This window comes from Alnus glutinosa, chromosome 6, assembly GCF_958979055.1.
Source record: "Alnus glutinosa chromosome 6, dhAlnGlut1.1, whole genome shotgun sequence".
NCBI classification, from domain to species: Eukaryota; Viridiplantae; Streptophyta; class Magnoliopsida; order Fagales; family Betulaceae; genus Alnus; species Alnus glutinosa.
In genome coordinates, this window is record NC_084891.1 from 1,298,686 (window position 1) to 1,425,642 (window position 126,957).

A 126,957-nucleotide genomic window follows, 5' to 3' on the forward strand; every position below is an offset into this window, starting at 1 on the left:
ACATTCACATGCATAATAAATCTCATGCAAGTCTCACATGCATACATAATAAAATACAAGTTCTTTCGCTTGGTGCCAGGCAAGAAAACCAAAAGAAATATGATTAATATATAGGACGCTCTATGTATAGACCACGTTATAAATACTGAATATATATATATATATATATATATATAGAGCCAATCATTAGTTCCCAACCGTGGGGCGAATGGAATCCTATATATATATATATATATAGTGGCGGAGCCAGACTTTTAGCTGAGGGGGGTCAATAAATTTTTTTTTTTATTTTTTCATTTTGATAAATAGAGAAAAAAATTAAAGTTAATAAAAAATAAATTAAAAAATTAAAAAAATATAACTAAGACAATAAATAAATAATTCAATAAAATTTAATTATCGCTTAAAATATATAAATGTAACTTACAATTTATTTTGTCACACCTAGTGTTTATTTATTCAGTTGTCATCGACGAGTCTTCCTACTTTGAAATCGCTATATAATTTTTTTCTTTCTTTTTTATTATTATTATTATTATACTTTATTTTTATTTCTAAGTTATAGATGCTGCATGTATATATATTAATTTCCCCTCTCATGTGAACCTATTAAGTGACACAGGAATTTGGGAACTATTTTCCTCCACAATTCTCTCATCGTTTACCTCTGCAATGGGCTGAGGCTGACCTCCAAATTTAGGGACCACGTTATCGACATTGGTATTTTAGGACAAAATACAACCACGTGAAAGATGCTAAATAAGCTAGTCCCATTATATTTCTCATTCATGCAGGACCCAAGCGTCAGTTATAGTCCCATTTCGATCTCATTCAAGCAAGGACCCAAGCTAAGCCCACTGTGATCGATGCTAATTAATATGGAAGCACAGCCATCTGATAGACAGTACACTGAAAAGAGCCTCATTATTTCTCCACCTCTGGTCGAGCAGGGGGTCACTGTCCCACTGCCCAGACCTCTTCTGATATCTACGTACTCTTCTTTTTCTTTTTCTTTTTTCTTTTCAATTATCTTGAAATTCAATTGGGCCCTCTCTCACATATTTTTCCTGTAATTTTCTTGATTTATAAGGCTAGAAAAAAAGGAATCCCATGTCAATCAGTAGATGGTTACTTAATTAGGTATTTCTGTGCAACAATAGATTTATTTCAGCTTTCAATATTCAATTAATACATTTATTTACATCCTCAATAGTCAATAGATGCTTCATTTACATTGTATAATTCCCACCTGTATAATAAATCCTATTTTATTCAAGAACTATTATGCTACAATCAATTCTTTCAACTTCCAACATTCTGTTAATTCATTTATATTATATAATTCCCACGTGCATATATAATAAATCCCATGTAAGTCTCACATAAATAATAAAATACAAATTCTTCAGCTTGGTGTTGACCACGTTTAACGCTGAATATTTCTTTTATTGTGTGGTTTATAAATTTTCAATCAGTGCAAAAAGGCTTACAAAAAACAAGTGATCGGACAACTTATCGAACCTTTGTGGGTGGTCTCACTACTCTCGATGGTCAAATCTAATGGTCGGTGCCACCTCTTGCATGATGGTTAAGAGTGGCACCGACTACCAGATTTGGTGATCTTGTAGAGGCAAATAAAGACCTATACGTAAAACGCAAGTAAGGGCAACATTACTCTTTTACTATATAAGAAAATTGTTTGACCCATGCCTCTAATTTTATTTATTTGATTTCTTTATGCTCAGAGGTATTGAATATTCATAACTAACTTTAACCAATACATGACACTATTTGGTTTTAACCAATACCATTTTTTTAGCCTTTTTATAAGTATCTCCATCACGCATGTAGAAATGGAGAATAAGGATATGAGTCTATGTACATTAACAAGCAAATTTACATCTTCACCAATGCTTATAAAAAAGCCAAATAAATACTCTAACATGGTAAGTTTGATATGGTACTTTTAACATTAATCAAATAAATACTCTAAAACACTAAACCCCCAAAATTTTCTAACTATAATCGAGAGAGATGTTTTTCTTTTAAGCATGCATTATTAGTCAGATTATTCTCATGTAAGAATACCCACATGAAACCATGCTAAAAAATGGGACATGCCCGTAACTTTACTGTCTGAATTGTTAGCAATTCGAGCAACAAATGTGAGAGAGCTAATATAAAGCCCACCTGCACAAGCAAATCACCCACTTGCTTGAAAGATAAGCCCCATAGGAACTTTCTAAGCAATTCAAACAGCAAATTGTTGGGAATCCAGATCCTGAAACAAGTAAAAATAAATAAATCCTGTCGTGGCACAATCCATACAAGTTAGTACTATAACTCCCTGTCAATGAAGAAGATAATATGGGGAGGAAAAAGAAAAGGGACCAGAATTACGCAGAAAAAGGAACAATTGCGCATAAGAAAGATACTATATATAATATATACAGCAAGTTAACCACAATAGATTGATACTGTGCATGAATAATATAGAGAGAACGTTGAGAAGAGGGGTAAGGTATATCTTATAGTGATTATATGGAATACATGGCATCACTTTGCTAATTTTGTACCAAACGAAGGAACGGATCAATCACACACATCCTGGCAACTCTCCCTGCTGGACCAAGAAACAAGGCTATTGACATGAGGTAGAAGTGAACTTGACAATGGCACAAAACCCTTTTCCATCTCAACTTTTCTCATCACTTGGAGCTGGAAGTCATATGCATAAAATGATCCGTCTTCGTCCCTCTTGAAAATCATATCTCCTTTAATTCTTAAACTCAAAAGTGGAACCATATCCATTATACAACCCATTGTGATACTATGCTGCTTTGTCCAAGATTCACCCAACCCTTTCAAGATCCAAATGTCTATTTGGTTAGCTTCTTCATGAGTGACAAAACTTAAGAAATCACCCGTCTCGACAATCCGATCATGAGTTCTACTACTTTTTGGGAGTGGTATTGTATGAAACTTTTCCTTTTCCACATCCATGGACACTATGAAATCACTACGATCAATATGAGGAACCCAGTGCAAAGCTCCAATTGCTGAAACAGGCATGTAACCAAACCAACTAAAGAGTCCAAAAGAAGGTCCATTTACCTCTCTCCATAATCTTGTACCAAGAATTAAGATCTCACAACTGAGAAACCCCAACTCATCTCGAAACAGGTGCACCACTTTATAGCCATCAGTAACATTGCTTGATGCAAAGCCATAAGATTCATTGTGAGGAGGATATAAAGTACCCAGAGGAAGTGCAATCAACTTCCTAGTCACAGGATTCATTACTATTAGTCCTCCTTTCTTCAGTTTGTTATCAAGCAAGATTAGACCATTGCAAGTAGCCCTGATATTCCCCAAGCAACTTGCATTATATTCTACCACTTTGCTCCTTCCACCATCAATTTCCAAGTATTGGATATAAGACTTCAAAGTGGGGTCCATGGTTGGCAGCCCAAAAACAGGGACGCATTCTGTCTGAAGAAATTTTGCTTCAATTGAAATGGTATTTGGTTTCTCTGGCAGGATTGATGCCGAAGGAAAAGCATACAAACTTCCTCTTTTCTTTGATAATAGAAAGATCAAAACAGATTCAGATCGACGTAGATGGGCATCAACAAATACGTGGCTATTAATTATTGAATACCATGGCTTACAAACGAACCTTGACCTTTGAACAGAGTCAAGAGGAAGTCGAATGAGAATGTTTGAGATGCAATCTTTAGGAAGATAGGGGACTAGAGCCTCTTTTTTCTTCTTTTTCTCTTCCATCGATGATGCTCTCTCCTCCACTAATCTTAATAAGCTTGCAATCTTGTTGCCCATTGGTTTGGCCATCGGCCCTTCAGTGGATGGTCAAAACATGAGAGAAAATTAGGGGGGGCATTGAGGGGACATACACAATCAGTACCTTAACCTTCCAGGAAAAAAAATTACAATATTTACGCAATAAAGAGTGTATTAGCAAGGCATCTATGCATGATAATGCCATTTTGCACTCTAAATTTCAGAGATTAAACAATAATTGTAATCACAAAGAAGGAAAGGATAAGCCAATTAGGACCTGGCAAACTAAAAGGAAAAGAAAATCATATGATTAGTATCAGAAGTACCCATATGATAATGAAAATAAATCAATGCCATATCTTGCACATTTATTGTTTCCTCTACTAAATTAACTTTGAATTAAATAGACTCTAATTTTAGTAGCCATAAGTTCATATTTGCAGAACCTACTATCTTGCTTTTGCAGTATATACTCTGTCACAAATATAACATGTAAACAAATATGTACAACGAAAATGTTGAAGTCTATACACGCTTGGAATCAACTGGTAACTTTGAAGTTTTCAGTCTATAAAGTATGCCCTTTCATTTTCTTATTGTTGACTAAAACTCTGAACTAATCTATAAAAAAAAGATATTAGGTGTATTAGTTTGTACAGTATTTATTAAATAGGACCTACTGTATTTGTTTCCATATGTTAAAGCAAAATATTTATAAGGCATCGAGAACAGTAATACCAACACATAACGTAATCAGCAAGTTGGATGTGGTTATCATAAATAGCAACAGTAAGAAGTCACATGATAAAAGAACCTTTTTCTGGCAAGTACATGATAAAAGCACCAATGCAAGAATATATAGTAAATTTGATAGAGTCAAAGCTGTAAGAGTATGTGGAAGATTGCCAAAAAATAAGGTAACTTTATTTTATTATTATATTGATTATGATAATGAATAATCAATAGATGTGGAATACTTGATTTAATCTTTTTTCATAAGTAATAGGTTTTGTTAATGAAAGGGCATACCATAGCAAAATGAAAGTATACAAGAGGAAACGTAGAAAAACAAAAATAATTGAAAATTAAGACCAAAAGTTACACAAAACTCCAAAAAATGAAAGTGATGATAAACTACTAATCATTGTCAACTTGTCAACCAGCAAACTCAGAAACACCAATTTTACTTTATCAGTGAGAGCTTGATCCCTTTAAATGTCCCTACATTCTCGTACTGCATCATTGTAATTTCAATAGATGGATTACTTAATTATGCACCTAATAATTTATTTTTATTGAGGCTGATTATTTGAAATCCCACATAATTTATGTAGAATCACAAGATGGCATGAGATACTCTAGGATTAATTTTGGCAATCATAAGCAGTACTTGTCAGTTAAGCAAAAAATGTCGCAACTGAACTCTAATCTTTATACTCTACAAGTTACTTATCAAAAAAAAAATCTTTATACTCTACAAGTCACCCAGAAAGATTTCTTTAATTATGAACCTCTGGTAGATTATGGTCAACCCACTTTGTCCAAAGGAAAAAAAAAAAAAATTAATCTAAACTGTCTTTGTCACAGTATGAGATCTGCTGCAAAAAATTGACGAAAGTTTTACCTAAGGGTAGGTCAATTCAAAATTATGAACAACATGAACTAGAAGTGGTAGAATTATCACATTCTATTCTTCAAATCTCTTCATCCCTGTTCTGAAGATCTGTGGCATTATATTGTGGTAAAGTGCAACAATTACAACTATATTGGAAATCCCAGTGGCTATGGTAGCAAAATGTCAGTAAATGGAACACAATGATAGATTTAGAGAGAATGAAAGGAAAGCAAAAGAAGTCAATCGAAGTTTGGGATATTTTAAAATTCAATTCTTTTTTTCCGCTTGAAACCATGAAAGAATTTTCTGGCAAACAAAATGCAGGTAGCATTTACCAAATTAGAACAATTCAGTCAGACTGCTGTATAGCTATTATAACATGAGATTTAGCATGCTTGAGGCGACAAGGAAACCTTACCTTTTTTAGTTTCTTTGTGTAAAATACTCATTGAGGGATTCTCAATATTCATTTAGGATGAATAAACCTCAAGTGGCACCCAATTTGGTGTTGTTTTGCGAAGCCTCTCCCCTGCTCCAACCAAAATAGGAAAAACAAGAGACATGTATCAGATAAGGAAAGATCAAATCTTACATGGACTTCTGTAGAAGATGTGTACAGGGGTGAGTACAACTGTGGGATTTTCCAGGTTTCCATTATTTTGAAGAGCCCATAGACATATCATTACCAATTCATAAGGAAACAAAAACGATATGGGACAAGTAGAAACAAGAAGTAGTACCAAAGGCTTCATTTGCAGGAGTGGTTGATAGTTGAAACTTCTTTCTTCTATTGTAATAAATATTTCTGGTCTGAGAAACCAGAGGACAAAGAAGTTTACTACCTCCGAGAAGACAAACAGAACCATCGGAAGATCAATATTTTCAATTTTTGTAGTGGCCTAAAAATTTGAGGAAGGCAGAGATTCATTTAAATAAGGGGGAAAAAGGACTGTTCATACATGTTCAGAAAGGTCTACATAACAGGGAAATGACTGTTTGGGTAAAATTAGGGGACTGATCTGTCAGGCGCAAATGACACTAGCCAACCATTGCCAAAGGGTGTCGGGCACAAATGACACTACCTCTTAAAATTCCCAGTCATTTGGTCCATGAACCATCTCATAAATGAGAAGCATGACTACAAAAGTAATCTCCCTATGAAAGCAGGTAGCATGGAACCTGATATTTCTCAAAAATCCTTGGACATTTTTACCTTAAAGATCAACATGCAAAAGGAATTCAACCCTCACAAAAGCCTACCACAGAAAACTACAATGCTCACATATTCCAGATTAGTTTTTTAAAATGAACTAGAACGACGCACTTATCATAGTTGCAGCTATAACCTTTTATGATAAGAGTTGGGATGACAAGTCATAAACAACATAGAGTAGTTCCCAAAAAGAGTTAAATTTCAGTCATTTGTCAAAGAAAATATCTGGGGTAAAGGTTTTCATCATGCAAGATTTCAATCTTGAGGACTATGAGTTGATCGTAACCAAAGCTCAATTGCAGCCTATCAAAAGGTGTCAGATCCAATCTGTATGCCCAAAGATTAGCCATAATCCAGAAAGGAACAGGATAAAGGAATGCTTGACTTAAAGATGCATTATAGGATAAACAGAAAGTATTTTGATCTGAATTGCTGGACTCATTCTCACAATTAAGTTATGAGGCCCCAAACAAAAAGTATACGCTTTGGACTTTTAAAAGTCTGGATTAACTGCCAATTAATACTTCCTCCCTTTGTAGCAAGGTGGACGGTGAAGTCGTGGGACCGGATGCCTGTGTAACTTACCAATAAAAAATTGAATTAACCACAAATTATAACCATTTTGTGCAGAGAGACAGGTTTAAGGAAAATCAAGCCTTTTCCATTCATTCTTCAATGTTGATACACATTTCTTATGCTCGTATTCAACTTAAACAACACTATTTTCATACTCACTAAGCAATTATGACATGACCCATATAAGAATTTCCCCTCCACAGTGACTTGAACTTTGTTCGGTACTTAAAGGAAGACAAGGCTCCAGTTAATGTAGCCTACAACACTGAGCCGTAGTTTGTAAATAAAAACCGATCCTCCATTTCTTCTCATCAACTTTGTCTTCTTTTACATCAATGAAACGCCTACCATTTCCTTGGTGCAAAAATTCAACGGAAACTAGAGCCAAAGAAATAACATGGCACGTAAAAGAATCCAATAAAATGAACAGCCTCTCCTTGATAACAAAACTCTATTCCGAATATCACAAAAATTTCCCCACAACAAATAACATGTTCATACACCCATCTATTTTGGAGGAAAAAACAAAGACGCCCATCATGCTAACTATGAAATCTACTTTGAACCCACAAGACAGTGAAAAATAAAACACCCCAACCAATTGTCCAATCGAAGCTTACGAGCATGTTCATGCTTTACCTGATGCTGTGTCCTGGAGCCTTCTTTGCCTCGAATTCTTAGGCTTTGCGATGAAACAAAACCAGAAAGCTCCGTACTTTTCTCAAGGCGATCGGTCCAACAACACCATGTATCTATCGTTGGTAGCAATATATTTCTTGCGAGAATGGAGAGAAGAAGAGGATCATTGGTTGACCTTGGTCCTTGGCTTGACCCCTGTGTCGCTTCCCCTTCCGTTCTGCGCAAGGACTTTGTTTAAGGTCTCGGACGCCACGTGGGTTGAGCGTTCATTTGATTCGATTTGGGCATGGAGGCGTATTAGGCCCAATTCAGTTTATCTAAGGTCGATATGTTTTTTTTTTTTTTTTTTTTTTAAGGGTTAAATACGTTTTTGTCCCATAAAATTTAAAAACTTTATTTTTTGTCCTATATGGTTCATTCGTATCGGATATGATACTTCATTTATGACTAAAGACGGAGATGGTACCTCGTCTAACTTCCATCCAAAAATTGAAAGAAGTACACGCCAACACTTCTAAAAAGTTGACACGTGTCATATGTCTAATTAAAAATTAAAAAAACTTTAAAAAAAAAGATTAAAAGCTTTAAAAAAAAAAATTGAAGAAAAAATAAAAATGAGGAGTGGCTCATAGTTAGTCTTGGGGTGGTCGAACCCTAAACTTTTTCTTTTTAGCCATCCCCAGATCGAGCAGTCCGGAGTGGCCGAACCACTACCAAACCAAATGAAGGTGGCTTAGCCACCTTCAATGCTTGAAACCACCCTATTTTGCTCTTTGGGGGTGGTTTGGCCACCCCCAAGGGCCATGGGGTGGTTCGGCCACCCTTAGACCAGTCATGGGGTGGCTCAACCACCCTTTTTTTTTAAAAAAACAAAAATTTAAAGCTTTTAATTTTTTTTTAAAAGTTGTTATTATTTTTATTATTTTTAATTTTTATTTAGGTATAGGACAAGTGTCAGCTTCTTAGAGGTGTTGACGTAAGCTTTCGTTAATTTTTTAACGAAAGTTTGATAGAAGTACCATCTCCATCTTTAACCATAAACAAGGTACCATATACGATACGAAATGAACCACAAGAGGCAACAAATAAAATATTTAAATCACAAGGGGGTCATACGTATTTAACCCTTTTTTTTAAAGGCAATTTCCTTTAAACTAGATTAAAAAGAATTTAGTCTATTAAACTAATGCATTTTTTTGATACGAAACGAAACACATGAGGTAACAAATAAAATCTTTAAACTACAAGGGGTCAAACGTATTTAACCTTTTTTTAAAGACAGTTTCCTTTAAAATGGATTAAAAAGAATTTAGTCTATTAAACTAGTGTATTTTTTTAATATATGTGTGTGTGTATGTGAATTATATGCTCCATTAGAAATACACAGTTTGAAAATTATATGCATTTTAAATATATATTAATTTAAATTCCAACCCAATATCAAAGAAAACTTTATCCATCAATCCAAATTTAAATTATTTTAAGATCCCATGCAATTAGGCTCCTTCTCTTCCAAAGAGCACTAGTAGCAAATGCCCTACAAGTGATTATATTCCCTAAAATATGGAAAATTTGAAAAAAGTTACAAAAAAACAAGCCACAGCAGTTGCCCTATTTTAGGACTCCATCCTTGAGAAGCTACATTGGGTAGCACTGTAGCTACCAAATAGATTATTAGAATTGAAAAAACCCGAAGCTCTCTTTCATCTTGCCCACTTTCTTCTTCTTCTTTCTTTTGCTACTGAGCCATGAAACTCCAATAGTCCAAGCTGAAAATCGATGACCCCTAGTCGACGCTCACCACATGTGATTGCTCCTACAGCTACGTGACGGCCCTGGACCTCTCCAGGTTCAATATTTGACGCCCTCTCGCCGAACCTCGGCCATTCCTCTCCAACCTTTCGTCGCCGCCAACCAGCTCTCCGAGCCCATCCCCGGCGAGCTCTCATCTCTCTCCGGGTTCAATCTCTCTGACACTCTCTCGCCGTACCTCGCCCATCTGAGCTTCCTCTCCAACCTTTCGTCGCCACCAACCAGCTCTCCAGGCCCATCCCCGTCCTCCACGACAAGCTGAGCAACGCCATCCTTAGTTGGGAAATTTCCAAGAAAGTCACATTTCCCAGTCAAATCTTTCCAGAGAAAATCCTCTAGTCTTTGATTTTCTTCTGATTGTTTCTAGTAATTTTGAGGTTCTCTTTTTACGTTATTGTTTTGATTGCAATTGAAGGTCAAGGAGCTCGAGAAATTCAGAAATTGCACCTTCTGGAATAAAGTGTACAAAAAAAAAAAAAAGGAAGAAGAAAGAAAGTAAAAGATAAAAAAAATATTATTTTAATATATAGGGAAAGATAAAGGGAAGCTGCCGTGTGGTGTTTTTGTATTATGGGAAAAAAATGGTTTGGTTTCTTAAATTTTCCCTAAAGTGGTTGGGAATCTGCTGCTAGTGCTCTAAAGGTAGTTGACATCGGATCAAAATTCTTTGCAATTGGGTATCCTGCAATTGCTTGCTTCTGGCAAGTGAGTAGAAAATGGATTAGAATCCTCTTAAATAATATATTGGAGTTTGATAGAATTTGGATATGTAATTGTGAGAGATCATTTATAAGACCCACTTGGCTGGATAAGTGATTGAGCAACATAATTTTTATCCGGTTAGATGGGTCTTATAAGTGGTCTCTCATAATCATCTGTCTGAATCGTCTAAAATTCTCGCAAATACAAATACAAATATTTTGAGAAGATTTTAATCCGTAGATAATTGTAAGATATCTTCGATGAATCCTACCTACCTAAGTAAGTGTTTGACCCGCTCAAGTACCTGTTCCGGCAAATAGGTCCATCAAAGTTTATCACAGTTATAGAATCTCAATCCATCTATGTCAATTTCTAAAAAATTGGAATAATAATTTGATAATATCAAAAACTTGGAAGTTTAAAATCAAAAGTAATGCTATAAATTATATTTTTCTTTCATAATTATCCCATAATGCTGATATGTTAGTCCAACTAAACCTTCATTTTTTTTTTTTTTTTTTTTTATAATGACTAATTTAGAGATTGGATGAAAGTATCACATCTAGGACTAGACAAAAACCCGCCCACCCGTCCCGACCCGCATCCCCCGCCCTATAGATAACGGTTTTTTGTGGGTATGGGTTGGATTTTGCCCAACCCGTCCGGGCCGGGTTGTAGGTTGGGGTTTGACCCGTCCCGCCTCGCAAAAAGGAACAAAAAAAAAGTTAAAAAAACCATAGGTTCCTAACCCTAACTAAGGCGCCGCACACTTCATTTTTTCTTCTTTTCTAGAGTCTTTGACTCTCCATTCTAACTTATAACCCTAGTGCCGCACACCTCTTCACTCTTCTAGACTTTTCTCTTCTCATCACGACTTCACTTTAGCCTCTGCCTCGTCTTGCGCCGCTCTTCAAGGTTAATTTGTTTCTCTCTCAAGCTCTTATTCTGTTTCTCTTAAATATGTGTTTTTTTTTTTTTTTTTCCCCTGATTTCTTCATTGGGTTTTCAAGAAATCTTTGTTTCCTTTAGTTTATGATATCTAGGTCTCTTTTCTTTTGGGTGCAGTTGTTCTTCTCGTACTTCAAGGACTTGGTGGGGCGAGAAGTGATGGTGGAGCTAAAGAACGACCTTGCAATCAGCTCCACTAACAAAACAAAAAAAAAAAAATTCACCCCACCCCACCCCGCCCCGCCCAACACTCACCCCCCCCCCCCCCCTTACATGGTTTCACCCTTTACCATGCAGTTCAAAGGTTGGAGATTCTCAACCTGCAAGGTTGCGTGGCGGGGGAAAAAATGACAAAAATTTGCCTCGCTCCTTCTTGCCCCGTGCTCACCCCTAATCACATCAGCATTATGAGATAATTTTGAAAAAAAGAAAAGAAAAATAAAGTTTACATACCCTCTAAAACTACCATCCAACTAACAATGACCCCCAAACTTTCAATTGTGAAAGTACTTCAACTTGCAAGTTTAAATCTCTGGCGATTTTTCCTCTACGAGTAAGAACTTTTTGAGTGTGATAATGGAGGAGGGGAGCCTTCCGCTTTCCTCCTCCCCAGTAGGTTGTTTTCGGTCTTGTTTTTAAATAAGTTTCATTTTCTCTCTTTGGGTGTCGTTGGCAACTACTAAGGTGAAGTGGATGTGTTTTATCTCGTCCTTTTCCGGGATGGAGACGTGGTTTTTTCGCTTGATAGGGTGTAATGGCGGACGTTTTTCTCCCGATTCGTGGCGCCCGGTGTCTGATTTCTAAATAGGAGTTCGTGATTTGCAGCTGGTTTTGCCGGAGACGCAATTGCGAGAAGTCTCGCACTGGGTTAGGGTTTCTTCCATGGGTTTTCCGGCCGGACAGTGTTGATTTCATATGGGAGGTTTTGATCTGCCGCTTCTGGTTTGGTTAGCCACGCCGGAGACGAAATAGCTCTGTTGTGTTTTCGTGGTAGTTTTGCAACAGTGAGGGTCTAGGGTTTTCCTCTGGAAGGCGGTTTACGGGAACGGGAATCGGCGGTTTTCTAGGCGGTTTTGTTTTTCACCGGTTATCTCGCCATTGGGGTGAAGTGCGGCGCTTAATCCGGACTGGCAGTGCTTGATTGAGAGCGTTTTTTGTTGGGTGCGGTTTAGGAGCGTGATTCAAGGACCTTTTCCAGATTTTTATGGAGATTCAGTAGGTGCTTCCAACCGTTTGCACAAAAAGGGGAAGTGAGAGAAATGGCATGGCTTTTGCATTTATAGTTGTTTTTATTTTTGTTTGCGTCTTGTTGTTTTTCCCCTTAGTTTGTTGAGCTAATGGTGGAGTTGTTGTTTCCTCGGTGTTGATCTTGAGGGGTTGGTTGTTGGTGTTGTTCTTTTGGTAGTGCGCTCTGTGCTGATCAACCTAGTCATTGCTTTTTGCACAGAATGTGTGACCGACTCCCTCCAAATATAAGGTTTATATCAACGTAGATGCATTATTCTGTTTGGCTAGGTTTTTATTTGTAGCATTCTCAAGCGTGAAGTCGCTCTTGGATTGTATGTACGCCTGACTTTATTTTTCAAGTTATTGTTTAAGAGTTTCCATCTCTGATGTTATAAAGCTTTTATGCTCTGGTTGATTTCACATTTTAATGAGATCAAAAATTTTTCTTCAAAAAAAAAAAAAACTTTCAATTGTGATAATATCCCCCAAACTATCAGCCAATTGTTAATGTTCTCAAAGGCGAGCAAAAAGACAAAAATACCCTAACAAAATTCAATAAGACAAAATTACCCTTATAAATTTGAAAAATGAAAAAACTAAAAAAAGAAAAAGAAAAAAAGAAAAAAAGAAAACTAAAAAACGAGAAGGACATAAATTAGTTAGAAACTGGTTTGCAGGAGAGCATTGGCCCAATTCATACGTGTAATATATAAAAATTAAATTATTGTAATTGTGAGTCTTGATATAGATATAAGTGGATGCCTTTGTGTGTATGTGACTGAGCTTGTGTATGTATATAAGTGTATATATGGATGTATATAAGATAAACATATAAAATTGAGATTAGATTATTTAAGATTTGAGTTAATTTCTCTAAATACTCAAATAATAAATCTTAACCATAATTAAATTACTAATAATTAGTATTAGTTTTTTTTTTAAAAAAAAATTAAACAATTACAACATTTACTTTATATATGAAATAACTAAATTAAGTGAGCAGCTCGTGAACAAGTTTGAGTTCGTTTGAAAAATAAACGAACAGAGCTTGAACAAGTTATCTAGTTCAGTGATAAGCTCGAGCTCAGCTCGTGTTCGGAAAAAATTAAATGAATCGAGCTTAAACATTCAGTGTTCGGTTCGATTACAGCTTTGTGATTAGTGGTTGCTAGATTGTCGTGTGATTGAGTTTAGTACTTTAGTCCAAATGGCCAAGGGTGGTTTGGTCACCTTCTTTTTATTTTTAAAATTTAATTTCTTTTTTTAAAAAAATATTTTTATTTTTTTTAAGAGTTCGTCATTAGAAAAATATTATTAATTAAGTAATAGTTTGAAAGAGTATACGACTATTTACAAACAAGAATGTAGTTTTTAATTATTTTATTTTATTTTTCTAAATTTACAACATAACCTTTCAAAAAATAAATAAATAAATTGAAAACATAATAACAAAAAAGGTGAACCTCTCATTCTCAAGACTCTCAACGTCCTTTCAACGCCGGTCGTTCGTCGCGAAAGGCTGTCACCTTTTCAGAGTCGGATAAAAACGAAAATGTGTACTAACAAAAATGGTGATAGGTGGATCGATTTTTCGGAGTCTCGCTTCTTCTCGTACTAAAGGCACTCAGCTTCTTCACAGGTGAACAAATTCTCTCTCTACTCCAATCTTTCTTTCTTGGGTCTCTGTGAGTATCAATCTTTTTTGTTTCTTTTTGGGCTTTTAGATTTATTTGTTTATTTGAATTGTTATAGTAGTATGATATTGCATTATTGTCTATTTAAGGGTTAATCTGAGAGATTTATTACTATACCTGTATTCACTCACCTATAAATAAGGATTTATATACACATTTCCTTTTGGTGAATAAGTAAGCAATTTCATTCAAAACAACTAATCCAGATTACAATCAGACCAAAACAGCAAGCTGAAACCAACAAAACCAGAACCAGTACAATGGCTGCAGAGACAAAACTCTTTTACAACTTTCTAAACCAAAACAGAACCAAAAAAGAGTCCAAATCTGGCATCAAACCAGCCAGCAGTTTTACAGAGAGGTTCCAGTTTTGACAAAGTCTAAATTTTCCAGAGACTTCTTGAATCTTCCCTTACCCAAAATTCTGGAACGCACTTCCCATATGATCACCTTCAGTATTTTGTCTTCTGTATTTGGAATGCCACTGTGCTGAATTTCATTCCTAGCACGCCAAAGTTGATAGACCGTGGACCTCAAAACCAACTTCCACAAAACATCATACATGGCTTTTGACTTCCAATTCCTGCAACCCTCTCTAATCACATCATCCCAGCCAAGAGGGGTATTGTCAACTATGCACCTATGCAAACCTGCCTTCCAAATATGGGAACTAAAATTATACTCAAAGAAGAGGCGGTCTCGGCTTTCAATACCATTCCTGCAGAATTTGCACTAAATATCACCTTGAAACCCCCACTTCACTAACCAATCCCCAGTAGTAAGCCTTTTCCTCATAACCAGCCATAATAGAAAAGCTTGCCTGGGAATTGCATGTGGGAACCAATCAAGTGACCACCATTCAACTTCTGGTTTCTTCGTTCTGAGAGAATTCCAAGTATTAGCACTCACATAAGAGCCCTTTTTAGAAATAGACCAGATAGGCCTATCACAATCCCCTATATTAACCTCTGAAAGCCTGCTTTGAATATCAACAAGTACATCAGATCTTGCAGGCTGCCAACACGAATCACTGCAGTAGATAGTTTTGCATCCACTCTACTGAGCATCATAGATAACCCGGTGGCCATACTTCTCAAGCAAGATTCCAGCAGGGTGCCAATGATCCATCACATGTGAATATTTTCCCCATCGCCTACTTCAAACTTGATGAAATCCTTAGCAATATCTCGAATTTTCAGCAATTTCCGCCAACTCCAAGAGCAATTCTAAGGGGTACTAATACTCCAAAAACTTTTCCCCTTCAAAAGATATTCTTGCACCCAAGCAATCCAAATTGATCCTGAGCGCGCAAACAGACTCCATACATGCAGCAGCATAGAAGTGAGATTCCAAACCTCCAGATTCTTCAAACCCAAACCCCCCCTTTCTTTGGGAAGCAAACCTCATCCCAAGCAACTTTCACCTTTGGAGAGTCACCATCTTTCCCATTCCATAAGAACTGATTAAATTTCTGTTTGATATCCTTTAAAATATTCTTAGGTAGGATAAAAATCCCAGTCTAGAAGACTTGAAGGCTATAGAGAATGGAAGCTAACAATCGAAGCCTCCCTACAAAAGAGAGATTCTTTGAAGTCCATGAATCAATGTGGCATGTTATCTTTTCTAACAACATTGTGCAATCAATAAAAGAAAGTCTAGAGGAGATCAAAGGGACCCCAAGATATCGGGCAGGAAGATGTCCTTCCTTCGTCTATAGCTCTTCCAGCAGGATATACTTCACCCTGTTCGAAATTCCAAAGCAAAAGAAAGAGCACTTTGAAGGATTAGCCTTCAGACTAGAAAGGCCTTCAAACTCTACTAGAGCGGCTTCAATAGCGTAGCACAATGTAGCCCTAAGAGTCATTCACACAATGTAAGTGTTTAACTGAATTACTCGTAAATTTTTATTTCCATTTCCTCTCTCTTGCTTATGCTATAATTCTCTTATTTTATATTTCCCATAAACTTTTTGATGGTATTAGAGCCACGATCCTGTGGACTCCAATGTTTCCTTACGATTTTTCTGGTGTTCTCCGTGGTGGTGACCTGCCGGAGTTCTTGTCGGCCCTTTCATCCGCTGCCCTCCTTGGATCTCATCCTTCAAGTTTTTCTCTCACATCGTTCAGTACACAAATCACAAGCTTGGAAACCAATCTATAAGACCCAGCCAAAATCAGCCACAAATATCATTTCATGAGGTTCTGCCTGCTGCTGGCATGTGCCACATGCACCTATAGCACCCTCCACACGCCTCCATTCATGCTCACGTGCTTGCACGCCTTCCATTTCCTCTGCATGTGTGGTTTAGATTGGAGTGGACCTAATCCGATAATTGACCCAAATGGGTCAACCCACGCGCGAGTCATATCTGGGTTACCGGATCTGATAACTGGCCCGAGTGGGGCCTCACGTGCGTGGCTCGGATTTGATAACCGGTCCAAACTTCTTCATGTGTGTCACACGCGTGAGCTGGGTTCGGTTTAGCTGACCTAATGACCGCCCAAGTGGGCTCATTTGAGTTTTTGGCCCAAGTTGGCCCTGCCTTCCAGCCCATGCCGACCTCGTTGCCAGCCACCAACACCACCACTGCCGCCGTCTACTCCAGCCGCGGCCATTGTTAGACTTCACCTCCAGCCTTTGTTTATTAGCCATCGTCCCCGGCCATTTTAGGTCACTGCTACCGGCAACCACCACCGCTGGTCTCTACCAGCCTCCACCGACATTTGCCATCGTCCACCACCTGGAAACCACCACCTGCTTCCATTGTCCTTGCCGTGTACAGCGTTTGCAACGGCTTAGTAGATCAAGCTCATTGTCGGATTTGGTGAGGCGTCACACCAAATTCGTGCCTCTTCATTGAGCACATCCAACAGTCATCTAAGGATAACAACTCCAAACTCACGTTCTAGTTTTGATTCGCGCCTCATAGAATTCTCACTGTCATCATCAACACAACAGTGGTTCATCAACGGCAATCCGGTTGACCTTACATTGAGTTTGTGGTCTTTGCTGCACTAGATCTCTACTGAAAGGGAAAAAAAAATCCATTGTTTTTCTTTTCGGGAGGATGTTAGAATATATTCCATAATATTAGGTTGATATTAAAATATTCTCTATTTAAGGGTTTGATTGTAATCAAATCTTGGCCATACTTGTATTATCTCACCAAGCCTATAAATTAGAACTTTTGTATTTTAAACAAAATTAAGTTAATGAGAGTAGAGGTGGACGGAGATGTCTAACATCGAATCTCTTGTACATCTTTGTTTTTCTTTTCTCTCTCTTGCTCCCGCTATAATTCCCCTATTTTATTTTCTCTACAAATTTCTACATGGATGACATGCCTACTAATGGGCTTGAATACCTTGTTTGTGGCTGTTTGAATTCCCGGATTTTTGGAGTTTGCTTGCCAGAAACCCTGTACAGATGTCGAACTCTGATGCTCATGCTGGCGGTCTTGTTGTACTGGGAGCCACATATGTACAACTCTAACATGGGTATTTCTAGGCTGTGTTAATGATATTATAATTTTGATGCATTTCCTATTTTAATTTTGTTATGAATGAACTGTGATATCCACAGGATAAGGAACCATTGCCTAGTGGACTCCACGTGGTGCTTTACTTTTTATGTGGAGTTGTGCCTTCTGGTTTCCTCTTTCATATCACAATTTGGATCTACAAGACTGGAAAATGATATTTCATAGGACTTCAATATGTAATTTTTCCATTGTTTTATCAACTCTTCAAATGGGTTCTTTTTCTTCTAATTCTAAGGTTTTCAGTGCAGATTGTCGAGCATGGGTGAAATTACGGGCGGGAATAGGGAAAATAAAATCACCCGTGTTCTTTTTTGTGGGCTGGATTTTCCTGCTTCTCATAATTACACAAGAGAATATCTGCAAAAGCACCCCTTCATCCAGGTACTTCTCTTTATTGCATTTGTTTGTTCCATATTTGATATGTGCCTGGCATTCCCTTTATTAGATTTTGGTTGAACAAAATGAATTTTTTTTTTTTTTTCTGAAATTTTTTTGTTCAACAAAATTTGTGATGAAGAGTTTCTTCTTAGGTATAATCACGTTTAAAAAAAATTGGTGTTGCTTTTATGAGTGAGTCAGTTTTTTGGACAAGGGGCTATGTAATTTGCTTTCATAACACCAAAGTAAATTGTAAAACAATAATTTGAAAAAGTGAACAAGTAAAGAAATCAGGCATATTTTTGCTAACACGGTGTTAAAAACTTTGGTATAATGGTTTAGCGATCATGCCTGCTTGTTGATTTTAGCAGATTTGAGATTATAGGATGGTAAATTTTTGGGGTTGGGGCTTAATTAGCTCAATAAATGTGTCATATCTACTCCTAAGTTTTATAAAACCACAGGCAAGGTGCATAGATTGTGGTAGATTATGAACGATGTTTAAGTAAGGAGATGAACTTAATTGTTGTAATACAATCATTGTATCATCAATGTTTGATGTGTATTTGATGTGAACGTTCCTCAAATTTTCAAGTACAGTAATTTATTTAATCACTTCTCAAGTTTTGGAGGGCATGCAATGTTTGTATGATTATCTTTTGTAGTAGCATCTCAATTTTAATGAAGTCTTGTCTTCCCATGGTGTCGTTTAATGAATTTCTTGTCTTCTTTTAATCAACTGAATTATTAAGAAAATAGTGTATAGAGTTTATATTCATTTTGAATTTTATAAAATGACCTTAGCATTACCTCTTCTAAACAGCTATTCAGCAGTTCTTTTTCAAATGTACGTTGTAGGTTGATGTTGTTCCTTTTGATGGGGTGCCTAATTCTATAGCAAAGTATCACATGTGCATTGTGAAAAACATGAAGCTAGACTCAAATATTATCTCTCGTGCAACTGAAATGAATCTTATACTGCAGTATGGTGTTGGTCTGGAAGGTAATTGTAATTTCTGTTATTTACCGTATTTAACACATTTATTTATGTTCATTTTAATAATTTGATTATATTACTGTAATAAAGGTGTTGATATTGATGCTGCTACGAGGCATGGAATCAAAGTTGCTAGGATTCCGGGTAACATAACTGGAAATGCAGCATCGTGTGCAGAACTATCTATATATCTGATTCTGGGTCTTCTTCGAAAGCAAGTATGTTAATTTAAATCAACTATCTAATCTTTCTTAAGATGGATTATTTGCTGTAGAATTCTCTAGAGAAATCGCAAATACTTACCAAGGAAAGCTATGAAATAGCAGCATGTCTTGGACTTCTTCCCCTCCCCCCTTACCCCGTCGGTGCATGCTGTCACTGTCTTTCTCTTTGTTCCTATTGGCTTTCCTCTTTTGGGGTTGGGTGATTGTTGTGTTCAGTGGAGATTGTGGACAATGGGCTATGTGAGTTGGTTTTATGTTGAGGCTAAGGCTTTTGAACTTTCAGTGGAGGAAGGGGTATCATTCCTTGGTTGGTTGAGAGAAGTAAAGGGCTAGCCTGTGTTGTGCTGTTGGGTAAATGGAGTGTCACCTGGCTTAATAAAACAGTGGAGTTGCTGGTGGGTAAACCAGAGGTCACAGAGTTCATCAATTCTTGTAGAGGGGAATAAGGCTTTTCTTGCCGAAAGAGGGGCTAATACATCAAGAAGATTCATAGAGCTGCCAGAGTAAGCGATGGGAGGCCGGAGAGGTCTCATAGTAATTCCGGAGGGGTGTGAAGGGCAAGGATGGAGAATTTTTGCGGCTGAGATGAGAAAGGTGGTTGCTTTGTTTGGGTTCTCTCTCGGGGCAGTTCCGAGACACGGTTCCGGTGGCTCGCCATCTACTGAGGTGGGAGGCTCTTCTTCGGGGACCATGGATAAGGTGTTTGTGTTAGGAGGTGGCAACAAATCTTTTGCGGAGGTGGTAAGTAAGCCGGGACGGCGAAGTCTTCCCAGCCCTTTGGGATGTTGGGTAATGCAAGGCCTAACCTTGAGAGGACCATTGCTATGGATTTGAGTTGCGTCTTCAGGTTTCCTTTTTGGTGATGATGCAGCTGACGAAGAGGAAGGAAGGGGTGGGATGGCCTTTTTTGGTGTGCTTCGTATTTGGAGAGGCCAGTTGGAAAAAATCAAAGAGTTGAACCAGGCCTTGAGGCGTGTTGTTGAGGGGTGGGACGCTTTTGGGCCAGAGGTTCCTAAGGCCCATTCCAAGGTTAAAATTCCAGTAACAAGGCCTAAAAGGCCATTAAGAGGTCTCGTTTTAAGTAGGGGTGGGAAGAATATCCGATTGCCTCCTACCGACTTCCGGCAGTCGATATTCGGAATAAAAAATTTGTTTCAACGTTGGTCCTAGAAGTGATAGAATTTTTATTTTGTCGGTTAACTGAACCGAATTGATTTTACCGACTTTGACCATCAATTTTTTGTAGCACTTTTTTATCCCAAAAAATGTCCAATAAAAACTTTTTTAGCAAAATAAAAAAAAAAAAAAAAAGGCCCAAAAACAACCTATTTTGGCCCATAAAAATAGGCTTGACCCAATAAAAGGCCCACGACTAATCGACCTACATTTAACCGACTTCACCGAGTTAACCGAAATAGTTGAAATTTATTATTGTCAGTATGAAGTTGGTTAATTAACCGACTTTTTTGGTTCGATAGGGGTTTGGGGATTCAGAACTTGAGGATGTTCAATCGTGCTCTTTTAGGGAAATGGTTGTGGCGCTATGTGCATGAGAGAGAGGCATGGTGGAGAGTTGTGGATTCTAAATTTGGTAGTTGCCTGGGGTGGGTGGTGTTCTATTGATCCCCCTAGTCCGTATGAGGTGGGGCTATGAATATTAAGAGGGGGTGGAGGATGTTTTATAGGCATAGCAGATTTGAGCTGGGAGATAGTTCCAAGATCAGATTCTAGGATGATATGTGGTGTGGAGGGATGATCCTTCTTGAATTTATATAGCATTGCTTGTGTGAAGGATGTTTCTGTTGCTATTCATTTGGATCTTTCTAATGTTCCCTTTTGTGGAATGTAAGTTTTATTAGAGTGGCTCATGATTGAGAGGTGGATGTTTTGGCTTCATTCTTCACTATATTGTATTCTCATAGAATGAGACGGGAAGGAGAAAAGAAGCTTTGGTGGGCCCATTCTCCCAAAGGGATGTTCGATGTTAGCTCATTTTTCCTTTTATAGGGACCTTGCATGTAAAGATGACTTTCTTTTTCCTTGGAAGAGCATTTGGCAAACCAAAGCTCCTTTTAGAGTGGCTTTTTTTCTCTTGGTCGGCGGTTTTATGAAAGATTTTGATAATGGACAATCTTAGGAAGTAGCATGTCATTGTGGTTGATAGGTGATGCATGTGCAAGAGGAATAGGGAGTTCATGATGTTAGAAGATATGAAAGGGGTAGAATATATAGAAAGTATAATATACTTTCCATATATTCCATATTTGATTGGTATTGTAATATTTCATATTTATGGTGTGTCGTAATCAAATCATGGGGATCTAATTACCATATTTGATGAGGATTTGATTACCATATTTGTATTCATTTTAAACCCTATAAATAGGGACTTTTGTATTGTAAAAGATTAATCAAGAAAATGCAATGAAATAAAGAAGCACAATGTAGTCTATTATAAGCTTCCGCTTTCTCTCTTCCTCTCTCTCTTTCTCTCTCTTTCTTACATAAAATTCTCTTGTCTCTATTCTATTATTCTACTATTTGTCTTTTAAGTTTTCTATCCTGTTATATTTTCTATCATGGTATCAGAGCCTGAAAATCGACCAACGTCGTTCTTCCCTCCTTGAAGTTCTTAGTGTACTTCTGTCAAACACCTTAGCCTCAAGATCCTCTCTTCTATCCCTTTTCTGTCTTAAATTTTTTTTTTTTCTAATATGGTCCACCCCATTTCAGTTCCTCCACTCAAATTCTGCAGAAAGAGTTCTCTCCACTCCACTGTTCTCCCAAAATCTCCTTTCTTTTCTCAAAAAAAAAAAAAAAAAAAGGCACAAAAAAAAAAAAAAAGAGCCTTCAAAATCGACCAACGTCGTCTTCTTTTTCTTTCTGCAGCTTCTCTGCGTCTTTCTGTCAAACACATGATCTTCCCCTCTATTTGTCCAGCCACACAAAGTGTAACACCTCCTCTGCCCTCTGTTTAATACCCAACAACACAGAGACCGTTTTCTCCACTGTTCTCCCACCCAGCAACCAGCAAAGGCAACCAGTTCCAGCCCACCGCCGCCTCAGTGGTGCCGCAACCAATTCTGGCCATCCTCTCCAACACCACACGACACAGTCCCTCTGGCCTCCTTCCACGCTTCTGCAGCCCACCATCACCGTTCACTAGTGAGCCACCATTTTCCGGCAATTCTCTCCAACAGCAACCCATCTCGCCTCCGCCGCCGCCACCAACGCCCTCGACAACGTCAGTCCACCGTCCAGAAGCACCGGTGTCGTTTCCTGGTTTAGCAAGAAAGGAAGTGTGTGCTGCGTAACCTGCGTTTCTAAACAATTTGTGTGATGCAGATGCAAGGTATGAAAAAAAGAAAAAGAAAAAAAAAAAAAAAGGATGTAGTTTTGGTAGTGAATGCCCAATGGGTAGTCTCGGGAAGATGAAAAAAAAAAAAAAAAAAAAAAAAAAAAAAAAAAAAAAAAAAAAAAAAAAAGAAGAAGAAAAAGGATGTAGTTTTGGTATGGTAGTGAATGCCTAATGGGTAGTCTTGGGAAGATGAAAAAAAAAAAAAAAAAAAAAAAAAAAAAAAAAAAAAAAAAAGAAAAGAAAAGAAAAATCAAAATCAAAAGAGGCCAAGTTGCCCATATTATTCTTGCCCTTTGTTGGCTCATTATTGTAATATCCTTTGTTGGCTCATTATTTTTGGTTATTGACTCCATCTTTCTCTTTCTTTTGACATTTGAGGTATTCTCTAAAACTCATGCTCTCTTCAGCTCATAATTGGCTCATTTTTTATTTATTTATTTATTTTTTGCCCAAAGTTGGCCCCATCTTTCTTTTCTTTTCACTTTCTTTGGCCCATAGTTGGCCCATTCTATTTTGGCATTTGAAAAGTGATATCATGCCTTATTTAGCCCATAGTTGGCTTACTTTCTTTTTTGGCCTATAGTGGGCCCCATCTTTCTTTTCTTTTCCCTTTCTTTGGCCCATAGTTGGCCCATTCTATTTTGGCATTTGAAAAGTGATATCATGCCTTATTTAGCCTATAGTTGGCTCACTTTCTTTTTGGCCCATAGTTGGCCCAATCTTTCTTTTCTTTTCACTTTCTTTGGCCCATAGTTGGCCCATTGATATTTAAGGCGCATCTTCACCGTCGCCGACTTCCTCCATTCATCGTCGTTGACTGTCCTTGATCGTTGTCATCTCCAAAAGAAGAAGAATAAGCATTTATTGCAAACTCAAGATTCCAGAATCTTCCACCTTGAGTTTGAAGGGGGATGTTAGAAGATATGAAGGGGTAGAATATATAGAAAGTATAATATACTTTCCATATATTCCATATTTGATTGGTTTTGTAATATTTCATATTTATGGTGTGTCGTAATCAAATCATGGGGATCTAATTACCATATTTGATGAGGATTTGATTACCATATTTGTATTCATTTTAAACCCTATAAATAAGGACTTTTGTATTGTAAAAGATTAAGCAAGAAAATGCAATGAAATAAAGAAGCACAATGTAGTCTATTATAAGCTTCCGCTTTCTCTCTTCCTCTCTCTCTTTCTCTCTCTTTCTTACATAAAATTCTCTTGTCTCTATTCTATTATTCTACTATTTGTCTTTTAAGTTTTCTATCCTGTTATATTTTCTATCACATGAACCATCTTCTTCTCCGTTGTGAGGTTGCCTGCACCTTACGGAATGCTTTTTTCAGTCGCTTTGGGTTGTCTTGGGTTATGCTAGTTGGGTGGTTGATTTGTTTGCTTGTTGGTGGACGGGTGAGCGCTCTCAGAGTGCTGTCGTGTGGAGGATGCCCTCTTGCCTTTCGTTGTGCCTTTGGTGAGAAAGAAACGATCGACATTTTGACGACCAAGAAAGGACATTGGAGGAGCTCAAGTCCCTCTTTTTTTTTTATTCTCTTTATACTTGGACAGATGCATTCTTAGCTCCCTTGGTGATTAGTTTTAATGATTTTCTTGGTCTTTTTTCTCCTAGTTAGGCATTTCTCTTGTATGTTTTTTGTGTACCTAGATTGTACTTTTAATGATATTTCGGTTATATATATATATATATAAAATCTAGAAATATTACAATTTTTTTTTCTTCTAATTCTAGCCATTTGATATGCGTGTGGCATGTGAGCATAGTGTGGGTCTTACTTTTTCTTGGTCCAATAAAATATTAAATGACAAACAAGACATAAAAAAATAAAAAAATAATAAAAAAAAAAAATAGAAGTATATACATGGGATACAGAAAGAAACCCTTGTTTATAATAAATGTCCAATTTTTTATTAATTCCTCAAGATCGCATATGGATTTGACAATTTAAAATCAAGATATTTGAAGAACAATTACTAGTATAATTGCTTGATATGAATTTTAACAACACATGATGGATTTGAGCTTTTGAGAGTTTTGCTCCAACTAAAACACTTGTGTTTTGAATTTTAAATATCCAATTGAAGAAAATACCCAACTGGATGGTATCGTCCAATGGTGTATTTAATGGAACATGTTTTGCTCCTTGTTGTTCCTTTGAGTTAAGAGTAGAAGAAATAAAAAGGATAGACAAATTATTGGATAATTGTTTTGTAGAACTCATTTTTGTATTACAATATGAACTTAATTGATGCTAATATCATTTGACAAAAGACAGATGAGGAAAAGATGATTAACTACACTTATTTTGGCACTGAGAGCGAGGGAGGGAAAGAAGATTAGAGAAGTTAATTAAAAAACTTCTAAATCAAGTGGGAAACTACTAAAATAAAATGGAAAATGACTCCAAAACTTAAAAGAAGACTCAATGGACCTATGGCACAACCATTACAATAGCATCTAAATTACGAAATCATGCAAAACATAATTAAATTGAACCAGCAGCAATCTAACCTAAAGAAAGTTAGTACTAAGAGACCTAATAGCAGCTAGAGTAGCCTATGAAGTATGTCAATTAGGTTCCATATCATAACTAATTCATATTTTGTATTTATTTTGGATCTTGTTTTTTCAAAAACTTTTTGCTAGCTATATCAGAGAGAGAGTGAGAGAGAGTGAGTTTTTCCAAACTGTTTAGTAGAATTTTCTCCTCTCTATGTGAATGAAACCATTTTTACAGCAAGATATTGGAAACTCTTTTTGATCAGGTTTTGATGAGTGCTGTGAGCTATTTCATGTAAAATTAGAGGATTGTATTCCAACAAGTAAAAATTTGAGGCTAAAGTTAATGCAGGGCCCCTAATCAAATTACCAAAAGGTTGGCATTACTTTTTGGCTATATTGTTTGTTGGGCTGGTCCCTAAGTCTGGCTTTGCTACTTTTTTATAGTTGCTAGTGCTCTTTCCATGTACCTGCACTTTGGGATTTTATGATTATGAGAGTAGCCTTATCCTGTGTTTCTCTTCCATCCCATTGTCTGAATTTCTGGTGTTTTCATTTTCTCTATAATTTGTGTTATTGTTGCAGAATGAGATGCAAAATGCTGTAAAGCAGAGAAAGCTTGGAGAACCACTTGGTGAAACACTACTTGGAAAAACAGTGAGTCACAATTTCTTGGTTTTCTTTCACAATTTTCCTGTGAACAAAGCATTGTAGACATGCGGTTACTTGCTTCATTTAGGCAATTATCCTCTTCAACCATGGAGTTAAATGCATGCCTTTAAAGTTTTAAATTTTCTTGCCTGAAATTCTGTTTTTTGGGAAAGCAAATTGCATCTCGGTCACCTAGGGCTTTGATGGCCTCTCTTCCTCTCTCTCTCCACCCTAGCGGTGGCGTGTCACACTAGGGCTTTATTTCTTTAAGAGGTGCTATAGTTGGAGGTTTCGCCAGTGCTTTTCTGGTGTCAGTTTTTGTTTTTGTTTTCATTATCGGACTAGAGCTTTCATCAAAGTTCCTTCGCCTTCTCTGACGGGCGGTCTCACGAGTATGTTGCCGTGGTGTTTCTTTTTGAGTCTTCTCAATTAAAGCAGAAATAGAGTGTCGATTCTCTGTGGAAGCCAAAGCTTTCTACTTTTTGGTGAAGGTAGATTTGTTTGAGATTCACTTGGAGGAAAGGAGGAAGGGGTTTTCTGGTTTTATTTTCTTGGGTCTCCAGTGTTCTGCGTGGTTGTTGGCCACAATAGAGGAGGCGTTGAAGGAACCAGTTATTTTGTCAAGTCCTACCGCGAAGATGTGAAAGCCTTCGCGAAGATGTGAAAGCCTTGATGGTTTGTGGAGGTGGTAATAAGGCCGGTTGTTACCTTGAGGTGGCTGCCTTCGCTAAGGGTGGTTGTAAATGGGTTATTTGGCTCCCTAAAGGTCGTGAAGGATGGGGCTGGTCTCGAGTTGTGGGTGAGTTGCGAAAGATGCTTACTTTTCTCGGATTAAAGGCTCGGGTGCTGATTTTTGAGGCATCTACATTGGAAGGGATACAGAAGGGGGGTGTTTCATCCAGTCGTCTGGGTGGGGTTTCTCCATCCTTTGCGGAAGTGATTCGGAGGGAAGCTGTTTTTCATGTTAAGCATCCTCGGTTGCGGGTTTCGGAGTTAGAGCTGTGTGGGTTGGATATGCTTTCGGAGGCATGGTGTAGGGTGGTTGAAGACGGGAAAATGGCGATGAATTGCTATGCTTTGAAAGAGCTACTGCCCTTGGGTCGATGGAGAAGAAGAGGAATCCAGTCTACTTCCATGGTGGCAGCGAGGCTGGGAAGAAGAAGAAGCTAGGGCTTTCTCGTTCGTGGAAGAAGCTTCTAGAGTGGCTTTGGGCTGCTTTGGACCGGTTTTCAGCTTTCGGGTTCAAGTGTGCTAGGCTAGGTCTGAACGCCCAAACGTGGCAACCGGGTTGGGACTAAGGCCATGGTGGAGAAAATTTCTGCAAGCCTTGGGTCTTCTTCAGTGGACTCTGATCTTAGTTTTCTAGGTTTCTCTGTTGGTTCGTAACCTGGTTCCGTTCCTGCTCAGCCAAAGTCCATCTCCGGGGACTTTGGAATTCTGCAGTTGGGGTCTTCTTAGAAGTTCGTGAGTCCTATTGATTCTAGGTTCTCTTCCCCCCCCTTGCGCGCGATCACCAGAGGTGCTGTCTTCGGCGCTTCTGGTAGCTTCTACTAGGTTTGAAGGGACCTCTCTAGCACCGGTAAGTAATGTTGTTGGGTCTTTTTCTTTGGGTTCCTCTTCTTCGGTTGTTGCTTGTTAGGTTCTTCAGTCCCTCTCCGACGTGCTGCCTCTGCAAGCATTTAAGTCTTGCATCACCTCCTCACAGTCTTTTTCAGGGACGACTGAGTTGGGAAAGAGGTTGCGTTCCTCTTCTCTTATGTTGTCGAACTCTAAGCCGTTCCAAAAGTATTACCGGAAGGCTAGGGAAACTAGAAAAGTGCATTTGGACAAGAATTTTTTTGTTGATTCTATGGAAACTTTGAGGCCAGTTGTTCAAGTGCCGGGGTTTCTTTCTCTGCTTCTACCTATCAGTAATCCTGCCAAGAAAGTAGCTATTGTGCTTCCAGTGTAGGATTCCTCTGGTGTGGCAGTTTTTGTGAAGGATATGGGTAAGTCTCCCTCTCCAGTGAGGGGTTTCCTTCAGCGGGGGTTTCTCAATCTGAGTTCGATTGTGCAAGTTAATCTTTTACATAAAGTGTCGGTCGTGTCTGCGTCGACTCAGGTTGTTAAGGAAGGTGTGTCGACTTCGAGTTCTCCCACTGCCATTAAGGGAGAGGATTTCAAGGTGAATGGTTTGAGCCAATCTCATAAGTGGCCGTAGGTTTTGGTTTGTCTAGTGAGGTGGTTGCGTGGGAGTAGGGTGGCGAGATATGGGATGGGGAGGATGGCGACTCCCCTTACCGTTTGCGTGTTTTACCTCCCGAAGTGGCTTTGGATTGGGAGTTGGTTAGTGATTAGGATATGGATCTGTCCTTGGTGATATTGGAAGCCATTGAAGAGGACTTCCATCGGGGAGTTAAAGCAGGGCGTCCAAAAACCAAACGTAGGAGGGATGTTTTGAATTTGGTAAACTTCATCAACTACGGTGATTCTATCGCATCCTCAAACTATGGTGTGTGGGGTCTCTCGAAGGTTATGGGTTTGAAGGCTTGGGTTCTTTATGGCACGTTTAGGTGTTTGGTTTTTTTTAATTGGAATTTAACTATAATTTAGTGCGTGAATTCCGAGCCAAATAAAGTTAAAAAAGATGTTTGGATAGTTTGACTGATAAAATTAGAAAAAGTGAGATAAAATATGATTTGTTTTTGAAAACCCATATACTGTAGTAAATAGAATCATAAGGATGGTCGATTTTTGGAGTTGGTGGTTTACGCGGAGAGTGGCTGGCGAGGACTCATTTTGTTTCCGGAGGGAAGAGGAGGGCGGGGGTGGAATAGAGTGGCCAAGGAGCTAGGCAAGGTGTTGGTTTTCCTTGATACATCATCTGGGTCTTCTCCCGTTGGTGTGTTGTCTCCGGTGGAGAGGAAGGATGGGATGGAGGGCTCGGGTGGGGCATGGCACTCTTTGGGTGGTGCATTCCCGTTGTTCGAGGAGGTGGTGAGGTTGGAGGGTCTTGTAAAGATGCGGTGTCCGCCGGTTGAGAGGCGTGAGCTTGACTTTATCCCGGCAGTGAGACTGGCAGATTCGAAGGAGGTGAGGCTTGCTTTGGATTGCTCGGAGTTGGAGAAGGAGCTGTTGGGTAAGGACCGGTTGCTGATTCTGCAGAGGCAGCAGAGCAAAAGATGTCCAGCACGTCTCTGCTCTGCCCAAGGCATAGCAGAATCAGTGAGGAAGCCGCTGCCTCATTTGAAATTGCGAACGTGGAGGAACCTTCTAGTGAGGTTGGTGGTTTGGGCTGTTGGTTCATTGTTGGGTCGCTTGTCTGGGCTCGGGCTGGGTTTTAGACCCAATCTCGGATTTAAAGGTTTCTGTATGGGCCGGGTTTTGGCAAAGTCCAAAGCAAAGAAATGGATTGAGGATAAGGGTCAAGGGCATCCTTCGGTTTCTGAAGTGGGCTTTGAGCCCTCCGAGGGCTGTGGGTCTACTTCAGGTCTTTAACAGCCGGAGGCGACGAAGACGGTTGAGTTCGGTGGCGGGATGTCTGCTCCGACCAGTGTTGGGCTGTCTGTTCCAACCAGATCTGGGGTGTCTTTGACATAAATCGAAGGAAAAACTCCTCAAATCAAGGCAGAAAGTAACAGTAGAAGAGAAGAAGACTGCCAAGAACCTCTCTGCAGCTCCTGGGAAGAAGTATGCCAATACTGCGATAGCCCCTTCCGCTTTAAGCGATCGTGATTGGGGGAAGGTTCTTGAGTTTTGGAACGTGTTGCCCGTTGAGCAGGCGGAGGATGCGGGTCGCCGCAAGAAGTTCTTGGCTAAATTGCAAGAAATGATGGCTCTCGAATAGGCTAAAGGCTAGACAGAACCTTTGTGGGTCTTGAGGTGCTTTGTTCTCGGGTTTTGGGTTTGTTTCCTTGTGGGTTTAGTTGGGTTTTTTTTTTGTGGTCTGCTTTTTCGTTGTTCTTTTCGGGTTCTGGGGTTTAGAGAGAGAGAGAGATCATAATCCCATTATAAATTATAAAGTTAGCAGAAGATTCTCACAAAGTTATTCTGAGAAAAAAAATCCGATTGATGGAAATTTTAGGTAAGCTGTACTTTCAATAACAGCAGTTCAACTCCTGTTTCGGCGATAGTGTCAACAAGGTCTGTGTAATTTGTCCTGCAGCCTTTATACAGAGCATTCAAGTTTGACTTACTAAATTAGGAATTAAAGATTACTTACAAGTAACTGGGGATTCTACCTTTCAGTATTTCTTCTGTTATCTGCTTCTTATCATCATCAACATTATTGGTACTAGTAAGTCTTGACCTACTCAAGTGTTGTAACCCAATTCTGATTACCAATTCCTTTGGTGTACATTTGTGTTACGGTGGTGTTCACCATTATCACATACCTGAATTGGGCTTTTAGGATAATGATCTCTTTGCTCATACAGGTGTTCATTTTGGGATTTGGAAATATTGGGATTGACTTGGCAAGGCGTTTGCGACCGTTCGGTGTAAAAATTATTGCTACAAAACGGAGCTGGGCATCACAAGATTCTTCCCAGACTAATGGTTTGCAAGGACATAAGCTAGAGGAGTAAAATTTATTGCTGAATAGAGCCTTACTCTTTTCTGTTTTCTTTTATATCTACAGGAGCTCCGGTTCAAAATGGTAGCACATATGATTTGGTTGATGAAAAAGGTGGTCACGAAGATATTCACGAGTTTGCAAGCAAATCAGACATCGTTGTTTGCTGCTTAAGTTTAAATAGTGAAACAGTAAGATTGCTCCTGTGCTTAGTCATTTCATTTTCATATGCTTCTGCCGGGAATGCTATTATGCTAATGTTTATGTTTCACTAACTCCAGCACCAAGCATGGTTGGAAATGCCGGCAAGACAATTATCATTATTGTTATTATTGTCGTTTTTTTTTTTTTGTAAAAAGCACATATTTATGATGCGAAGATGGCTCTAAATGGCCATTAACCTCCCTTCTAGTATAAATTGCTATTTCTGTTTTGGATTTATATGGAATTTTCACTATATTTCCTTCTTCATTATGCTCCTATTTTCTACATTTAGAGATAAAAAGTTCCCTCAATATATGAAGGTTTATTTTAAATGCTGGACATCTTCGAATGATGTGTCTGACATTGTCACACATATTCTGGAGTTCCTTCAAATAATGTGTCAAAATATACATAGTTCTCAGCAGAAGTGTCTAATAATCCGCTTTCTAAAACCTACTTATATTTTATCTACTTGGAATTTCAGGCTGGCACTGTAAACAAGTCATTCATATCTTCAATGAGAAAGGTTAGTTTTTCATGCACTACTGATACATGTGAGAAACATAATTTTAGTTTGCAATTAACTTATCAAAAAAAATATATTAGATTGCAATTATCTAAATTAGATATTTTCACAGTATCCAATCAACCAGCATTTTTTAGATGGAGCAGATCTTGGCTATGAACTATGCTTATATAGTGCATTTCTATAGGTTAGTGATGAGTGAATAGTTTCTGATATTAGACCCATTTTCCTTCATCTTATTGATATTTTTGTATGACAATTGCCTAGAGTTTGGGAAAATGATTCCAAACTATCATATGTAGAAGTGTTTATGTTTGGAACATTAGCATTGCAAAAATACTTCTTATTTCATTTTGCATTTGCAAGCAAAAGGTGCTTATCACAGCAAATGTGTTTGGTTGCACACTAAAGAAGTATGTTTTAGGATGTAATTTGATAAATAAATCTGGCGTCTTTGGCTCAGGTCCCCATTTTCTTCTTTTTTTCTTCTTTTTCCTCTATCTTTGCCTGAGATAATTTCCGCTTATCTTTTGTTCTATATTTTGTTGCTAATTCAGGGTGCCCTTTTAGTAAATATTGCTCGAGGCAGTCTTCTGGACTATGAGGCTGTTCTTTATCACCTCGAGTCTGGCCACCTGGGAGGCTTGGGCATCGATGTTGCTTGGACTGAGCCATTTGATCCTAATGATCCAATTTTGAAGTTCAAGAATGTTCTAATCACACCTCACATTGGTGGACTTACAGAACAGTCTTTCAGATCCACGGCTAAGGTATGCACCTTTTTAACTCTTGCTGAATCACCTGCTTATATTAGTAGTCTATGTTTTACTGATGACTGTCCTGTATGCCTCTTTGGTTATTTTACAATAGGTTGTTGGCGATGTAGCTGTTCAACTTCATGCAGGTAGTCCTTTGACAGGTATAGAATTTGTCAACTGATTCAGTTGGAGAGAAGTGTTTGATCGTGGAGCTATTAGGGGGGGAGTTGTTTGATGGGATTTGGAAGGAGGTTGTAGGATGTAGGATGATTGGTATGCTATCTTATTGGAGTACTTTGCATAACATAAGATGAATAAGTGGGATTCAAGTTTAATTGAATGGATTTGTATAGGTGATTAGATGATAAAGAAACCTGAAGGCATTTTTTCTTTTTTCTGGGATTTAAGGATGTCTTATCTACATAAATTGTTACCACCATGTAGGAGTGAGCAGCGGGTCGGTTAAAATAGGCCTGCCCGCCCGTAAGGTTAATGGGCGGATTTTTCTCCCATTACCCCAAGCAGGCGGATGTGGTCAAATATCCGCACATTTATGGACGGATACTTGGTTTTGGGTATGCAGGGCGGATAATGCTCGCCCACCCGCAAACGCAATATTATGTACATTTTTTTTTTTAAAGGAAAAGCATCTCTCACTTTCCCCCTCTCAGCTCCTGAAATGCACACATCATACTCTAGAAAGGGCTTCCCCTTACTCTATCATTCTTATCTTGTTATCGGACAGTAGTTTCAATAATAATGGTGATAGTAGTGACAATGATTTTATTATATTATTTTCAATTGATAATATGGCTAATTCATTGTTTTTCTTTTAAGATAGTAGATTGTAACTAGATTTATTTAGTTGTGTACTAAAATGAATGGCACAATGATAATAAGCGATTGAAAATCATAATAATGACCAACTAAAATCAATGGCATTTAATACCAAGTATAAATATAAAATATTAACGAAATAAAGAATGATAGAACTAAGAAGCAAAAGATTAAAAGTGAAGAAAAAAAATAAAAGGAAAAGGAAAAACAAAAAGAAAGTGGCTCATGCTTTAGTTTGGTTTTTTAGGATTTTAAGCATGTTATGTCGTTTTTCTTTTTTCTAAACCCTCGTAGCATGTCAAATGGTCTCTTCTCATTTCATCTTTTTTTTTTAAAATAAAAAAAAATAAATAAATAAAAAATAAAAAACTCAAAAACTTTGTTTTGAACAGATTTAATATGGACTTTTTTTTTGGGGGGGGGGGGGGGGGTAATTGGCCTTATCATTGAGCCGGCCTTAATGGTGGTGATTACAACGATTGTAGCGTGGCAACAATTACTCTTTTTACAGCTGTGATGGTTATAGTTTGAATAATAATAACGGTGGTTGATATAAGGACTCTAATGTTGATAGAATTTGTACAATAATTTACTCTGTCATGGATTTTGAATTTGAGATTTTTAAGTATAAAATTTTACAAAAATTTGAATTATTATTACCTCATTAGACGATTGGCAAATCTCTTATTGGTGCTTCTTGTAATATCAGTTGCAAAAAAGCATAGGCCTCGTGAGTTTGTAGGTCAAAAGTGCTTTTTTTTTTAAAAAAAAAAAAAAAATTGAGAAAAGCGTCTCATTTAAAAGTATGCTTAAAAAAAAAGTAACGATTTGAAAACATGATGCGAGGGGGTGCATTTTTAAAAACATGATTTTAAAGGCTAAACCGTAATTTTAAAGGCCAGATTACAATTTAAGCATATTTTTAAAAATTATAATTTTATTAACTATATTTTAAATTTTAAATTTTTTCAAACTGCACATTTTAAAAATGTCAAACCAAACGAACACTTGATAATGCACTACATATGTGAGATTTAGGACATGCCTAACACATGCTGTCAGTGTCACACTGTGACAGCATTTCGATGCAACAAAGACAAACATCAGAATATAAATTTTAATAAAAGCGAAACTATTTCACACTTGATGCTATAAAAAAAAAATGTGTGCAAACTTCATGTTCACTATTAATTGAAATAATGATGTATAGACAGCTACAATTTCATTTGCTTTTTTTATTATTATTATTAATTTATTTTTTATAAAAAGAAAAAAAAAAAAAAAAAAAAAAAAAAAAAAAAGAGAGATGAGGCTAGGTCCACAAAAAAGAAAGGGCCACCTCCGTTTTTTTTTTTTTTTTTTTTTTAATTGAATAGGAAAAAGGTTACAAGGAAGGGTCTTTTCCATTCTTGATCCTAATGGAAGAGAGAATGGGAGAACCTGTGGGAATGCTACCAAACACTAGGTGGGTAGCGGCTTATTTAGCTAACACATGTGCACGAAAGTTGGCATATCTAGAAACTTTCGAAGCATTCCAGCTTTGAAAGATAGAAAGTTCAAATCTAATATCCGAAATAAAAGGAGCAAAATGCCAAGAAGAAAAAAATGAGGCTGATTCACAGCAAGAATCACCAGAAGAGCATCTCCTTCAATCTTGAGGACTATGAGTTGATCGTAACCAAAGCTCAATTGCAGCCTATCAAAAGGTGTCAGATCCAATCTGTATGCCCAAAGATTAGCCATAATCCAGAAAGGAACAGGATAAAGGAATGCTTGACTTAAAGATGCATTATAGGATAAACAGAAAGTATTTTGATCTGAATTGCTGGACTCATTCTCACAATTAAGTTATGAGGCCCCAAACAAAAAGTATACGCTTTGGACTTTTAAAAGTCTGGATTAACTGCCAATTAATACTTCCTCCCTTTGTAGCAAGGTGGACGGTGAAGTCGTGGGACCGGATGCCTGTGTAACTTACCAATAAAAAATTGAATTAACCACAAATTATAACCATTTTGTGCAGAGAGACAGGTTTAAGGAAAATCAAGCCTTTTCCATTCATTCTTCAATGTTGATACACATTTCTTATGCTCGTATTCAACTTAAACAACACTATTTTCATACTCACTAAGCAATTATGACATGACCCATATAAGAATTTCCCCTCCACAGTGACTTGAACTTTGTTCGGTACTTAAAGGAAGACAAGGCTCCAGTTAATGTAGCCTACAACACTGAGCCGTAGTTTGTAAATAAAAACCGATCCTCCATTTCTTCTCATCAACTTTGTCTTCTTTTACATCAATGAAACGCCTACCATTTCCTTGGTGCAAAAATTCAACGGAAACTAGAGCCAAAGAAATAACATGGCACGTAAAAGAATCCAATAAAATGAACAGCCTCTCCTTGATAACAAAACTCTATTCCGAATATCACAAAAATTTCCCCACAACAAATAACATGTTCATACACCCATCTATTTTGGAGGAAAAAACAAAGACGCCCATCATGCTAACTATGAAATCTACTTTGAACCCACAAGACAGTGAAAAATAAAACACCCCAACCAATTGTCCAATCGAAGCTTACGAGCATGTTCATGCTTTACCTGATGCTGTGTCCTGGAGCCTTCTTTGCCTCGAATTCTTAGGCTTTGCGATGAAACAAAACCAGAAAGCTCCGTACTTTTCTCAAGGCGATCGGTCCAACAACACCATGTATCTATCGTTGGTAGCAATATATTTCTTGCGAGAATGGAGAGAAGAAGAGGATCATTGGTTGACCTTGGTCCTTGGCTTGACCCCTGTGTCGCTTCCCCTTCCGTTCTGCGCAAGGACTTTGTTTAAGGTCTTGGACGCCACGTGGGTTGAGCGTTCATTTGATTCGATTTGGGCATGGAGGCGTATTAGGCCCAATTCAGCTTATCTAAGGTCGATATTTTTTTATTTTTTTATTTTTTTTTTTAGGGTTAAATACGTTTTTGTCCCATCAAATTTAAAGACTTTATTTTTTTGTCCTATATGATTCATTCGTATCGGATATGATACTTCATTTATGACTAAAGACAGAGATGGTACCTTGTCTAAACTTCCATCCAAAAATTGAAAGAAGTACACGCCAACACTTCTAAGAAGTTGGCACGTGTCATATGTCTAATTAAAAATTAAAAAACTTTAAAAAATATATGAAAAGCTTTAAAAAAAAAAATTTGAAGAAAAAATAAAAATGAGGAGTGGCTCATAGTTAGTCTTGGGGTGGTCGAACCCTAAACTTTTTCTTTTTCTTTTTCTTTTTAGCCATCCCCAGATCGAGCAATCCGGAGTGGCCGAACCACTACCAAACCAAATGGAGGCGGCTTGGCCACCTTCAATGCTTGAAACCACCCTATTTTGCTCTTTGGGGGTGGTTTGGCCACCCCCAAGGGCCATGGGGTGGTTCGGCCACACTTAGACCAGTCATGGGGTGGCTCAACCACCCCTTTTTTTTTAAAAAACAAAAATTTTAAGCTTTTAATTTTTTTTAAAAGTTGTTATTATTTTTATTATTTTTAATTTTTATTTAGGTATAGGACAAGTGTCAGCTTCTTAGAGGTGTTGACGTAAGCTTTCGTTAATTTTTTAACGAAAGTTTGATAGAAGTACCATCTCCATCTTTAACCATAAACAAGGTACCATATACGATACGAAATGAACCACAAGAGGCAACAAATAAAATATTTAAACCACAAGGGGGTCATACGTATTTAACCCTTTTTTTTAAAGGCAATTTCCTTTAAACTAGATTAAAAAGAATTTACTCTATTAAACTAATGCATTTTTTTGATACGAAATGAAACACATGAGGTAACAAATAAAATCTTTAAACTACAAGGGGTCAAACGTATTTAACCTTTTTTTAAAGACAGTTTCCTTTAAAATAGATTAAAAAGAATTTAGTCTATTAAACTAGTGTATTTTTTTAATATGTGTGTGTGTGTGTATGTGAATTATATGCTCCATTAGAAATACACAGTTTGAAAATTATATGCATTTTAAATATATATTAATTTAAATTCCAACCCAATATCAAAGAAAACTTTATCCATCAATCCAAATTTAAATTATTTTAAGATCCCATGCAATTAGGCTCCTTCTCTTCCAAAGAGCACTAGTAGCAAATGCCCTACAAGTGATTATATTCCCTAAAATATGGAAAATTTGAAAAAAGTTACAAAAAAACAAGCCACAGCAGTTGCCCTATTTTAGGACTCCATCCTTGAGAAGCTACATTGGGTAGCACTGTAGCTACCAAATAGATTATTAGAATTGAAAAAACCCGAAGCTCTCTTTCCTCTTGCCCACTTTCTTCTTCTTCTTTCTTTTGCTACTGAGCCATGAAACTCCAATAGTCCAAGCTGAAAATCGATGACCCCTAGTCGACGCTCACCACATGTGATTGCTCCTACAGCTACGTGACGGCCCTGGACCTCTCCAGGTTCAATATTTGACGCCCTCTCGCCGGACCTCGGCCATTCCTCTCCAACCTTTCGTCGCCGCCAACCAGCTCTCCGAGCCCATCCCCGGCGAGCTCTCATCTCTCTCCGGGTTCAATCTCTCTGACACTCTCTCGCCGTACCTCGCCCATCTGAGCTTCCTCTCCAACCTTTCGTCGCCACCAACCAGCTCTCCAGGCCCATCCCCGTCCTCCACGACAAGCTGAGCAACGCCATCCTTAGTTGGGAAATTTCCAAGAAAGTCACATTTCCCAGTCAAATCTTTCCAGAGAAAATCCTCTAGTCTTTGATTTTCTTCCGATTGTTTCTAGTAATTTTGAGGTTCTCTTTTTACGTTATTGTTTTGATTGCAATTGAAGGTCAAGGAGCTCGAGAAATTCAGAAATTGCACCTTCTGGAATAAAGTGTACAAAAAAAAAAAGGAAGAAGAAAGAAAGTAAAAGATAAAAAAAAAAAAAATATTATTTTAATATATAAGGAAAGATAAAGGGAAGCTGCTGTGGGGTGTTTTTGTATTAAGGGAAAAAAAATGGTTTGGTTTCTTAAATTTTCCCTAAAGTGGTTGGGAATCTGCTGCTAGTGCTCTAAAGGTAGTTGACATCGGATCAAAATTCTTTGCAATTGGGTATCCTGCAATTGCTTGCTTCTGGCAAGTGAGTAGATAATGGATTAGAATCCTCTTAAATAATATATTGGAGTTTGATAGAATTTGGATACGTAATTGTGAGAGACCATTTATAAGACCCACTTGGCTGGATAAGTGATTGAGCAACCTAATTTTTATCCGGTTAGATGGGTCTTATAAGTGGTCTCTCATAATCATCTGTCCGAATTCTCTAAAATTCTAGCAAATACAAATACAAATATTTTGAGAAGATTTTAATCCGTAGATAATTGTAAGATATCTTCGATGAATCCTACCTACCTAAGTAAGTGTTTGACCCGCTCAAGTACCTGTTCCGGCAAATAGGTCCATCAAAGTTTATCACAGTTATAGAATCTCAATCCATCTATGTCAATTTCTAAAAAATTGGAATAATAATTTGATAATATCAAAAACTTGGAAGTTTAAAATCAAAAGTAATGCTATAAATTATATTTTTCTTTCATAATTATCCCATAATGCTGATATGTTAGTCCAACTAAACCTTCATTTTTATTTTTTTTTTTTATAATGACTAATTTAGAGATTGGACTAGACAAAAACCCGCCCACCCGTCCCGACCCGCATCCCCCGCCCTGTAGATAACGGTTTTTTGTGGGTATGGGTTGGATTTTGCCCAACCCGTCCGGGCCGGGTTGTAGGTTGGGGTTTGACCCGTCCCGCCTCGCAAAAAGGAAAAAAAAAAAAAAAGTTAAAAAAACCATAGGTTCCTAACCCTAACTAAGGCGCCGCACACTTCATTTTTTCTTCTTTTCTAGAGTCTTTGACTCTCCATTCTAACTTATAACCCTAGCGCCGCACACCTCTTCACTCTTCTAGACTTTTCTCTTCTCATCACGACTTCACTTTAGCCTCTGCCTCGTCTTGCGCCGCTCTTCAAGGTTAATTTGTTTCTCTCTCAAGCTCTTATTCTGTTTCTCTTAAATATGTGTTTTTTTTTCCCCCCTGATTTCTTCATTGGGTTTTCAAGAAATCTTTGTTTCCTTTAGTTTCTGATATCTAGGTCTCTTTTCTTTTGGGTGCAGTTGTTCTTCTCGTACTTCAAGGACTTGGTGGGGTGAGAAGTGATGGTGGAGCTAAAGAACGACCTTGCAATCAGCTCCACTAACAAAACAAAACAAAAAAATTCACCCCACCCCACCCCGCCCCGCCCAACACTCACCCCCCCTACATGGTTTCACCCTTTACCATGCAGTTCAAAGGTTGGAGATTCTCAACCTGCAAGGTTGCGTGGCGGGGGAAAAAATGACAAAAATTTGCCTCGCTCCTTCTTGCCCCGTGCTCACCCCTAATCACATCAGCATTATGAGATAATTTTGAAAAAAAGAAAAGAAAAATAAAGTCTACATACCCTCTAAAACTACCATCCAACTAACAATGACCCCCAAACTTTCAATTGTGAAAGTACTTCAACTTGCAAGTTTAAATCTCTGGCGATTTTTCCTCTGCGAGTAAGAACTTTTTGAGTGTGATAATGGAGGAAGGGAGCCTTCCGCTTTCCTCCTCCCCAGTAGGTTGTTTTCGGTCTTGTTTTTAAATAAGTTTCATTTTCTCTCTTTGGGTGTCGTTGGCAACTACTAAGGTGAAGTGGATGTGTTTTATCTCGTCCTTTTCCGGGATGGAGACGTGGTTTTTTCGCTTGATAGGGTGTAATGGCGGACGTTTTTCTCCCGATTCGTGGCGCCCGGTGTCTGATTTCTAAATAGGAGTTCGTGATTTGCAGCTGGTTTTGCCGGAGACGCAATTGCAAGAAGTCTCGCACTGGGTTAGGGTTTCTTCCATGGGTTTTCCGGCCGGACAGTGTTGATTTCATATGGGAGGTTTTGATCTGCCGCTGCTGGTTTGGTTAGCCACGCCGGAGACGAAATAGCTCTGTTGTGTTTTCGTGGTAGTTTTGCAACAGTGGGGGTCTAGGGTTTTCCTCTGGAAGGCGGTTTACGGGAACGGGAATCGGCGGTTTTCTAGGCGGTTTTGTTTTTCACCGGTTATCTCGCCATTGGGGTGACGTGCGGCGCTTAATCCGGACTGGCAGTGCTTGATTGAGAGCGTTTTTTGTTGGGTGCGGTTTAGGAGCGTGATTCAAGGACCTTTTCCAGATTTTTATGGAGATTCAGTAGGTGCTTCCAACCGTTTGCGCAAAAAGGGGAAGTGAGAGAAATGGCATGGCTTTTGCATTTATAGTTGTTTTTATTTTTGTTTGCGTCTTGTTGTTTTTCCCCTTAGTTTGTTGAGCTAATGGTGGAGTTGTTGTTTCCTCGGTGTTGATCTCGAGGGGTTGGTTGTTGGTGTTGTTCTTTTGGTAGTGCGCTCTGTGCTGATCAACCTAGTCATTACTTTTTGCACAGAATGTGTGACCGACTCCCTCCAAATATAAGGTTTATATCAACGTAGATGCATTATTCTGTTTGGCTAGGTTTTTATTTGTAGCATTCTCAAGCGTGAAGTCGCTCTTGGATTGTATGTACGCCTGACTTTATTTTTCAGGTTATTGTTTAAGAGTTTCCATCTCTGATGTTATAAAGCTTTTATGCTCTGGTTGATTTCACATTTTAATGAGATCAAAAATTTTTCTTCAAAAAAAAAAAAAACTTTCAATTGTGATAATATCCCCCAAACTATCAGCCAATTGTTAATGTTCTCAAAGGCGAGCAAAAAGACAAAAATACCCTAACAAAATTCAATAAGACAAAATTACCCTTATAAATTTGAAAAATGAAAAAACTAAAAAAAGAAAAAAAAAAAAGAAAAAAAGAAAACTAAAAAACGAGAAGGACATAAATTAGTTAGAAACTGGTTTGCAGGAGAGCATTGGCCCAATTCATACGTGTAATATAGAAAAATTAAATTATTGTAATTGTGAGTCTTGATATAGATATAAGTGGATGCCTTCGTGTGTATGTGACTGAGCTTGTGTATGTATATAAGTGTATATATGGATGTATATAAGATAAACATATAAAATTGAGATTAGATTATTTAAGATTTGAGTTAATTTCTCTAAATACTCAAATAATAAATCTTAACCATAATTAAATTACTAATAATTAGTATTAGTTTTTTTTTTTTAAAAAAAATTAAACAATTACAACATTTACTTTATATATGAAATAACTAAATTAAGTGAGCAGCTCGTGAACAAGTTCGAGTTCGTTTGAAAAATAAACGAACAGAGCTTGAACAAGTTATCTAGTTCAGTGATAAGCTCGAGCTCAGCTCGTGTTCGGAAAAAATTAAATGAACCGAGCTTAAACATTCAGTGTTCGGTTCGATTACAGCTTTGTGATTAGTGGTTGCTAGATTGTCGTGTGATTGAGTTTAGTACTTTAGTCCAAATGGCCAAGGGTGGTTTGGTCACCTTCTTTTTATTTTTAAAATTTAATTTCTTTTTTTAAAAAAATATTTTTATTTTTTTTAAGAGTTCGTCATTAGGAAAATATTATTAATTAAGTAATAGTTTGAAAGAGTATATGACTATTTACAAACAAGAATGTAGTTTTTAATTATTTTATTTTATTTTTCTAAATTTACAACATAACCTTTCAAAAAATAAATAAATAAATTGAAAACATAATAACAAAAAAGGTGAACCTCTCATTCTCAAGACTCTCAACGTCCTTTCAACGCCGGTCGTTCGTCGCGAAAGGCTGTCACCTTTTCAGAGTCGGATAAAAACGAAAATGTGTACTAACAAAAATGGTGATAGGTGGATCGATTTTTGGGAGTCTCGCTTCTTCTCGTACTAAAGGCACTCAGCTTCTTCACAGGTGAACAAATTCTCTCTCTACTCCAATCTTTCTTTCTTGGGTCTCTGTGAGTATCAATCTTTTTGTTTCTTTTTGGGCTTTTAGATTTATTTGTTTATTTGAATTGTTATAGTAGTATGATATTGCATTATTGTCTATTTAAGGGTTAATCTGAGAGATTTATTACTATACCTGTATTCACTCACCTATAAATAAGGATTTATATACACATTTCCTTTGGTGAATAAGTAAGCAATTTCATTCAAAACAACTAATCCAGATTACAATCAGACCAAAACAGCAAGCTGAAACCAACAAAACCAGAACCAGTACAATGGCTGCAGAGACAAAACTCTGTTACAACTTTCTAAACCAAAACAGAACCAAAAAAGAGTCCAAATCTGGCATCAAACCAGCCAGCAGTTTTACAGAGAGGTTCCAGTTTTGACAAAGTCTAAAATTTTCCAGAGACTTCTTGAATCTTCCCTTACCCAAAATTCTGGAACGCACTTCCCATATGATCACCTTCAGTATTTTGTCTTCTGTATTTGGAATGCCACTGTGCTGAATTTCATTCCTAGCACGCGAAAGTTGATAGACCGTGGACCTCAAAACCAACTTCCACAAAACATCATACATGGCTTTTGACTTCCAATTCCTGCAACCCTCTCTAATCACATCATCCCAGCCAAGAGGGGTATTGTCAACTATGCACCTATGCAAACCTGCCTTCCAAATATGGGAACTAAAATTATACTCAAAGAAGAGGCGGTCTCGGCTTTCAATACCATTCCTGCAGAATTTGCACTAAATATCACCTTGAAACCCCCACTTCACTAACCAATCCCCAGTAGTAAGCCTGTTCCTCATAACCAGCCATAGTAGAAAAGCTTGCCTGGGAATGGCATGTGGGAACCAATCAAGTGACCACCATTCAACTTCTGGTTTCTTCGTTCTGAGAGAATTCCAAGTATTAGCACTCACATAAGAGCCCTTTTTAGAAATAGACCAGATAGGCCTATCACAATCCCCTATATTAACCTCTGAAAGCCTGCTTTGAATATCAACAAGTGCATCAGATCTTGCAGGCTGCCAACACGAATCACTGCAGTAGATAGTTTTGCATCCACTCTACTGAGCATCATAGATAACCCGGTGGCCATACTTCTCAAGCAAGATTCCAGCAGGGTGCCAATGATCCATCACATGTGAATATTTTCCCCATCGCCTACTTCAAACTTGATGAAATCCTTAGCAATATCTCGAATTTTCAGCAATTTCCGCCAACTCCAAGAGCAATTCTAAGGGGTACTAATACTCCAAAAACTTTTCCCCTTCAAAAGATATTCTTGCACCCAAGCAATCCAAATTGATCCTGAGCGCGCAAACAGACTCCATACATGCAGCAGCATAGAAGTGAGATTCCAAACCTCCAGATTCTTCAAACCCAAACCCCCCCTTTCTTTGGGAAGCAAACCTCATCCCAAGCAACTTTCACCTTTGGAGAGTCACCATCTTTCCCATTCCATAAGAACTGATTAAATTTCTGTTTGATATCCTTTAAAATATTCTTAGGTAGGATAAAAATCCCAGTCTAGAAGACTTGAAGGCTATAGAGAATGGAAGCTAACAATCGAAGCCTCCCTACAAAAGAGAGATTCTTTGAAGTCCATGAATCAATGTGGCATGTTATCTTTTCTAACAACATTGTGCAATCAATAAAAGAAAGTCTAGAGGAGATCAAAGGGACCCCAAGATATCGGGCAGGAAGATGTCCTTCCTTCGTCTATAGCTCTTCCAGCAGGATATACTTCACCCTGTTCGAAATTCCAAAGCAAAAGAAAGAGCACTTTGAAGGATTAGCCTTCAGACTAGAAAGGCCTTCAAACTCTACTAGAGCGGCTTCAATAGCGTAGCACAATGTAGCCCTAAGAGTCATTCACACAATGTAAGTGTTTAACTGAATTACTCGTAAATTTTTATTTCCATTTCCTCTCTCTTGCTTATGCTATAATTCTCTTATTTTATATTTCCCATAAACTTTTTGATGGTATTAGAGCCACGATCCTGTGGACTCCAATGTTTCCTTACGATTTTTCTGGTGTTCTCCGTGGTGGTGACCTGCCGGAGTTCTTGTCGGCCCTTTCATCCGCTGCCCTCCTTGGATCTCATCCTTCAAGTTTTTCTCTCACATCGTTCAGTACACAAATCACAAGCTTGGAAACCAATCTATAAGACCCAGCCAAAATCAGCCACAAATATCATTTCATGAGGTTCTGCCTGCTGCTGGCATGTGCCACATGCACCTATAGCACCCTCCACACGCCTCCATTCATGCTCACGTGCTTGCACGCCTTCCATTTCCTCTGCATGTGTGGTTTAGATTGGAGTGGACCTAATCCGATAATTGACCCAAATGGGTCAACCCACGCGCGAGTCATATCTGGGTTACCGGATCTGATAACTGGCCCGAGTGGGGCCTCACGTGCGTGGCTCGGATTTGATAACCGGTCCAAACTTCTTCATGTGTGTCACACGCGTGAGCTGGGTTCGGTTTAGCTGACCTAATGACCGCCCAAGTGGGCTCATTTGAGTTTTTGGCCCAAGTTGGCCCTGCCTTCCAGCCCATGCCGACCTCGTTGCCAGCCACCAACACCACCACTGCCGCCGTCTACTCCAGCCGCGGCCATTGTTAGACTTCACCTCCAGCCTTTGTTTATTAGCCATCGTCCCCGGCCATTTTAGGTCACTGCTACCGGCAACCACCACCGCTGGTCTCTACCAGCCTCCACCGACATTTGCCATCGTCCACCACCTGGAAACCACCACCTGCTTCCATTGTCCTTGCCGTGTACAGCGTTTGCAACGGCTTAGTAGATCAAGCTCATTGTCGGATTTGGTGAGGCGTCACACCAAATTCGTGCCTCTTCATTGAGCACATCCAACAGTCATCTAAGGATAACAACTCCAAACTCACGTTCTAGTTTTGATTCGCGCCTCATAGAATTCTCACTGTCATCATCAACACAACAGTGGTTCATCAACGGCAATCCGGTTGACCTTACATTGAGTTTGTGGTCTTTGCTGCACTAGATCTCTACTGAAAGGGAAAAAAAAATCCATTGTTTTTCTTTTCGGGAGGATGTTAGAATATATTCCATAATATTAGGTTGATATTAAAATATTCTCTATTTAAGGGTTTGATTGTAATCAAATCTTGGCCATACTTGTATTATCTCACCAAGCCTATAAATTAGAACTTTTGTATTTTAAACAAAATTAAGTTAATGAGAGTAGAGGTGGACGGAGATGTCTAACATCGAATCTCTTGTACATCTTTGTTTTTCTTTTCTCTCTCTTGCTCCCGCTATAATTCCCCTATTTTATTTTCTCTACAAATTTCTACATGGATGACATGCCTACTAATGGGCTTGAATACCTTGTTTGTGGCTGTTTGAATTCCCGGATTTTTGGAGTTTGCTTGCCAGAAACCCTGTACAGATGTCGAACTCTGATGCTCATGCTGGCGGTCTTGTTGTACTGGGAGCCACATATGTACAACTCTAACATGGGTATTTCTAGGCTGTGTTAATGATATTATAATTTTGATGCATTTCCTATTTTAATTTTGTTATGAATGAACTGTGATATCCACAGGATAAGGAACCATTGCCTAGTGGACTCCACGTGGTGCTTTACTTTTTATGTGGAGTTGTGCCTTCTGGTTTCCTCTTTCATATCACAATTTGGATCTACAAGACTGGAAAATGATATTTCATAGGACTTCAATATGTAATTTTTCCATTGTTTTATCAACTCTTCAAATGGGTTCTTTTTCTTCTAATTCTAAGGTTTTCAGTGCAGATTGTCGAGCATGGGTGAAATTACGGGCGGGAATAGGGAAAATAAAATCACCCGTGTTCTTTTTTGTGGGCTGGATTTTCCTGCTTCTCATAATTACACAAGAGAATATCTGCAAAAGCACCCCTTCATCCAGGTACTTCTCTTTATTGCATTTGTTTGTTCCATATTTGATATGTGCCTGGCATTCCCTTTATTAGATTTTGGTTGAACAAAATGAATTTTTTTTTTTTTTTCTGAAATTTTTTTGTTCAACAAAATTTGTGATGAAGAGTTTCTTCTTAGGTATAATCACGTTTAAAAAAAATTGGTGTTGCTTTTATGAGTGAGTCAGTTTTTTGGACAAGGGGCTATGTAATTTGCTTTCATAACACCAAAGTAAATTGTAAAACAATAATTTGAAAAAGTGAACAAGTAAAGAAATCAGGCATATTTTTGCTAACACGGTGTTAAAAACTTTGGTATAATGGTTTAGCGATCATGCCTGCTTGTTGATTTTAGCAGATTTGAGATTATAGGATGGTAAATTTTTGGGGTTGGGGCTTAATTAGCTCAATAAATGTGTCATATCTACTCCTAAGTTTTATAAAACCACAGGCAAGGTGCATAGATTGTGGTAGATTATGAACGATGTTTAAGTAAGGAGATGAACTTAATTGTTGTAATACAATCATTGTATCATCAATGTTTGATGTGTATTTGATGTGAACGTTCCTCAGATTTTCAAGTACAGTAATTTATTTAATCACTTCTCAAGTTTTGGAGGGCATGCAATGTTTGTATGATTATCTTTTGTAGTAGCATCTCAATTTTAATGAAGTCTTGTCTTCCCATGGTGTCGTTTAATGAATTTCTTGTCTTCTTTTAATCAACTGAATTATTAAGAAAATAGTGTATAGAGTTTATATTCATTTTGAATTTTATAAAATGACCTTAGCATTACCTCTTCTAAACAGCTATTCAGCAGTTCTTTTTCAAATGTACGTTGTAGGTTGATGTTGTTCCTTTTGATGGGGTGCCTAATTCTATAGCAAAGTATCACATGTGCATTGTGAAAAACATGAAGCTAGACTCAAATATTATCTCTCGTGCAACTGAAATGAATCTTATACTGCAGTATGGTGTTGGTCTGGAAGGTAATTGTAATTTCTGTTATTTACCGTATTTAACACATTTATTTATGTTCATTTTAATAATTTGATTATATTACTGTAATAAAGGTGTTGATATTGATGCTGCTACGAGGCATGGAATCAAAGTTGCTAGGATTCCGGGTAACATAACTGGAAATGCAGCATCGTGTGCAGAACTATCTATATATCTGATTCTGGGTCTTCTTCGAAAGCAAGTATGTTAATTTAAATCAACTATCTAATCTTTCTTAAGATGGATTATTTGCTGTAGAATTCTCTAGAGAAATCGCAAATACTTACCAAGGAAAGCTATGAAATAGCAGCATGTCTTGGACTTCTTCCCCTCCCCCCTTACCCCGTCGGTGCATGCTGTCACTGTCTTTCTCTTTGTTCCTATTGGCTTTCCTCTTTTGGGGTTGGGTGATTGTTGTGTTCAGTGGAGATTGTGGACAATGGGCTATGTGAGTTGGTTTTATGTTGAGGCTAAGGCTTTTGAACTTTCAGTGGAGGAAGGGGTATCATTCCTTGGTTGGTTGAGAGAAGTAAAGGGCTAGCCTGTGTTGTGCTGTTGGGTAAATGGAGTGTCACCTGGCTTAATAAAACAGTGGAGTTGCTGGTGGGTAAACCAGAGGTCACAGAGTTCATCAATTCTTGTAGAGGGGAATAAGGCTTTTCTTGCCGAAAGAGGGGCTAATACATCAAGAAGATTCATAGAGCTGCCAGAGTAAGCGATGGGAGGCCGGAGAGGTCTCATAGTAATTCCGGAGGGGTGTGAAGGGCAAGGATGGAGAATTTTTGCGGCTGAGATGAGAAAGGTGGTTGCTTTGTTTGGGTTCTCTCTCGGGGCAGTTCCGAGACACGGTTCCGGTGGCTCGCCATCTACTGAGGTGGGAGGCTCTTCTTCGGGGACCATGGATAAGGTGTTTGTGTTAGGAGGTGGCAACAAATCTTTTGCGGAGGTGGTAAGTAAGCCGGGACGGCGAAGTCTTCCCAGCCCTTTGGGATGTTGGGTAATGCAAGGCCTAACCTTGAGAGGACCATTGCTATGGATTTGAGTTGCGTCTTCAGGTTTCCTTTTTGGTGATGATGCAGCTGACGAAGAGGAAGGAAGGGGTGGGATGGCCTTTTTTGGTGTGCTTCGTATTTGGAGAGGCCAGTTGGAAAAAATCAAAGAGTTGAACCAGGCCTTGAGGCGTGTTGTTGAGGGGTGGGACGCTTTTGGGCCAGAGGTTCCTAAGGCCCATTCCAAGGTTAAAATTCCAGTAACAAGGCCTAAAAGGCCATTAAGAGGTCTCGTTTTAAGTAGGGGTGGGAAGAATATCCGATTGCCTCCTACCGACTTCCGGCAGTCGATATTCGGAATAAAAAATTTGTTTCAACGTTGGTCCTAGAAGTGATAGAATTTTTATTTTGTCGGTTAACTGAACCGAATTGATTTTACCGACTTTGACCATCAATTTTTTGTAGCACTTTTTTATCCCAAAAAATGTCCAATAAAAACTTTTTTAGCAAAATAAAAAAAAAAAGGCCCAAAAACAACCTATTTTGGCCCATAAAAATAGGCTTGACCCAATAAAAGGCCCACGACTAATCGACCTACATTTAACCGACTTCACCGAGTTAACCGAAATAGTTGAAATTTATTATTGTCAGTATGAAGTTGGTTAATTAACCGACTTTTTTGGTTCGATAGGGGTTTGGGGATTCAGAACTTGAGGATGTTCAATCGTGCTCTTTTAGGGAAATGGTTGTGGCGCTATGTGCATGAGAGAGAGGCATGGTGGAGAGTTGTGGATTCTAAATTTGGTAGTTGCCTGGGGTGGGTGGTGTTCTATTGATCCCCCTAGTCCGTATGAGGTGGGGCTATGAATATTAAGAGGGGGTGGAGGATGTTTTATAGGCATAGCAGATTTGAGCTGGGAGATAGTTCCAAGATCAGATTCTAGGATGATATGTGGTGTGGAGGGATGATCCTTCTTGAATTTATATAGCATTGCTTGTGTGAAGGATGTTTCTGTTGCTATTCATTTGGATCTTTCTAATGTTCCCTTTTGTGGAATGTAAGTTTTATTAGAGTGGCTCATGATTGAGAGGTGGATGTTTTGGCTTCATTCTTCACTATATTGTATTCTCATAGAATGAGACGGGAAGGAGAAAAGAAGCTTTGGTGGGCCCATTCTCCCAAAGGGATGTTCGATGTTAGCTCATTTTTCCTTTTATAGGGACCTTGCATGTAAAGATGACTTTCTTTTTCCTTGGAAGAGCATTTGGCAAACCAAAGCTCCTTTTAGAGTGGCTTTTTTTCTCTTGGTCGGCGGTTTTATGAAAGATTTTGATAATGGACAATCTTAGGAAGTAGCATGTCATTGTGGTTGATAGGTGATGCATGTGCAAGAGGAATAGGGAGTTCATGATGTTAGAAGATATGAAGGGGTAGAATATATAGAAAGTAAAATATACTTTCCATATATTCCATATTTGATTGGTATTGTAATATTTCATATTTATGGTGTGTCGTAATCAAATCATGGGGATCTAATTACCATATTTGATGAGGATTTGATTACCATATTTGTATTCATTTTAAACCCTATAAATAGGGACTTTTGTATTGTAAAAGATTAAGCAAGAAAATGCAATGAAATAAAGAAGCACAATGTAGTCTATTATAAGCTTCCGCTTTCTCTCTTCCTCTCTCTCTTTCTCTCTCTTTCTTACATAAAATTCTCTTGTCTCTATTCTATTATTCTACTATTTGTCTTTTAAGTTTTCTATCCTGTTATATTTTCTATCATGGTATCAGAGCCTGAAAATCGACCAACGTCATTCTTCCCTCCTTGAAGTTCTTAGTGTACTTCTGTCAAACACCTTAGCCTCAAGATCCTCTCTTCTATCCCTTTTCTGTCTTAAATTTTTTTTTTTTCTAATATGGCCCACCCCATTTCAGTTCCTCCACTCAAATTCTGCAGAAAGAGTTCTCTCCACTCCACTGTTCTCCCAAAATCTCCTTTCTTTTCTCAAACAAAAAAAAAAAAAAGGCACAAAAAAAAAAAAAAAGAGCCTTCAAAATCGACCAACGTCATCTTCTTTTTCTTTCTGCAGCTTCTCTGCGTCTTTCTGTCAAACACATGATCTTCCCCTCTATTTGTCCAGCCACACAAAGTGTAACACCTCCTCTGCCCTCTGTTTAATACCCAACAACACAGAGACCGTTTTCTCCACTGTTCTCCCACCCAGCAACCAGCAAAGGCAACCAGTTCCAGCCCACCGCCACCTCAGTGGTGCCGCAACCAATTCTGGCCATCCTCTCCAACACCACACGACACAGTCCCTCTGGCCTCCTTCCACGCTTCTGCAGCCCACCATCACCGTTCACTAGTGAGCCACCATTTTCCGGCAATTCTCTCCAACAGCAACCCATCTCGCCTCCGCCGCCGCCACCAACGCCCTCGACAACGTCAGTCCACCGTCCAGAAGCACCGGTGTCGTTTCCTGGTTCAGCAAGAAAGGAAGTGTGTGCTGCGTAACCTGCGTTTCTAAACAATTTGTGTGATGCAGATGCAAGGTATGAAAAAAAGAAAAAGAAAAAGAAAAAGAAAAAAAAAAAAAAAAAAAGGATGTAGTTTTGGTAGTGAATGCCCAATGGGTAGTCTCGGGAAGATGAAAAAAAAAAAAAAAAAAAAAAAAAAAAAAAAAAAAAGAAAAGAAAAAAAAGAAGAAGAAGAAGAAAAAGGATGTAGTTTTGGTATGGTAGTGAATGCCTAATGGGTAGTCTTGGGAAGATAAAAAAAAAAAAAAAAAACAAAAAAAAAAAAAAGAAAAAAAAAGAAAAAAAAAATCAAAATCAAAAGAGGCCAAGTTGCCCATATTATTCTTGCCCTTTGTTGGCTCATTATTGTAATATCCTTTGTTGGCTCATTATTTTTGGTTATTGACTCCATCTTTCTCTTTCTTTTGACATTTGAGGTATTCTCTAAAACTCATGCTCTCTTCAGCTCATAATTGGCTCATTTTTTATTTATTTATTTATTTTTTGCCCAAAGTTGGCCCCATCTTTCTTTTCTTTTCACTTTCTTTGGCCCATAGTTGGCCCATTCTATTTTGGCATTTGAAAAGTGATATCATGCCTTATTTAGCCCATAGTTGGCTTACTTTCTTTTTTGGCCTATAGTGGGCCCCATCTTTCTTTTCTTTTCCCTTTCTTTGGCCCATAGTTGGCCCATTCTATTTTGGCATTTGAAAAGTGATATCATGCCTTATTTAGCCTATAGTTGGCTCACTTTCTTTTTGGCCCATAGTTGGCCCAATCTTTCTTTTCTTTTCACTTTCTTTGGCCCATAGTTGGCCCATTGATATTTAAGGCGCATCTTCACCGTCGCCGACTTCCTCCATTCATCGTCGTTGACTGTCCTTGATCGTTATCATCTCCAAAAGAAGAAGAATAAGCATTTATTGCAAACTCAAGATTCCAGAATCTTCCACCTTGAGTTTGAAGGGGGATGTTAGAAGATATGAAGGGGTAGAATATATAGAAAGTATAATATACTTTCCATATATTTCATATTTGATTGGTTTTGTAATATTTCATATTTATGGTGTGTCGTAATCAAATCATGGGGATCTAATTACCATATTTGATGAGGATTTGATTACCATATTTGTATTCATTTTAAACCCTATAAATAAGGACTTTTGTATTGTAAAAGATTAAGCAAGAAAATGCAATGAAATAAAGAAGCACAATGTAGTCTATTATAAGCTTCCGTTTTCTCTCTTCCTCTCTCTCTTTCTCTCTCTTTCTTACATAAAATTCTCTTGTCTCTATTCTATTATTCTACTATTTGTCTTTTAAGTTTTCTATCCTGTTATATTTTCTATCACATGAACCATCTTCTTCTCCGTTGTGAGGTTGCCTGCACCTTACGGAATGCTTTTTTCAGTCGCTTTGGGTTGTCTTGGGTTATGCTAGTTGGGTGGTTGATTTGTTTGCTTGTTGGTGGACGGGTGAGCGCTCTCAGAGTGCTGTCGTGTGGAGGATGCCCTCTTGCCTTTCGTTGTGCCTTTGGTGAGAAAGAAACGATCGACATTTTGACGACCAAGAAAGGACATTGGAGGAGCTCAAGTCCCTCTTTTTTTTTATTCTCTTTATACTTGGACAGATGCATTCTTAGCTCCCTTGGTGATTAGTTTTAATGATTTTCTTGGTCTTTTTTCTCCTAGTTAGGCATTTCTCTTGTATGTTTTTTGTGTACCTAGATTGTACTTTTAATGATATTTCGGTTATATATATATATATATAAAATCTAGAAATATTACAATTTTTTTTTCTTCTAATTCTAGCCATTTGATATGCGTGTGGCATGTGAGCATAGTGTGGGTCTTACTTTTTCTTGGTCCAATAAAATATTAAATGACAAACAAGACATAAAAAAATAAAAAAATAATAAAAAAAAAAAATAGAAGTATATACATGGGATACAGAAAGAAACCCTTGTTTATAATAAATGTCCAATTTTTTATTAATTCCTCAAGATCGCATATGGATTTGACAATTTAAAATCAAGATATTTGAAGAACAATTACTAGTATAATTGCTTGATATGAATTTTAACAACACATGATGGATTTGAGCTTTTGAGAGTTTTGCTCCAACTAAAACACTTGTGTTTTGAATTTTAAATATCCAATTGAAGAAAATACCCAACTGGATGGTATCGTCCAATGGTGTATTTAATGGAACATGTTTTGCTCCTTGTTGTTCCTTTGAGTTAAGAGTAGAAGAAATAAAAAGGATAGACAAATTATTGGATAATTGTTTTGTAGAACTCATTTTTGTATTACAATATGAACTTAATTGATGCTAATATCATTTGACAAAAGACAGATGAGGAAAAGATGATTAACTACACTTATTTTGGCACTGAGAGCGAGGGAGGGAAAGAAGATTAGAGAAGTTAATTAAAAAACTTCTAAATCAAGTGGGAAACTACTAAAATAAAATGGAAAATGACTCCAAAACTTAAAAGAAGACTCAATGGACCTATGGCACAACCATTACAATAGCATCTAAATTACGAAATCATGCAAAACATAATTAAATTGAACCAGCAGCAATCTAACCTAAAGAAAGTTAGTACTAAGAGACCTAATAGCAGCTAGAGTAGCCTATGAAGTATGTCAATTAGGTTCCATATCATAACTAATTCATATTTTGTATTTATTTTGGATCTTGTTTTTTCAAAAACTTTTTGCTAGCTATATCAGAGAGAGAGTGAGAGAGAGTGAGTTTTTCCAAACTGTTTAGTAGAATTTTCTCCTCTCTATGTGAATGAAACCATTTTTACAGCAAGATATTGGAAACTCTTTTTGATCAGGTTTTGATGAGTGCTGTGAGCTATTTCATGTAAAATTAGAGGATTGTATTCCAACAAGTAAAAATTTGAGGCTAAAGTTAATGCAGGGCCCCTAATCAAATTACCAAAAGGTTGGCATTACTTTTTGGCTATATTGTTTGTTGGGCTGGTCCCTAAGTCTGGCTTTGCTACTTTTTTATAGTTGCTAGTGCTCTTTCCATGTACCTGCACTTTGGGATTTTATGATTATGAGAGTAGCCTTATCCTGTGTTTCTCTTCCATCCCATTGTCTGAATTTCTGGTGTTTTCATTTTCTCTATAATTTGTGTTATTGTTGCAGAATGAGATGCAAAATGCTGTAAAGCAGAGAAAGCTTGGAGAACCACTTGGTGAAACACTACTTGGAAAAACAGTGAGTCACAATTTCTTGGTTTTCTTTCACAATTTTCCTGTGAACAAAGCATTGTAGACATGCGGTTACTTGCTTCATTTAGGCAATTATCCTCTTCAACCATGGAGTTAAATGCATGCCTTTAAAGTTTTAAATTTTCTTGCCTGAAATTCTGTTTTTTGGGAAAGCAAATTGCATCTCGGTCACCTAGGGCTTTGATGGCCTCTCTTCCTCTCTCTCTCCACCCTAGCGGTGGCGTGTCACACTAGGGCTTTATTTCTTTAAGAGGTGCTATAGTTGGAGGTTTCGCCAGTGCTTTTCTGGTGTCAGTTTTTGTTTTTGTTTTCATTATCGGACTAGAGCTTTCATCAAAGTTCCTTCGCCTTCTCTGACGGGCGGTCTCACGAGTATGTTGCCGTGGTGTTTCTTTTTGAGTCTTCTCAATTAAAGCAGAAATAGAGTGTCGATTCTCTGTGGAAGCCAAAGCTTTCTACTTTTTGGTGAAGGTAGATTTGTTTGAGATTCACTTGGAGGAAAGGAGGAAGGGGTTTTCTGGTTTTATTTTCTTGGGTCTCCAGTGTTCTGCGTGGTTGTTGGCCACAATAGAGGAGGCGTTGAAGGAACCAGTTATTTTGTCAAGTCCTACCGCGAAGATGTGAAAGCCTTCGCGAAGATGTGAAAGCCTTGATGGTTTGTGGAGGTGGTAATAAGGCCGGTTGTTACCTTGAGGTGGCTGCCTTCGCTAAGGGTGGTTGTAAATGGGTTATTTGGCTCCCTAAAGGTCGTGAAGGATGGGGCTGGTCTCGAGTTGTGGGTGAGTTGCGAAAGATGCTTACTTTTCTCGGATTAAAGGCTCGGGTGCTGATTTTTGAGGCATCTACATTGGAAGGGATACAGAAGGGGGGTGTTTCATCCAGTCGTCTGGGTGGGGTTTCTCCATCCTTTGCGGAAGTGATTCGGAGGGAAGCTGTTTTTCATGTTAAGCATCCTCGGTTGCGGGTTTCGGAGTTAGAGCTGTGTGGGTTGGATATGCTTTCGGAGGCATGGTGTAGGGTGGTTGAAGACGGGAAAATGGCGATGAATTGCTATGCTTTGAAAGAGCTACTGCCCCTGGGTCGATGGAGAAGAAGAGGAATCCAGTCTACTTCCATGGTGGCAGCGAGGCTGGGAAGAAGAAGAAGCTAGGGCTTTCTCGTTCGTGGAAGAAGCTTCTAGAGTGGCTTTGGGCTGCTTTGGACCGGTTTTCAGCTTTCGGGTTCAAGTGTGCTAGGCTAGGTCTGAAAGCCCAAACGTGGCAACCGGGTTGGGACTAAGGCCATGGTGGAGAAAATTTCTGCAAGCCTTGGGTCTTCTTCAGTGGACTCTGATCTTAGTTTTCTAGGTTTCTCTGTTGGTTCGTAACCTGGTTCCGTTCCTGCTCAGCCAAAGTCCATCTCCGGGGACTTTGGAATTCTGCAGTTGGGGTCTTCTTAGAAGTTCGTGAGTCCTATTGATTCTAGGTTCTCTTCCCCCCCCTTGCGCGCGATCACCAGAGGTGCTGTCTTCGGCGCTTCTGGTAGCTTCAACTAGGTTTGAGGGGACCTCTCTAGCACCGGTAAGTAATGTTGTTGGGTCTTTTTCTTTGGGTTCCTCTTCTTCGGTTGTTGCTTGTTAGGTTCTTCAGTCCCTCTCCGACGTGCTGCCTCTGCAAGCATTTAAGTCTTGCATCACCTCCTCACAGTCTTTTTCAGGGACGACTGAGTTGGGAAAGAGGTTGCGTTCCTCTTCTCTTATGTTGTCGAACTCTAAGCCGTTCCAAAAGTATTACCGGAAGGCTAGGGAAACTAGAAAAGTGCATTTGGACAAGAATTTTTTTGCTGATTCTATGGAAACTTTGAGGCCAGTTGTTCAAGTGCTGGGGTTTCTTTCTCTGCTTCTACCTATCAGTAATCCTGCCAAGAAAGTAGCTATTGTGCTTCCAGTGTAGGATTCCTCTGGTGTGGCAGTTTTTGTGAAGGATATGGGTAAGTCTCCCTCTCCAGTGAGGGGTTTCCTTCAGCGGGGGTTTCTCAATCTGAGTTCGATTGTGCAAGTTAATCTTTTACATAAAGTGTCGGTCGTGTCTGCGTCGACTCAGGTTGTTAAGGAAGGTGTGTCGACTTCGAGTTCTCCCACTGCCATTAAGGGAGAGGATTTCAAGGTGAATGGTTTGAGCCAATCTCATAAGTGGCCGTAGGTTTTGGTTTGTCTAGTGAGGTGGTTGCGTGGGAGTAGGGTGGCGAGATATGGGATGGGGAGGATGGCGACTCCCCTTACCGTTTGCGTGTTTTACCTCCCGAAGTGGCTTTGGATTGGGAGTTGGTTAGTGATTAGGATATGGATCTGTCCTTGGTGATATTGGAAGCCATTGAAGAGGACTTCCATCGGGGAGTTAAAGCAGGGCGTCCAAAAACCAAACGTAGGAGGGATGTTTTGAATTTGGTAAGCTTCATCAACTACGGTGATTCTATCGCATCCTCAAACTATGGTGTGTGGGGTCTCTCGAAGGTTATGGGTTTGAAGGCTTGGGTTCTTTATGGCACGTTTAGGTGTTTGGTTTTTTTTAATTGGAATTTAACTATAATTTAGTGCGTGAATTCCGAGCCAAATAAAGTTAAAAAAGATGTTTGGATAGTTTGACTGATAAAATTAGAAAAAGTGAGATAAAATATGATTTGTTTTTAAAAAACCCATATACTGTAGTAAATAGAATCATAAGGATGGTCGATTTTGGGTAATACTGGGGAGAAGGAAAAAATCCGGATTTCATCCGGAAATTTGGCTGTTCAGTGGCATTCTTGTAATTTTAAAAAATTACAAGAATGCCACTGAACAGCCAAATTTCCGGATGAAATCCGGATTTTTTCCTTCTCCGTAGCACTGCTCGTCGATTTTTGGAGTTGGTGGTTTACGCGGAGAGTGGCTGGCGAGGACTCATTTTGTTTCCGGAGGGAAGAGGAGGGCGGGGGTGGAATAGAGTGGCCAAGGAGCTAGGCAAGGTGTTGGTTTTCCTTGATACATCATCTGGGTCTTCTCCCGTTGGTGTGTTGTCTCCGGTGGAGAGGAAGGATGGGATGGAGGGCTCGGGTGGGGCATGGCACTCTTTGGGTGGTGCATTCCCGTTGTTCGAGCCTTCGAGGAGGTGGTGAGGTTGGAGGGTCTTGTAAAGATGCGGTGTCCGCCGGTTGAGAGGCGTGAGCTTGACTTTATCCCGGCAGTGAGACTGGCAGATTCGAAGGAGGTGAGGCTTGCTTTGGATTGCTCGGAGTTGGAGAAGGAGCTGTTGGGTAAGGACCGGTTGCTGATTCTGCAGAGGCAGCAGAGCAAAAGATGTCCAGCACGTCTCTGCTCTGCCCAAGGCATAGCAGAATCAGTGAGGAAGCCGCTGCCTCATTTGAAATTGCGAACGTGGAGGAACCTTCTAGTGAGGTTGGTGGTTTGGGCTGTTGGTTCATTGTTGGGTCACTTGTCTGGGCTCGGGCTGGGTTTTAGACCCAATCTCGGATTTAAAGGTTTCTGTATGGGCCGGGTTTTGGCAAAGTCCAAAGCAAAGAAATGGATTGAGGATAAGGGTCAAGGGCATCCTTCGGTTTCTGAAGTGGGCTTTGAGCCCTCCAAGGGCTGTGGGTCTACTTCAGGTCTTTAACAGCCGGAGGCGACGAAGACGGTTGAGTTGGGTGGCGGGATGTCTGCTCCGACCAGTGTTGGGCTGTCTGTTCCAACCAGATCTGGGGTGTCTTTGACATAAATCGAAGGAAAAACTCCTCAAATCAAGGCAGAAAGTAACAGTAGAAGAGAAGAAGACTGCCAAGAACCTCTCTGCAGCTCCTGGGAAGAAGTATGCCAATACTGCGATAGCCCCTTCCGCTTTAAGCGATCGTGATTGGGGGAAGGTTCTTGAGTTTTGGAACGTGTTGCCCGTTGAGCAGGCGGAGGATGCGGGTCGCCGCAAGAAGTTCTTGGCTAAATTGCAAGAAATGATGGCTCTCGAATAGGCTAAAGGCTAGACAGAACCTTTGTGGGTCTTGAGGTGCTTTGTTCTCGGGTTTTGGGTTTGTTTCCTTGTGGGTTTAGTTGGGTTTTTTTTTTGTGGTCTGCTTTTTCGTTGTTCTTTTCGGGTTCTGGGGTTTAGAGAGAGAGAGAGATCATAATCCCATTATAAATTATAAAGTTAGCAGAAGATTCTCACAAAGTTATTCTGAGAAAAAAAATCCGATTGATGGAAATTTTAGGTAAGCTGTACTTTCAATAACAGCAGTTCAACTCCTGTTTCGGCGATAGTGTCAACAAGGTCTGTGTAATTTGTCCTGCAGCCTTTATACAGAGCATTCAAGTTTGACTTACTAAATTAGGAATTAAAGATTACTTACAAGTAACTGGGGATTCTACCTTTCAGTATTTCTTCTGTTATCTGCTTCTTATCATCATCAACATTATTGGTACTAGTAAGTCTTGACCTACTCAAGTGTTGTAACCCAATTCTGATTACCAATTCCTTTGGTGTACATTTGTGTTACGGTGGTGTTCACCATTATCACATACCTGAATTGGGCTTTTAGGATAATGATCTCTTTGCTCATACAGGTGTTCATTTTGGGATTTGGAAATATTGGGATTGACTTGGCAAGGCGTTTGCGACCGTTCGGTGTAAAAATTATTGCTACAAAACGGAGCTGGGCATCACAAGATTCTTCCCAGACTAATGGTTTGCAAGGACATAAGCTAGAGGAGTAAAATTTATTGCTGAATAGAGCCTTACTCTTTTCTGTTTTCTTTTATATCTACAGGAGCTCCGGTTCAAAATGGTAGCACATATGATTTGGTTGATGAAAAAGGTGGTCACGAAGATATTCACGAGTTTGCAAGCATATCAGACATCGTTGTTTGCTGCTTAAGTTTAAATAGTGAAACAGTAAGATTGCTCCTGTGCTTAGTCATTTCATTTTCATATGCTTCTGCCGGGAATGCTATTATGCTAATGTTTATGTTTCACTAACTCCAGCACCAAGCATGGTTGGAAATGCCGGCAAGACAATTATCATTATTGTTATTATTGTCGTTTTTTTTTTTGTAAAAAGCACATATTTATGATGCGAAGATGGCTCTAAATGGCCATTAACCTCCCTTCTAGTATAAATTGCTATTTCTGTTTTGGATTTATATGGAATTTTCACTATATTTCCTTCTTCATTATGCTCCTATTTTCTACATTTAGAGATAAAAAGTTCCCTCAATATATGAAGGTTTATTTTAAATGCTGGACATCTTCGAATGATGTGTCTGACATTGTCACACATATTCTGGAGTTCCTTCAAATAATGTGTCAAAATATACATAGTTCTCAGCAGAAGTGTCTAATAATCCGCTTTCTAAAACCTACTTATATTTTATCTACTTGGAATTTCAGGCTGGCACTGTAAACAAGTCATTCATATCTTCAATGAGAAAGGTTAGTTTTTCATGCACTACTGATACATGTGAGAAACATAATTTTAGTTTGCAATTAACTTATCAAAAAAAATATATTAGATTGCAATTATCTAAATTAGATATTTTCACAGTATCCAATCAACCAGCATTTTTTAGATGGAGCAGATCTTGGCTATGAACTATGCTTATATAGTGCATTTCTATAGGTTAGTGATGAGTGAATAGTTTCTGATATTAGACCCATTTTCCTTCATCTTATTGATATTTTTGTATGACAATTGCCTAGAGTTTGGGAAAATGATTCCAAACTATCATTTGTAAAAGTGTTTATGTTTGGAACATTAGCATTGCAAAAATTCTTCTTATTTCATTTTGCATTTGCAAGCAAAAGGTGCTTATCACAGCAAATGTGTTTGGTTGCACACTAAAGAAGTATGTTTTAGGATGTAATTTGATAAATAAATCTGGCGTCTTTGGCTCAGGTCCCCATTTTCTTCTTTTTTTCTTCTTTTTCCTCTATCTTTGCCTGAGATAATTTCCGCTTATCTTTTGTTCTATATTTTGTTGCTAATTCAGGGTGCCCTTTTAGTAAATATTGCTCGAGGCAGTCTTCTGGACTATGAGGCTGTTCTTTATCACCTCGAGTCTGGCCACCTGGGAGGCTTGGGCATCGATGTTGCTTGGACTGAGCCATTTGATCCTAATGATCCAATTTTGAAGTTCAAGAATGTTCTAATCACACCTCACATTGGTGGACTTACAGAACAGTCTTTCAGATCCACGGCTAAGGTATGCACCTTTTTAACTCTTGCTGAATCACCTGCTTATATTAGTAGTCTATGTTTTACTGATGACTGTCCTGTATGCCTCTTTGGTTATTTTACAATAGGTTGTTGGCGATGTAGCTCTTCAACTTCATGCAGGTAGTCCTTTGACAGGTATAGAATTTGTCAACTGATTCAGTTGGATAGAAGTGTTTGATCGTGGAGCTATTGGTGGGGGAGTTGTTTGACGGGATTTGGAAGGAGGTTGTAGGATGATTGGTATGCTATGTTATTGGAGTACTTTGCATAACATAAGATGAATAAGTGGGATTCGAGTTTAATTGAATGGATTTGTATAAGTGATTAGATGATAAAGAAACCTGAAGGCATCTTTTCTTTTTTCTGGGATTTAAGGATGTCTCATCTGCATAAATTGTTACCACCATGTAGGGGTGAGCAGCAGGTCGGTTAAAATAGGCCTGCCCGCCTGTAAGGTTAATGGGCGGATTTTTCTCCCATTACCGCAGGCAGGCGGATGTGGTAAAATATCCGCACATTTATGGATGGATACTTGGTATCGGGTATGCAGGGCGGATAATGCTCGCCCACCAGCAAACGCAATATTATGTACATTTTTTTTTTTAAAAGGCAAAGCATCTCTCTCACTTTTCCTCTCTCAGCTCCTGAAATGCCCACATCATACTCTAGAAAGGGCTTCCCCTTACTCTATCATTCCTATCTTGTTATCGGACAGTAGTTTCAATAATAATGGTGATAGTAGTGACAATGATTTTATTATATTATTTTCAATTGATAATATGGCTAATTCATTGTTTTTCTTTTAAGATAGTCGATTGTAACTAGATTTAATTAGTTGTGTACTAAAATGAATGACACAATGATAATAAGCGATTGAAAATCATAATAATGACCAGCTAAAATCAATGGCATTTAATACCAAGTATAAATATAAAATATTAACGAAATAAAGAATGATAGAACCAAGAAGCAAAAGATTACAAGTGATGAAAAAAAATAATAGGAAAAGGAAATACAAAAAGAAAGGAAAAGGAAACACAAAAAGAAAGTGGCTCATGCTTTAGTTTGGTTTTTTAGGATTTTAAGCTTGTTATGTCTTTTTTCTTTTTTCTAAACCCTCGTAGCATGTGAAATGGTCTCTTCTCATTTTATTTTTCTTAAGGCATTTCATCTTTCCTTTTTTTTTTTTAACAAATAAAAAAAATCAAAAACTTTGTTTTGAACAAATTTGGGGACTTTTTTTTGGGGGGCTTTTATAAATTAGGGGCTTTAGGCAGACGTCTAATTGGACTTATCAATGAGCCGGCCTTAATGGTGGTGATGACAACGATTGTAGTGTGGCAACAATTATTCATTTTATAGCTGTGATGGTGATAGTTTGAATAATAATAACGGTGGTTGGTATAAAGATTCTAATGTTGGTAGAATTTGTACAATAATTTATTCTCTCACGGATTTTTAATTTGAGATTTTCAAGTATAAAATTTTACAGAAATTAGAATTATTATTACCTCATTAGACGATTGGCAAATCTCTTATTGGTGCTTCTTGTAATATCAGTTGCAAAAAAGCATTAGCCTCGTGAGTTTGTAGGTCAAAAGTGCATTTTTGTTTTTTTTTTTTAAAAAAAAAAAAAATTGAGGAAAGCGTCTCAATTAAAAGTGTGCTTAAAAAAAAAAAATATATAACGATTTGAAAAAGTGATGTGAGGGGGTGCATTTTAAAAAACACATGATTTTATAGGCTAAATCGTAATTTTTTTGATACGAAATGAAACACATGAGGTAACAAATAAAATCTTTAAACTATAAGGAGTCAAACGTATTTAACCTTTTTTTTAAAGACAATTTCCTTTAAACTAGATTAAAAGGAATTTAGTCTATTAAACTAATGTATTTTTTTTAATATATGTGTGTGTATGTATGTGAATTATATGCTCCATTAGAAATACACGTTTGAAAATTACATGCATTTTAAATATATATTAATTTAAATTCCAACCCAATATCAGAGAAAACTTTATCCATCAATCCAAATTTAAATTATTTTAAGATCCCATGCAATTGGGGCTCCTTCTCTTCCTAAAGGTATTTGACTTCGGATCAAAATTATTTGCAATTGGGTATCCTGCAATTGCTTACTTGCGGCAAGTGAGTAGATAATGAATTAAAATCCTCTTAAATTATTTGTTGGAGTTTGAGAGAATTTTGATAAGTAATTGTGAGAGGAGTAATGCTACATATCATCCCCTTATCCTCTTTTTATCCTCCCAAAATTGATGTGGCTCTTGAAATCATCATTAAATTTATGATAGATCATTATTGGATTTTGATCAAATGATGATTTTAAGAGCCACATCAATTTTGGAGGGACAAAAAGATAATATGTAGCATTACTCTTGTGAGAGACCATTTATGAGACCCAGCTGATCGGATAAGTAGTTGGGCAACCCATTTTTTATCCGGTCAGATGGATCTTATAAGTGGTCTATCACAATCATTTGTCCGAATTCTCTAAAATTCTGACAAATACAAATATTTTAAGAAGATCTTAATCCGTAGATAATTGTAAGATATCTTCGATGAATCCTACCTACCTAAGTAAGTGTTTGACCCGCCCGAGTACTTGTTCCGGCAAATAGGTCCATCAAAGTTTCTCACAATTATAGAATCTCAATCCATCTATGTCAATCTCTAAAAATTTGGAATGATAATTTGATAATATCAAAAACTTGGAAGTATAAAATCAAGAGTAATGTTATAAATTATATTTTTCTTTCATAATTATCCCACAATGCTGATATGTTAGTCTAACTAACCCTTAATTTTTATTTTATTTTTTTAATTTATTTTTTTATAATGACTAATTTAGAGATTGAATGAAAGTATCACATCTAGGACTAGGCAAAAACCCGCCCACTCGTCCTGACTCGGATCCCCTGCACTGACACGCCTTGTAGATAATGGTTTTTTGTGGGTATAGGTTGGATTTTGCCCATCCCGTGCGGGGCAGGTTGTAGGTTAGGGTTTTAAAAAACCTAGGGGACCCGCCCTGCCCCGCTCCCGCAAAAAGAAAAAAAGGAAAAAATTAAAAAAATAAAATAAAAGTTAAAAAAACCCTGCGTTCCTAACCCTAACTAAGGCGCCGCACACTTCATTTTTTCTTCTTTTCTAGAGTCTTCGACTATTCATTATAACTTATAACCCTAACGCCACACACCTCTTCACTCTTCTAGACTCGTCTCTTCTTTTTTCTCTTCTCATCACGACTTCACTTTAGCCTCTTGCCTCCTTTTGCGCCGCTCTTCAAGGTTAATTTGTTTCTCCCTCAAGCTCTTATTTGGTTTCTCTTAAATATGTGTGTGTGTGTGTGTTTTTTTTTGTCCTTGATTTCTTCATTGGGTTTTCAAGAAATCTTTGTTCTTTTGGGTGCAGTTGTTCTTCTCATACTTCAAGGACTTGGTGGGGCGAGAAGTGATGGTGGAGCTAAAGAACGACCTTGCAATTAGCTCCACTTAAAAAAAAAAAAAACTCACCCCACCCCACCCAACCTGCCCCCCCCTCCCCCGGGGCGCCCTACATGGTTTCACCCTTTACCATGCAGTTCACGGGTTGGAAATTCTCAACCCGCAGGGTTGCGTGGCGGGGAAAAAAATGGCGAAAATTTGCCTCACCTCTCCTTGCCCTGTACTCACTCCTAATCACATCAGTATTATGAGATAATTTTGAAAAAATAATAATAATTAAAAAAGTCCACATACCTTCTAAAACTACCCCCAACTGACAATTACCTCCAAACTTTCAATTGCGATAATATCCCCCAAACTATCAGCCAATTGTTAATGTTCTCAAATGCGAGCAAAAAGACAAAAATACCCTAACAAAATTCAATAAGACAAAATTACACCTATAAATTTGAAAAATGAAAAAACAAAAAAGAAAAAAAGAAAAAAAGAAAAAAAAAAAAGAAAACTAAAAAACTAAAAGGACATATATTAGTTAAAAACTGGTTTGCAGGAGAGCATTGGCCCAATTCATACGCGTAATATATAAAAATTAAATTATTGTAATTGTGAGTCTTGATAGAGATATAAGTTGATGCATTTGTGTATTTATGAGTGAGCTTGTGTATGTATATATATGTATATATGGAGCTATATAAGATAAACATATAATTGAAATTAGATTATTTAAAATTTGAGTTAATTTCTCTAAATACTGAAACAATAAATCTTAACCATAATTAAATAACTAATAATTAGTATTAGTTTTTTTTTTTTTTTTTTTTTTTAAAAAAACATTAAACAATCACAACATTTACTTTATATATACAATAACTAAATTAAGTGAGTAGCTCGTGAACAAGTTCGAGTTCTTTTGAAAAATAAACGAATAGAGCTTGAATAAATTATCTAGTTCAGTGATAAGCTCGAGCTCAGCTCGTGTTCGAAAAAAATTAAATGAATTGAGCTTGAACATTCAGTGTTCGATTCGATTACAGCTTTGTGATCGGTGGTTGCCAGACCGTCGTGTGATTGAGTTTAGTACTTAAGTCCAAATGGTTAAGGGTAGTTTGGTCACCTTTTTTTTTTCAATTCAATTTTTTTTAAAAAAAATATATTTTTTTTTTTGAAGGGTTCGTCATTAGGAAAATATTATTAATTAAATAATAGTTTGAAAGAGTATGCGAATATTTACAAATAAGAATGTAGTTTTTAATTATTATTATTATTTTTTATTTTTCTAAATTTACAACATAACCTTTCAAAAAATAAATAAATAAATTGAAAACATAAATTGAACCTCTCATTCTCAAGACTCTCAACGTCCTTTCAACGCCGGTCGTTCGTCGCGAAAGGCTGTCACCTTTTCAGAGTCGGATAAAAACGAAAATGTGTACTAACAAAAATGGTGATAGGTGGATCGATTTTTCGGAGTCTCGCTTCTTCTCGTACTAAAGGCACTCAGCTTCTTCACAGGTGAACAAATTCTCTCTCTACTCCAATCTTTCTTTCTTGGGTCTCTGTGAGTATCAATCTTTTTTGTTTCTTTTTGGGCTTTTAGATTTATTTGTTTATTTGAATTGTTATAGTAGTATGATATTGCATTATTGTCTATTTAAGGGTTAATCTGAGAGATTTATTACTATACCTGTATTCACTCACCTATAAATAAGGATTTATATACACATTTCCTTTTGGTGAATAAGTAAGCAATTTCATTCAAAACAACTAATCCAGATTACAATCAGACCAAAACAGCAAGCTGAAACCAACAAAACCAGAACCAGTACAATGGCTGCAGAGACAAAACTCTGTTACAACTTTCTAAACCAAAACAGAACCAAGAAAGAGTCAAAATCTGGCATCAAACCAGCAGTTTTTACAGAGAGGTTCCAGTTTTGACAAAGTCTAAAATTTTCCAGAGACTTCTTGAATCTTCCCTTACCCAAAATTCTGGAACGCACTTCCCATATGGATCACCTTCAGTATTTTGTCCTCTGTATTTGGAATGCCACTGTGCTGAATTTTTCATTCCTGGCACGCCAAAGTTGATAGACCGTGGACCTCAAAACCAACTTGCACAGAACATCATACATGGCTTTTGACTTCCAATTCCTGTAACCCTCTCTAATCACATCATCCCAGCCAAGAGGGTGATTATCAACTATGCACCTATGCAAACCTGCCTTCCAAATATGGGAACTAAAACTAGGCTCAAAGAAGAGGTGGTCTTGGCTTTCAATACCATTCCTGCAGAATTTGAACTAAATATCACCTTGAAACCCCCACTTCACTAACCAATCCCCAGTAGTAGGCCTGTTCCTCATAACCAGCCATAGTAGAAAAGCTTGCCTGGGAATGGCATGTGGGAACCGATCAGGTGACCACCATTCAACTTCTGGTTTCTTCGTTCTGAGAGAATTCCAAGTATTAGCACTCACATAAGAGCCCTTTTTAGAAATGGACCAGATAGGCCTATCACAATCCCCTATATTAACCTCTGAAAGCCTGCTTTGAACATCAACAAGTGCATCAGATCTTGCAGGCCGCCAACACGAACCACCATTAGTCAGCGCAGTAGATAGTTTTGCATCGACTCTACTGAACATCATAACCTGGTGGCCATACTTCTCAAGCAAGATTCCAGCAGGGTGCCAACGATCCATCACATGTGAATGTTTTCCCCATCCCCTACTTCAAACTCAATGAAATTATTAGCAATATCTCGAATTTTCAGCAATTTCCGCTAACTCCAAGAGCAATTCTGAGGGGTTCTAATACTCCAAAAACTTTCCCCCTTCAAAAGATATTCTTGCACCCAAGCAATCCAAATCGATCCTGAGCGCGCAAACAGACTCCATACATGCAGTTAGGGGTGTAAACGAGCCGATCCTGAGCGGGTATTGCCTGTTCGGGCTCGGCTCGTTTAACAAACAGTAAAACTCGAGCTCGAGCTCGAGCTCGACACGAGCTGAAAAATCTTGTGCGAGCTCGGCTCGCGTAACAAAAACTATTGTCCGAGCTCGAGCTCGAGCTCGAGCTCGGCCATTTTGGTCGATCCCGAGCTCGAGTACTCGGCTCGAGCTCGGTTCGTATCATAATTTAAATTATTGACTTTAGCAAAAAAAAAAAAAAAAAAAAAATTAAACCACAAATTTTCAAAATAATGTGCACTTGCATGTATTAGAATTTTGCAATAAAAGCAAACAATAAGGCAATTGCCAATGAGTCTAGAATCTGAATTACAATTATCTATGAATCTATAATAAGTAATTAAATATGGTCAAATTGATCATTATGAATTTATGAGTCATAAATCATAATTTATAACTACCTACTAATAATATTAATATTATATGATCATACGATCTAAGTATTATCATATGATAGCATATTTAATGTATTAACATGATTTAACAACTCGTATGATCTTAAATCTTAGATCTTAAATCACGTGATGTAATGATTATTAAGTATTTAATGATAAACTCATAACATATAATAAAGTGATTGCATATTTTATATTTGCATGTCATATGGCACAATGTTATATTATTATATGATCATATAGCCATATAATCTTATTATATAACATGAATAATATGATTAAGTATACAAATTGTCTTTATATCATATGACTAATAATTAATTATTGATATTATTCACTTTTATTATTTTATATACCTATAACCAATTAATATATACTAACTAATAACTATTGTTATTTATTACTTAATTTATGCTTACATATAGTATATTATTTATTAATATACTATATTATAAAACTAGTTATATATATATATATATATATATATATATATATATATATATATATATATATATACGAGTCGAGCCTTAATAAATGAGTCGATCCTTATACGAGCGGGTTCACGAGCTTTAATCGAGTCGAGTCGAGTTTATACGAGTTTGCATCGTTTAATAATCGAGTTTGATTTTCGTGTTCACGAGTAGCTCATTTAATAATCGATTCGAGCACGAGTCGAGTTTATTCGAGCCGATCTCGAGTAAGCTCACGAGTAGCTCAGCTCGTTTACACTCTTACATGCAGTAGCATAGAAGTGAGATTCCAAACCTCCAGATTCTTCAAACCCAAGCCACCCTTTCTTTGGGAAGCAAACCTCATCCCAAGCAACTTTTACCTTTGGAGAGTCACCATCTTTCCCATTCCATAAGAACTGATTAAATTTCTGTTTGATATCCTTTAAAGTATTATTAGGTAGGATAAAAATCCCAGTCCAGAAGACTTGAAGGCTATAGAGAATGGAAGCTAACAATTGAAGCCTCCCTGCAAAAGAGAGATTCTTTGAAGTCCATGAATCAATGCGGCATGTTATCTTTTCTAACAACATTGTGCAATCAGTAGAAGAAAGTCTAGGCCAAGATATCATGCAGGAAGATGTCCTTCCTTCATCTGTAGCTCTTCCATCAGGATATCCTTCATCCTGGTCGAATTTCCAGAGCAAAAGAAAGAGCACTTTGAAGGATTAGCCTTCAGACTAGAAAGGCCTTCAAACTCTACTGGAGCTGCTTCAATAACAGAGCATAATGTAGCCCTAAGGGTCATTCACAACATGTAGGTGTTTAACACTGAACCACTCGTAAATCTTTATCTCCATTTCCTCTCTCTTGCTTTTGCTATAATTCTCTTATTTTATATTTCCCATAAGCTTTTAGATGGTATTAGAGCCACGATCGTGTGGACTCCAATGTTTCCTTACGATTTTTTTGGTGTTCTCCGTGGTGGTGACCTGCCGGAGTTCTTGTCGGTCCTTTCATCCGCTGCCCTCCTTGGATCTCATCCTTCAAGTTTTTCTCTCACATCGTTTAGTACACAAATCACAAGCTTCGAAACCAATCTATAAGACCTAGCCAGAATTAGCCAAAAATATCATTTCGCGAGATTCTGCCTGTTGCTGCCATGTGCCACATGCACCTACAACACCCTCCACGTGCCTCCATTCATGCTCACGTGCTTTTGCATGCCTTCCATGTCCTTTGCATGTGTGGTTTAGATCGGAGTGGACCTAATCCAATAATCGATCCAAATGGGTCAACCCACGCGCGAGTCAGATCTGGGTTACCGGATTTGATAACTGGCCCAAGTGGAGCCTCACGTGCGTGGCTTGAATTTGATAACCGGTCCAAACTTCTTCATGTGTGCCACACGTGAGCGGGGTTTGGTTTAGCTGACTTGATGACCGCCCAAGTGGGCTCATTCGAGTTTTTGGCCCAAGTTGGCCCTGCCTTCCAGCCCACACCGGCCTCGTCACCAGCCACCAACGCCATCACTGCCGCCATCTGCTCCAGCCTCGGCTATCATTAGACTTCACCTCCAGCCTTTGTTTATTAGCTACCGTCCCTGGCCATTTTCGGTCACTGCTACCGGCAACCACCACTGCTGGCCTCTGCTAGCCTCCATCGTCATTTGCCACCGTCCACCTCTTGGAAACCACCACCTGCCACCATTGTCCTTGCTGTGTACGACGTCTGCAACGGCTCAGTAGATCAAGCTCACTGTCGGATTTGGTGACGCGTCACACCAAATTCGTGCCTCTTCATTGAGCACATCCAACAGTCATCTAAGGATAACAACTCCAAGCTCACGTCCTAGTTTTGATTCACGCCTCACAGGATTCTCACGCTCATCATCAACACAATAGTGGTTCATTAATGGCAATCCGGTTGAGCCTACACTGAGTTTGTGGTCTCTACCGCACTAGATCTCTATCGAAAGGGAAAAAAAATCCCTTGTTTTTCTTTTTGGGAGGATGTTAGAATATATGGAAAATATATTTTTCCATATATTCCATATTAGGTTGATATTAAAATATTCTCTATTTAAGGGTTTGATTGTAATCAAATCTTGGCCATACTTGTGTTATCTCACCAAGCCTATAAATAAGAACCTCTGTTTTTTAAACAAAATTAAGTTAATGAGAGCACAATGTAGCCCTAAGAGCCATTTACAGTGGTGGATGTAGATGTCTAACACCGAACCACCCTTAAATCTTTGTTTTTCTTTTCTCTCTCTTGCTTCCGCTATAATTCTCCTATTTTATTTTCTCTACAAATTTCTACATGGATGACACGTCTACTGATGGGCTTGAATACCTTGTTTGTGGCTGTTTGAATAGTAGTATGTTATCCCTGATTTTTGGAGTTTGCTTGCCAAAAACCTCGTACAGATGTCAAACTCTGATGCTCATGCTGGTGGTCTTGTTGTAATGGGAGCCACATATGTACAACTCTAACATGGGTATTTCTAGGCCGTGTTAATGATATTATAATTTTGATGCAATTTCTATTTTAATTTTGTTATGAGTGAACTGTGATATCCACAGGATAAGGAACCATTGCCTAGTGGACTCCACATGGTGCTTTACTTTTTATGTGGAGTTGTGCCTTCTGCTTTCCTCTTTCATATTTCAAATTGGATCTACAAGACTGGAAAATGATATTTCATAGGACTTCAATATGTAATTTTTCCATTGTTTTATCAACTCTTCAAATGGGTCTTTTTCTTCTAATTCTAAGGTTTTCAGTGCAGATTGTCGAGCATGGGTGAGATTACGGGCGGGAATAGTGAAAATAAAATCACCCGTGTTCTTTTTTTTGGGCCGGATTTTCCTGCTTCTCATAATTACACAAGAGAATACCTGCAAAAGCACCCCTTCATCCAGGTACTTCTCTTTATTGCATTTGTTTGTTCCATATTTGATATGTGCCTGACATTCCCTTTATTAGATTTTGGTTGAACAAAATGAATCTGTTTTTTTTTTTTCGAAATTTTTTGTTCAACAAAATTTGTGATGAAGAGTTTCTTCTTAGGTATAATCACGTTTCAAAAAAATTGGTGTTGCTTTTATGAGTGAGTCAGTTTTTTGGAGAAGGGGCTATGTAATTTGTTTCACAACACCAAAGTAAATTGTAAAACAATAATTTGAAAAAGTGAACAAGTAAAGAAATCAGACATATTTATGCCAACACGATGTCAAAAACTTTGGTATAATGGTTTAGTGATCATGCCTGCTTGTTGATTTTAGCAGATTTGAGATTATAGGATGGTAAATTTTTGGGTTTGGGGCTTGATTAGCTCAATAAATTTGTCATATCTACTCCTAAGTTTTATTAAACCACAGGCATGGTGCATAGATTGTGGTAGATTATGAACGATGTTTAAGTAAGGAGATGAACTTATTTGTTGTAATACAATCATTGTATCATCAATGTTTGATGAGTATTTGATGTGAACGTTCCTCAAATTTTCAAGTACAGTTATTTATTTAATCACTTCTCAAGTTTTGGAGGGCATACAATGTTTGTGTGATTATCTTTTGTAGTAGCATCTCAATTTTAATGAAGTCTTGTCTTCCCATGGTGTCGTTTAATGAATTTCTTGTCTTCTTTTAATCAACTGAATTATTAAGAAAATAGTGTATAGAGTTTATATTCATTTTGAATTTTATAAAATGACCTTAGCATTACCTCTTCTAAACAGCTATTCAGCAGTTCTTTTCAAATGTACGTTGTAGGTTGATGTTGTTCCTTTTGATGATGTGCCTAATTCTATAGCAAAGTATCACATGTGCATTGTGAAAAACATGAAGCTAGACTCAAATATTGTCTCTCGTGCAACTGAAATGAATCTTATAATGCAGTACGGTGTTGGTCTGGAAGGTAATTGTAATTTCTGTTATTTACCGTATTTAACACATTTATTTATTTTCATTTTAATAATTTGATTATATTACCGTAATAAAGGTGTTGATATTGATGCTGCTACGAGGTATGGAATCAAAGTTGCTAGGATTCCGGGTGACATAACTGGAAATGCAGCATCGTGTGCAGAACTATCTATATATCTGATTCTGAGCCTTCTTCGAAAGCAAGTATGTTAATTTAAATCAACTATCTAATCTTTCTTGAGATGGATTATTTGCTGTAGAATTCTCTAGAGAAATAGCAGATACTTTACCAAGGAAAGCTAGGAAATAGCAGCATGTCTTGGACTTCTTCCCCTCCCCCCTTACCCCGTCGGTGCATGCAATCACTGTCTTTCTCTTTGTTCCTATTGGCTTTCCTCTTTGGGGTTGGGCGATTGTTGTGTTCAGTGGAGATTGTGGACAATGGCTATGTGGGTTGGTTTTGTGTTGAGGCTAAGGCTTTTGAGCTTTCAGTGGAGGAAGGGGAATCATCCCTTGGTTGGTTGAGAGAAGTAAAGGGCTAGCCTGTGTTGTGCTGTTGGGTAATATGGAGTGTCACCTGGCTTAATAAAACAGTGGAGTTGCTGGTGGGTAAACCAGAGGTCACAGAGTTGATCAATTCTTGTAGAGGGGAATAAGGCTTTTCTTGCCGAGAGAGGGGCTAATGGATCAAGAAGATTCATAGAGCTGCCAGAGTACGCGATGGGAGGCCGGAGAGGTCTCATAGTAATCCCGGAGGGGTGTGAAGGGCAAGGATGGAGAATTTTTGCAGCTGAGATGAGAAAGGTGGTCGCTTTGTTTGGGTCCTCTCTCGGGGCAGTTCCAAGACATGGTTCCGGTGGCTCACCATCTGCTGAGGTGGGAGGCTCTTCTTCGGGGACCATGGACAAGGCGTTGGTGTTAGGCGGTGGCAACAAATCTTTTGCGGAGGTGGTAAGTAAGCCGGGATGGCGAAGTCTTCCCAGCCCTTTGGGCCGATGGGTAATGCAAGGCCTAACCTTGAGAGGACCATTGATATGGATTCGAGTTGCGTCTTCAGGTTTCCTTTTGCTGATGAGGCAGCTGACGAGGAGGAAAGAAGGGGTGGGATGGCCTTTTTTGGTGTGCTTCGTATTTGTAGAGGCCAGTTGGAAAAAATCAAAGAGTTGAACCAGGCCTTGAGGCGTGCTGTTGAGGGGTGGGATGCTTTTGGGCCGGAGGTTCCTAAGGCTCATTCCGAGGTTAAAATTCTAGTAACAAGGCCTAAAACCCAGGCCGTTAAGAGGTCTTGTTTTAAGTAGGGGTGGGAAGAATATCCGATTGCCTCCTACCGACTTCTGGCAGTCGATATTCGGAATAAAAAAAATTGTTTCGACGTCAGTCCGGTAAATGATAGAATTTTTATTTCGTTGGTTAACCGAATCGAACCGACTTAACCGACTTTGACCCTCAATTTTTTGTAGTACTTGTTTATCCCAAAAAATGTCCAATAAAAACTTGTTTAGCAAAATAATAATAATTTTTTTTTTTTGATAAGTAAGTAGATTTTATTGAAAAGAAAACGTAAGGCGCCCCTACGTACACAGGAAATATACACAGGAGAACCATAGCTGACTTGAAAAACCTGGAAAAACCCAAGAAATAGCCCCCAAGACAAAACCTAGAAAACAAAGAACCAACTAAAATACTACCCGCAAAAGAAACCAAACAACACCCAAAAAACCAAGAAACCTGAGAATAACCCACAAAAAAAACCCTCAAAGCAACCAACCCTACGACCTATTGGCCTTGTCTCTCCTACACCTTGAAGAAGCTTTGATGTCTCCGTAATTTACGGAACTTTGTAGATTCCGAAGCTCTCTCTTACTCTCGCGTTTCTTGTTCTCAATCATCTCACCCCAAGTCTCCCGATGCTTCTGGCTCTGTTCTTTAGTCACCAACGGATACACCTCAACAATCTTCCCCCAGAGCTCTACCTCAATTCTCCAACAATCCTTCTCCCAATTCTGATCGCAAACAATAGGCTGATCCTTCTTCTCTGGTTGCTTTGAAACCTCCTTCTTCCACCAATAGACTGCATCTCAAACTCTCTCTCCCAAAGTCCAACCAGTGGATGAAATCCGACTAGGATTTTCAACAGACTTCTTCTCTTCTACTGGATCTGCAGAGACATGTAAAGAAGAAGCTGTGTGGGCTTGCATAGAAGGAACCGCAGGGACTAGAGAGGAGGAGGAGGACATCGGAGAAGAGTTCAACTGACCAACAAGGAGACAGAACCCAGAGAAGCTGCCGGAGCCACCGGAAGCAACAACTCTGGTGCCAGCAGAGGAGGATGACAGAACCCAAAACAACCCGATGACACCATACCCATACCCTCAGAAGATTCTTTAGAGGCTGGAGTCTGGCTTGAAAGCACCGTAAGGACGTTGCTCGACTCACCCCCGGTGGAAGGCATAAATGACGTCGTCCCTGTAACTGCCGACGACGAGGGCTCCGACCTAATGGAACCCCCAACAGAAACCGAGATCGCCGGACCCGCGTCCTCTGTGGCTACTGACGAAGCAACCTCCAAACCCCCAGAAGGAGGTCGAACCAGAATCAGTCCAGATGACACCTTTGACGTCGTCTCTGGTGGTGAACTCAACTGACGGGAGACTTTAGCTTTCGGCATGAGACGAGCCATGCGGAAGCTAGAAGATTTACGACTTAGCCCTGACCCGGCAAAAGGGTCCAGAAGATTCCTTACAGCCCGGTCCAAAGCCAAAAAAAACCCGGTACCCAACTTACGCCACGTCCGCAACCTCGAATGTTCGATTTTCAAATTTGAACAAGAGGGACTCTTCTTACCCTGCAGACGGAGAGGACGGTCTTTGTCCAACAGGTTGAGCTGATGCGACTCCATCGAGAAGCAATCCACTGCTGTTCTCTGTACAGACTCTGCATGCCACACCGTCGGAAGAAGATCGAGCTCACAAGGCTCCGGCAATGAAGCCCTTGACCTGGAATGACCGCCACCCACGATGGACAACTCCTTCGCAGCAATGGCCAGAATCGACCTCAACACCTCAGCAAAAGAGGGTCCCGTCCACTTCGGAGCCAAACCCAAACTCGGCTGAACAACCTTCACTTCTTCTCCGAAGAAGAAGAGGAACCACTCCCACTACCCACCGGGCTAGAGAGAAAATCAACAACCTTTCTCAGCTCAATCAGAGAATTTGATCCAACCCCACCCTTCACGACCCTCAGGGATAACAATGAACCCTTTCCGACCACCCAACCCGAATGAAGAAACCTCTAAAAAGCGCCCATCTTTGTTCCCACCTCTTCGAGCAATCAGAATTTTCGATCCCTCTCTGAACGACTTTACAATTTCTTGCTCTTCTGGTAAACCCAACAACGCTTCCAACATCGACGCAAGCCATTCGGAGCTTCGAGAATTCAATATGACCACTCCCAGAAAATTTTTCCTCTTCTCTCAGCGCCAATGCCCTAGCCAAAACAGAGAAAGCAAAAGACTTCGACTCCACTAAAAATTTCTTATCCATCTCACAACACCCCCGGAGCACCGACGACCAAGCTAAGCCAAAAATTACTTCACCGGAAAAAGAACCACCCAAACCAAAGAGCACGCTGATAGACTCCCCTGCAAGAATCACACCCCAACAGACCAGCAAAACGGAAACTCGAAACCTGAGTACCAAACGAAAGACTAAGAAAGATAGAGGAAGCGGTAGGTGACGAGAAGAAACGAATCCCTAACTACACGCGCTCAAAAAATAATAACAATAATAATTAAAAAAAAAAAGGACAGACAAATTATTGGATAATTGTTTTGTAGAACTCATTATTGTATTACAATATGAACTTAATTGATGCTAATATCATTTGACAAAAGACAAAGATGAGGAAAAGATGATTAACTACACTTATTTTGGCACTGAGAGTGAGGGAGTTAGGGGGGGGGGGGGGGGGGGAAGAAGATTAGAGAAGTTAATTAAAAAACTTCTAAATCAAGTGGGAAACTACTAAAATAAAATGGAAAATGACTCCAAAACTTAAAAGAAGAATCAATGGACCTATGGCACAACCATTACAATAGCATCTAAATTACGAAATCATGCTTACTTTAATAAAACATAATTAAATTGAAGCAGCAGCAATCTAACCTAAAGAAAGTTAGTACTAAGAGACTCAATAGCAGCTAGAGTAGCCTATGAAGCGTGTCAATTAGGTCCCATATCATAACTAATTCTTATTTTGTATTTATTTTGGATCTTGTTTTTTCAGAAACTTTTTGCTGGCTATATCAGAGAGAGAGTGAGTTTTTCCAAAATGTTTTGTAGAATTTTCTCCTCTCTATATGAATGAAACCATTTTTACAAGAAGATATTGGAAACTCTTTTTGATCAGGTTTTGATGAGTGCTGTGAGCTATTTCATGTAAAATTAGAGGATTGTATTCCAACAAGTAAAAATTTGAGGCTAAAGTTAATGCGGGGCCCCTAATCAAATTACCAAAAGGTTGGCATTACTTTTTGGCTGTATTGTTTGTTGAGCTGGTCCCTAAGTCTGGCTTTGCTACTTTTTTATAGTTGCTAGTGCTCTTTCCATGTACCTGCACTTTGGGATTTTATGATTATGAGAGTAGCCTTATCCTGTGTTTCTCTTCCATCCCATTGTCTGAATTTCTGGTGTTTTCATTTTCTCTATAATTTGTTTTGTTGCAGAATGAGATGCAAAATGCTGTAAAGCAGAGAAAGCTTGGAGAACCACTCGGCGAAACACTACTTGGAAAAACAGTGAGTCACAATTTTCTTGGTTTTCTTTCACAATTTTCCTGTGAAAAAAGCATTGTGGACATGCGGTTACTTGCTTCATTTAGGCAATTATCCTCTTCAACCATGGAGTTAAATGCATGCCTTTAAAGTTTTAAATTTTCTTACCTGAAATTCTGTTTTTTGGGAAAGCAAATTGCATCTCGGTCACCTAGGGCTTTGATGGCCTCTCTTCCTCTCTCTCCATCCTAACGGTGGCGCGTCACGCTAGGGCTTTGTTTCTTTAAGAGGTGCTATCATTGGAGGTTTCGTCGGTGCTTTTTCTGGTGTCAATTTTTGTTTTTGTTATCATTATTGGACTAGAGCTTTCATTGGAGTTCTTTCGCCTTCTCTGACGGGCGGTCTCACGAGTATGTCGCCGTGGTGTTTCTTTTTGAAGCTTCTTGGTTAAAACAGAGATAGAGCGTCGATTCTCTGTGGAAGCCAAAGCTTTCTACTTTTCGGTGAAGGTAGATGTGTCTGAGATTTGCTTGGAGGAAAGGAGGAAGGGGTTTGCTGGTTTTATTTTCTTGGGTCTCCAGTGTTCTGCGTGGTTGTTGGTCACAGTAGAGGAGGCGTTGAAGGAACCAGTAAGAAGGATTTTGTCAAGTCCTACCGCAAAGATGTGAAAGCCTTGATGATTCGTGAGGGTGGTAATAAGGCCGGTGGTAACCTTGAGGTGGCTGCCTTTGCTGAGGGTGGTCGTAAAGGGGTTATTTGGCTCCCTAAAGGCCGTGAAGGATGGGGCTGGTCTTGGGTTGTGGGTGAGTTGCGAAAGATGCTTACTTTTCTCGGATCAAAGGCTCGGTTGTTGGTTTCTGAGGCATCTACATCGGAGGGGATACATAAAGGGGGTGTTCCATCCAGTCGTCTAGGTGGGGTTTCTCCATCCTTTGCGTAAGTGGTTTGGAGGGAAGCTATTTTTCATGCTAAGCATCCTGGGTTGCGGGTTTCGGAGTTAGAGCTTCGTGGGTTGGATTTGCTTCTGGAGGCGTGGTGTAGGGTGGTCGAAGACGGGAGAATGGCGGTGAATTGCTATGCTTTGGAGGAGCTATTGCCCGGGTCGACAGAGAAGAAGAGGAATCCAGTCTGCTTCCATGGTGGCAACAAGGCTAGGAATAAGAAGAAGCTAGGGCTTTCTTGTTCGTGGAAGAAGCTTCTAGAGTGGCTTTGGGCTGCTTTGGACCGGGTTTCAACTTTCGGGTTCAAGTGTGCTAGGCTGGGTCTAAAGCCCAAACGTGGCAACCGGGCTAGGACTAAGGCCATGGTGAAGAAAATTTCTGCAGGCCTTGGGTCTTCTTCAGTGGACTCTGATCCTGGTTTTTTGGGTTTCTCTATTGGTTTGGAACCTGGTTCCGTTCCTGCTCAGCCGAAGTCCGTCTTCGGGGACTCTGGAATTCGGCAGTCGGGGTCTTCTTAGAAGTCCGTGAGTCCTATTGATTCTAGGTTCTCTTCCCCAACCCCCCCCCCCCGGCGATCACCAGAGGTGCTGTCTTCGGCGCCTCTGGTAGCTTCTACCAGGTTTGTGGGGACCTCTCTAGCGCCGGTAAGTAATGTTGTTGGGTCTTTTTCTTTGGGTGCCTCTTCTTCGGTTGTTGCTTGTTAGGTTCTTCAGTCCTTCTCTGACGTGCTGCCTCTGCAAGCATCTCAGTCTTGCATCACCTCCTCACAGTCTTTTTCAGGGATGACTGAGTTGGGAAAGAGGTTGCTTTCCTCTTCTCTTATGTTGTCAGACTCTAAGTCGTTCCAAAAGTATTACTGGAAGGCTAGGGAAACTAGAAAAGTGCATTTGGACGAGAATTTTTTTGCTGATTCTATGGAAGCTTTGTTCAAGTGCCGGGGTTTCTTTCTCTGCTTCTACCTATCAGTATTCTAGCTGAGAAAGTAGCTGTTGCGCTTCCAATGTAGGATTTCGTTGGTGTGGCAGTTTCTGTGAAGGATATGGGTAAGTCTCCCTCTTCAGTGAAGGGTTTTCTTCGACGGGGGTTTCTCAATCTCTGAGCTCGGTTGTGCAAGTTAATCTCTTACATAAAGTGTCGGTCGTGTCTGCGTCGACTCCGGTTGTTAAGGAAGGTGCATTGACTTTGGGTTCTCCCACCGCCATTAAGGGAGAGGATTTCAAGGTGAATGGTTTGACCCAACCTCATAAGTGGCCAGTAGGTTTTGGTTTGTCTGGGGAGGATGGCGACTCCCCTTACCCTTTGGGTGTTTTACCTCCCGAATTGGCCTTGGATTGGGAGTTGGTTAGTGATGAGGATATGGATCTGTCCTTGGCGATATTGGAAGCCATTGAAGGGGACTTCCATCGGGGAGTTAAGGCAGTGCGTCCAAAGACTAATTGTAGGAGGGAAGTTTTGAATCTAGTAAGCATCATTAACTACAGTGATTCTAGCATGTCCTCCTGGCTTAGGAAAGGCAAGACGCACATGGTGTAGGGCTGGGGTTTCCCGAAGGTTTTGGGTTTGAGGGCTTGGGTTCTTTATGGCACGTTTGAGTGTTCGATTTTTTTAAATCTGAATTTAACTATAATTTAGTGCGCGAATTCCGAGGCAAATAAAGTTGAAAAAGACGTTTGGATAGTTTGACTTTCTGAGATAAAATTTGATTTGTTTTTGAAAAACCCAAACACTGTAGCAAATAGAATCAAGATTCTTCTTGATCCCAAACATCCCTTTAGGGTTGGTGGGTTTTTGAGGGTTGTTGGGTTTTCTTTCTCGTTGTAGGCAGCTTTAGTAGTTCTTGTGTATACTTCATGCGTACTTAGGGGCGCTTTACACTTTTTTTATAAAATCTTTATGACTTGACCGAGAGAGAGAGAGAGAGAGAGAGAGAGAGAGAGAGATGACCTTAGAAATTTTTCGATAAGACACAAAATACCCCTATTAATTCAAAAAAAAAAGGAAAAAAACTAAAAACTAAACATTTTTTTAAAAAAAAGGTGGAAGAGGGGGTGGCTGAGCCACCCCGTAAGGCCATTGATGCAATCCTTAGTTTGGGGGGAACATTGCAAATTGAGTATTAGTCTGAGAGGGATATGTGTTCTTTTCCAGAATAAAAGAAGAAGAAGAAGAAGAAGGAAATGCATATACGACTTGAAGTAAACTGAAAGGACATGATTCCATGAGGAGTGTTTCATTTAATAAGTTGGTTTAGTAGAAGCATTTTAGTGTTTTTTGATGAGGGATTTCTGCAGTAATAAATACAATAATGTTTAGCAACAAAGATTCTTGAGTATATTGATTTTGTAAATTAAATTATACTGCATGAAGGATATAAGTTTCCTTCAAACTGGGTTGGAACCCAATTTTTAATAGTGTCGTGTCCCTAAGCATGCGACAAACATGTTTCTTTTCTTTTTATTTTTTATTTTTTATTTTATTTTTTTATTATTATTATAGCATTACACTTTTACAGATTAGGTTGAAGGAGATTCCTTCATCCCAATTTGGAGGAAATTTCTATCCCCTGTTAAATACTTTTTCTATCATTAAGATTAAAAACAACATAATTGTTTTTTTATTTCGTGAAATTTTGACATGCATGTTCAATTTGATATTTGATTCTCACTTGCAAGGTGTATTGAGGCTTAGAATTAGGCAAGCAGGATGAATGATGCTCCAGTTATGGTGCATTATGAAGTCATTTCAGATAAATATGGTGCTCTTATGAAACTCCAAAAGGTGCTCTTGGAACAATCTTGTGATGTGCTACTGATAAATTGAATTTGGAAAAGAAAATAACGAACATAATTTTTCATGAAGAAAGTGAAAGCTTCTTCTCTCTTCTCTCTCTCTGTCTCTCTCTATATATATATATTTCTTTGCTGATCAGAAGGTCATCAGAGGTGGCGCGTGCAGGCTCGTCACTGTAGGGTACCACCCTCTTGAGTGCTTTAGGAGATGTCTATGGAGAGGCGTTTCTCCGTGGAGGCCAAAACTTTCCTCTTCTCGGTAGAGGATGGTAAGTGTGGGGTAAGAATGGAGGAGAGAAGGAAAGGTTTCCTTGGGGTTGTGCGATTGGGCTTGCAGTGTATTGCGTGGGTTTTAGTTGCGGTGAAGGAGGCGTTGCTGTCTCAGGGGACCAAGGATTTTGTCAAATCCTTTCGGGAAAAGGCGAAGGCTTGGATTGTTAGGATAGGTAGCAATAAGGATGGTCGATTTTTGGAGCTGGCAGTTGATGCAGAGGGTGGCTGGCGATGACTCATTTTGTTCCCGGAGGGAAGAGGAGTGCGGGGGTGGAACAGAGTGGCCAAGGAGCTGGGCAAGGTGTTGGTTTTCTTGGATACATCATCTGGGTCTTCTCCCGTCGGTGTGTTGTCTCTGGTGGAGAGGAAGGATGGGATGGAGGGCTCGGGTGGGGCGTGGCACTCTTTGGGTGGTGCATTCCCGTCGTTCGCAGAGGTGGTGAGGTCGGAGGGTCCTGTAAAGATGCGGTGTCTGCCGGTTGAGAGGTGTGAGCTTGATCCCGGCAATGAGACTGGCAGATTCGGAGGAGGTAAGGCTTGCTTTGGATTGCTCGGAGTTGGAGAAGGAACCATTGGGTAAGGACCGGCTGCTGATTCTGCAGAGGCAGCAAAGCAAAGGACGTCCAGCACGTCTCTGCTCTGCCCAAGGCATACCAGAATCAGTGAGGAAGCCGCTGCCTCATTTGAAATTGCGGACGTGGAGGAACCTTCTAGTGAGGTTGGTGGTTCGGGTCGTTGGTTCGTTGTTGGGTCGCTCGTTTGGGCTCGGGCTGGGTTTTAGACCCAATCTCAGATTTAAAGGTTTCTGTATGGGCCGGGTTTTGGCGAAGTCCAAAGCAAAGAAGTGGATTGAGGATAAGGGTCAAGGGCATCCTTTGGTTTCTGAAGCGGGCTTTGAGCCCCCCGAGGGCTGTGGGTCTACTTCAGGTCTTCAACAGCCGGAGGCGACGAAGATGGTCGAGTTGGGTGGCGGGATGTCTGCTCTGACCAATGTTGGGCTGTCTGCTTCGACCAGATTTGGGGTGTCTTTTTCTTTTCAATTAGGACATAAATTGAAGGAAGAACTCCTCAAATCAAGGCAAAAAGTAACAGTAGAAGAGAAGAACTCTGCCAAGAACCTCTCTGCAGCTCATGGGAAGAAGTATGCCAATACTGCGATAGCCCCTTCCGCTGTGAGCGATCATGCTCGGGAGAAGGTTCTTGGGTTTTGGAACGGGTTGCTCGTTGAGCTGGCTGAGGATGCGGGTCGCCGCGAGAAGTTCTTGGCTAAATTGGAAGAGATGATGGCTCTCCAATAGGCCAAAGGCTAGACAAAACCTTTGTGGGTCTTTAGGTGCTTTGTTCTCGGGTTTTGGGTTTGTTTCCTTGTGGGTTTAGTTGGGTTTTTTTTGTGGTCTGCTTTTTCGGTGTTCTTTTCGGGTTTTGGGGGTTTAGCTTTTTTGGGCTTGTTTGTTTTCTTTGGTTGGCTTTGGTTGTTCTTTTGTATACTCCCAATGTACTTAGGGGCGCCTTACACGTTTTAATAAAACTTTCTTATAAAAAAAAAATAATAATTAGAGATCACTAAGTTTTGTTCATTATACTTCTTTGGGTGAGAGTATTCCTGCATGAAGAAGATTAGAAGAAACTAAGTTTGATATTTGTTTTTAATAAGTGAATGTAACAAAGCCTCGTACAGCTTGTGAGAGGATGTGGTTAAAGTTACTTCTGCAGGAGCTGCCTAATACAGAATTACAAGTTTGGTATAGATGTCTGTTGAAAGGTAGTTAAGCAGTTATACTATTGAACCAAACTATGATATTTAGAGAGAGAGAGAGGGAGGGGAGGGAGGGAGGGCATAATCCCATTATAATTTATAAAGTTAGCAGAAGATTTAATCCCATTATAATTTATAAAGTTAGCAGAAGATTCTCACAAAGTTATTCTGAGAAAAAAAATCAGATTGGAGGGAGGGAGGGCATAATCCCATTATAAATTATAAAGTGAGCAGAAGATTCTCACAAAGATATTCTGAGAAAAAAAAATCAGATTGATGGAAATTTTAGGTAAGCTGTACTTTCAATAATAGCAGTTCAACTCCTGCCCTCCCATTATAAATTATAAAGTTAGCAGAAGATTCTCACAAAGTTATTCTAAGAAAAAAAATCAGATTGATGGAAATTTTAGGTAAGCTGTACTTCCAATAATAGCAGTTCAACTCCTGTTTCAGAAGGGAGGGAGGGAGGGAGGGATATGCCATTATAAATTATAAAGTTAGCAGAAGATTCTCACAAAGTTATTCTGAGAAAAAAAATCAGATCGATGGAAATTTTAGGTAAGCTGTACTTTCAATAATAGCAGTTCAACTCCTGCCCGCCCATTATAAATTATAAAGTTAGCAGAAGATTCTCACAAAGTTATTCTGAGAAAAAAAATCAGATTGATGAAAATTTTAGGTAAGCTGTACTTTCAGTAATAGCAGTTCAACTCCTGTTTCGGCAATAGTGTCAACAAGGTCTGTATAATTTGTCCTGCAACCTGTAGAGGGAGGGAGGGAGGGAGAGCATAATCCCATTATAAATTATAAAGTTAGCAGAAGATTCTCACAAAGTTATTCTGAGAAAAAAAATCAGATTGATTGAAATTTTAGGTAAGCTGTACTTTCAATAATAGCAGTTCAACTCCTGTTTCGGCAATAGTGTCAACAAGGTCTGTGTAATTTGTCCTGCAACCTGTATACAGAGCATTCAAGTTTGACTTACTAAATTAGGAATTAAAGATTACTTATAAGTAACTCGGAATTCTACCTTTCAGTATTTCTTCTGTTATCTGCTTATTATCATCATCAACATTATTGGTGCTAGTAAGTCTTGACCCACTCTAGTGTTGTAACCCAATTCTGATTACAAATTCCTTTGGTGTACATTTGTGTTAAGGTGGTGTTCACCATTATCACATACCTGAATTGGGCTTTTAGGATAATGTTCTCTTTGCTCATACAGGTGTTCATTTTGGGATTTGGAAATATTGGGATTGACTTGGCAAGGCGTTTGCGACCGTTTGGTGTAAAAATTATTGCTACAAAACGGAGCTGGGCATCACATTCACAAGATTCTTCCCAGACAAATGGTTTGTAAGGACATAAGCTAGAGGAGTAAAATTTATTGCTGAATAGAGCCTTACTCTTTTATGTTTTCTTTTATATCTACAGGAGCTCCGGTTCAAAATGGTAGCACATATGATTTGGTTGATGAAAAAGGTGGTCACGAAGATATTCACGAGTTTGCAAGCAAATCAGACATCGTTGTTTGCTGCTTAAGTTTAAATAGTGAAACAGTAAGATTGCTCCTGTGCTTAGTCATTTCATTTCATATGCTTCTGCCGGGAATGCTATTATGCTAATGTTTATGTTTCACTAACTCCAGCACCAAGCATGGTTGGATATGCCGGCAAGACAATTATCATTATTGTCGTTTTTTGTAAAAAGTACATATTTATGATGCGAAGATGGCTCTAAATGGCCATTAACCTCCCTTCTATTATAAATTGCTATTTCTGTTTTGGATTTATATGGATTTTTCACTATATTTCCTTCTTCATTATGCTCCTATTTTCTACATTTAGAGATAAAAAGTTCCCTCAATATATGAAAGTTTGTTTTAAATTCTGGACATCTTCGAATGATGTGTCTGACATTGTCACACATATTCTGGAGTTTCTTCAAATAATGTGTTAAAATATACATACTTGGAATTTCAGGCTGGCACTGTAAACAAGTCATTCATATCTTCAATGAGAAAGGTTAGTTTTTCATGCACTACTGATACATGTGAGAAACATAATTTTAGTTTGCAATTATCTAAATTAGATATTTTCACAGTATCCAATCGACCAGCATTTTTTAGATGGAGCAGATCTTGACTATGAACTATGCTTATATAGTGCATTTCTATAGGTTAGTGATGAGTGAATAGTTTCTGATATTAGACTGAGATTTTCCTTCATCTTATTGATATTTTAATATAACAATTGCCTAGAGTTTGGGAAAATGATTCCAAACTATCATATGTAAAAATGTTTATGTTCGGAACGTTAGCATTACAAAAATACTTATTTCATTTTGCATTTGCAAGCAAAAGGCACTTATCACAGAAAATGTGTTTGGTTGCACACTAAAGAAGTATGTTTTTGGATGTAATTTGATAAATAAATCTGGCGTCTTTGGCTCAGGTCCCCATTTTCTTCTTTTTTTCCTCTTTTCCCTCTGTCTTTGCCTGAGTTAATTTCTGCTTATCTTTTGTTCTATTTTGTTGCTAATTCAGGGTGCCCTTTTAGTAAATATTGCTCGAGGCGGTCTTCTGGACTATGAGGCTGTTCTTTATCACCTCGAGTCTGGCCACTTAGGAGGCTTGGGCATTGATGTTGCTTGGACTGAGCCATTTGATCCTAATGATCCAATTTTAAAGTTCAAGAATGTTATAATCACACCTCACATTGGTGGAGTTACAGAACATTCTTACAGATCCATGGCTAAGGTATGCACCTTTTTAACTCTACTGAATCACCTGCTTATATTAGTAGTCTCTGTTTTACTGATGACTGTCCTTTATGCCTCTTTGGTTATTTTACAATAGGTTGTTGGCGACGTAGCTCTTCAACTTCATGCAGGTAGTCCTTTGACAGGTATAGAATTTGTCAACTGATTCAGTTGGATAGAAGTGTTTGATCGTGGAGCTATTGGTGGGGGAGTTGTTTGACGGGATTTGGAAGAAGGTTGTAGGATGATTGGTATGCTATGTTATTGGAGTACTTTGCATAACATAAGATGAATAAGTGGGATTCAAGTTTAATTGAATGGATTTGTACAAGTGATTAGATGATAAAGAAACCTGAAGGCATCTTTCTTTTTTTTTCTGGGATTTAAGAACTACATAAATTGTTACCACCATGTAGGGGTGAGCAGCGGGTCGGTTAAAATAGGCCTGCCCGCCCTTAAGGTTAATGGGCGGATTTTTCTCCCATTACCCCAAGCAGGCGGATGTGGTAAAATATCCGCACATTTATGGACGGATACTTGGTTTTGGGTATGCAGGGCGGATAATGCTCGCCCACCCGCAAACGCAATATTATGTACATTTTTTTTTTTAAAGGAAAAGCATCTCTCACTTTCCCTCTCTCATCTCCTGAAATGCACACATCATACTCTAGAAAGGGCTTCCCCTTACTCTATCATTCTTATCTTGATATCGGACAGTAGTTTCAATAATAATGGTGATATTAGTGACAATGATTTTATTATATTATTTTCAATTGATAATATGGCTAATTCATTGTTTTTCTTTTAAGATAGTCGATTGTAACTAGATTTAATTAGTTGTGTACTAAAATGAATGACGCAATGATAATAAGCGATTGAAAATCATAATAACGACCAACTAAAATCAATGGCATTGAATACCAAGTATAAATATAAAATATTAACGAAATAAAGAATGATAGAACTAAGAAACAAAAGATTAAAAGTGAAGAAAAAAAATAAAAGGAAAATGATGCTCCGTTTGTTTCGACGTAAAATGGTTTCCGTTGTAAAATGGTTTTAGGGAAGTCATTTTTCGAGAAACAATTTTCCGTCGAAAGCATTTTTCGGTGTTTGGCGCGTACGGAAAATCGCAAATATTTTTTTATATTTTTATTCAATCATATTAACTTATAAAAATCAATTTTTATTCACAACATAAAAATATTAATGTAAAATAATATAAAAATCATCGATGACGAGATTTGGTTACTGACCGACAAGATTCTGACTATTTTTATCTGATTCCGACTAATATAGCTAGAATTCGAGATAAAGGCCGGAATCCGAATAGTTTCGTCGGAATCTGGGATAGCTGGATTCCGGCGAAAGTGGCCGGATTTCGACAGTTTCGCCGGAATTCGGCACAAAAGGCCGGATTCTGGCCATCTGGCAGGATCTGGCCAGATCCGTCCGGCCAGCCGGCCGGGAACCGACCTCTCTGGCCAGTTCCGGCCAGCCGGCCGGAATCTGGTTGACCGGATTCTGGCGAAGGTGGCCGGATTTCGTCGCCAGATTCTGGCGACATTAACCGGATGTTGTCGGATTCCGATACCGGCAATATTTCGATGGTGGTCGGCTGCTTGAACGTGAAGGTCGACTGTGCCGTTTAAAAATAGATCGACTGCGTCTGGCGTTTTCGAAAAACGATTTACGCTTTTAAAAAACGTAAATCATTTTCCGAAATTTACTAAGCATTTTTTGTCAAACAGAAATCATTTTCCGGTTGACTATTATTTTCGCTCCTACCAAACACCGAAAAATGCCGAAATCATTTTTCAAAAATCATTTTACGCCGAAACAAACGGAGCATGAGATACAAAAAGAAAGTGGCTCATGCTTTAGTTTGGTTTTTTAGGATTTTAAGCATGTTATGTCGTTTTTCTTTTTTCTAAACCCTCGTAGCATGTTAAATGGTCTCTTCTCATTTTATTTTTCTTAAGGCATTTCATCTTTCTTTTCTTTTCTTTTTTTTTTTAAAAAAAAATAAATAAATAAATAAAATTCAAAAACTTTGTTTTGAACAAATTTAATATGAAGGACTTTTTTTTTTTTTTGGGTTGGGGGGGGGGGGGGGTTATAAATTAGAGGCTTTAGGCGGATTCCTAATTGGCCTTATCATTGAGCCGGCCTTAATGGTGGTGATGACAACAATTGTAGCGTGACAACAATTACTCCTTTTACAGCTGTGATGGTGATAGTTTGAATAATAATAACGGTGGTTGGTATAAGGATTCTAATGTTGATAGAATTTGTACAATAATTTACTTTGTCATGAATTTTGAATTTGAGATTTTCAAGTATAAAATTTTACAAAAATTTGAATTATTATTACCTCATTAGACGATTGGCAAATCTCTTATCGGTGCTTCTTGTAATATGAGTGGCAAAAAATCATTGGTCTCGCGAGTTTATAGGTCAAAAGTGCATTTTTTTTCTAAATAAAAAAATTGAGAAAAGTGTCTCATTTAAAAGTGTGCTTGAAAAAAAAAAAAAAATAAATAATAATTTGAAAACGTGATGCGAGGGGGTGCATTTTTAAAAACATATAATTTTAAAAGCTATACCATAATTTTAAAGGCCAGATTACAATTTAAGCATATTTTTAAAAATTATATTTTTATTAACTATATTTTAAATTTTAAATTTTTTCAAACTGCACATTTTAAAAATGTCAAACCAAACGAACACTTGATATTGCACTGCATATGTGAGATTTAGGACATGCCTAACACATGCTGTCAGTGTCACACTGTGACAGCATTTCGATGCAACAAAGACAAACATCAGAATATAAATTTTAATAAAAGCGAAACTATTTCACACTTAATGCTATAAAAAAAAAAATGTGTACAAACTTCATGTTCACTATTAATTGAAATAATGATGTATAGACAGCTATAATTTCATTTGCCTTTTTTCTTTTTTCTTTTTTCTTAAAAAAATTATTATTAATTTATTTTTTATTAAGAAAAAAAGGAAAAAAAAAAAAAGAAAAAAAAAAAAGAGAAATGTGTACAAACTTCTGTTGTTTTCGATCAATCAATCTCTAAAAATCTAAACATTTTATGAAAATGATAGTGCTACTACTTTTTTTTTTTTTTTTTTTTAACAAACTCGTGTGAGAGTTTATATGAGTGTCACGTGGTACAATATGGATGAAAAAAAAAAAAAATGCAACAAAATTTAACATAAATTTGATTGTTTAGTAGGTGTCATGATAAATACCACATGAATAGACACGGCAATTTGTATGGAAGTTATAATAAAAGTTGTGTTGTAGTACTCTTAACAATATTAAAAATTTATTGTTATATGTGGTATCACCTTCAAGTGCTTTCACATTATTCAACCATTTTCATGCCTTAAGATTGTTTTTCCATGCTTTCAAATCAATCCCTGCTGAAGTTAAGGCATGAGGGACCTTTCAAGGTTTATGCCTTTTTTGCTTATGTTACCTCTTTATATAGCCATTTCAAAGAGGACCGAGTCATTTTTTTGACCCATTTCTTTCTATTTGGTTGTATTTTTTGCATTGTAATTTTTTGTTTTGGATCGGTTGTTGGGAAGCAAACCTCTTTTTTGATGTTTTGAGTCTATATAACCCTTTCCTAATTTGCTTAGAAAAAAAAAATAGTAATAAATAAAGTCAACATCCTTGCCAATTATGAGGCAGTGACTTGAAAATCCGACAAAGACCCCAATCATATATATATATATTAAGTATTGATAAAATATTAATTAAATGATTACACTCACTATTTCTTATCAAAAAGCATATTGGGTCAACTGAACATCTAAAATACCTCAAGAATTCTGCAGATATGTAATAATTTAGATACATTTACTTTTCTTCTTCTTCTTTTTTTTTTTTTTTCCTTTTCTGTTTTTCTTTTTGTTTTTCCTTTAAAGAAAAAGTAAGAAGTCATCTATTTGCAAGAAGTTTCAGAAATGCATTTGGAAAACGAGCTCTAAAAGCCATTTTCAGCTTTTGAGAACTTTATTGTTTTTTGTTGTTTACTTTCAATTTTGACAAAGAAACATATTTATTGTAATTCATATTTATTGTAATTCAAAGAAAAAGATTAATAGATTTTTTCAACCATTTCTCTCCTCCTCAAACACTCATCATGTCCATCCCAAGCCTCAGCTCTCCATTCCTACAAACCAAACCTATCCAAAAAAACTGTCTTACTATGTCGGAAACTGACACACATGATTCGTTTCTAGAGCAAGAAAATGAACAAGACAATAGCGACAATGGGGAGATACTTGGGGTGATACTAAGCAGAACACTTTCCATGAGGTCTGAAAGACATAGCTCAGTGGAGAGTGCAGTGAGGAGGGCATTTTCCATGAGGCTATCAACGCCTGTGGCTTCAGAAGGTTATCATCGGATTATCGATCATCACCGGTGCGACTTCGATGAAGATGATGAACGTCTGATTGCTCTTGACACCGGAAAATTAATGGACATGGACAACAAGCCCACACGGCAAACTAGAACCAACAAAAGGAGGGGCAAAAACATCTTTGAAGCCTGCAGGCGCTTCTTGAGGTTTTAATTTTAATTTCCTATATATTTGCTGTCTGTTTGTTTCTAATTGTTTCACTCTTTATTACTGAGATTAATTAATTAATCATTTTATTGCCACACCTCTTGTGTATTTATCAGGGCATGGTGCCCCTTTGTTTTCAAGGAATGTCATTCTTTCCTACTGTTAGATCCCTTTATAAGAGAGGGTTTAAATTAGGGCTCACTTGTTTAAACAAAGTATTTTAGTAATTTTTAGACTTGTTTAAACATATGGGTTTCATCCAGATCCCTTCTCAAATATTATTCACCTAAATTTGTTGCAATTCGAGCAGACAATTACAAGGAATTAGGCTCCCTCCTGTCTCCCATTTAGTCTCATACCACATGCTTTGAGTAATTATCAAGTCCACCCTAAAAGAATGGGTATCTTTTCAAGCATAATAGGCTGTGTGGTTATAACTTTATACCCTAAAGTAGCATATATCTTCCGTTGTCTATTCCTTCATTTAACTCCTAAAATTTTAAGTTTTTCTGTCTTCACTCTTCAGCTTTAATTTAAATTATGTGTCCACACATCTTTTGACCCCATTGGAGACAGAAGGCCAATTTTAAAAAGGTAGAGTTTTTGTGTTTGACCAAGTGTTCATAACGCGCCATTAGAGCATTACTAGTAGCTTCCTTATAAGGGATCTGTTCCCTAAATTTTAAGGAAAATTTTAAGAAAGTCAAAAAAACCATCCCACAGCAGCTTCCCTACAATTATCTGTTCCCTAGGAAGTGAACAGTGCTTCCCAATGCATTGGGAAGCACTGTTCACTTCCCATTCAATTGTTTATTCTAAAAATATAATCTCTCTCTTACTTTATCTCTTTCTTTTCTTACTCTTAATTAAAGTAAAAGTAACAAAATAATATTTTAATGATATAGGAAAAAATGAAGAGAAGCTGCTGTGGGATGTTTTTTGATAGGGAAGCAAAAAGTAGTTTTATTCCCTACATTTAGGAAAAATGAAGGAGAAGGGAAAGAAAGCTGCCTAGGAATACTCTTAGTCCACATCACATCGCAGAGCATCTTGGCACAGAAATCCCACGACAATTCTTTTTTATCTAGTTCATATGTTAAAATGAACGTTCAAATCGTGAGAGCTATTTTTTTTTTTTTTCTTAAAAAAAGGGAGATGTCTTGGGTGGGTATTGCATTTGTTTGGTACAATCTCAATCGGCAATTACTTCTCAACAGTGTACTGTTTTGATTTAGGACTGTTTCAATGAGACTCATTCAAAAACCAAAAAAATATAAAACTCTAAAATTCACCAAAAGAGCAAATATATAAAAGTCATAAGTTTGAAATAGCCTACATTTGTGGGATAGCTATTTGTTCGGTGCTTACCACATGATAAGCAAGTAGAAGAAATAGGGTTGGCGTATCAGGTTGATTGACCCGCCAACCCGTTAAAAGTCAACCCTGATACAACTAGTTTAAATAAACGAATTAGACCTGTTAATTTTGACACGACTCATTTAAATAAGTAGGTAACATGACATGACACATTTCATAAACATGTTGTATCGGATTGACCCAACCCAAATAACCCATGTAATAAACAGGTTGTGTTGGGTTGACCCAAAGACGACACATTTGACCCGTTATTTGAAAACTAGCTCAAATAAATAATTGACATGTTTGACCCAACCCGCTAACTTTACTTTTAGGTTAAGGTGTTTTTTTTTTATAAAAAAAAAAAAAAAAAAAAAAAAAAAAAAAAAAAAATTGATTTTAAGTATACGGGTCAAATGGGTCACTCATGGGTTAAGTGGGTTGGCCCAAACCCGATTATACAAAATCTCGATCCACTAATTCTGTGTTGGGTTCATACTGAATTCGCGGGTCATGTAAAAAATTAATGGCCCGAGTTAACCCCATTCACAATCCACCTTGGCCATTTCAAGTTTCACCGTGCTACAATTTTTGTTCTCCCAAACGTCACACCTTTAGTGTCTATCAAGCCTTGGACTACTACCATCGGATATACTTCTCCCATCAAGGCCGACACCCACCTTCTTAATTATTGGCTATGGCCGAACACACTCATGTCCCTCAAGAAACAGAACAACCTTGGTATCTTAATAGTGGAGCAAATAATCATGTTATATTTGCCTTTGAGAATTTGATGTTGCAGCAACCTTGTCAAGGGATTGACAATGTGACGATTGGGAATGGACGAGGACTGCAAATTGCCAACACTAGTTCCACAATACTGCTCTTTACTCCTAAAACAAAATTACTTTTACAAAATATTATACAATGTCCTGATACATCATCCAATCTTCTCTCCATTCAAAAATTCTGTAAAGATTGGTCTCATTTGGTAATGCATTTTGTGAGAGCTTCTTGCTTTTTAGCAAAAAGCAAAAGTATTAACAAATAACTCCAACCGCAGAATATTTACAGAACACTTTAAACTACTTTCACTTTTATGTCATATCAGAATACTTATTCAAAAAAAAAAAAAAAAAACTCCCTTTTTATAAGCAAAAATGGTACGTTGAAAAGCTCATCAAATGATACCACTGCAAATTAGTCATTTGTTTTGATCATAATATTCATATCATTATACCATAATATTGATAAATTAATTTAATTGATGAAACACTTAAAAGTTTAACTTGGTGGGCCAATAAGCATACAATCATCAAGAACCCAAAACTCCAAATGACCAATATTCTGCAATAACTCTACATCAACAAAATGTTTAAATAAATCATTAATAAAATAATTATAGTTATAACACAGGTTCACAGATAATTGTAAGAAAATATAACAAAATAGGAATATCAATACACAACAGTAGTCCAAAAGACAAGAAGGAAAATATTACCTTAATTACTTGCAGCAACTAAGTTTGTAGCTTACATTAACTCCGTGAAGGTTAAAATATGAAATTTGTCTGGCAAGTTGAGGAACTAGAAAGCTTTCACATAGACATTTGAAAAAAAATCTTGTAATGTTTTATCTGCCTGATTGGTAGACAACAAATCAATCAAAATGGTCGCAATGGTTGCATTTGCCGAGAAACCCTTGCCAACCATCATCTGGAGATATTTCACTGCCCATGATGTCTCATTACGTTGCAAAAAGCCTTGGATGATTGTGTTATATGTGAATTGGTTAGGTGAACAACCGTTCTCCTCCATTTTCTCAAGCAACTCCCTTGCTTCATTTAGTAGTCCCTCTTTGCAAAGCCCTTTGATCATTATAGTGTAAGTCCAAACATCAGGTTGCAAATCTTTGGCACGAAGAGCATTAAAGAGTTCTTTTGCAGTTGTAAGGTTCCCGTCATTACACATACTATTAATCAAGATGTTGTAAATCACAATACCAATGTCTAACTTTTTGTCCTCCATCTCTTGAAACAATGTCATTGCCTCAGAAAAGTGTAAATTCTTACACAAGCCATCTAACAAAATAGCATAAGTTTGGCAATCAGGATGTTGGCCACAACCTTGCATCTCATGGAGTAACTCTAGTGCATTCTCAAGTCTCCCCACTCGGCAAAACCCGCCTATAAGAGTGGTGTAAGAGACAACATTGGGAAAAATTCCTTTTGTGGACATTTCACGAAAGAGACTCATTGCTTCATCGATTCTTCTATTTTTACAATATCCATGGATCAATATGCTATAGCTAACAATACAAGGCGAACAACCCTTTCTAACCATTGTTTTAAATGCTTTAACAGCCTCATCCATTCTATTTTGCAAACAGTATCCGTCAATCAAAGAATTGTAAGTGAATGTATTAGGCTCTATGCCTTTCTGAATCATCACATCAAAAAGTTCTTTTGCTTCTTCCAACCTCCCTTCTTTACCAAGTGTATCCACCAATATGCTGAACGTATGCACATTTGGCATAATTTTCTGTTGCACCATCTCCTTCCATAGTTTAATTGCCTCCTTCCACCGGCCGAAATTGCATAAGCCCTGAATTAAAGAACTGTAAGTGAAAACGTTTGGCTGAATTCTTTTACTTGTCATTTCGGAGAAAAAAGTCAAAGCTTCAGTTATCGATCTGTCCTTACATAAACTATCAATGATTGTGCTATACAGCACTACATCAAGTTCAAGATTTTCTTCTTCCATCTTTCTAAGCAACACAATAGCTTCACTGGTCTTACCTATTTTACACAAGCAATTCATTATCGTTCCGTAGGTAACTATATCAGGTTTGTAACCTATTTTCTCCATTTTGTTAGCCAACTTCACAGCTTCAACAATTTTACCTTGAAGACAGAGTCCCTTGACAAGAGTATTAAGAATTGTAGAGTTTGGTTGAAAACCAAGTTTGAAAATTCTGGCTAAAATAGAAAAGCCGAAATCCACCCGGTTCAAATGGCAGAAGCAATTAATCAGAATGCCCAGAGTATAAATATTGGGAGCAATTCCTAGCAGTTCCATTTCTTTAATCAGAGTAATAACAGTTGAGTGATGCTTCATTCTTGCAATTACAGTCAGCAATTGAGTAAAATCCACGAGGGAAGGCAAAGGGTGCATGTGAAGCATTCTATCAAACAGGCCTAAGGCATCATCAAGATTCCGAAAGCTTCGAGATCTGCATCGATCTCTCACAGATTTCGCGAACTGGTTGGGGCTTTCAACATTATCTCTATCACTATTGGTAGTTTTAGCAGAAGTCGCACTAAAACAGCGGCAATAATAGAACTTTTGAGCATGGAAAGAAAGCCTTACATGAGAATAACGAGGATCGATAAGCAAATGATTGAAGAAGAAAGCAATAGAATTTCTAGACTTAGCAGTCGTACCCATTTCCTGAGGAAGAAAAACAGACCTGATGTACTCTTCTAGAAATGGCTCTGCACAAGAGAAATAAGATCTGAGATGTAGCAGTGGCTCAAGAGAAATGGCCCTTCTTTTCCGCTTTCCCAGTTCTTTGCTTTAACGTTAAAGAATGGGAGGATCTTGGCTTCTTTACTCACGAAATCACACGACGTCGTTTTTGTCAGCTTCCTCGTATTTTTGTTTTACATCTCGAAAGAACAGTTTCGCCCTTCCTCTCTTCTATCTCTTCTGCCAGACGGACCATTCTAATTTAAGGATCTTGTTTTTGCATTAATTTGTAAAGCTGTTTCATATTTTTTTGGAAGGGCCAATATTTTCATTAATGAGATATTCCCGCTCTATATAAAAAATAATAATAATAATAAAATATAGGTATTCCCACTCTAATGTGGAAGGTCCAATTATAAGACTAATACTAGAAATAGGACTTTTGTCCCATTTTTATCTCAATTGTGATGTATGTTTTAAAATTATCTTTTAATGGACAACAAGTGCAAGAATGACTTTAGGGTGCGTTTGGGATTGCGATTTCATAGACAATAAGTGCGATTTTAAACCAAATCGCAGAACATTGATCGTTTGGGAACTGCGTTTTTAAAAATTGCGATTTGAAAACGCAGAAAATCTGCTTTTTCAAATCGCAGATAAGATGGTGTTTTTTTGAAAACGCAGAATTTTAAAGGTAAATTCGCGATTTTAAAGGCCAAACTGCGATTTTGCCAAATGTTTAACTGCGTTTTTAAAAATCACTTTTTTCAAATCGCACATTTTAAAATCGTTATTTTAAATCGCACTTTTTGAAATCGCAAACCCAAACGGACCCTTAATGGTGAATAGTTTAATTACTTGACTAAATGTCTCAGTTTAGTCAAATTCTTCTTCTATTTAAAAAAAACTCTTGGGTTATTTTTGCCTTTTGCTAGCTTTTAAGGGACATTAACAATTTCTTGATAGTTTGATAAGGGGATGCTATCTCAATTGAAAGTTTGGAAGGAAATATTGTCAATTAGATAATAGTTTGAGGATCGTATATGAACATTTTTTCTTGTTTTTAAAAATAAATAAATAAATGTGGTGACAAGGCACCATTTATTGGGCATGCCACATCACCGTGGTGGGATGATAGTCAACGGTAACAATGGTGGTAGTCATGATAACAACGATTGTAGCGTAGCAACTAGCAACAATGGCTCTTTTTACAACTGTGATGGTGATAGTGTGAATAATAATAATGGTGGTTGGTATGAGGATTCTAATATTGGTAGAATTTGTACAACAATTTACTCTCTCATGGATTATAATTTGAGATTTTCAAGTATAAAATTTTACAAAATTTGAATTATTATTACCTCATTAGATGATTGGCAATCTCTTATTGGTGCTTCCTGTAATATCTGTTGCAAAAAAGCATTGGCAAATTCCTAAAAAGGTACAATTATATCAACTAATTAAGATGATTACGTATTGTTTATTCTTAGAGTGGGTGTGGTCTCTCGAGTACGTAGGTCAAAAGTGCGTTTTTAATAATAATAAAAAAAAAATTAAGAAAAGTGTGCTTGAAAAAAAAATAACGATTTGAAAACGTGATGCAATAGGGTGCATTTTAAAAACACATAATTTTAAAAACTAAACCGTAATTTTAAAGACCATATTACAATTTAATTAAGCGTATTTTTAAAAATTATAATTTCACTAACAGCATTTTAAATTAAACCGCACATTTTAAAAATGTCAAACCAAACGTTCACTTCAAAATGCACAACATATGTGAGATTTAGGACATGCATGCCTAACACATGCCGGCAATGTCACACTGTGACAGCATTTGATGCAACAAAAACAAACATTAGAATATAAATTTTAAAGCGAAACTAATTCACACTTTATGCTATAAAAAAAAATGTGCACAAACTTCATGTTCACTGTTAATTGAAATAATGATGTATAGACAGACATTGAATTTGGTTTTTTTTTTTTTTTTAATTTATAATTTTTTATAAAAAATAAAAAAAAAAAAAAAAAAAAAAGGTGGAGATGAGGCTTATTGTTATATGTGGCATCACCTTCAAGTGCTTTCACATTATTCCACCATTTTCATGCCTTAGATTGTTTTTTCATGCTTTCAAATCAACTGCGATCTGTTGAAGTTGATTCCTGATGGACCTTTCAAGGGTCGTGGTTCTTTTGTTTCTGTTACCGCTTCTTCCAAAGAGGGCCTAGTTATTTTTAGACTCATTTCGTTCTATTAAATTGTATTTTTTGCATTATAATTTTTGTTTTGGGCCGGTTGATGGTAAGCAAGCCTCTCTTTTTTTTTTTTTCTTTTTTTTTTTTTTTTTTTTTTTTCCTTTTTTATGTTTTTAGTCTATGTAGTATGTAATCCTTTTCCAATTTGCTAAGAAAAAAAAAAAAAATCAACATCTTTGCCAATCATGAGGCTGTGACCTGAAAATCCGGCAAGGACCCAATCATTTTTTTTTTTTTAGTATATCACAACTTTCAAATTTACTTAGTTAATTATCTTCCTCACAATCATTATCCAATCCTCTCTAATCTTCAATCCTCAAAAATAACTTATACTTAAAAAGATAAAAAAAGATATGTTAAGTATTGATAAAATATTAATTAAAGGATTACACTCACTATTTCTTATCAACTCAACCTTTTGAGATAAAATGGCTATTTAACAAGCATATTTGGTCTAAAATACCTCAAGAATTTTGCAGATATGTAATTATTTTTCAGATACATTTACCTTTTTTTTTTCTTTTTTTTTTTTCCTCTAAAGAAAAGGTAAGAAGTCATCTATTTTGAAGAAGTTTTAGAAATGCATTTGGAAAATGAGCTCTAAAAGCCATTTTCAGCTTTTGAAAATGAACAAGACAATGGCGACGATGTTGACAAAGACAATGGTGACAAAGATACATATTTTTTTTTTTGTTTTTCGTTCTTTACTTTCAATATTGACAACGAAACATATTTATTGTGATTCAAAGAAAAAGATTAATCGATTTTTTCGACCATTTCTCTCCACAAACACTCATCATGTCCATTCCAAACCTCAGCTCTCCATTACTACAAACCAAACATATCCCAAAAACAGTCTTACTACGTCGAAAACCGACACACATGATTCAATATTTCTAGAGCAAGAAAATGAACAAGACAATGGCGACGATGGGGAGATACTTGGGTTGATCCTAAACAGAACACTTTCCATGAGGTCTGAAAGACATAGCTCGGTGGAGAGTGCAGTGAGGAGGGCATTTTCTATGAGGCTATCAACGCCTGTGGCTTCAGAAGGTTATCATCGGCTTATCGATCATCACCGGTGCGACTTCGATGAAGATGATGAACGTCTGATTGCTCTTGACGCCGGAAAATTAATGGACATGGACAGCAAGCCCGCACGGCAAACAAGAACCAACAAAAGGAGGGGCAAAAACATCTTTGAAGCCTGTAGGCGCCTCTTGGGGTTTTAATTTTAATTTCCTATATATTCGCTGTCTGTTTGTTTCTAATTGTTTCACTCTTTATTACTGAGATTAATTAGTTAATCATTTTATTGCCACACCTCTTGTGTATTTATTAGGGCATAGTGCCCCTTTGTTTTCAAGGAATATCATTCTCTCCTACTGATAGATCCCTTTATAAGACAGGGTTTTCATTAGGACTCACTTGTTTAAACAAGTATTTTAGTCATTTTTAGACTTGTTCAAACATATGGGTTTCAGAAAGATCCTCTCTCAAATAGGGGTGGGTATCGGGTAAGTCGGTGTCGAAAATGGCATTTTCGATTTTCGACCTGTCTTTGTCGGTAAAGTCGGGTAATTACCCGACTTTATTCCGGCAACTAAAATTTTCGAAAAACTCGATAATTCGAAAAATTCGATAATTTTCGGTCGGTAAATCGGTAATTGCATAGAACAATGAAAAGAAAAGAAGAATGAATGAAATCTGGAATCTGGAATCTAAGAGAGCAAAAAACAACCACAAATCACAATATATGTATATAAATGAATAAATCAAGGATGATACAGTGGCCGACGGCGGGCTGGGATTTGGCCGTGGCCGGCTAACTCGGGCTGAGCAAGGGCAGCAGGTGGGCGTGGCTCGTGAGCGATGGCTAGGCGTGGGTGTGGCCGTGTGGGCGTGGGCAGACAGGTGGTTGGGAGTGATTCTAGGGGTTTTTTTTTAAGGGAGGCGGCAGAAGGAGAACGTGAGTTACATGAGATGATTCTAGGGTTTTCCAAAAAATATGAATATATACTCAGTGTTTAGTTGAAAAATGACGTCGAGACTCGAGTTGGGTAATGGGTATTGCCGTATTGGGGACTGGGGTCTGTGTAGGCAGTGTAGCGGGTAAACCTGTGGGCTGTGACTAGGGTGAGTTTTCAAGGCAAGCTGCATGATTGACATGTGGCTAGGTAGATGGAAGAGGCAAAAATCTAATGGTGGAGAATGGTCAAAAAAAAAAAAAAAAAAAAAAAAACATGGGAACATGCACCTTGAAAGAGGCAAAAGCTGCGGAAATTACAAAATAAAAAATGTAGAAAACGATTTTTTTTATTGGCCTGGATGATGTGTAAGAGAAGATGGGACAAATGCTCATAAAGTACTTGGGAAAGTGGGAAACGTGTGCCTACTGCCTAGCCTTAAAACATATAGAATACTAAGAATAGCAGCAAAAAAAAATTTTCACTTATATCTGGTCGGTAGGTCGGCTACCGACGGTAAAAAAAAAAAGTTTCGATTACCGACCGACACTTTAGTCGGAAATAATTTTTATTTCGATTTTCGATTTTTTTTTTTTTTTTGCGGTAGGCAGTAGGCGGTTAAAAACAGTTCGGTAACGGTCGGCGAATTTTCGATAGTCGGTAATCGGATAATTTGCCCACCCCTACTCTCAAATATTATTTGCCTGAATTTGTTGCAATTCAAGCAGACAATTACAAGGAATTCTGTTTTCATACCACATGCTTTGAGTAATTATCAAGTCCACCCTGAAAGAATGGGTATCTTTTCAAGCATAATAGGCTGTGTGGTTATAACTATATACCCAAAAGTAGCCTATATCTTTCGTTGTCTATTCCTTCATTTAACTACTAAAATTTTAAGTTTTTCTGTCTTCACTCTTCAGCTTTAATTTAAATTATGTGTCCACACATCCTTTGACCCCATTGGAGACGGAGGCCAATTTAAAAATGTGAATTTTTGTGTTTGACCAAGTGTCCATAATGCCCTATTAGTCCACATCACATCACAGAGTATCTTCACACAGAAATCCCACGACAATTTTTTTTATCTGCTTCATATGTTAAAATGAACATTCAAATCGTGAGATCTATTTTTTCTTTCTTCAAAAAAAAAGAGAGATGACTTAGGTGGCTGTTGAGCCACTTTCTATAGCCACAGGGGTATTATAGCCACTTCTAAATTGGCGATTAGGGTGACCGAACCATCATTATGGCAAAAAAACTAATTTGGGGTGGGCCAGGTGGCTAAATCACACCACATTTTTTTTTTTAATTTCCTATTACGATATAAGATCCAAATAATAGGTATTGCATTGGTTTGGTACAATCTCAATCGGCAATTACTTCTCAACAGTGTACTGTTTTGGTTCAGGACTGTTTCAATGAGATAGCCTACATTTGTGGGATAGCTATTTGTTCAGTGCTTACCACATGATAAGTAAGTAGAAGAAATAAGGTTGGCGTATCAAGTTGACTGACCCGCCAACCCGTTAAAAGTCAACCCTAATACAACTAGTTAAAATAAACGAATCAGACCTCTTAATTCTGACACGACTCATTTAAATAAGCAGGTAACACGACATGACACATTTCATAAACAGGTTGTATCGGATTGACCCAACCCAAATAACCTATTTAATAAACAGGTTGTGTTGGGTTGACCCAAAGACGACACATTTGACCCGTTATTTGAAAACTAACTCAAACAAATAATTGACATGTTTGACCCAACCCGCTAACTTTACTTTTAGGTTAAGGTGTTTTTATTATTATTATTATTTTTTTTTAATTTTGATTTTGATTTTAAGTATACAGGTCAAACGGGTCACTCATGGATTAAGTGGGTTGGCCCGAACCCGATTATACAAAATCTCGACCCACTAATTTTGTGTTGAGTTCGTTCCGAATTTGCGAGTCGTGTAAAAAATTGACAGCCCTAACTAATCCCATTCACAATCCACCATGGCCACTTCAAGTTTCACCGTGCTAAAACTTTTGTTCTCCCAAACATCACACCTTTAGTGTCTATCAAGCCTTGGATTGCTACCATCAGATATACTTTTCCCATCAAGGCCGACACCCACCTTCTTAATTATTGGCTATGGCCGAACACACTCATGACACTCAAGAAACAAAACAACCTTAGTATCTTAATAGTGGAGCAAATAATCATGTTATATTTGCCTTTGAGAATTTGATGTTGCAGCAACCTTTTCAAGGGATTGACAATGTGACGGTTGGGAAAGGACGAGGACTGCAAATTGCCAACACTAGTTCCACAGTACTGCTCTTTACTCCTAAAACAAAATTACTTTTACAAAATATTATACAATGTCCTGATACATCATCCAATCTTCTCTCCATTCAAAAATTTTGTAAAGATTTGTCTCATTTGGTAATGCATTTTGTGGGAGCTTCTTACTTTTTAGCAAAATGCAAAAGTATTAACAAATAACTCCAACCGCAGAATATTTGTAGAACACTCAAAACTACTTTCACCTTTATGTTACATCAGAATACTTATTCAAGAACAAAAAACTCTTTTTATAAGCAAAAATGGTACGTTGAAAAGCTAATCAAATGATACTACTGCAAATTAGTCATTTGTTTTGATCATAATATTCATATCATTATTCCATAATATTGATAAATTAATTTAATTGATGAAACACTTAAAAGTTTAACTTGGTGGGCCAGTAAGCATACAATCATCAAGAACCCAAAACTTCAAATGACCAATATTCTGCAATAACTCTACATCAACAAAATGTTTAAATAAATCATTAATAAAATAATTATAGTTACAACACAGGTTCACAGATAATTGTAAGAAAATATAACAAAATAGGAATAGCAATACACAACGATAGTCCAAAAGACAAGAAGGAAAATATTACCTTAATGACTTGCAGCAAATAAGTTTGTATCTTACATTAACTTCGTGAAGGTTAAAATATGAAATTTGTCTTGCAAGTTGAGGAACTAGAAAGCTTTCACACAGATATTTGAAAAAAATCTTGTAATGTTTTATCTGCCTGATTGGTAGACAACAAATCAATCAAAATGGTCGCAATGGTTGCATTTGCCGAGAAACCCTTGCCAACCATCATCTGGAGATATTTCACTGCCCATGATGTCTCATTACGTTGCAAAAAGCCTTGGATGATTGTGTTATATGTGAATTGGTTAGGTGAACAACCGTTCTCCTCCATTTTCTCAAGCAACTCCCTTGCTTCATTTAGTAGTCCCTCTTTGCAAAGCCCTTTGATCATTATAGTGTAAGTCCAAACATCAGGTTGCAAATCTTTGGCACGAAGAGCATTAAAGAGTTCTTTTGCAGTTGTAAGGTTCCCGTCATTACACATACCATTAATCAAGATGCTGTAAATCACAATACCAATGTCTAACTTTTTGTCCTCCATCTCTTGAAACAATGTCATTGCCTCAGAAAAGTGTAAATTCTTACACAAGCCATCTAACAAAATAGCATAAGTTTGGCAATCAGGATGTAGGCCACAACCTTGCATCTCATGGAGTAACTCTAGTGCATTCTCAAGTCTCCCAACTCGGCAAAACCCGCCTATAAGAGTGGTGTAAGAGACAACATTGGGAAAAATTCCTTTTGTGGACATTTCACGAAAGAGACTCATTGCTTCATCGATTCTTCTATTTTTACAATATCCATGGATCAATATGCTATAGCTAACAATACAAGGCGAACAACCCTTTCTAACCATCGTTTTAAATGCTTTAACAGCCTCATCCATTCTATTTTGCAAACAGTATCCGTCAATCAAAGAATTGTAAGTGAATGTGTTAGGCTCTATGCCTTTCTGAATCATCACATCAAAAAGTTCTTTGCTTCTTCTAACCTCCCTTCTTTACCAAGTGTATCCACCAATATGCTGAACGTATGCACATTTGGCATAATTTTCTGTTGCACCATCTCCTTCCATAGTTTAATTGCCTCCTTCCACCGGCCAAAATTGCATAAGCCTTGAATTAAAGAATTGTAAGTGAAAACGTTTGGCTGAATTCTTTTACTTGTCATTTCGGAGAAAAAAGTCAAAGCTTCAGTTATCGATCTGTCCTTACATAAACTATCAATGATTGTGCTATACAGCACTACATCAAGTTCAAGATTTTCTTCTTCCATCTTCCTAAGCAACACAATAGCTTCACTGGTCTTACCTATTTTACACAAGTAATTCATTATCGTTCCGTAGGTAAATATATCAAGTTTGTAGCCTATTTTCTCCATTTTGTTAGCCAACTTCACAGCTTCAACAATTTTACCTTGAAGACAGAGTCCCTTGACAAGAGTATTAAGAATTGTAGAGTTTGGTTGAAAACCAAGTTTGAAAATTCTGGCTAAAATAGAGAAGCCGAAATCCACCCGGTTCAAATGGCAGAAGCAATTAATCAGAATGCCCAAAGTATAAATATTGGGAGCAATTCCTAGCAGTTCCATTTCTTTAATCAGAGTAATAACAGTTGAGTGATGTTTCATTCTTGCAATTACAGTCAGCAATTGAGTAAAATCCACGAGGGAAGGCAAAGGGTGCATGTGAAGCATTCTATCAAACAGGCCTAAGGCATCATCAAGATTCCGAAAGCTTCGAGATCTGCATCGATCTCTCACAGATTTCGCGAACTGGTTGGGGCTTTCAACATTATCTCTATCACTATTGGTAGTTTTAGCAGAAGTCGCACTAAAACAGCGGCAATAATAGAACTTTTGAGCATGGAAAGAAAGCCTTACATGAGAATAACGAGGATCGATAAGCAAATGATTGAAGAAGAAAGCAATAGAATTTCTAGACTTAGCAGTCGTACCCATTTCCTGAGGAAGAAAAACAGACCTGATGTACTCTTCTAGAAATGGCTCTGCACAAGAGAAATAAGTTCTGATGTAGCAGTGGCTCAAGAGAAATGGCCCTTCTTTTCCGCTTTCACAGTTCTTTGCTTTAACGTTAGAGAATGGGAGGATCTTGGCTTCTTTATTCACGAAATCACACGACGTCGTTTTTGTCAGCTTCCTCGTATTTTTGTTTTACATCTCGAAAGAACAGTTTCGCCCTTCCTCTCTTCTATCTCTTCTGCCAGACGGACCATTCTAATTTAAGGATCTTGTTTTTGCATTAATTTGTAAAGCTGTTTCATATCTTTTTGGAAGGGCCAATATTTCCATTAATGAGATATTCCCACTCTATATAAAAAATAATAATAATAATAAAATATAGGTATTCCCACTCTAATGTGGAAGGTCCAATTATAAGACTAATACTAGAAATAGGACTTTTGTCCCATTTTTATCTCAATTGTGATGTATGTTTTAAAATTATCTTTTAATGGACACCAAGTGCAAGAATGACTTTAATGGTGAATAGTTTAATTATTTGACTAAATGTCTCAGTTTCGTCAAACTCTTCTTCTATTTAAAAAAAACTCTTGGGTTATTTTTGCCTTTTGCTAGCTTTTAAGGGACATTAACAATTTTTTGATAGTTTGAGAGGGGGATGCTATCTCAATTGAAAGTTTGGAAGGAAATATTGTCAATTAGATAATAATTTGAGGATCGTATATGAACATTTTTTCTTGTTTTTAAAAATAAATAAATTAATGCAGTGACAAGGCACCATTTATTGGGCATGCCACGTCACCGTGGTGGGATGATAGTCAACGGTAACAATGGTGGTGGTCATGATAACAACGATTGTAGCGTGGCAACTAGCAACAATGGCTTTTTTTACAACTGTGATGGTGATAGTGTAAATAATAATAATGGTGGTTGGTATGAGGATTCTAATATTGGTAGAATTTGTACAATAATTTACTCTCTCATGGATTATGAATTTGAGATTTTCAAGTATTAAAATTTTACAAAATTTGAATTATTATTACCTCATTAGATGATTGGAATATCTTATTGGTGCTTCCTGTAATATCTGTTGCAAAAAAGCATTGGCAAATTCCTAAAAAGGTACAATTATATCAACTAATTAAGATGATTACGTATTGTTTATTCTTAGAGTGGGTGTGGTCTCTCGAGTACGTAGGTCAAAAGTGCGTTTTTAATAATAATAAAAAGAAAATTAAGAAAAGTGTGCTTGAAAAAAAAATAACGATTTGAAAACGTGATGCAATAGGGTGCATTTTAAAAACACATAATTTTAAAAACTAAACCGTAATTTTAAAGACCATATTACAATTTAATTAAGCGTATTTTTAAAAATTATAATTTCACTAACAGCATTTTAAATTAAACCGCACATTTTAAAAATGTCAAACCAAACGTTCACTTCAAAATGCACAACATATGTGAGATTTAGGACATGCATGCCTAACACATGCCGGCAATGTCACACTGTGACAGCATTTGATGCAACAAAAACAAACATTAGAATATAAATTTTAAAGCGAAACTAATTCACACTTTATGCTATAAAAAAAAATGTGCACAAACTTCATGTTCACTGTTAATTGAAATAATGATGTATAGACAGACATTGAATTTGGTTTTTTTTTTTTTTTTAATTTATAATTTTTTATAAAAAAAAAAAAAAGAAAGGAAAAAAAAAAAAAGGTGGAGATGAGGCTTATTGTTAAATGTGGCATCACCTTCAAGTGCTTTCACATTATTCCACCATTTTCATGCCTTAGATTGTTTTTCATGCTTTCAAATCAACTTCTGTTGAAGTTGATTCCTGATGGACCTTTCAAGGGTCGTGGCTCTTTTGTTTCTGTTACCGCTTTATACGGTCCTTCCGAAGAGGGCCTAGTCATTTTTAAACTCATTTCCTTCTATTTAATTGTATTTTTTGCATTATAATTTTTGTTTTGGGCCGGTTGATGGTAAGCAAGCCTCTCTTTTTTTTTTTTTTTGATGTTTTTAGTCTATGTAACCCTTTTCCAATTTGCTAAGAAAAAAAAAATAAAAATAATAACATCTTTGCCAATTATGAGGCTGTGACCTGAAAATCCGGCAAAGACCCCAATCATATTTTTTTTTTAGTATATCACAACTTTCAAATTTACTTAGTTAATTATCTTCCTCATAATCATTATCCAATCCTCTCTAATCTTCAATCCTCAAAAATAACTTATACTTAAAAAGATAAAAAAAAAAAAAAAAAAGATATGTTAAGTATTGATAAAATATTAATTAAAGGATTAAACTCACTATTTCTTATCAACTCAACCTTTTGAGATAAAATGGCTATTTAACAAGCATATTTGGTCTAAAATACCTCAAGAATTTTGTAGATATGTAATTATTTTTCAGATACATTTACTTTTTTTTTTCCTCTAAAGAAAAGGTAAGAAGTCATCTATTTGCAAGAAGTATATATAGTTTCAGAAATGCATTTGGAAAACGAGCTCTAAAAGCCATTTTCAGCTTTTGAAAATGAACAAGACAATGGCGACGATGTTGACAAAGACAAGGCGACAAAGAAACATATTTTTTTTTTGTTTTTCGTTCTTTACTTTCAATATTGACAACGAAACATATGTATTGTGATTCAAAGAAAAAGATTAATCGATTTTTTCGACCATTTCCCTCCACAAACACTCATCATGTCCATCCCAAACCTCAGCTCTCCATTCCTACAAACCAAACATCACAACTTTAGTGTCTATCAAGCCTTGGACTGCTACCATTGGATATACTTTTCCCATCAAGGCCGACACCTACATTCTCAATTGGCTGCTATGGCCGAACACACCCATGTCACTCAAGAAACAGAACAACCATGGTATCTTAATAGTGGAGCAAATAATCATGTTATATTTGCCTTTGAGAATTTGATGTTGCAGTAACCTTATCAAGGGATTGACAATGTGACGGTTGGGAATGGATGAGGACTGCAAATTGCCAACACTATTTCCACAATACTGCTCTTTACTCCTAAAACAAAATTACTTTTACAAAATATTCTACAATGTCTTGATACATCATCCAATCTTCTCTCCATTCAAAAATTCTGTAAAAATTTGTCTAGTTTGGGAACGCATTTTGTGGGAGCTTCTTGCTTTTTAGCAAAAAGCAAAAGTATTAACAAATAATTCCAACCACAGAATATTTTACAGAACACTCAAAACTACTTTCACATTTCTGTCACATCATAATACTTATTAAAAAAAAAGACTTTTTATAAACAAAAATGGTACGTTGAAAAGCTAATCAAATGATACTACTGCAAATTAGTTTCCTACTCCAATGTCTATACGACCCCAAAAAGCATAAACATTCTTAGCTACAAATACGCATAAGGTGTTTACTACATTATATCATAAAAGTGACACATTTGTTTCGATCATAATATTCATATCATTATTCCATAATATTGATAAATTAATTTAATTGATGAAACACTTAAAAGTTTAACTTGGTGGACTAATAACCATACAGCCATCAAGAACCCAAAACTCCAAATGACCAATATTCTGCAATAACTCTAACATCAACAAAATGTTTTAATAAATCATTAATAAAACAATTATAGTTACAACATAGGTTCACAGATAATTGTAAGAAAATATAACAAAATTGGAATAGCAATACACAACAGTAGTCCAAAAGACAGAAGGAAAGTATTACCTTAATGACTTGCAGCAAATAAGTTTGTAGCTTACAGATTAACTCCCTAAAGGTTAAAATATAAAATTTGTTTTGCAAGTTGAAGAACTAGAAAGCTTTCACACAGATATTTGAAAAAAATCTTGTAATGTTTTATCTGCCTGATTAGTAGACAACAAGTGAATCACAATGATCGCATTTGCCGAGAAACCCTTGTCAACCATCATCTTAAGATATTTAACTGCCCATGAAGTCTCATTATGTTGCAAGAAGCCTTGGAAGATTGTGTTGTATGTGAAATGGTCAGGCAAACAACCATTTTCCTCTGTTTGCTCAAATAGTACCCTTGCTTCATTTAATAGTCCCTCTTTGCAAAGCCCTTTGATCATTATTGTGTAAGTCTGAACATTAGCTTGGAAACCTTTAGTAGGAAGAGTATTAAAGAGTTCTCTTACGGTCGTTAGTTTCCCAGCATTACACATACCATCAATCAAGATGTTGCAAATCACAATACTAAGGTCTAACTTTTTGTCTTCCATCTCATGAAACAATGTCATTGCCTCTTGAAAGTGTAGATTCTTACACAAGCCATCTAACAAAATAGCATAAGTTTGGCAATCAGGTTGTTGGCCACAATCTTGCATCTCATGGAATAGCTCTAGTGCTTTCTTAGGTCTCCCAACTTGGAAAAAACCATCCATAAGAGTGTTATAAGTGACAACATCAGGAATCATAACATTGTTAGTCATTTCACGGAAGAGACTCATTGTCTCATCAATTCTTCTATTTTTACAATATCCATTGATCAATATGCTATAGCTAACAATAGAAGGCGAACAACCCTTTTGAACCATCGTATTAAATGCTTTGACAGCTTCATCCATTTTATTTTGCAAACAGTAACCGTCAATCAAAGAATTGTAAGTGATTGTATTAGGCTCTATGTCTCTCTGAATCATCACATCAAAAACTTCTTTTGCTTCTTTCAACCTCCCTTCTTTGCCAAATGTGTCTACCAATATGCTGAATGTATTTACATCTGGCATGATTTTCCTTTCAACCATCTCCTTCCATAGTTTAGTTGTCTCCTTCCACTAGCCAAAATTGCATAGACCTTGAATTAAAGAATTATAAGTGAAAACGTTTGGCTGAATTCCTTTACTTGTCATTTCAGACAAAAAATTCAAAGCCTCAGTTATTGATCTGTCCTTACATAAACTATCAATAATTGTACTATACAAAACTACATCAAGTTCAAGATTTCTTTCTTCCATCTTCCTAAGCAACACAATAGCTTCACTAGTCTTACCTATTTTACACAAGCAATTCATTATCGTTCCGTAGGTAACTGTATCAGGTTTGTAGCCTAATTTATCCATTTTGTTAACCAACTTCACAGCTTCAAAATCAGAATGCCCAGAGTATATACATCGGGAGTAATTCCTAGCAGTTATATTTCTTTAATCAGAGTAATAACAGTCGAATGATGCTTCATTCTTGCAATTGCAGTAAGCAAATGATTAAAATCCACGACGGAAGGCAAAGGGTGCATGTGAAGCATTCTATCAAACAGGGCTAAGGCATCATCAAGATTCCTAAAGCTTCGAGATCTGCATCGATCTCTCACAGATTTCAAGAACTGGTTGGGGCTTTCCACATTATCTCTATCACTATTGGTAGTTTTAGCAGAAATCGCACTAAAACAGCGATAATAGCGAGGATCGATAAGCAAATGATTGAAGAAGAAAGCAATAGAATTTCTAGACTTAGCAGACGTACCCATTTCCTGAGGAAGAAAAACAGAACTGATGTACTCTTCTAGAAATGGCTCTGCACAAAGAGAAATAAGCACAAGAAGCAGTGGCTCAAGAGAAATGGCCCTTCTTTTCCGCTTTCACATTTTCCCTTACCCTTAACGTTAGAGAATGGGAGGGTCTGGCTTCTTTGCACACGAAATCACACGACGTCGTTTTTGTCAGCTTACTCGTGATTTTTGTTTTACATCTCGAAAGGACAGTTTCGCCCTTCCTCTCTTCCGTCTCTTCTGCTAGACGGACCATTACAATTTGCAAAGCTGTTTCTTATTTTTGCATTTAATTTATAAAGCTGTTTCATTTTTTTGGAAGGGCCAATATTTCCAGTAACGAGAGATATTCCCACCCTAATGTGGAAGGGCCAGTTATAATAGTGATATTTGAAACAGGACTTTTCTCCATTTTTATCTCAAATGTGGCGTACCTTTTAAAATTATTATTAAATTTGAGATAATTATTATTAGATTTTGATCTAATGATTATTTTAAAAGTCGCATCACTTTTGAGATAAAATGGGCAGTTTCGCTCTTCTTATTTTCTCTCTTTAAAAAGTATAAAATAAATTGATAACTCTTTTTTCTTTTCCTTTTTTTTTTTAAAAAACAAAAAACAAAACTATTAACAAATGACTCAAAAAAAACATTAAAATTATATTTATCTATATATTAGATAGAAAATATCACCTTTGAGATAAAAAGATGACAAAAGTCATACTTTGGCATTACTCCAATTATAATGGACAACAAGTGCAAGAATGACTTTAATGGTGAATAGTAGGGTTGAGCATGGGCGGGGATGCCCATTTTTTGGCCCCGCCCTACAACTCTACGGGTTGCGAAAATCGCACTCGTGAACCGCACAAAATGGGGAAAACCCATGCGGTGCGAGGTGATACGGGATGGGGGGTGCGGGTTATGCGGGGATATGCGGGTTTTCAACAAAAACCAGATCTAGGGTTCATAAAGTCACAAACACATACACGAGAAAATCTAACAAATCACGGATTCAAACCAAATCCAAATAAAGCCAAACAAATCACAAATAGGTTACAGGATGAGAGGGGAATCATTCAATATCGGTCTTGAAGCAAGCGTCAGCGATCTTCCCGCCGTTCCCGATCTCCTCGTCAACCTTGATCTGGAGCTACATGCGTCCCCACAGGACCGGCGACTAGAAGATTAAGCCATTACAACCCTACCAGAAAGACGACGCCGTTTGGGAGGCAGAAAAATGAGAGAGATGTACTGGGTACTGCAAGTGCGCATGGAAAAGAAAGAAGAAGAAGAAGAGGAGGAGGATGAGAGATGGAGTGTGTGACGAAGAAATGAAAACATTGAAGAAGGGTGTTAGGGTTAAATTGGTTAATGGACCTGGGTCTTTTTTCTTTTCTTTTTTCTTATGTTTTTCTTCCAACGAGGCGGGGCGGGCCGAGTCCCCGGGGTTTTTAAAAACCTCAACCCGCCCCACCCCGCCCCGCACGGGTATACCATTTTTTGGACTCGTACCCGTAAAAAAAAAATACTAAAAACCGCATTTTTAAGGGCGAGGGTGCAGGTTGGGGCAGGTTTGCGGGTATTTGCTCACCTCTAGTGAATAGTTTAATAACTTGACTAAGTCTCTCAGTATAGTCAAACCCATCTTCTTGTTGAAAAAAAAAAAAGTTGGGTTATTTTTGTCTTTTTGCTATACTTTAAGGGACAGTAACAATTTTTTTGATAGTTTGAGAGAGAGACATTGTCCCAACTGAAAGTTTGAGAGGAAACATTGTCAATTAGATAATTCTTTGAAGAGAGTATATGAACATTTTCCCTTTTCTTCTTTTTTTCTTTTTTTTTTTAAAAAACCCAATAACAGGGCATCATTTATTGGGCATGCCACGTCACCATGGTGGGATACGGGTGAGATTACAATATAGTATATCTCTAATTTAATTGATGAAACATAAAAGCTTAACTTGATGGCCAATAAACACACTCTAAGAAGCATTGTTGTTGGGGAATTATCATCCTTGAAGCCCAAATGGGCCCACCACAAGGTTTAGGCTTTGACGGTTTACCTAACCCGGATAAACCTGATTCTACAATGCTTGAAATCCAGAATATCTATAACAGATCACAAGTGGGCTTGAAAGTCCTGCTCGGGCATTCAGCCCACTTTCCACGAAGCTGCTCCCAATCCAAACATAGGTATACACGTTTCGGATTATCGGAAGGCACACATTCATAATGTGCAGTAACCCACGAACCATGATCTAAGAAACATTCCTCCTCATTTCAAAGGATAAATTGTCTCAATCCTACAGTATAAATACAGAGCAACCTCTAGGTATTCTTTGGCTGAAATGATTGTTATTGAGGCATTTATATTAATTATCCAAAAAACTGACTTAAGCATTGAAAAGTACTCTCATTGGCTTTCTTATTTTGTAGAAGGAGACTGCTATTACTTTCTGAAGCTTGTGTCACCGAATCGGAAACTGTTTTAACAATTGTCAAATGACACACTTTTTTTTTTATAAGAAAAAATGGTAGGAGGGGACAACCAGAGTCGCTTCCTTATTTGCGCTAATTATAGTAGCATCTTCTTGCTTAAAACCAAAAACAGGAGTGGTCTAACGGAAAGACCGCAAATACTCCCTTAAATCGATTCAATCATAGGCTAACTCAGCCTTCCCGAATATACTAGTAAACACTTGGCCAATGTAGTGCAATTTCAAATGAGGCCTAATTGCTACTTTATACTTTAATTAGGAACGGGTATGTTTGATAAACGATTTTGTAGTAAAATTTTTGTTTGTATAGTACTAAGATATAAAGTAAAAAAATGTTTGGAATTTTTTTGTAAGGAAAATGAAAAGGTTTAGTTTTTTAATGAATTTTTTGTTTAAAAATTAATAAAAAGTGATTAACGTGATATAAAAATATGAATATTGTTTGTTTGGCCTTTTTTTGAAAAAATTGGAATGATTTGTCAAACGGCTATCTCTGGGGATCAAGATCTCCTACAATTTCAAAGAAATTGTAGATTTTTAAACTACGCAATTTATGCCGTTTTTAGGCATCGAATTGCTTGGAAAATGCCACCTATTAAAACTGTGACATGTTATCGATGCAATTAGAAAGAATTTCCCTCTGAAAGGACTTTATTTTCACTTTTGTAGAGACGTTTCTTTTCATAAGATTAAAATATAATTTGACTCAAAACTTGTTTACAGCATATAGAGCAAAGAACTTGATGAAAATATATTCAATTCACAATTGTAACATGTCACTTTTTAATATGTGATATTTTTCAAGCATTTCAATATCTAAAAACAACTAAAATTACATAATATGACAATTTAAAATTGATTTCAAGTTGTAAAGATCCTAAACCATCTTGGGGTGGCATTTCAACTTCAGTAACTGCATGTGTCCTTTCAACTTCATTACCTGCAGCTCCTTTATCTTCAATTTTAACTAGCTACCCTATTCTTGCCTGGCTTTTCAACCCCATTAGTTGCCTGTGTCCTTTCAACTTCATTAACTGCATGTTAATGTATATGCTATTATGACAGCATGGTTGATAAGAAGTTCCTCCCATATATGTTTTCATTGTTATTATATGGAAAAGAAAAAAAATTATAAAAACAGTTTATGTACTTTATTTGATTTACAGTTAGTTCCTCAGTGTATTAAAATAGAGTCAAAAGTTTAAGAAGTATTGCAAAAAAAAAATAATTTACTTTCTACAGTCAATTTTTTTCAACTGACTTAAGCGATTATGTTAGTGTGACATTGGCTTAAATAAAACACGTATCACAATTTTTTTATCGGCTCTGACATGTCACACTAACGGAATTGGAATCCGAATCGTCTACAATTATTTATCCGAATTGTAGACGATTTGGGTAAGCAATTGTGAGATATCACTTACAGGATTCACATGACAAGGTAAATGATTAGGCACCTCAATTTTTATTTGGTCAGGTAAATCTTATAAGTGATCTCTCACAATCACCTGCCTGAATCGTTTACACTTTCAACAAATAATTGTAAACGATCGTAATCAGAATCATCCGTTGTCATCTCCTTTCCTTTTACTTTTTTTTTTTTTTCTTATTTTATTATTATTTTTAATTATTTCTTTGCGTGTGTAGTAGGAAAAGCCAAGGAATTGGGAGGGATGTTGGAGCATACGTTTTTTCTTGATGTGTTGACAGAAACATTGATGGAGAAGCACTTTTTTCCACGCTTCACAATCAAAGACCAACAACTTATTCTGACTCTATCGACCTCAGTAGCTTTGTTTCAACGAACAAGAGAAAAAAGAGGTCTCCCCTCCTAATTAATTCCCTAATTTTTACTCTCATTCGTCCATTGTGACTAAAAAGTCATGTAGCTTCCTTTCCACGCCAAAATGCTCTACATTTTCTAGTGCAACTATGCAGGCTGAAAGACTTCAAACTTTAATATATATTTATATATATATATAGTTGTTAGTTATATGGTTAAGATTTTAACGTCTACTATTTACTATATGTTGATTTTTATATATTATTGAGTTAAATACTAAAATGATAAAATATGAACTATTTAATTAAAAATAATATTTAAACTTTCAAAAACTCTATCACAAATTATATGTTTGTGGTAAAGTATTTTGGGATTTTTTTTTTTACTTTTTTCGAAAAAGTAAACTTAAAGATAAAAATAGTTTTAAGTATTTTGTTTTGAATTGTTTGTTATTATTTTTGTTTTGAGAAGAAAAAAACAAAAAACTTAACAAATATACCACAATCCCTTTTTAATCTGCTTTCGCATCTTACTCATCAAATTCTATCTTCATTTTATCTTAATTTTTTTTTTAATTAAGGGTTTGTTTGGATTTGCAATATAAAAATTGTAATTCTAAAATGTGTTATTTTTAAAAACACAATTTAAAATTTAAAATCCTGCATTTTTTAAAAACACATCCCTTTTACCTATTATTTGAAAACGCATATTTTGTACTGTTTGAAATTATAATTTTTAAAAAACGTACTCACAAACAATACATTTTTTTATTATTTGATTTAAAATCACAATTTTTATCAATAAAATCGAAATACTAAACGCACTCTAAAATACCTAATGAAATGCAAGTAATTTTTGACCCTTTTTTTTTTTTAAACATATTAGCGAAAAGAGAAATGCTAAAACTCCTTCTAAATCATTCTGGATAACGTGAATTTAATTTTTTTACTTAAAAAATTACATTTTGTAGGTCACCTTTTAAGATTAATGTTTTTTTAATTAAATTCACATCATTTAAAAAGACATCAAAAAAAAAAAAAAAAGGGCTAAAAAAGATTTTATCATTTTTTTTTTTTAACGAAAATAAGCTTTTGACTATTCTAACAAGAATGCATTCTCTCCTCCAAAATTAAACAAGATGCAATTATATCTTATCTTTGCAGGCATTTTCTGACCTCATCTATCTGTACCACCAACTCTAGCTAGTCCTATCATTCAGCTGCGCCATCAATGCTATATATCACTCTCCGGTCCTCTCGCTCTCTCTGTTGCCAGTGCTTCTAGATCCCACGCCAAGATCCGGCAGTGTGAAATAAATGTATGACTACTCAAAGACCCAAGAGATTATCGATGGCGACACAAAACCAAAACTTCAGAAAACCAGTGACGACGTCGACGTCGACGTCGGCGTCCCATGATGTTCATGATCATGATGATCAAGAAGAGGGCGAGGGGGAGATATTTGGGGTGATCTTGAGAAGAACATGCTCGGTTTCCTCTGCTCCCGCTCATCATGACGTGCTATGGGCTAATGAGAAACAGAAGAAGAACTCGCCATTGGAGAGTGCTGTGAGGAGAGCGTTATCCATGAGGAGATCGCCGCCTTATTCCGTTTCAGTAGGCTATTCTAGGATCCATCACAAGTGTGATTCGCTTGCTGCCGATGATGATGCTGATGACGATGAAGATAACTCAATGCGCGCAGGAAGATCAAAGAAAAAGAGAGGCAAGAATATCCTTAAAGCCTGTAGGCGTCTCTTTCGATTTTAGTTATCTCTCTACTGATCTATCTCTTTTTCCCAAGCTTCATATATATATATATATATGATTTTCTTTGATCTTTTTAATACATGTTGTGACCAATTAATTGATGTCTTAAGAGGGAAGCTCTCTCATGGGTGATGTATTAATTTTCATAAATTGACCATTCTACGTTTTATTTATTTGTTTTTCATTTATATTATATATGGGTACAAAGAGAAACTATTAAATATATAAAATTAAAATCTGAACTATGAAATAGAGAAGATTATTCTCGATCTTTGCTTCAATGCACATATATAGAACTAGTTACTTATGTTCGATTTCATCATGTGCATTAGGATGATTTTTTATGGATTTATTCATCTTTTGTCACATTAGTTAATGGGATACTGTTCATCCGTCATTAATTTAATTTAATTTTTTTAATAAAGACTGATGCTTTAAGGCTGATAGGTACTGTTAAACCTGACAATATAAGATTATTAAAATAAGAGATGAGTATGGAGGAGTTTTTTATTTTATTTATGATTTGAGCCAAGTCAACAGGGACAAGCTTTTTGGGTCTATATTTCAGCTAGCTGCGCTTGTTTTTGATTTGGTAAACATATCCCGGTTTCTTTTTAGCACTTGCTTCCATCCCATTTATGATGGTGGGGATTCATGGATTGATTATAGAATATAAATTTTATTCAAATTGATTTGTAGGAAATTTTATACAATTTACATAAAAGAGTGACTTATGCCTTTTAAATATATTAGAATCACATATTTTTTTATTAATGCTATTAAAAAAGCATGTGAGAAGTTCATACAATTAAAAAAACATGTGTTTCTTACATGCCAAGGGACACATATCAATCTTATATGTAGGTTGTATAATATTTTCTACAAACTGATTTGTAAGAAAATTTTATCCTTATTATACTCATACAAAGTGGAATGGAGGGGATCGAATGGGCACATTCAAAATTATGTGAGATATTGCAACTTTTATTACCATCATTCATGTGACAATTCACATATTATGTAACTAAGCGTAATGTAGATTGTTACGTGACAGTGTTCATATTTAGTTGCTAACACATACTAGGTGTCACGTGGACTCTCATATAAGTTTCTAAACGTAATAAGTTTCATATGACAATCCACATCAGTTTATTAAAAGAAAAACTTGAAATAAAAGATATAATACCTTAAGCAAAGACACTTGTGCCTTCCTGTCGAACAATGTATCCCAATGCTGTCTATGCTAAGGAACATGAACGAAAGAGTACTTTCAGTCACCTTGGAAATGTTGTGCGTGCCAGAGGTGAATCTTGTCTAGAACCATAATGACTCTCAGCAACGGATATCTCGGCTCTTGCATTGGTAAAGAACGTAGCTAAATGCGATATTTGGTGTGAATTGCAGAATCCCGTGAATCATCGCGTCTTTGAACGCAAGTTGCGCCTGAAGCCACCTGGCTGAGGGCACGTCTGCCCGGGTGTCACACATCGTTGTTGATTTATATACTTTTGACAAATTTCACCAAAAGCTTATGGACCGTTCAAATCATACTTCCACTTATTTCAAAAAACCGCGGTGGTGAGTGAGATTGAGATTTATAATTGAGTACAATGCATAATTTAATTTATCAAGGAAAGAAACATTTTTTCTTTTCTTTTCTTTTCTTTTTTTTTTAAAAAAAAAGTCAATTATAAAAAATATTAAATTGTAATGGATGGTTTCCTTGAAACTTGCTTGACTCTTTTCTTTGGACACGAATTTTGTACAAACTAGATAAAAGTGACATGTCATTGAAGTTATAAAAAAAATGTGAGAAATACATGTTATTAAAAAAAAAAAAATGTATTTCTCGAATGCTAATGGCACATGTCACTTTTAGAAACTAGTTCATGAAAAATTTTTTACACACCAATTTGTAAGAAATTTATGTCTCATTTACTAATTAATAGGTACAATTCCATAATTAGTAGGTTACTGAAATGAATATCTTGATGCTTGCTTGTTAAGCCAATATATCCATGAGATTTGACTTAGCAACATAAATTGTTTATTTTTAAGAGAAATTACACCTACCCTTCTCAAAATATCATCCATTTTGCAATGTCCACACAAACCTCCACAATTTGCAATATCCCCTACCAATCTAACAACTTAACAAGACCCTTTTCTTTTTTTTTTTTTTTGATTAACAAGACCTTTCATTTACCTCATAAATTAGGATTTTCTGTAATCCCAACGGAAAGGTCAGGTGCGTTTCACGTGACACAATATTTAAAAAATGGACCGTTATACCCCCATTGAGATGTGGTGAAAATACAACTATGCCCTTAGATAAAAAAAACGGAAAACCAAAACTTTGCTGGCCAGCATAGTTGCCAAACCCACAACTTGGGATGGCCCCGTGGGTCTCCTTTTTTTGTTTTGTTATTCTTTTAATTTTTATCTGAAGGGGTATTGTCATTTTAGGTCATGTGCATCCCACGTGACACTTCTTTTTTTTTCTTTTTAGATTTAACAAAAAACCGCTCCATTTGTTTATCTTAAATTATGAATTTATTCTAATTAATATATATATATATATATATATATATATATATATATATATATATATATATATATAGAGTAATGCTACACATCATCCCATTGTCCTCCTTTTGTCCTTCCAAATTTGATGTAACTCTTAAAATTACCATTGAATTTATGATAAATCATTATTAAATTTTGATCCAATGGTGATTTTAAGAGCCACATCAATTTTGGGAGGATAAAAGGTGGACAAGAGGATGATATGTAGCATTACTCATATATATATACACACTTTTTAAAGAAAAAAAAAGAATGGTAGAAACTGAGGAGAGGCCGCCCATCACTACCCCTAATTTGGTGATGGGCAATGCCCCTAACCAAATGAGGGGTGGTGGCTGACTGGCCGCACTTCTTATTTTTATTAAAAAAAAAAAAAAAAAAAAAAAAAAAAAAAAAAAAAAATTGCTTTTAGTATGTTGTTTCATTATTTCCCATAATTAAGTGCTACTTTACCCACTAATGATTTTTTCCTGCAAACATTCTTCAACCACTCATCTTAGGGTAAATTTGGTACACAGAATGAAGATTACTTAGAAATAGAAACAAGTATTACCAAGAATACGGAACTTCAAATTGAATAATTATTCTTATTCATTTGTTTGGTGACAACACATGAATGACTAAATTTATTAACTAGAATGTAATTCGATTTCAACAAATTTTCCTAAAATACCCTTACTTACAAAAATAATATCCCAAAAAACAATTCTTTATTTTTCTGAGAACCAAAAAAAAATAAAATAAAATCGTATCTGTTGCCTCCCATGGGTGGCCGATGACGGTGGAGGACCACCAAAGATGGTGACAGACAACAACCGGCGACAACAAAGGGCCGCCAAAGAAAGAGGCATATAATTGTCGGTGACGACGAAGGACCACCAAATATAGTTGCCGGCAGTAGGCTCGATTGGACCGTGGGCGAGGTTGGGTGGTAGGCTGGGCCAAAAGGAAGTTGGTAGCAGGCTGGGCTAGATAGTTGCTAACCACCCCTAGAGGTTTGTTTGGGCTGTTAGCCACCGCGGGGGGACAACAAATATGAATTTTTTTTTTTTTTTTAGGTGCCCAAAAGAAAGAATTTTTTTGGGATATTATTTTAAGAGCTATTCAATTCCTAGGAAAATACCTACTCCTAACCTTTTTGAGAGATATAACTATTCCTCATTTTAAAGAATAGTCATTCCTAATTAATAGTTATTCCCAGTAATTGTGCCGCAACCAAATAACAGAATAGTTATTTCATTCACGGGTCTATTCCTACGTACCAAACCTAACAATATTTTTTCAATGGAACTCACATAGAAAGAAATAAATGCTATGATTCACTTAGATAATATGCTTCAAACAGTAAATTTGAGGAAAAACAAGAGATGTAATGGGTTCTCTAATATATTAGACTGTAATTAAAATTTTTCTGAAAGCTAAATTATAGACTACTTTTCACCAATACGGACCATGTTGTGAGAAATTTGACAAGCTTTATTCTACTGATATTCACTAGTCATAGAAGAGATTAACATATCTGCCAAGTTTTATGCCAACAAAAGCTCCCCATTCCAAAAATCACATTGATAATTGGTAGACAACTAGGCTGCCAGGAGTGACAATGTACATCATCATACATTCATACCTAGCAAAATCACAGCCTAAATAGCCTGTACAAAAAAAAAAACACAGTAAAAATATACAAGTATGCATGGTCAGAATTACAGCCACCACCATCAACTTATCAGTTTTCCTAGCTGATCCAGAAGATCAAGGTTCAGTGCCAGATGCAGGCCTAGCACCTGGTTGGCTGGACTTATTACAGAGGGACTCTGTTAGCAACAAAAAGCTCTCCCAAGTCCCGTGTCACTCTCAAGCATGTAGATAATTGAACTTAATGCATTTAAGACAGTAGATTTCAAGACCAGTAAACTATCAGCAACTACCTCAAGTTTTTAAGTTACCCAACTACACTACTTCAAAATGGTCTCCCAATCCACCACCTATACGAAGTATGAGAAACAAAGCATTCGTGTGTTTTTTTTTTTTGGGGGGGGGGGGGGGGGGGGGGGTTGGGGGTGGGAGTTTCAATTTCATTAAAAGTGCAGAAGGACGCAACCTAGTTTAGAAGAAATTATACAAGAGAAACCCCCTATTAGTCAGAAAAAAGATCAACAAAACCAAAAATTCAGATAAATGTGGACATAATAATACGCCGTTATCCATGTGTATGTTTTAGGTAAAGAACAAGTCAATGTGACCAAACTAACAAACATGTAGAACAAGATAGTTAAATACTGGCTACCTCTTACTAAGCCACATTTCACTTATTGTAAGACTTATAGAACTTTGGTCAGCACGAAAAAAGCATACAAGAAACAAGATTCTGTGCTTATTATTATATATACTTGTATACACTTGGTTGGATACTCGTCCAATTCAATCACAAACCAGAAGAAGAAAGAGAGGGGAGGGGGTCTGATACAATCATAATGCAAAAAATAATACAAATAAGTAACAAGTTCCAAGAGAAATATAACTTGATAGAAATTAAAAATATGAATGAGCAAATGTAACAACCTATTACGGCAGTTATAATCATGTTTGCCATGAGACTGAAATATTAATAATAACAAAAAAAGTGAAAATAAATAATAAAAAAGCTAATTGATATTTCAAAGAGATGGAATTGGTATTTGTGATCTCAAATTCCTTTTTGTTGGAAAGAATAGAAACCATATCTAGGAAATAACTAGAGAAAACTCCACTTAGCATCGCCTTTTGAAATATTGGTCTAATTTGGAACACTCATGGTCAGTATTAATTCTAAATTATAATCGTTTTCCGTTCCTACACTTCTAATGAACTAGGTTAATAAGCATCTAATTTGTTCATTTAAGATGGTGTATTTCTTGATTACGTGATGTCACTATAATATCAGTTGTTTATTTCCTAGTCAAGGGACTAAGAAGCACGTAGATAATTATCAGCAACTTCCTTATTTTGAAAAGCTAACCAAATGACACTAGTGCAAATTGGTTTCCCAATCATATGTCCACAAGATTCCGAAAAGCTTATGAAACAAAAGCATATTTAGGTTACAAACATGCGTAAGATACTCATTGCACTATATCATGCCAACAATATAGTCATTTGATCATAAGATTCTTTTCATTATTCCGTAACATTTAACATGTAAATCAAAAATTTATTAAACTAATTAACAACTTAAAAAGCCTAATTTTTTGGGCCAATAAGCACGCAACCATCAAAGACCACATACTCTAAAAGAGTGATATTCTACACTAACTTTGCATCAACTCAAAACTTTTAAATAAATCTTTAACAAAACAATTTTAACTACCACACAAGTTCACAGATAATTGTAAGAAAAGATAACAAAATAAGAGTAGCAACAACCAACCTAGTCCAAAAATATAGAATGAAATATCACCTTTACTAGTAGCAAATATGCTTATTCCTTACAGATTGACTCGGGAAGGGTTCGAGTTTGAAGTTTGTTCTTTATTGTAGAAGAACTAGGAAGCCTTCACACAAACTTCTGAAAAAAAGAAATCTTGTAATGTTTTATCTACTTGATTAGTAGACAACAAGTCAATCAAAATGGCAGCAGTGGTTGCATTTGCCGAGAAACCCTTGTCAACCATCATCTGGAGATATTTCATTGCCGATGATGTCTCATTATGTAGCAGTAACCCTTGGATGAGTGTATTATATGTAACATCATTAGGCGAGCAACCGTTCTCGTCAATTTTCTCAAGCAACTCCCCCGCTTTATTTAGTAGTCCTTCTTTGCAAAGCCCTTTAATCATTATATTGTAAGTTCGAACATCAGGTTGCAAACCTTTGGTAGGAAGGCTATTAAAGAGTTCTCTTGCAGTTATAAGTTTCCCATCATTACACATACCATCAATCAAGATGTTGTAAATCACAATATCAAGGTCTAACTTTTTGTCTTCCATCTCTTGAAATAATGCCATTGCCTCAGAAAATTGTAGGTTCTTACACAGGCCATCTAAGAAAATTGCACAAGTTCGGAGATCAGGACGTTGGCCACAACGTTGCATCTCACGGAGTAACTCTAATGCAGTCTTAAGTCTCCCAACTTGACAAAACCCACCTATAAGAGTGTTATAAGTAACAACATTGGGAAAAATTCCCTTCGTGGACATTTCACTAAAAAGATTCATTGCCTCATCAATTCTTCTATTTTTACAATAACCATTGATCAACATGTTATAGCTAGTAACACAAGGTGAACAACCCTTCCCAACCATCGTATTAAATGCTTTGATAGCATTATCTATATTATTCTGCATACAGTAACCATCAATCAAAGAATTGTAAGTAAATGTATTAGGCTCTATGTTTCTCTGAATCATCACATCAAAAACTTCTTCTGCCTCTGTAAACCTCCCTTTTTTGATAAGTGTGTCCACCAATATGGTGAATGTACGCACATTGGGCATGATTTTCCTTTGCACCATCTCATTCAATAGTTTAGTTGCTTCCTTCCATAGGCTGAAATTGCATAGGCCATGAATTAAAGAATTGTAAGTGATACGATCCGGTTGAATTCCTTTATTTGTCATTTCAGAAAATAATTTCAAAGCCTCAGTTACCAATTTGTCCTTACATAAACTATCAATAATTATGCTATACTTTACTACATCAAGTTTTAGATTTCCTTCTTCCATCTTCCGAAGCAACCCAATAGCCTCACTGGTCATACCTATTTTACACAAACAATTCATTAACGTTCCATAGGTAACTGAATCAGGCTTGTATCCTTTTTTCTCCATTTCGTTAACGAACCTTGAAGCTCCAACAATTTTACCCTTAAGACAAAGCCCCTTGACAAGAGTATTAAGAATTGTATAGTTCGGTTGAAAACCAAGTTTCAAAATTCTTGCTAAAACAGAGAAGCTGACATCCACCCGGTTCAAAAGGCAGAAACAATTAATCAAAATGCCCAGAGTATAAACATCAGGAGCAATTCCTAACAATTCCATTTCTTTACTCAGAGTAATCACAGTCGAGTGATGCTTCAATCTTGCAATTGCACTCAGCAGTTGATTAAAGTCCACGACGGAAGGCAAATGGTGCATGTGAAGCATTCTATCAAACAGGCCTAAGGCATCATCAAGATTCCTAAAGCTTCCAGATCTGCACCTATCTCTCACAGATTTCAAAAACTGGTTGGGGCTTTCCACAATATCTCTACCACTATTGGTAGTGTTTGCAGAAGTAGCACTAAAACTTCGATAGTAATATAATTTTTTAGCATGGAGCAAAACCCTTACAGGATAATAATGAGAATCGATAACCAAATGATTGAACAAGAAAGTAAGAGAGTTTCTAGATTTAGCAGTCGTACCCATTTCCTGAGGAAGAAAAGCAGAAGCCGATCAGATGGTTGGCTCAAGAAAAACAAGCAGCAGCAGCAGCTGCAAGCTCAGATCAAACCGAGCCGATCCTCTTATAGGTCGGAAAATATGTGGTTCCAACTTCCGAGCCGCCCAAGGGGGTCCGAAGTAAAATATTTGGGAAATAGAATGAAAACAAAAAAAAAAACCCTTAAATGTTAAGAAGATTGAAACTTTCTAAATATTTTATTCAATTTCAAACCCTATCTCTTTATAAGTTTCCAATTTTTTTTTTTTCTCAATTTTTCTATTTAAGTCTTATAAAAATTTGAAAAGTAATGCTTTTTATACACACTTTTTACACAAAAGGCATTGGGAGGGGAATGTGAAATAATTGTTATACAATTTTCGTATAATTTTTGTACAACCCTAAATTTTTTATTTTTTATTTTTTAATTTTTTTTTATGATCAACTATTGGATTTGTTTTCTTACATGTGGGCCATAAATATCTAATGGCTAATCATAAAAAAAATCTAAAGTTATTAGAGTTGTACAAAAATTATGCAAGAAACATTACTCGTTTGGGAAATGATATTTAAAAAAGAAAAACAATTAAAACAAGAGCCACATACGATTTTGTATACAAAGTGTGTGCAAAGTGTGTGCAAGGTGTGTGCAGGAAGCATTTCTTAAATTTGAATTCATCTCTTTTTCTCGGGGGATGTTACAAAAACACTCACTACGCACTCTCCCTCTCACATGAGTTGAGACTCACCATCACATGAGCCTCATCCCATGTGAGAGGGAGAATGTATAGTGAGTTTTTTTTTTATCATTACTCCTTCTCCAATTTCATTATTTCCAATAACTTACTATTTAAGTCCTTAAAATAATTTTATATATTCGATCAGTGATTAAAAAAGAAAAAAGAAAAAGAAATGTTTGTTACCAAAAACTCAATTAATTGCATTAACTTTTTTTATTTGATTTTAAGAAATATTTTTACACTAATTTGTCTTTCCTTGTGCAGATTAAAAGTGTTAGATAATTCTATCATAAAAATTAAAGAGAATTCGAAATAGTTCATTTGAAAAATCATGTTTTATTGTTCTATTTTTAAAATTCAGAGTCATGGGCCAGGGGTGGCCGTGGGCCACGCTAGAGCAAGGGGGTGGCCTGCGAGCCACCCCTAGAGGTGGTTGGCGCAAGGCTGACGTGGTACTAACGGAAGTTGCGAAAATAGACGGAAAAATCATGAAATGACTGATTTCAAAAAATTCTCAAAAAAGTTAAGCAGCGAATGTTGAATTTAAAAAAGTGAGGAATAGATTTCAAATTGTGCTTCAACTCAAAGATTTATTAAACATTTACCTTTAATTTTAAATAAAATACCTCACTTAAACTTCTCGCCTTCGGTCTCAAAATGTATCGAGCCGGTCATGCCTATGGATTTAGGTCATAGACCGAACTACGTAAAATCTCTTGTCTCTATTTTATTATTCCGCATTTTATTCTTAATTTCTTTTAGGATTATGTTTTCTTTCGCCTCCCACTCCACTTTGCCGTGGTCTTGTCTCTCTTCCACAACAAAACGACCAACTTATGTTAAAAGAACTTCTCATAAAGGCACATGAATGCTTCTTTAGATGTCAAATTAGATATGGACAACATTTTCATCCTAATTCCTGTGCGTACGAGCTTTGCTATCTGTATTGCTTACCTTCATGCATGCGACATCCATCCTTGCCCTTTCTTTTTTTCCTTCTCTCCATATTTCCATAGATTGTATTAATTTCCTAATACATCTAAACAGGACAGCACATATTGTATTAATTATCAGGGATAATTGCACCGTTGGTCCATGTGGTATGCCATAATTATTTTTCACTCCCTATAGTTTAAAAAGTTTATGGGAAGTCATTGTGGTTAGCAATAATTACAAATTGATCCTTGGAGTCAAATTCCGTTAAAAATTTTAACAGATTTCGTCAAATGCCACGTTAGCGCCACGTGTCGCCAATAAGATGGCGACACGTGTCCATCTTAATAAAAAAAAAAACATATTTTTTTTTTAAAAAAAAAAAAACAAAAAAGAAAAAGAAAAAGAAAAAAATGGAAGAAGGGGTGGCCCAGCCACCCCTTGCAGGTGGCCAGGCCACCCCTTCTTCCATTTTTTTTTTTTTAAAAAAATAAGTTTATTTATTTATTTTTTAATAAATTTATATTTTTTTTATTAAGATGGACACGTGTCGCCATCTTATTGACGACACATGGCGCTGACGTGGTATTTAACGGAATCTGTTAAAATTTTTAACGGAATTTGACTCCAGGGATCAATTTGTAATTATTGATAACCACAAAGACCTCCCATAAACTTTTTAAACCATAGTGAGTAAAAAATAATTATGGTATACCACAGGGACTAACGGTGCAATTATCTCTAATTATCACGCTAATTATACTGCAAAGAGTCTTCTTAAGTTGTCATCAATAAAGTGGTCAATTTTATGAATGTTTATGGGCCTTTGTTTTGCCGAATTAAAGAATTTATGTTTATGTTACATAAATTGTTGTTACTTGGTGCAATGCTCTTATTTCAGTTTCATAATTTGGCATAATTCGATTGACTGCTACTTTACCCACTTAATGGTGTTTCCCTTCAGACATTCTTCAACCACTCATCCTAATTTTTTCCCAATGGAACTCCACATAGAAAGAAATAAATGCTATGGTTCACTCTGGTAATAGGCTAGAAAGAACTAGAAGCCATGATTCACCAAGATAATATACTCAGACAGTAAATTTAGGGGGAAAAGAGAGATGTAATGGGATCTCTAAAAATATATTAATTTTGTTGTGAAAACTATTTTATGGACCAATTTTCACAAATATGGACCATGTTGTGAGATGTTTGACAAACGTTATCCTATTGATATTCATAGTAGTATAGAAGAGACTAAACATACCTGTCAAGTTATAGGTGGTGAAAAGATGATTATTCTATTTTTAAAATTGCAACCGTCTCGCCTTAAGCAGTTACCGATTATTTAAAGCTATAACCACATTGCATAACCGTTCTTTAAATTTGGGCATTTTGAGCCTATTTTTGGGTGTTGGTTCTTCATTGAACTTCTTTTTTGGGCTTATTTTAGATTTTTTTGAGTTTTTTTTTTTAGATTTTTTTTGCCAAATGTATAATATCATTTAAACTCCCGTACGAAACGACTTTGTTTTGGTTTTTACTACCAAAATGACATCGTTTTGTATATATATATGGGTAGGCGATTAGCGGGTAGTAGCCGCCTCAACCTACTTCTAAAACCAATAACCATTACATCCTAGGCGGCTAGCAGTTTTTTCCAACCGCCTACAAAAGAGGTTAGGCGATTAAGCGGTCCAGAAGATCAAGCTGGTTCAGTAGTGCCAGATGCTGGCCTAGCACCTGGTTGACTGGACTTATTATGGAGGGACTCTCTTAGCAACAGAAAGCTCTCCCATGTTCAGCATCACTCTCAAGCGTGTAGATAATTAAACTTCAGGCATTTAAGACTCTAGATTTCAAGATCGACCACTAGACTGGGGCATTAATTGCAATAACAAAAAGGCATGTAGGTAATTATAACAATTATTAGATCACACTTTTTTAAGTGCTCTACTACCGGATGGATGGTAATCAAGTGGCTCTAGACAATTACAAGAAAAAAAAAAAAAAAAAAAAAAAAGTAAAATTGGTTGATGTATGTGTAGTTTGAGCTTTTGACAAATAACTTCCTGAGGTTTAAAAAATGACTAAATAATAATTGGGGTAAGAGAAAAAAAAATGGTTTATGCCGTTAGAAAAGTTGACAATTCTAAAACTTGTTAATGAACAACATTAACATCAATTATTCTGTAACACGTGTCCCTCACAATTTTAAAAAAAAAAAAAAAATCACATTTGGTAACCAGAGGATTTGGGAAAAACGGTGGGTGCAAAATGCAAATGCAAAGTAGTGTCGAGCGGTAGTGGAAGCCTCACTAGTTGGAACCCACTAATTCACTTTTGGCGATATAACAAATTCAACTTGCTCTATTAATTAGACACCATGCAATATGCATGGGTCCTTAGGATCTAACAAAACCATACGCATCAAGTATAGAAAAGAGACACACAGACACGATCTTACAGATGAGAATCCACTTACATCCTGTGTGTCTTTTCTGGATCTCTGTCGGACTTCAGAATTCAGTGCGAAAGAAAAAGAAAAGCTATATTATATATAAATATATATATATATATATATATATATATATATATATATATATATATATATATATATATATATATATATATGTATCTTTTGTCCTTTATCTCTCTCTCCAAGTTTCCAACCCTGCATATATAAATAGCCACGTTGTTGATGAATTAAGCAAGTTGTGGGTTGTAACGATGAAGCTTTTCTTCTTTAGTTGCTGGATGTTAAGTATGATTCTCTTGGCCTCCTCAGGTACATTAATTATTTGCATTTACTCTACCTTCCCCATTATAGGCTCCATTAGGAATGCTATTAAAGAGACTCTCATACAATTGTCATACAATTAGAATGACGTGACAGTAAAAATGAGTTTTTATTTATTTTATTTTTTTTACCAGTGCTGATCGATGGGTTAACTTTCATTGCCACATTATCAAGTTGTATATCAGTCTACTAAATAACATTACTCTATACTCA

At 37.1% G+C, this 126,957-nt stretch overlaps 6 protein-coding genes, 1 non-coding gene and 2 pseudogenes across 13 annotated transcripts; 4 read left to right on the forward strand and 5 right to left on the reverse strand.

The window, feature by feature from the left end:
• Positions 1-2,416: 2,416 nt before the first annotated feature.
• On the reverse strand, positions 2,417-8,109 carry LOC133870863 (putative F-box protein At2g02030). The gene is made up of 3 exons (XM_062308108.1): positions 7,845-8,109; positions 5,835-5,945; positions 2,417-3,857 (listed from the first exon to the last, which is right to left on the reverse strand). Exons 2-3 carry the CDS (start codon positions 5,884-5,886, stop codon positions 2,593-2,595), a joined length of 1,317 nt encoding a protein of 438 aa, XP_062164092.1. The 5' UTR covers positions 5,887-5,945; positions 7,845-8,109; the 3' UTR covers positions 2,417-2,592.
• A 5,879-nt stretch (positions 8,110-13,988) lies between these two features.
• On the forward strand, positions 13,989-32,766 carry LOC133871844 (uncharacterized). 3 transcript variants are annotated; one of them, XM_062309284.1, is made up of 10 exons: positions 13,989-14,172; positions 18,017-18,149; positions 19,005-19,149; positions 19,234-19,361; positions 25,832-25,903; positions 30,313-30,433; positions 30,516-30,640; positions 31,138-31,179; positions 31,737-31,949; positions 32,050-32,766. In XM_062309284.1, exons 1-10 carry the CDS (start codon positions 14,102-14,104, stop codon positions 32,116-32,118), a joined length of 1,119 nt encoding a protein of 372 aa, XP_062165268.1. In that variant the 5' UTR covers positions 13,989-14,101; the 3' UTR covers positions 32,119-32,766. The 3 variants fall into 3 exon arrangements, with proteins under 3 accessions (XP_062165268.1, XP_062165269.1, XP_062165270.1); XM_062309285.1 differs by having other exon boundaries at positions 14,048-14,172; positions 18,012-18,149; XM_062309286.1 differs by lacking the exon at positions 13,989-14,172 and adding an exon at positions 14,184-14,218.
• Positions 32,767-41,531: 8,765 nt separating this feature from the next.
• LOC133871875 (uncharacterized) lies at positions 41,532-60,037 on the forward strand. 3 transcript variants are annotated; one of them, XM_062309321.1, is made up of 10 exons: positions 41,532-41,694; positions 45,538-45,670; positions 46,526-46,670; positions 46,755-46,882; positions 53,361-53,432; positions 58,014-58,134; positions 58,217-58,341; positions 58,837-58,878; positions 59,436-59,648; positions 59,749-60,037. In XM_062309321.1, the coding sequence occupies exons 1-10, from the start codon at positions 41,624-41,626 to the stop codon at positions 59,815-59,817; spliced, it is 1,119 nt and encodes a 372-aa protein (XP_062165305.1). In that variant the 5' UTR covers positions 41,532-41,623; the 3' UTR covers positions 59,818-60,037. The 3 variants fall into 3 exon arrangements, with proteins under 3 accessions (XP_062165305.1, XP_062165308.1, XP_062165306.1); XM_062309324.1 differs by lacking the exon at positions 41,532-41,694 and adding an exon at positions 41,706-41,740; XM_062309322.1 differs by lacking the exon at positions 41,532-41,694 and adding an exon at positions 45,228-45,245 and having other exon boundaries at positions 45,533-45,670.
• Positions 60,038-64,467: 4,430 nt separating this feature from the next.
• LOC133871297 (uncharacterized) lies at positions 64,468-84,802 on the forward strand. Of its 3 annotated transcripts, none has more exons than XM_062308708.1 (10): positions 64,468-64,640; positions 69,733-69,865; positions 70,718-70,862; positions 70,947-71,074; positions 75,594-75,665; positions 82,626-82,752; positions 82,835-82,959; positions 83,383-83,424; positions 83,946-84,158; positions 84,258-84,802. In XM_062308708.1, exons 1-10 carry the CDS (start codon positions 64,570-64,572, stop codon positions 84,324-84,326), a joined length of 1,125 nt encoding a protein of 374 aa, XP_062164692.1. In that variant the 5' UTR covers positions 64,468-64,569; the 3' UTR covers positions 84,327-84,802. The 3 variants fall into 3 exon arrangements, with proteins under 3 accessions (XP_062164692.1, XP_062164694.1, XP_062164693.1); XM_062308710.1 differs by having other exon boundaries at positions 64,501-64,640; positions 69,728-69,865; XM_062308709.1 differs by lacking the exon at positions 64,468-64,640 and adding an exon at positions 69,356-69,424 and having other exon boundaries at positions 69,728-69,865.
• A 6,657-nt stretch (positions 84,803-91,459) lies between these two features.
• LOC133871279 (putative pentatricopeptide repeat-containing protein At1g12700, mitochondrial) lies at positions 91,460-93,698 on the reverse strand. Its single transcript, XM_062308687.1, has one exon. The coding sequence runs from the start codon at positions 93,558-93,560 to the stop codon at positions 91,701-91,703; it is 1,860 nt and encodes a 619-aa protein (XP_062164671.1). The 5' UTR covers positions 93,561-93,698; the 3' UTR covers positions 91,460-91,700.
• Positions 93,699-100,836: 7,138 nt separating this feature from the next.
• Positions 100,837-102,780, reverse strand: LOC133871738 (putative pentatricopeptide repeat-containing protein At1g12700, mitochondrial; annotated as a pseudogene).
• A 3,746-nt stretch (positions 102,781-106,526) lies between these two features.
• Positions 106,527-108,147, reverse strand: LOC133870079 (pentatricopeptide repeat-containing protein At3g22470, mitochondrial-like; annotated as a pseudogene).
• A 7,468-nt stretch (positions 108,148-115,615) lies between these two features.
• On the forward strand, positions 115,616-115,771 carry LOC133872081 (5.8S ribosomal RNA). The gene has a single exon (XR_009900931.1). It is a non-coding gene; the product is annotated as a 5.8S ribosomal RNA (ribosomal RNA).
• A 4,510-nt stretch (positions 115,772-120,281) lies between these two features.
• On the reverse strand, positions 120,282-122,408 carry LOC133870078 (putative pentatricopeptide repeat-containing protein At1g12700, mitochondrial). The gene has a single exon (XM_062307120.1). The coding sequence runs from the start codon at positions 122,256-122,258 to the stop codon at positions 120,396-120,398; it is 1,863 nt and encodes a 620-aa protein (XP_062163104.1). The 5' UTR covers positions 122,259-122,408; the 3' UTR covers positions 120,282-120,395.
• Between the last annotated feature and the right edge of the window lie 4,549 nt (positions 122,409-126,957).

What these genes read in the sequence shown, in the direction of transcription:
- LOC133870863 (XM_062308108.1), bottom strand. Translation starts at nt 5,886, where the DNA reads ATGAATATTGAGAATCCCTCAATGAGTATTTTACACAAAGAAACTAAA. An exon ending in ACACAAAGAAACTAAAAAAG is followed by an intron (nt 3,858 to 5,834) that starts GTAAGGTTTCCT and finishes CATCCACTGAAG; the next exon opens with GGCCGATGGCCAAACCAATG.
- LOC133871844 (XM_062309284.1), top strand. Translation starts at nt 14,102, where the DNA reads ATGGTGATAGGTGGATCGATTTTTCGGAGTCTCGCTTCTTCTCGTACT. An exon ending in GGCACTCAGCTTCTTCACAG is followed by an intron (nt 14,173 to 18,016) that starts GTGAACAAATTC and finishes TTTTCAGTGCAG; the next exon opens with ATTGTCGAGCATGGGTGAAA. An exon ending in TCATATCTTCAATGAGAAAG is followed by an intron (nt 31,180 to 31,736) that starts GTTAGTTTTTCA and finishes TTGCTAATTCAG; the next exon opens with GGTGCCCTTTTAGTAAATAT.
- LOC133871875 (XM_062309321.1), top strand. Translation starts at nt 41,624, where the DNA reads ATGGTGATAGGTGGATCGATTTTTGGGAGTCTCGCTTCTTCTCGTACT. An exon ending in TAAGTTTAAATAGTGAAACA is followed by an intron (nt 58,342 to 58,836) that starts GTAAGATTGCTC and finishes TTGGAATTTCAG; the next exon opens with GCTGGCACTGTAAACAAGTC. An exon ending in TCATATCTTCAATGAGAAAG is followed by an intron (nt 58,879 to 59,435) that starts GTTAGTTTTTCA and finishes TTGCTAATTCAG; the next exon opens with GGTGCCCTTTTAGTAAATAT.
- LOC133871297 (XM_062308708.1), top strand. Translation starts at nt 64,570, where the DNA reads ATGGTGATAGGTGGATCGATTTTTCGGAGTCTCGCTTCTTCTCGTACT. An exon ending in GGCACTCAGCTTCTTCACAG is followed by an intron (nt 64,641 to 69,732) that starts GTGAACAAATTC and finishes TTTTCAGTGCAG; the next exon opens with ATTGTCGAGCATGGGTGAGA. An exon ending in GTACGGTGTTGGTCTGGAAG is followed by an intron (nt 70,863 to 70,946) that starts GTAATTGTAATT and finishes ACCGTAATAAAG; the next exon opens with GTGTTGATATTGATGCTGCT.
- LOC133871279 (XM_062308687.1), bottom strand. Translation starts at nt 93,560, where the DNA reads ATGGGTACGACTGCTAAGTCTAGAAATTCTATTGCTTTCTTCTTCAAT.
- LOC133870078 (XM_062307120.1), bottom strand. Translation starts at nt 122,258, where the DNA reads ATGGGTACGACTGCTAAATCTAGAAACTCTCTTACTTTCTTGTTCAAT.